Raw genomic sequence first — 140,599 nt, 5'->3', positions numbered from 1 at the left:
TACCCCACTCTCCCCTACAGTATTTATTGATAAGCTACTTACTGAAAGGTTTACATTTCTTTAATCAATAACTATTGTGGTGATGATACATTATTACCGAGTGCCATGTGTGGTAACTGCATCTTATTGCTATTGGTACTTGTAAATATTAATATTGCTGAAATACTAGAAAACATTTACAGATCACATGAATAAATAAATGTACTGCTGCAATTCTTGCTGCTACAAATGTAGTGTTTTGTAATACAACTGTACTACGGATTCAGCTCCGTTCGCAATAAATTATCATAAAAACACTGTTTGTTAATTAATCATGAGAAATATTCGAGTAAAAGGAGGGCGCAGGCTCAGGGGCGGTGCTTGGGTGCATCCAAAATGATCTCTCCGCATTGCTACGAGCGTCAAAGGCTTGGAAGATGGCGTCGTTCTTGGTTCGTCAGGCCGGACTCTCGGTGTTGAAAAACAGTGTACCAACATTTTCTGGGTTTTATGCTAATGGCTTCGGAGAGGCACTATCTCAGTACCGAACAGTTGTGTACTCAGCATCAGGTGGTATTTTGCCAAAACCCAAGAAGGTGAGCGCTCTCTTGTGAAAATATGCGCAGGTCATTTATGAAATGAAAGGGGGGGGGGGATTTTGTGAAGGTGCCTAGAAGGTATTTGTATGAAAAAAGGGCCAGGCAAGATTTGTAATTATATCTTATAACTTAATTTATATAGGAATGTTCAATCTCAGGAAGGATCTATTTGAGCCTATACCTCTCCATTTCACTGGAAGTGTTATAAATACATGCATGTTTAAATGTGTAAAGCATGCATCATGTAAATTATTTATGACATTTATTTTTTATTTTAGACTGGTTGTCATTGTGTATAAATTCACACAGCATTACAGGCTAACATGTGTTTTTGTGATGGAATTGTTGACAATTATCCAGACCTCATTTGGCCTTTTCCGGATTGCTGTGGTTGTGATCCCCTTCCTGTACGTGGGAACTCTGATCAGCAAGAACTTTGCTGCGCTGCTGGAAGAGCATGACATCTTCGTCCCTGAGGATGATGACGATGATGACTGAATGGTCTGTATTCTCCAATATATATGACCTGGGTATGTATGTAGAATGATCAATAAAATCAACTTTAGAAAATTGATCTCTTAACATATAAGCAATAAAGATGACATTTGACCTCAGGGAAGATGAGGCCTATTACTGTGTTCTCCCTCAACAGAGCGTAATGTGTTGCCTCTCAGACAATGGGAAGACTTGTGACAGCTGAAAAGCCTTGAGGATCTCAAACTCAGCAAAGCCTTTCTGGTGCTTCTCTCCCCATCCATTGTGATGTGTGCCTGCCTGGATACAGAACTGTTTTAGAGAAGTGATAGGACTAATTGCTCCCTAGTGATAACGTTTACATGTACAGATAAGTCTTACTAAATAAAATACATCGATGTGCAAGAGGAAACCCTTGGATCAGTTGAAGTTGCTTTTGATTTAGCCAGTGATATCTACTACATTTCTGGAAATATTTATTCTGTTTTCAATCATTCTGGGTATATTGAAATATTTGGAAGGCCTTAATCAGGTGACAGGCCTGCATAGGTGTCCCTATTTATTTGGTTTCTGATATAGGGTATTCCAACCAGTTACATTTGTTTTTGATAAACTGATCTAATAAAGTTGACCTTTTAGTAATGTCCGTTAGTGGCATGTCATTCACGACAATTCAAACTATTCAGAGGCTAATCAACTAATAACTGGCTTATTGCATTGGAGTGGGTACAGGGTAAACATAGGGTCCATGACAACCATACTGATATTCCTTGGTCTCAGCATCCATCTTCTGAACTTAGTGATCATAAGGGCTAGTTTGCACAAACACTTCTGTATCACATTAAAGCATCTCTACTGTGGCAATAGCTTTGCAGTGCACAAGGAGAGCCTTCCGACTTCAAGTGGGAAGTAACTGTCCCATGACTGTTTTCACAAAATCAAAACATTTATACAATGAGGACTTGACAAGATTGGGTATCATGTGTATATTTACAGTTCAATAAGGGGAAGCCTCTGTTACACTGGACAAAACAGGGTGGAAAGTACAGGGAGCAGTTCAATTGTCATGTCCAACATAAAATCTGGACAGAAAGTCTGCAGGGCGTGGTACCTCCGTCTCATGGAAATAGCGCATAATGTGGGTCTTCTGCTTCCAGACATTGATGGTCTCCTGCAGCTCCATCTTACCCTATTGTAACCAAAAGTATGCAAAGGAAACATCACTCGCTACACTTGATACGTGACCATTGATCTTTGTAAATATTCCCGTCAAAGTTGTTTTCTTTGAACGATTTGGATGCGTCACATGTAAAATGATGTAGAGCATGACAGCCCAGTTCTCTAGACAGTTTGTATCTCGGTCTAGCAGTATAACACTAACCCACCGTGCCACTAACAAACTAGGCTAACTGCATGAGAGCAAATTGACTGATTGGGGAGCAGAGTAGACTAACCTTAATGACAAGCATGTCAATCACACGGGGGTCATTGACGTGCTTGTTCCTGTCAAACATCTCCCTCACTTTGTCTGTTCCCTGGCGAGCTGTGATGTCCAGCTGGAAGGTAGTCACTGTGGGACAAAACATAAGACAAGATGTCGTCCTATAAACGTCCCACAACAAGCTCAAAGAAATACACATATTAATACATTTACTTTTCACACTACCTACATATCAAATTGCTAATCATGTGGCCTATCTGCAAATGTAGGAAGTGTATTGTACTGTCCATTCATTAAAAAAAGGTGGTTGATGACGATAAACTAGCTAGCTAGCTCATCGACTATCTATGTAGCTTTAGCTAGTACGCTGAACAAAAGTATAAACCGCAACATGCCACAATTTAAAAACAATTGTAATATAAAAGGAAATCAGTCAATTGTTATAAATTAATTAGGCTGTAATCTATGGATTTCACATGACTGGGAATATAGACATGCATCTGTTGGTCACAGACACCTTTAAAATAAAAAAATTAAGTTGGGATGTGGATCAGAAAACCAGTGAGTATCTGGAGTGACTACCATTTGCCTCATGCAGCATGCCATCTTCACAGAGTTGAGCAGGCTGTTGATTGTGGCTTTTGGAATGTTGTCCCACTCCTCTTCAATGGCTTTGCGAAGTTACTGGATATTGGTGAGAACTGGAACACGCTGTCGTGCACCAGCGCATCCCAAACATGCTCAATGGGTGATCTGTCTGGTGAGCATGTAGACCATGGATGAAATGGGACATTTTCAGCGTCCAGGAATTTTGTACAGTTCCTTATGCGGAAACATGAGTTGATGGCAGTAGATGAATGGCACGACAGTGGGCCACAGGATCTCATCACGGTCCATTCAAATTGCCATTGATAAAATGCATTTGTGTTCAGTGTCCGAAGCTTATGCCTGCCCACAACAAGATGCACTCTTGTTCACATTGGTGACATCAGCAAACTGCTCTCCCACACAACACCATACACACATGCTGTCTGCCATCTGCCCAGTACAGTTGAAACTGGGATTCATCCGTGACGAGCACACTTCTCCAGCGTGCCAGTGGCCATCAATGGTAAGCATTTACCCACTGAAGTCAGTTACAACACCGAACTCAAGACCCTGGTGAGGACGACAAGCACACAGATGAGCTTCCCCGGGACGGTTTCTGGTAGAATTTCGGCACAAATTTTGGTTGTGCAAACCCAGTTTCCTCAGCTGTCCAGGTGGCTAGTCTCAGATCATGCAGTTGAAGAAGCCAGATGTGGAGGTGCTGGGCTGGTATTGGAGGCGGCTTATGGTAGAGAAACAAACAAACTCTCTGACAACAGCTCTGTAGTTAGCATGCCAATTGTACACTCCCTCAAAATTTGAGACATCTGTGGCATTGTGTACCGTGACAAAACTGCACATTTAGGAGTGTCCTTTTGCTGTCCCCAGCACAAGGTGAACCTGTGTAATGATCATGCTGTTCAATCACCTTCGTGACCTGTCGGGTGGATAGATTATCTTGACAAAGGAGAAATGCTCACTAACAGGGATGTAAACAAATTTGTGGAACATTTCTGGGATCTTTTATTTCTGTTTATGAAATATGGGACCAACACTTTACATGTTACAATTTATATTTTTGTTCGGTGTGGTTGCATCGCGTTGCGTTAGCTAAGTTTGGCCCTAGATTGAAAGTATGTTAGCGACAAGATATGTAGCCAATGAGCTAAATAAATATGTAGTTAGAGTGCCTTACAGCTAGTTAACGTTAGCTAGCTGTATTTGCACGACCTTGACGCTGGGATCTAGCTCGTGTGGATCTAATACAAAGGGAGAGCTGGTTTTACCTGTGTTTGGAACCTCTCTGTACCAGGCACGATACAGTTCCCGAACTCGGCGCTTGGCTTCATCCAGATCCCTGCTGAAAATCGGTTTGACAACTTTAGCAGCACCAGCGGCTGTCCGGGTCGCCGCACTGGACGCCATGTTTGTTTCTTTTATCTTCTTCTCTGGTTAACATCGTTAATAATTCGGATTTGAAACATATTAGTGCTGCCACCTAGCGTATAAGGGGAACCACTACTTCAAGGTCTCAGAGCAAGTGACGTCACCGATTGAAACGCTATTTAGCGCGTACCACCGCTAACTAAGCTAGCCGTTTCACATCCGTTACACCAGGACTAATAACCCAACATCAGTGCCCGACCTCACTCATGCCATTAGTCTAGCCTATAAACCATTACGAGTTAGGCCTAGAACAGAGTTCTGAGACTAGTGTAAATCAGCTGAATATGGATGATTCACACGGCTGTATAAACATGCATTTTATTGCTTGTAAAACGAGGGTACTTTACAAAGATATCACATGCCCTACATTAAATATTAAAAACACTTGTCAAAAGACAGTTGTCTACTTTATCATCTCCTCACAAAATACATGATACAAAAAAAAACATTGGCTCATTGACGCAACACTAGACATTTTGTGGCACAAACAATCATGCCTACACAATGTTCGGAGGTTGGGAAAGGATCGCAACATGCATCTTCTTAGTCTCATCAAAAATCCTTGCAAGACGACATTTCATCGAACTTCTACATGCAATTCTCCAGTCACAGAAGGCACTATATGAAACAGAAAGCACACATTCAAATGGCTTGTATCTACACAGAGGAATGAGTGATTTCCAAGTTGGCTTCCCAGGAATTTACAGTACCAAACCACTTTCTCTGTATCAATCCCAATGGTAAATTGTTATAAAGTTTAACTTCACAATGGAGACCCACATTATAAGATGATATAGTACACTGAATAAAGATACAAATAGGTTTGCGAAGTAAAATGCGTACAATGACAATCACCGAGCAACCGTTGTTGATATACATTAACGTAGTTCCACCTCAAAAAGCACAAGAAAAAGGCTTGAAACCCACCGTCTCAAACGGTCCTAAAATTGTTTATGTAGTTATTTGTAAGAGATACGATTAGCATTCCTGAAACATTCTTTTGTTTATATATAATTTGATCTCATAAATTAAGCTAATTGATTGTGCCCAAATTGGACTTAACTTCTTCCTACCAATGAGTAAGGCCCCAAAAAATGCCAATATCACTCCAATATCTAGTATAGTTTCAGTTATGTTCAACAATTTCCTTGAATATTCCAATAAGTGGCAGCTTTCTGAGAGAGCTATCCCTATGGTGCAATTCTCATATGAATACTTTTTCTACAAGTCCAAAACTTTGATGGAGAAATGGGCTAGGGACTAAAATGTGACAACCCTAAAAAAAAATTGCAGTCATGTTTTTCAATAAAATTATTAGGAAACAGCATGGTCTAACAGGAACTAATCCAGACCTTTTTTGAAGGGAATAAACCTCACACAAGGGGGCAGTTTCCTGGACACATATTAAGCATAAAATGACAAACTCAATTGCTTTCATAGAGGACTGGCTTGAAATCGAGGATGACCACACAATGTATTTTCATAATGAGCCAAATCTATTGGTTGTGTTTACAATGGAAATGTTGTGATCTATTCAATAAACACAAGAGACCAGAAAAATTGATGAGTGCGGCAGTATAGCAGGACCACGGCATCTAGTGGTCAAAACCTAGTACTTTCACACTACTTTATGGTAAATAATGCAAGTAACTTCAATGACTAATTTCTCTGAACAGGGGAGGGAATAAGAAGAAAAAAAACATCACCAGATTCATAGGGAATACATTACATAGTATGGAGAAGCAGTACTCCAAGCAGCAACTTCATACTACTTGTTAAAACATAGAGAACTGATATGGTCTACTGGTTGTTGGGGTTGGATTGGCATGTGATGTGTTGTGTGGTGAGTCTGCGGGTGGCTTTTGACAATGTTATTAGATTCCTCATGTCTTACTCATTAGTAGGAAGAAGTTTGGTCCAAATCGGATGATGGGAACTATATTTATTGAATATTATGTGAATCCTTGAATCCTATAAATAAAAAAAGAAATGCCAATTTGGGTGCAATCACTTACCTTTCTCAGAGATCAAATTAAGTTTCAACAAAATAATGTTTCAGGAATGTCAATCTTTCCCGTTGCCAATTACAGAAACTATTTTGGAACAATCTTGAGATGGTGGGTTTCATGGCTTGCTGAAATGGCATGGAATGACTCAGTCTGTACAAATCCACGCTCAAATGAAAATAGTTTTGTTTTTGGCGAGAATTATATCCTGCTTCCTTATTCAGCTTTTGACAGTAGCCAACATGTAGACCAACTGTTTATATGTTGGCTACTGTCAACATGTAAATAGTAGGTCTACATGTAGCTAGGTATGCAGAGAAAGGTAATCCAGTGCTGTTTCAGGTCACAAATACATCACAGCAACAGTCTTTACACAAATAATCCAGTTTCTCAGACCAATATTTTCATTCACTCACTCTCGCACATCAACAACAGAAAAAGTTTAAAAAGTGCAGATTAAAATTTGTTCAACCCAGTGTAATATGACCGATCAGCTGATACTAGTCTATGCCGCTCATCGGCTGAATGATTGAAAGCTAAGGCACTATCGTGGTCCCCCGAGCCGGCATCTTCTGGTGCGAAGACTTCTGCTCCTCTCCTATTTCAGTCACCATTGTGCCCACACAACTAGAAACACCAAAAAAAGATTAGGCAATTACAGTTTCATCATAGAAGATCAATGTAATCAACTATTTCAAAGTTGTGTGAGCATGACTATGCATCTCTTAATAATGAGCTACGTCTATACCTCTCTGTGTCTCTGAGCAGAGCCCTTGAGGCAGTGTCTCAGTGTTCCAGGCTGTTGCCTAGTTTCTGGCCCTCCTGCAGGGCAACCATGGCCAATCTCAGGTGCTCCCTAAGGCTCTGGATCTCCCGCTCGCTCCTGCGCTTCATACCACTCAGCTCCCCGTGCACCTCTTTATAACGCTCACAGGCCGACTGCTTCTCCTATAGGGGTAAGGGCACAAAGACAGAGGTTTATCAGATGGACAAAGTATACCTCTTCCACTCTGGGCAGACATACAATGTTGGGATGGACAGAAGAGCCTGAGGACTTGTTTCTTTGCTCTTGTGATTAACTTGGAGCAAGCAACCACACAAGATAGCTTTGCTAACTTGTAGATTAACATTCCAGTTTGTGTGTAGAGTTAAAGTAGTCTCCAGCTACACATTGTTTAAAAACAAAACCGACACGTGTGTACCTATGGGGAAAAACAGAAGGGGTTGGCAACCCTGGTCCTGGAGTGCTGCAGGCACTTCATGTTTTTTGATTGAACTGACTTGAAGACCAGGTGTGTTGAATTTAGGCAATCACCGAGCTGATCAATTAGCTCAGTTGGTCAGATGTGGTGCCTAATTGGAACAAAATCCTGCAGTACATCAGGAACAGGGTTGCTTAGACTGTTGACAACCGATAAACTATTTTGTCTCAAAATGTCACTCAAATGCATTGTTAGTTGTTGGCTAGCTAGCGAATTCTAGCCATATGAGCATAAATATGATATCAGTCAAAACAAAACATGGTATCAATAAGATATAACGAGCCACCTGTGATTCCCCACATGGCAGCTTGTTGTGGCTAATTACACGGTAACGGAATTATTCCGTTTTTTTTTTTTTCACTCTTTCAAAACTCTTAAATATCTTCTCCGAATTAAGATTCAAACATGTCTACAGAAAGAATGCGGTGTCAGCTATGACATGGCACCGTGAGTTTATTTCGGTTATTGAAGTACAGTAAGTGAAGTGGATTTACACCTGGTAACTGAATTACGATAACGAAATTACATCATGGTCCCTGGCCCAGCGCTGTCCAGGTTTGGCCGGTGTTGGCCGTCATTGTAAATAAGAATTTGTTCTTAACTGACTTGCCTAGTTAAATAAAACAATGTAAATAAATGTATTGTATTTGACTGCACGCTGTGTTCTACTCACTGTACTATCCAAACTTGTGAAATACGTCTGATGGGCCGGACCAAATCTGAACCTATCTGCAGACATTAACATCAAGACTAGGGTGGACTGACCAAATCTCGACATCCCTTGACGGTCGGTGCTCAGTGGGTGAGGATGCTGGTTACAGTTAATGGAAAGAGAGGGGGCTCATGGGTAGGTGTAAGTAAGAGCTGGGAGAGGTGACATTAACGAGAGAGAGCGCACGAGAGAGGGCTTGTCCAGACAGACATTTTTAACACGCTTGGTTTGACCACCAGACAAAGTAAAACAGTTATGAGCTGAACATAACAGAATTCCAGTGGAAGGGAAACAGTAGCAGGTGACTCAACTTGTTTGTGACTAGAGCTGTGGCGGTCATGACAGTTTGTCAGCAGGTTATTGTCACGCACGCTTAGTATCCCCAGGTCTCCAAGCTGCCTCCACCTGATGCGCACCTTTGCAAAATCTACATCTAATATAAATACATTGATTATACACTATCACAATAAATCCATTATTTATTTTAGTCAGGTCAAAAGAAACATGATATGAAGAAAATGTATTTCAGAAGAACAGAATACGAGTTGACCTACTGCATGTTATCTGGCTATCACACTAGATTTAGAGTTATTTGGAAATGTTAGTTGTGAATGATACAAACCTTAGAATGTCTTAGAAATCAAAACATGCATGATGTGACTATAGGCTATTGAGGATTTGAGAAAGTAGCAATAAAGGCTTGTGCTCTGTTCCTTGCCTCAGTCTGCACAGCTGTTCTCTCAAGTGATCATATTTTCACCCATCAGACTATTCTAAATTGAAGCTCGTCTTTACTAATATGTATAATTAGTTTAATTTAGAACGGCACATTATCAAATGGGAAGGAACAGGGGGAAAAGACAAGTCCTCTGTATGCACTTGAATAGTGAATGGAGGCTGCGCTCTTTCCCACCAGTGATGACGGATAGGCTACTTCGGTTTTATAGCAGAGCATGTGCTTATTATGAGCAGCTGAGAAATAAATATCACAACACTTATTTCACTCCATGATTCACACGGTTTGGGGCATGCTCTCGCTGAGCAACAGGTGATATTCTGCCCAAACTGTATGCCATGGGCTCCCCAACCCTGTTCCTGCAGCTACCCAGTACGCTGTATGCCATGGGCTCCCCAACCCTGTTCCTGCAGCTACCCAGTACGCTGTATGCCATGGGCTCCCCAACCCTGTTCCTGCAGCTACCCAGTACGCTGTATGCCATGGGCTCCCCAACCCTGTTCCTGCAGCTACCCAGTACTCTGTATGCCATGGGCTCCCCAACCCTGTTCCTGCAGCTACCCAGTACGCTGTATGCCATGGGCTCCCCAACCCTGTTCCTGCAGCTACCCAGTACTCTGTATGCCATGGGCTCCCCAACCCTGTTCCTGCAGCTACCCAGTACGCTGTATGCCATGGGCTCCCCAACCCTGTTCCTGCAGCTACCCAGTACTCTGTATGCCATGGGCTCCCCAACCCTGTTCCTGCAGCTACCCAGTACTCTGTATGCCATGGGCTCCCCAACCCTGTTCCTGCAGCTACCCAGTACTCTGTATGCCATGGGCTCCCCAACCCTGTTCCTGCAGCTACCCAGTACGCCATGGGCTCCCCAACCCTGTTCCTGCAGCTACCCAGTACTCTGTATGCCATGGGCTCCCCAACCCTGTTCCTGCAGCTACCCAGTACTCTGTATGCCATGGGCTCCCCAACCCTGTTCCTGCAGCTACCCAGTACTCTGTATGTCATGGGCTCCCCAACCCTGTTCCTGCAGCTACCCAGTACTCTGTATGCCATGGGCTCCCCAACCCTGTTCCTGCAGCTACCCAGGTAAAATCTGTTCGGGAACATCGATAGTAACATGTTTTCACAACAAAACATACTTGATAAAACTGTTGACAGTCCCTCTGCACGCTCGAGAAAGGAATAAAAAAGGAGAGAGAGCGTAGGAGATGGAAATGCATGGAAGTGAGATTCTGTATAGCTAAAAAGGTTGTGTTTCACCCAATTAATTATGAAAATATATATATTTTTAAATCCCCATTACTAGGCTATTCAAAATAGCCCTGCACAATCAATGAACCAACTGCAATGCCTAGGGCTAGTCATTCTCTCCCAGACTCATGGATAGAAATGTTGGAGAACAGCATAATGTAACCGGTATGTATAATAACAGTTCTCACACAAAGGTGATTACTCAAATGTGTTTAATTTTGGAGTATAGGCTAGAGCATTGTCTTTGGCACATCTGTTTGGTTTGATGGTTTTTTCTGCTATGCGTAATATGCAGTAGGCTATGTATTGTATAATGACACAATCAGAATTATAATTCAGCCTACGCGTAAGCATAAGCTCTAATATGCATATGGGGGTTTTGAATTTATCATCACCTTAGAGAGCTGTCCATTTCATTGTTAAGCTTTGAAAAAACATCCACAATGACCATGTTTTACACGGTTTCAACCTGCAGTTGAACTTTATCATCACAGTGATGTGAGTTATAAAAGTATAATAGGCCTACAGTTTTGATCATAAGTGTTTTATGTTACTTTTGACTGCATTTGCATTGATATTCGTGGTTAGAGGGACAATAGAGCCCTGAGCACCAGGCCATTAGGACCTGATGGTTGTTAGCAAGTTGGGTACTACCAAAGCACGTATAGATTGCATATCAGGAGATCGTGAATCAACAGTCACGTGGAATTTTACTGCGGTCATGACTGCAGGTGAGGCAGTAAAACGGTTACTGCAACAGTCCTATTTGTGACTTCCGATTGTCCATTATAGCAAATTCAGTTGCAGTAATTCCGCTATTTTTTTTGTAATAACGAGAATTAACCACATAATAATTCAAAAAACGTATGAGTAAAATCACTATAACTAATTGACAGGTCTACCATTACTTGTTCCTTACAGTGCATTCAGAAAGTATTCAAATCCCTTGACTTCTCCGACATCGTTACATTACAACCTTATTTTAAAATGCATTTTCCTCAATCTACCCACAATACCCCATAATGACAAAGCAAAAACAGGTTTAGAATTTCTTTGCAAATGTATAAAAAGAAAAAACCTGAAATATCACATTTCCATAAGTATTCAGACCCTTTACTCAGTACTTTGGTAAAGCACCTTTGGTAGTGATTACAACCTCAAGTCTTCTTGGGTATGACACAAGCTTAGCACACCTGTATTTGGGGAGTTTCTCACATTCTTCTATGCAGATCCTCTCAAGCTCAGTCAGGTTGGATGGGGAACGTCGCTGCACCGCTATTTTCAGGTCTCTCCAGAGATGTTCGATCGGGTTCAAGTCTGGGCTCCTTGAGTAGCTCACCCAGACAGTCAGAGACTTCTCCCAAAGCCACTCCTGCGTTGTCTTGGCTGTGTGCTTAGGGTCATTGTCCTGTTGGAAGGTGAACCTTTGCACCAGTCTGGGGTCCTGAGTGCTCTGGAGCAGGCTTTATCAAGAATCTCTCTGTACTTTGCGCTGTTCATCTTTCTCGATCCTGACTAGTCTCCCAGTCCCTGCTGCTGAAAAACAGCCCCACAGCATGATGCTGCCATCCCATGCTTCACCATAGGGATGGTGCCCAATTTCCTCCAGAATTGACACTTGGCGTTCAGCCAAAGAGTTCAATTTTGGTTTCATCAGAGAATCTTGTTTCTCATGGTCAGAGTCCTTAAGGTCCCTTTTGGCAAACTCCAAGAGGGCTGTCATGTGCCTTTTACTGAGGAGTGGCTTCTGTCCAGCCACTCTACCATAAAGGCCTGATTGATGGAGTGCTACAGAGATTGTTGTCCTTCTGGAAGGTTCTCCCATCCCCACAGAGGAACTCTGGAGCTCTGCCAGAGTGACCATCAGGTTCTTGGTCACCTCCCCAACCAAAGCCCTTCTCCCCCGATTGCTCAGTTTGGCCGGGCAGCCAGCTCTAGGAAGAGTCTTTGTGGTTCCAAACTTCTTCCATATAAGAATGGAGGCCAATGTTCTTGGGGACCTTCAATGCTGCGGACATTTTTTGGTACCCTAATCCAGATCTGTGCCGCGACATAATCCTGTCTCGGAACTCTACGGACAATTCCTTCGACCTCATGGCTTGATTTTTGCTCTGACATGTACTGTTAACTGTGGGACCTTATATAGACAAGTGTGTGCCTTTCCAAATCAGGTCCAATCAATTGAATTTACCACAGGTGGTCTCCAATCAAGTTGTAGAAACATCTCAAGGATGATCAATGGAAACAGGATGCACCTGAGCTCAATTTCGAGTATCATAACAAAGGGTCTGAATACTTAAGTTAAATCCATTTTTTATTATTTGCAAAAAAAAAGTTTTTGCTTTGCCATTATTTATTGAACCTTTATAAGTCAGTTAAGAACAAATTCTTATTTACAATGACGGCATACAATTATGGGGTATTGTGTGTAGATTGATGAGGATTTTTTATATTTTTTAAATGTTCAATCAATCTGACAGCCTAATCAATTTTAGGCTGTCAGGTAACAAAATGTGGGAAAAGTCAAGGTCAAGGAATACTTTCCAAATGCACTATGTCGTGGCTGAATCAGAATTAGTTGGGTAACATAGATAAGATGTTTTATTTACATAATGCTTGTGTGAGATATTTGTCATTAGGATGTTCTCTTTTGGCAGTTGCATTTTCCTCTCTTCTCCAGGGCTTAGTCACTAGGGGCCCAGAGAGGGGAGAGGTCAGGCTTGTCTTCATATGTCAATGTATCTGTTAAACCATGTGATGCTATGGAGAATATCAGAAGGGGAGGAGGACAGAATGGAGGCTTGTCTTCTTATGGGAATGTGTCTGTAACTATTGTATGTCCCCTCTGAGGTTGCCCTTATCTTGATCTAGTATATGACCTAAGAGGCTCACTGTCTTTTCTGATCATGTCCAGGAGGGGGTGTATTTGAGATGGGGGTATCTAGAATTGACAATTGATATATGCCATTGGTATATGCCATATGGTGAAGCTCATATAATTAAAAGATGGATTTATAATATAACTCTGACTTGTGTGGTTTGCTCTCTCAATGTTTAGTAATACAGGAAATTACCACAACAACTGTATGAACTTTCATTATCTTCCCTGCTCATGAGGGGAAAAAAAAATATATCTTAGTTTTTGGTAATGAAACTACAAAGCAATATTTCCTAGATTTACAGAAGGTAAACAATTTCTCCAAAATGAAACAAAGTGCTGATATTAGTTGGCAGGGGTCTTTACTTCCATATTGTGTTTTGATGCATTTCTAATACCTTTTAATACTTCTTCTGGTAGATGTTTTCTAAGACTCATTTTCCATCTGTTTATCCACAAATCAAAGCCTTCACTTATGCCACATTTTTAAATTGGAAAATGGTTGAAAATGTATCAATAGCTAGGTTTCCATCAAATTGGCGACGGATTGTCATGTGAATATTCAAAAATATGCATAAAACAAGAGTATGCACATTTTCCCCATCAGAGGTGCTTCCATCAAATTGACTTGTGGATAAAAGGCTGTGTGTGCGTGATGACATAATGCACATAAACATATATTTTGTGGTACCGAATAAAAAATACAAGTTAAATGAGTTTCCATCACATTTTCAACTCTACTGATGGTTCTCACTAAAAGTTTTTGCGTTATATAGCGAGTGTACCCACTCTGGTATTGGCAAATGCACTCAAGCCAATAGCTCGCAGATGACCCTAAATGATGAGATTATTATGGATAAAAAAGTGAGAATTTCTATTTGTCAAACAACAGCAAAGCATCGATGATCATGTCACCAGAACAAGACTCTCAATATTGGAAACAAGCATAAAGCTCAACACGCATTTTCACCACCCTTTGAAGTACATCATTTATTTAATCTGTAATCTACTAAACAGCATGCTTTCCTACTAAACAGCATGCTTTCCTACTAAACAGCATGCTTTCCTACTAAACAGCATGCTTTCCTACTAAACAGCATGCTTTCCTACTAAACAGCATGCTTTCCTACTAAACAGCATGCTTTCCTACTCAACAGCATGCTTTCCTAATAAACAGCATGCTTTCCTAATAAACAGCATGCTTTCCTAATAAACATCATGCTTTCCTAATAAACATCATGCTTTCCTAATAAACATCATGCTTTCCTAATAAACAGCATGCTTTCCTAATAAACAGCATGCTTTCCTACTAAACATAATGCTTTCCTAATAAACATCATGCTTTCCTAATAAACATCATGCTTTCCTAATAAACATCATGCTTTCCTAATAAACAGCATGCTTTCCTAATAAACATCATGCTTTCCCGATGAGTCGTAGTAGGAAGACCACACAACGTCATCCCGACTCCAGGTTTACTTACATATCACAGCAATATTCGCGCATAAAAGCTTTTCCACTGACGTTTCTTGCGTCATTTTACCGACACAAAAAGATGCCACCTTGTCTAGTGTATTTTGTTGTGTCGACATTTGGAAAGTTTACCAAAAAATGTTGTTTTCCATCAGGTCAGTCGTGAATGTTTTAAAAATATTTTTTACTCACATTGGCTGGAAATCTGGTTTATGCATTAATTTCCCAAAAATATAGATTCTTATCTTTCATTTGGTGCTTATGGGTCCTTTTACATGGACATGCCCCTAGTCTTCTGACCGGTCAGAATTATAATGCATGTCTTCTGGCCATATCAATAGACACACATCATTTGTGACGTTGTCAGCCAACCCGTCTACAGATTAAAACATTAGACCTTTATGCCTGCACACAAATACACAGTGAACCAGTACCGTGTTCAGGAACTGAAGTTCGTTCCTCAGACAGCTGATCTCCTTGTGCAAGTACTGCACCTCATTCTCCTTCACCCTGAGAAGAACCTGTGACAAAACATCATATTATTACAAGCTAACAAGAGTGATAAACCCAACATCTAAGACACTGAGCAAACAAATAGCAACTGTCCATAAAAACCTTATTTAGAAGAAACATTTACTCTGTCGAAATTGACTACAAAGTGTAAATAGGATGATTTTGGTCATAAAGTCAGTCTCATCCAAAATAGAGTTTTGTGAGACTTGTCGTCGTAACCGCAACTCAGCGTAAACGAAGGTTGGGTTTGTTTCAATCCTGCCCACATCTGGTAATCATCAATTCGGAGTACAGTAGCACGCAACCCGATCGTAATGCCTGTGGCAACTTTGGGTTCACTAGTTGGGGACCATCGGTAAATTACACCATGTACATGGAAAAATATGTTAAAGTCCAATAGCTCCAAATTTCAGTGACTTAACCTCCAAATATAAATTGTATTAATTCAACTAGCCCCGGAGGTAGGCTATCCATAGTCAAACCAATTTTGCCACTGTCGCACAATAGCCGACTGAAGCTAAGTGGCAAAATAACTCACTCTTCCCACCTGCGAACACACACACACATATCAAACCACAACCCAAAACAACTCTCGGTTGAATTTAGTCATGGCCACTAGCATTTCTTAAATGAACCAAATCTAAAAACTAGGCCAAATCAGGAAGTGCAGTCACCCTTTAACAAATTAACTTGTGTGTTACAAACACCTTTGGTGTCTCCATGGGGCACAGCGTCCAACAGGGGGCAGTGTGTTTCAGTGTACAGTCAATGATGCATTTATGTAAAGATTCACACCACACGTTCAAGGCATTGCCCTACATAGTAACCAACTGCACGCTGCCTTTCATAATCCCTTCCCTTTCTATTCAAACATGAGAAGTGCCCCCTATGTCACTGTTGTAGGTAGAGAGGCTTATGGTTGAGGGGCTCTCTACATCTTATCTCCTCTCCTCTTCCTGACCCACCTCCAGCTCACAGGACGGCCTGTCCTGGTTGTTATGGGAAACGCCCTCCGACCCCTGGCCCGTGACGATGGAGCGCATGCGGCTGATCTCCTCTGTCAAACGGGCCTGTAGGTCCTGAAAGGTGAAAACATTGACAGTATTTGAGCATACTGACAAACCTCTGAATGTGTCATATGGATAGGCATTGCTTGTCTATAACAGAAAAGTGTTAGGGTAGAGTAGGCTAAATGCACAGGACCAGCTGACCTCCAGACTCCTGGCTCACCTGGTTCTCTTTCCTCAGCTGCTCCAGCTCGCTCTCCTTGCGAGTAATGTCTTTCTCCCTCTCCCCGTTGCTCTGCTCAGCCCTGTTCAGCTCCAGACACTTCTGGGAGTACCTCTCAGACAGGCCAGACAGCTCCCTCTGCAGGGCCTGGGTCTCTAACCTGAGGGGACGAGAGAGGATAAAAACATTTCATTTATATAAACTGTATATTACAGTAAATACTATATTATGCCAGAGATTAAAAGCAAAACTGGAGACAATACTGGTATTCTGTAGAAAACATGACACACTGCACTGGCTGTGCACAGTCAAAACAGTAGCAGCCATGTTGTGTTTACATGGAAGACCATTACATGAATAACACAGTCTTTCAAAAAATCTAACTGTGAAAATGGTGGTGAGGGTGGGTGTGCTTTGTTCTGATGAATTCTGTTTTAATTTTGGTACAACAGTGGTTTGGTACAAACATTTTGGTACAACAGTGGTTTAGATGGAAACCTCTGCCCACACCTATTAACCACAAATGCAAAAAGAAAATCATAATTGACACACACACGTAATGTCATGTTCATTAACATTGTATGCGCAACAGATCCATTGACCTTTTGCACATCGTTACAGCCGGAATTTGAAATAGATTAAATTGTGTCACTGGCTTACACACAATACCACAATGTCAAAGTAGAATTATGTTTTTAGAATTTAACAATTTAATCAAATATGAAAAGTTGAAATGACTTAAGTCACTAAGTATTCAACCCCTTTGTATAGGCATGCCTAAATACATTCAGGTGTAAAAATGGGCTTAACAAGTCACATAATAAGTTGCATGGACTCAGTGTTTAATATGGTTTTTGAATGACTACCTCATCAAATACTATTATCTGTAAGGTCCCTCAGTCGAGCAGTGAATTTCAAACAGATTCAACAACAAAGACCAGGGAGGTTTTCCAATACCTCGTAAAGAGCACCTATCGGTAGATGGGTAAAAAAACAAACATTGAATATCCCTTTGAGCATGGTGAAGTTATTAATTACAATTTGGATGGTGTATCAATACACCCAGTCACTACAAAGGATACAGGCATCCTTCCTAACTCAGTTGCCAGAGAGGAAGGACACCTCTCAGGGAATTCACCATGAGACCAATGGTGACTTTAAAAACAGAGTTTAATGGCTGTGATGGGAGAAAACTGAGGATGAATCAACATTGTAGTTACTCCACAATACTAACCTAAATGACAGAATGAAAAGGAAGCCTGTACATCAAGGGTGATCAATGGAAACAGGATGCACTGGAGCTTAATTTCAAGTCTCATAGCAAAGGGTCTGAATATTTTTGTTTTAAAAAATGCAAAAATGTCTAAAAACCTGTTTTCGCTTAGTCACTATGGGGTAGTTTGTGAAGAGTGCTGAGAAACATTTTTTTCCCCTTCCATTTTTAGAAGGCTTTAAAACTTATGGCTTGAACCCTGCTAACGGGATCGATATGACAACAGCCAGTGAAAGTGCAGGACGCCAAATTCAAAACAGAAATCTCATAATTACAATTCCTCAAACATAGAAGTATTTTACACCATTTTAAAAGATAAACTTGTTAATCCCACCACAGTGTCCGATTTCAAAAAGTCTTTACGACGAAAGCACACCAAACGATTATGTTAGGTCTGCACCTAGTCACAGAAAAACACAGCCATTTTTCCAGCCATAGAGAAGTCACAAAAAGCAGAAATAGAGATAAAATGAATCACTAACCTTTGATGATCTTCATCAAATGACACTCATAGGACTTCATGTATGTATTGTTCGATAAAGTTCATATTTATATACAAAAATCTGAGTTTACATTGGCGTGTTGTGTTTAGTAGTTCCAAAACATCCGGTGATTTTGCAGAGAGCCACATCAATTTACAGAAATACTCATAATAAACATTGATAAAAGATATAACTATTATGCATGAAATTATAGATACACTTCTCCTTAATGCAACCGCTGTGTCAGATTTCGAAAAAGCTTTACTGAAAAAGCACACCATGCAATAATCTGAGTACAGCGCTCAGACAACAAATCAAGCCATACAGATATCCGCCATGTTGTGGAGTCAACAGAAGTCAGAAATAACAAATATTCGCTTACCTTTGATGATCTTCATCAGAATGCACTCCCAGGAATCCCAGTTCCACAATAAATGTTTGATTTGTTCAATAAAGTCCATCATTTATGTCGAAATACCTCCTTTTTGTTCGCGCGTTTAACCCAGTAATCCAAATTCATGACGCGCGAGCAGACGAAAAGTCAAAAGGTCACATTACAGTCCGTAGAAACATGTCAAACAAAGTATAGAATCAATCTTTAGGATGTTTATCATAAATCTTCAATAATGTTCCAACCGAACAATTCCTTTGTCTTCAGAAATGCAATGGAACTCAAGCTAACTCTCACATGAACCCGAGTGACCAGCTCATGCCACTCTGCCAGACCACTGACTCCTTCAGCTCCCATTCCCCCCTCCTTCACAGTTACAATGCTTCTACACCTGCATTGCTTGCTGTTTGGGGTTTTAGGCTGGGTTTCTGTACAGCACTTTGAGATATCAGCTGATGTACGAAGGGCTATATAAATACATTTGATTTGATTTGATGCATCAAACAAGGTTCTAAAGACTGTTGACATCTAGTGGAAGCCTTAGGAAGTGCAATTTGACCCCATAGACACTGTATATTCGATAGGCAAAGAGTTAAACGACAAACCTCAGATTTCCCACTTCCTGGTTGGATTTTTCTCAGGTGTCTGCCTGCCATATGAGTTCTGTTATACTCACAGACATCATTCAAACAGTTTAAGAAACTTAAGAGTGTTTTCGATCCAATACTAATAATAATATGCATATATTAGCAACTGGGCCTGAGTAACAGGCAGTTTACTCTGGGAACCTTATTCATCCAAGCTACTCAATACTGCCCCCAGCCAACATAACAAAATGTGGAAAAAGTAAATGGTTTGAATACATTCCGAAGGCACTGTACATGTACAAATTACCTCGACTAACCTGTACCCCCGCACATTGACTAGGTACCGGTACCCCATGTATATAGCCTTGCTATAGTTATTTTATTGTGTTACCTTTTATTTTATTATTTACTTCAATTCATTTAGTAAATATTTTCTGCATTGAACTGCATTGTTGGTTAAGGACTTGTAAGTAAGCATTTCACAGTAAGGTCTACACAGGTTGTATTCAGTGTGACAATTTTATTTGACTATAGCATGATCAGAGCATCTGCTAAATGAACTAAATAGAAATGTATATACAAATTAACAATTGTAAAGCATGCTGAGTATTATTCTATTGAGCTCCACCCCAAAACAAGGCCAATAATAATACCTAGTGTGCTTTGCAGTTTATTTTGGTATGTTCATTTTCACTTATACATTTAGGTCATTTAGCAGACACCATTATCCAGAGTGACTTGCTCAACTAGCATATCACAGTCATGGCAAGTGAAATGTTTTTGTCCCCCTTACTGAGAACGTTGTTGCTGTTCGGGTCGGCTAACTGCAAATACATTTTTGTATTTTTAAATACATCTATTTTAATGACATACATTTAAAAAATAAAGGTATTTTGTAGTTTATTTTGATATATTGACCTTCATGGCATTTTGTAATTGTATTTTGCCCATCCCGGACCATAGGCTTAGTGGTAAAATGCACAGGAGGGGATACTTCAGGCAGAGCTAAATTCAGTAACCTGTAAAATGTTTGTGTTCGTATTTCCAACAGTGCAGTAATATCTAACAATACACACAAATCTAAAAAGTAAGAAATATTAGGATGAGCGATGTTGAAGTCCGGAGTGTATACCGTGCATTCGGAAAGTATTCAGACGCCTTTACTTTCATCACATTTTGTTACATTGCCTTATTCTAAAACGGATTTTAAAAATACATTTAAAAAATCCCTCAAACTACACACAGTAGCCCATAACGACAAAGCAAAAACAGGTTTTTAGATATTTTTGGGATGGTTCCAGGTTTCCTCCAGACGTGACGCTTGGCCTTCAGGGGAAAGAGTTGAATCTTGGTTTGATCAGACCAGAGAACCTTGTTTCTCATGGTCTGAGTCCTTTAGGTGCCTTTTGTCAATGGCAACCCGGAACATGTCCCAGATCGTGTGATCAGTCTTTAAGCAAGGATTCCGATTGGTCAGATCAGCAGTGAATAGACCTTAGCACGGGTACTTCCTGTTTGAGTTTCTGCCTATAGGGAGTAGCAAAATGGAGTCGTGATCCAATTTACCTAAGGGAGGTCGGGGGAGGGCTTGTAGCCCTACCGAAAAGGGAGAGTAACAACGGTCGAGTGTTTAAAGTGCGAGTACTGCAGGTGATGTGTTGATAGAACTTCGGTGGCATTTTCCTCAGATTTTCTTTATTAAAGTCCCAGCTATAATAAATGCGAACTTGGGATATGCGTTTCCAGTTTGCGCAAGGACCAGTGTAGTTCCTTGAGCGATTATGCAAATACATTTTTGGGGGGGGAAAGCAACATCGTCACCAATTTTTTTTTGCATCCATCTGACCATGCAGACTGCAAAGTGAGTGGAAAGAAAGTGCTTGTGACTAAATTATGGTACAAAGGGTGTACTATGCATGTGAAGGTGTGTGTAAGGAATGGGTTGTGTTTTGAGCACTCACTGCTGCTGTGTGCGTAGGGTCTGTGTGTTGGCACTCCCTCCACCAAGCCTCTTTGCCTTCTCCACCTCTCTCTCCAGCTCCTCCTTGTGGGCCTTCTTCAGTGTCTCCATAACTAAACCACAGAGAGAAAGGGGAGGATGTGATGAAATGCTGTGGTGTTGACTGTTCCATTCTGACGTCACACGCCTCAAACAAAAGTCCTTGAATTGGGGTGCTATAATGACATCGATGTACAATTTTGACCCTTGACCCCATGATCCTCTGACCTTGTGCTGTGTCCTGGGTCTCCTCCCTCAGCACCCGGTCCCTGTCCCTCTCCAGCTCACGGGTCTCGCGGGCATGCTGCTTCTGCAGCTCCTCCAGGACCTGTTTGTGGGCCCGCTCCATGGCCTGAAGGCTGCGGCCGCACGTTGCCTCCCGACCACAGCTACCTCCCCCCACCCTCCCCCCACCACCACACCCTCCTCCCTGCAAACGCTCCAGCTGCTGCCTCAGAGACGCCACCTGAGTGTCACAAAGGTAGAGAGGCGGTAAAGCTCACTGAAAGAAAGGGAGAGGCGGCGGGGTATGTAATTACTGGGTTGGACCGAACTGACATGCGAGTAGTGAAGGGGGTGATTTGAATGCCATATTCCATGCAGTCATATCAATCCCACACATCAGGTCATGTGTCTCAAAGGGAATGTTAGGGACTATATGGATCATAGACAAAAGGGACAGCGCAAGGAGTAAATTAATCTGGATCAGATTCCAGCAACCCCATGATATGATTGTATGGTCTGCACGAGTACTAAAACTACCCCCGTGAAGACACAGTAGTCAACAGCACACTATACAATGTTATCACATGACACATCACTCATGAAATGATGGAATGAGACTTTCAGCAGTGTTTCCACTATCGACATCTGATAAACTCAGTTCTAGAACCAGAGAAATGTCTTACTTTATTTTTCCGGGCAAACCGGTATTGCTAACTAAGCCCCTATTACACCCTCCTCCTTGGTATTTTGAAGGCTGACAGAGTCAGTATTACTGCAGAGAGCCTGATTACCATCCCACATGCATAATAGAGCAAGCCTAGTGTTAAAGAGTTCAACTTCATCTTTAGGTGAATCATCTAGATGAAGAGTAAATTTGCATTTATTTATTGTGTTTGCAAATTGAAAAACATCTCCACGCACTACCTCCCTCTGCAGCGCCTCATTGGCTGGATGGCTGGACCGTGAGCCCATTGGCAGTAGTGACCTCATCTCCTTTAGTGGCAGCCGCTCAAACTCTGCCCACTTTTTCTCAATTTCCTCCTCTGCTCTTATCCTGGGGTCTGAGCCTACACCCGGCCCTTTCCTCGACAGCACCTGCTCCCATGTGCTACTGGTCACATCTCTGCTCCTCTCCTCCTGCCATTGGGCGTGCTCCCTGCCCTGCCCCTCTCCTGCCTCTCTCTGAGTGGCTGGCAGAGGGCTGGAGGGGACGGGCACTGGTGACAGCTCAACACAGTCAAATCGGCGTACAGAGGAGGTGGTGATTTCTGATCCGGCATCACCGTGGCGAGAAGGTGGTCTATGAGTGGAGGCCAAGGAGCGAGAGTTCTCCTTGTCACTACTACCCTCGGGCAGTCTGGAGGAGAGGAAGGACAGGGAGAGACCAAGTCAGACAGAGAGAGCGCGCAGATTGATAAAGTGACAGTATAATATGGCTGTGGCCGTCATTACATTTTGTCAGCCAGTTATTGTCATGCAAAAGACTGCCTGTCTCACGGTAATTGACAGTTAATTAACAAACACATTTAGCATCTCCAGGCCTCCACACATACAAGCCACTGATGCAGACCTTTAGAAAATCTAGATAAAAATAATGTCATAAATCAACATACACCATCACAATAATCCATTATTTATTTTAGTCTGGTCTAAAGAAACAAGTTAACAACATGTATTTCAGGAGAACAGAATAGGAGTTGGCCTACTGCATGTTATGCCTGGCTATGCTCCATGCCATAGACTTGTTCATTAGCCTGACAAGATATGATTATAAGTCCTGTGCCATCATTTTATATTATATGATTTTATACTTAGAATAATATAATTTAACTTACCTGAATAAAATAGAAAGTATATTTTTCCCCATTCGGAACGAGTGCGCATATGAGCTTAAAAGCGATCATTTGAAACAGGTCCTATACACTAGATTTATAGTTATTTGGCAACTTTAGTTGTGAATGATACAAGCATTAGAAATCAAAACGTATATGGGCTACATGATGTGACTACAGGCTATTGAGGATTTGAGAAAGTAGCAAAAAAAGAAAAAGGTTTGCAGTCTGCTCCTTGCCTCAGGCTGCACAACCGTTGTCTCATCAAGTGAGTATTCTATAGGCTAGACCAATTAGGTATCAAATATATCTTAAATCAGTTTTTAAATGTTTTTCTGCCATGTGTAACATACAGTAGGCTATGTATTGTATAACAGCTCAATCAATTTTATTTCATGGTTTTTGTTCCGGCTTGGGCTCATATAGGCCTATGCATAAGCTCAAATATGAGTATGGGTGTTGTGAATGAATCTTAGAAAGCGCTGTCCATTTCCTTGTCTTAGGCTTTGAACCAACATCCACAACGACCATGTTTCACTCTCAGTTTCAACCTGCTGTTGAACTTCTTTCTTCAAATTGATCATCACAGTAAGGTGAATTTTAAAAGCATGAGACTGTTTTGATGATTAGTGTTGGATGTGACTTTTGATTGCGTTTGAATTGCTGTCAGAGTGGTTAGAGGGACAATAGAGCCCTGAGTACCAGGTCATTAGGACCTGATGGTTGTTAGCAACTTGGGTACTACCAAAGCACATCCCAAGTACATAAGAGGAGATTACCATGACTCAACTGTCACGTGTAATTTTACTGCGGTCATGACTAATGACTGCCGGTGTGGCGGTAATATGGTCACCGCAACAGCCCTATCACACAATATCACTACATAAAAGAAATCCCTGGTGATTCACTATGTAAGCAACATAACATTACAAATGATTAATGAGACAAAGTAATCCACAACTGCCCAAGGACTTAGTAGCCCACCTGTACACCAGTATAAGAAAACAATAGGCCTCTTTATGTGACTTGTGTATTTGCCAGCTGGGACAGAGGGAGGAGGAACTCACTGTGTAAGGTCTGGAGAGCTGCTGGGCCGAACACTCTTCCTCAGAACCTCAATCCAGTTCCTCCTGATCCCTGCAGTCATAGCTGACAGTGTGACAACTGCCTCCCTCGTCTGACCGACAGAGAGTAGAATAAGAAATGAAAGGGTGTGGTGAGGGGAAGAGAAGGAGAAAGAGATCATTCAAATACCTGTCACTCATCCTCACATAACATAGAAAATACACTGCTCAAAAAAATTAAGGGAACACTTAAACAACACAATGTAACTCCAAGTCAATCACACTTCTATGAAATCAAACTGTCCACTTAGGAAGCAACACTGATTGACAATAAATTGCACATGCCGTTGCGCAAATGGAATAGACAACAGGTGGCAATTAGCAAGACACCCCCAATAAAGGAGTGGTTCTGCAGGTGGGGACCACAGACCACTTCTCAGTTCCTATGCTTCCTGGCTGATGTTTTGGTCACTTTTGAATGCTGGCGGTGCTTTCACTCTAGTGGTAGCATGAGGCGGAGTCTACAACCCACACAAGTGGCTCAGGTAGTGCAGCTCATCCAGGATGGCACATCAATGCGAGCTGTGGCAAGAAGGTTTGCTGTGTCTGTCAGCGTAGTGTCCAGAGCATGGAGGCGCTACCAGGAGACAGACCAGTACATCAGGAGACGTGGATGAGGCCGTAGGAGGGCAACAACCCAGCAGCAGGACCGCTACCTCCGCCTTTGTGCAAGGAAGAGCAGGAGGGGCACTGCCAGAGCCCTGCAAAATGACCTCCAGCAGGCCACAAATGTGCATGTGTCTGCTCAAACGGTCAGAAACAGACTCCATGAGGGTGGTATGAGGGTCCGACATCCACAGGTGGGGGTTGTGCTTACAGCTCAACACCGTGCAGGACGTTTGGCATTTGCCAGAGAACACCATGATTGGCAAATTCACCACTGGCGCCCTGTGCTCTTCACAGATGAAAGCAGGTTCACACTGAGCACATGTGACAGACGTGACAATCTGGAGATGCAGGCAGCAGAACGTTCTCCACGGCAACATCCTCCAGTATGACCGGTTTGGCGGTGGATCGTCATGGTGTGGGGTGGCATTTCTTTAGGGGGCCGCACAGCCCTCCATGTGCTCGCCAGAGGTAGCCTGACTGCCATTAGGTACCTAGATGAGATCCTCAGACCCCTTGTGAGACCATATGCTGGTGCGGTTGGCCCTGGGTTCCTCCTAATACAAGACAATGCTAGACCTCATGTGGCTAGAGTGTGTCAGCAGTTCCTGAAAGAGGAAGGCATTGATGCTATGGACTGTCCCGCCCGTTCCCCAGACCTGAATCCAATTGAGCACATCTGGGACATCATGTCTCGCTCCATCCACCAACGCCACGTTGCACCACAGACTGTCCAGGAGTTGGCTGGGAGGAGATCCCTCAGGAGACCATCCGCCACCTCATCAGGAGCATGCCCAGGCGTTGTAGGGAGGTCATACAGGCACATGGAGGCCACAAACACTACTGAGCCTCATTTTGACTTGTTTTAAGGACATTACATCAAAGTTGGATCAGCCTGTAGTGTGGTTTTCCACTTTAATTTGAGTGTGACTCCAAATCCAGACCTCCATGGGTTGATAAATTTGATTTCCATTGATCATTTTTGTGTGATTTTGTTGTCAGCACATTCAACTATGTAAAGAAAAAAGTATTTAATAAGAATATTTCATTCATTCAGATCTAGGATGTGTTATTTTAGTGTTCCCTTTATTTTTTTGAGCAGTGTAATTGGAACAGTGAAAAACACACTCACCTGTATTTGAAATCCATAGTTCTTCTCTACATCAAACTCAGACACTTTTACACAAGACTTCAGGTCAACCTCCCCGTCCAGATCATCCTTCTGTAAGACACAGTTAGGAACAAACGGGTAAGACTACAGACACATATCAATAACTCACAATGTATCCCTAAGACAATTATTGCAATAGTCAAAATAGCTTTGAAGCCATTGAAAACGTACCTCCTCCGCCCCAGAGTCTCTGTAGTACCTCAGACCAGCATCGGTCAACACAAACCAGTGCTTCTTCCACTGCAGACAGACAAGCCACCAGTTAAACCAGCACTATTCGACCAATCCGACACATTAATGCACACAAGCAGCTAAGTGACAGTTCACAGCCAGACATCATTCAAATCAAGTTAACATGGACCAATGAAACCTATGGAGTACACAGTGTTTAAGACATTATGACAAGTATAATAAGAGTGCTTAAAGTGATCTATGGGTCATCTGAGTGTTTGTACTGTGAATTCAAAATGAGTTCAAACACATAACATACAAACCTAGCACACAGATGATACAATGAGCCACAAGCTCATGAGGACGTTTCATACTCAGTCTTATCCTGCTAGAACATACCGGTTGTGCCTGCCTGGGCACACCAAGCTATTACTGGGATAACACATGGATAGTCTGCAGCTATCGCCTTACGCACAAGCTTTCTCATTAGGAGAGAGGGAAAGAGGGCGAGAGAAAGGAGGAGAGGAATCCAACAAGAAAGCAGAAGGGAAGAGAGAAAGAAAGAAAGAAGAAAACAGATAAACAAGTGATACATGACTCCTGACTAGATAAGACAAGAAAGAAAGTGATAAGAAATGAAGAAAAATTTGACTTCACCTCTCCATTCTCATCCAATTTTGACATCCATCCCTTCTTGAAGTTAAGGAGGTCGGGCTACAAGGAAAGAAGACAAAGTGTCAGGTTAACGGAACCGTTTTGAAGAAGTGAGACAAACACAAAAGTAGAACAAAGGATGCCAGTGTAGGATGTTCACAATACAAAGACCAACAGGCGTTTCATGCAGTTAGTGCACCATGGCAAACGCCTACGTGTACATTCAAATGTGTGAGGACATGGAAGTTGAGGGTTTTTAGAAGTGTTAAAGGCAACAACAACAACAACAAAAAGCACACCTTTGGGTGATGAGAGAAGAGAGAAAAAAAAGATTGCTACGGTAACAGTAATATAATCAACGTAGACATGGGGAACTAGAGCAGAACACCATGTAGAGAGATTTGCAAAGTCATTACATCTACAGTCAGAATGAGACCAGAGGTTTCACCATCTACATCACTAATACTGTAACAGCTTCTAGGGTTCAAACATGGATTATAGATTTAAAACTCAGACTCATGTGTTACTGATATTTAACCACTGCAGCCTCAACTATTTCTAGGAATCCTTTCAGTTTGAGGGTGGGGGGAGCAGGGGGAAAACCTGTGAGGTAGTTTACAGAGGTGATCCTGGATCAAGATTAGGAAACTTATTCCATCTACATTCCTCAGTGTGGGTCTTGATCTCCTTCAACCCTTCATCACTGCCTGTTCTCACTGTAACTCATAAGTTGTCACGTTGTAACCACCACTGTGCTTTGTTCCAGCAAAACCATTACAAGGTCTGAGGAGCATTAACAGACAGATGTATGGTTACAGCATGAGGTAGACTTAGAACGACCTTCCCATGAGTTGACTAATGATAATAAAATGTGTCATCGTGGTAACTATGAGCATACTGGTGTGTGTATGTGTGTCTCAAAACATTTACCCTACAAATGCTTTAATATAGTTTTGAAATGAGATGCAATAAACTAATAGTTGGCAACAACAGGAAACATTGTTGACAAGCTGTTAACATAGACGTTTTTCGAAGTGCCAGGATGAGGATGACCCACCTGCACACAGAAGTATACCCTTAAAAACACTTGCTTATTAATTTCAAGGGATAAACTATATGTTGTTTGAATAATCATGCATTTATAGATTCCTCAAAGGCCAATTACAAAGATTCTAAATTATAAGGGATCTAACAAAACAAAACGATTGGGGTGAGGTGTTCGTTTGCACATGCAAACAGTCAACATATGGAGCTCAATGTTGCTCCAATTCAATTGACACTTAAGAACTGTAAACAATTAGATAACCCTAATGCGCTGACATAAATACAATACGCATACATTTTTCATTAACCCTGGCAGCCCTTGGCAATGGCATAAATTACAGCCACAGGTACGCAAAAAACAACGTGATGTATGGAAAAACTATTAAAACGAAGAATTAAAGGCCACGAAACACAAGAATACAGACACACCCACTCCCCGAATTAAAAATGTAACCATTTTAACCCCAATGTTCCATGTTGCCTAGTGGTTTCCGCGAACAATTAAACATTCTTGCAACAATGTCTTGCAACACCGTTCAGTTATAGGCTCAAAAAAAATGGAAATGTAATTTAAGTCGTGGCATCAAAGGCACAAGAGCAAACGTACCGTCATGTTCGTAGGACCCAGGAGGCAGTTGAGAGAAAAACAAGTAAACACTTAAATAAAAAATATTGTTGCAATAGCCTACTCGTCCAACAACTTTATTTTGTACCAATGTGATCGGGGTTGAATAATTATTGCTTCAGTTTTCTACCTGCTGACACGTTCGCTTAAAAACTTGTCTGCCTAGCAGGAAGGCTAAAAAATAAAACAAACCCCGCCATTTCTACCCATCTTTGGTCGGTGAAACGTATCTTATCGATCAAATGTATTTCCCATGGACTATTTCAACAGAAACTGAAGATCATAGACGTCGTTGACACATACAACTCTTGAAAGACACAATTTCACAACTTTCCTGCCGTTTGTTACGATGTTTTTCGTTCTACACTCTCGCCCTGTTTACCACTTCCTGGGCAGATCTGTAAGAATCGTTTGAGCAAACAAGCTAACCAATCAAGTGATCAGTAGGCTTCTCAGAATACTTGAATATTGAAATATAGACTGTACACTGCCAAAAAAGCAACCAATGACACCTACTTCCAGACCACATAGCTTCTACTAAAATACACATCAAAGCATTTATGACATTCCTTAGATGAGTAGCTAGATTCTTTATGCTGACTAGGTCAAATCTTGGAAGGCTTAGGAGGTTATTTTACGCCGATTCTCATGCAAAACGTTTATTAAACGGCAGCAAAAGGTATCACACGGGAGGGACTTACCTGCATTTGTCCAATATAAACTATCGTTTAAGTTGCAAAACGTTCCCAACGGTTTGGACTAACGATTACACCCCAGGCCAAGAATTTGAAACACATGCCCCACCAGCCACTGTAGACAAAGCTCATTCTATGAAATCCCAGTAGGGTTCAGGTGAAAGAAACAGACCTACAACCCACCAGCATACTTCAAAGTCTGAATTAAATTTAGGAATGTTAAAAGAAAGCATTGAAGTCACACTGCATTTTAATTGATAGAGCAGGCATATACCAGTTTATCACAACTTCTTGAATTCATAACCTGAATAAATAGACCGATATGTGTTTGTAACATTGTAAACAAAAGACTGCATGCAGGAGGAAAACATTGTAAAACGAAACATTCAGATTAGATATACCGTACACTAATAAGCGTGTGAGTAAATAAATACTAAATGTTGACATTATTCAAAGCAGCAACGGGGCAATAAATATTAAAGCCAAAAAGCCCTTCTATAATAGAATCGGAGAAGGAAGTTTGGATGTGGGCAGGTGAATGTGCACTCTGGCCTTTTCTAAATTGGATTTGCTCAACTTCTGCATCCTCTCTCCTCCATCCTCTCACCTCCCTTTGAAAAAGGTAAAGGGTCATCGAGGAGAGGCAGTGTAGAGAGGGAACGTGTAGAATGTAAAAAACAATATGTAGTATATTGTTTTTAAACATGTGCATGCTTTTCTCCTCTGACAAAACGAAAGCTGGTTCAAAGGGGGTGTGGCAGATTTCTAATCATCTCTGCAAAAGACTCTGGTAGGACACACATGACTATCCTCGATGAAAGGTGGCTATCGAGAAGGACACTCTTCCGTTCGCCTAATAAGGAATTGACATCTCCTCAATCACAACGGTTTCCGGATCACGGAGGAGAGAGGATGTAGGACAGACTTTTACCCAAATGAGAAAAGGCATATAAATGCCATGCCCTTTAATAGAGGAAGTTTAGTTTATGTAAACTGAAGGAAAATTAGTCTGATGACCTGTGTACATAGGACACCTTCTGCATTAAATTAGACAACCTCCATAAAACAATGTACAATTTGATACAGGCTACAGAAGGCACACACAAGTAGACCTGTACCTGCATTTGTTCCAAGGAAGAGCTATGTTGTGCCCTCCATGGACTGGCCTCCTCCTCTATAGTGGGGCTGTAGGGCCTCTGTGAAGGAGGAGATTGTAATTATTAGTGTAAAAGTTTCTGGTGTTTCGTGGTGTAAAATGGAGTGGGTTGAGCATAACACATCAACCCTGTTACCCATAGAGAAACAGGCTACACATTTTTAACATTTGTCATTTTTTGTGAAGTTTGCATTCAATTGTCACTCCGTTTTGCACACAACAAGCTTCCATTCCCCCTGTCACAAGGGGATTTATGGCTGATTTAAGATGAAATCGTCAACCCTGCTACTTTATTTGGCACTTACTATAGTTTTTTATTTAACTTCTTGAGATGGGAAAACTAGTTTTTCATGAAGTTGAACATGTGCTCTTTATGACAGAATGTTAAAATTAGGTTAAATAAAACGTACACTTCTCAAAAGGCACTGAATTGGCGGAACGACTCACCTGCGTTTGCAAAGAGGTGGACGAGTGTGCTCGAGACAGTCTACCGCTGCTGCCATTATGCCATTCTATGTGGTTTCTCTCTAGGTCCCCTGAGTCATCTAGCCACTCTCTGGAGGGATGCTTGGAGAGGGAGTGGCTGAAACATCACACACGTGACTTTAGATACAACATATTAATACTTAAAAAACTGTCAGTGACACAATGCTGATGTCACATCTGAAATACAGAGGGAGAAACCACAGCATTACCTTGCGGACAACAATGGAAAACCCTAACCTTGCTGGTTTGAAGAGCTCCTGTCTCCCTGAGGGTCGGTTTGGAGTCTGTCCCACATGACGAAGCCGCTCCCTTTGGAGGACAGGCTTGACCTTTGGTAGATCGGCCATCATGGCGTACTCTTCCCTATTCCTCTCCGTTGACTCCCCTGACAACTGGCCAGACTCCGAGGACTCCATGGAACTCTGGGACGAGGTGTGCCTTTGCATCTGAGGGGAGGGACTTAGGTTGCGGTTGGTCAATCCTTTTGTGTTTGGGGAGGAGCTACGAGTCTCCAGACCCTGCTTACTACTGTTACTCCTAGTGGTTTCCCAGGTGACAGCAGAGGCCCTCTGAGAGGGGGCAGATGTTTTGTTCTCTCTGCCTTCTCTGGATGGGGAGGTGCTATGTAGGAAGTGGGTGGAGCCTCGCCAGGTGCCAGGGGAGGGGTTAGAGTCAGGCCAAGCATCACCGTAACTGTCTTTTCTCTGGTAAGAGAGGCTGGAGTCACCACCACTGGTGGTTTTCCTGAGGAGTGACTGACCTGGTGGGTCATTGCGTCTTTTGGATGGAGTGGAGTTGCGACTGTCATGGCTCTGACCATTGAGGGCCCCACTCTTCTCAGATTTGTGCAGTAGTGATTGGCCTGGGGTGTCATGGCCCCTCCTTGAAGGGGAGGAGCTACGACTACCACAACTTTGACATCTGACAGAGCTGTTCGTCTCTGATTTACAAAGCAATGATTGGCCAGGGGCATCATAGTCCTTTCTCGAAGGGGAGGAGCTCCGAATGTCTTGACTTTGACTATTCAGGTAGTTTATGGATTCACTTTTGCGCAGTGATGACTGGCTCGGTGTATCATAGCCTCTCCTAGAGGGAGAGGAGATAGGACGATCACGACTTTGACTTCTGACAGGGCTGTTCGTCTCAGATTTACGAAGCAGTGATTGGCCAGGGGGATCATATGCCTTTCTCGAAGGGGAGGAGCTTCGACTGTCTCGACTTTGACTATTCAGGTAGCTGTTGGATTCATTTTTGCGCAGAGGTGACTGGCTAGGGGCATCATAGCCTTTTCTAGAGGGAGAGGAACTTCCACTGTCACGACCTCGACCATTTCCATAGCCACTTGTCTCACTTTTGCAGAGCAGGAATTGACAAGGAGTGTCAAAGCCATGTCTAGAAGGGGAAGAGCTACCACTTTTATAGGCATGAACATTTAAGTCATTCCTAGAAGCTGATTTCTTCAGAGATTGTCTTTCGGCATCATAACCCTCCCTAATGGGAGAGCCACACCGGACGCCGTGTGGACTATGACCATTGAGAGAACTGTTCGTTTCAGATTTGCAAAGGAGGGACTGGCTGGTGGCATCGTAACTCCTCCTCGAAGGAGAAGAATTGCGACTTTCATGACCATGACCATTTATCAAGTTGTTCCCATCAGATTTGCGAAGCAGGGTTTGGCTGCAGGTGTCATTAGCCCTCCTCGAAGGAGATGAGCTTCTGCTGTCACGGCCATTTAAGGAGTTACTTGTTTCAGATTTGCGCACACGAGATTGTCTGGGGCTTTCGTAACCCCTCCTTGAAGGGGCGGAGCTTTGAGTATCACGTCCACGACCATTTAAGGAGCTGTCTGTCTCATTCTTGCGCAATGCACTTTTAAAATATGCAACAGAGTTGACCTGTGATATGGAACCAACTGAACTGGCCATCGATATTACATTTTTATTCAAGCCTCTAATATCAACACCTCGTCCATAAGACCTCTGGGGGGGACCTCTAGAAGTCTGGTCCCACCCCTGAGACAAGCCCTCAGAGTCTAAGCCCCGCCTGTTAAGGGAGGTGGTACATTCACTTCGTTTGAATGGGAAGGTGTTTGGTAAGGGTGAAGAGGAGCGGGACAGAGAGGAGCTTTGTCTCGATGAATTGAACTTCCCAGACTCCTGATAGGAAGGGGAGTTTCTTCTACTGTATGAGCTGTTGAAACCCCTCCGGTTAGTGGAGGCCAGGGATTCTGCTATCTTAAAAGGGGTGGGGCTTGGGGAGCGAGGGCCCACCTGAGCCTCAACTTCGATGGTGAGATCAAATGTGTCAGGAGGTTCAGGGATTTCCAGGGGCAGGTCTGGGTTTAGTATCTCTGGGTTTAACCTCTCCGAGGCCAGCCCCAGGTTAGGGTTCCTGAAGGGGATGGTAGCTTTGGGCTCAGGGCTTCGGTTGCTGTAGAGGGGGTGTCCCCTCTCTGAATGGCGGTAAACGGGAGGGGGGCTCTGATCCCTGAGAGAACGGGCTCCTCCCGCCCTCCCCAGAGAGAAGTAGCCACTTTCACGATTCCTTTCTTCTTTTAACCCTAAAAAAGAAAAACACTCCATCACATGGTATACTAAACGCTGTAATTATTGTTACATTCCAAGGAGTTCTAAGGACGTCCACAACACAGTTCTACAAGATACTTCCACACTACTATCAATAAGTCCCACCTCAACCTGAACACAGGTACCTGACAACATCATCATGTAAATAACACCTATGGCTGTAATAGTATACATGTGGTTAAGTGCAGTCCTCACCTGAGTGTCTGCCAATCCTGCCCCTGCTGTTGTCCTCCTCCATCCATGCTTTGGGGTTGGTTCGGTGGGGTGGTGGGTCCAGGTGGGTCATGGTGAGGTGGGTTGAGCGGTGCCGGAGAGGCAGGTAGTCGTCCTCTGCACTGATGGAGCCACTGAGATCAGCGTAGACACTCTGGTCCCGACAGCTGGAAGAGGAGATAGTGTGAAGAGGAGATGGTGAAATAATGGTGGAGAGAGGGAGAGAATGAGGGAGTGAGAAAGTATACAGTTGAAGTCGGAAGTTTACATGCACTTAAGTTGGAGTCATTAAAACTCATTTTTCAACCACTCCACAAATGTCTTGTTAACAAACTATAGTTTTGGCAAGTCGGTTAGGACATTTACTTTGTGCATGACTGTCACAACTTCCGCCGAAGTCGGTCCCTCTCCTTGTTCGGGCGGTGTTCAGCGGTCGACATCACCGACCTTCTAGCCATCACTGATAAAATGTTCCATTTTCCATTGGTTTTGTCTCGTCTTCCTTCACACCTGGTTCCAATCCCATCAATTACATGTTGTGTATTTAACCCTCTGTTTCCCCTCATGTCCTTGTCGGAGATGATTTTGTTTATATGTGATGTGCATTTTAGTGTTGGTGTGCGACGGGTTTTGTACCCACATTGCTATTTTGTACATTTTGGTTGTTTTGGAGTTTGGTCAGAATTTATTAAACAACTCCGTTAATAGCAAGTTCGTTCTCCTGTGCCTGACTTCCCTGCCACCAACATGCACTTACAGAATCTCCGACCACCTATGGAGTCAGCAGGAGAATGTACCCCGGCCATGAAGGTGGAGGAGCACGTCCAGGAGCATGCGGTAATGCTTTACCATCTGGACGCCGCCATGGATCGCGTTGGACCGCTGGGAGAGACATGGAGTTCTTCCAGGTCCTCCACCAGCACAACCAGAGTCTATCCTTAGCGCCCCTTTCCCGCATGAACCCAGTGGGATCAGACGGGAGTGCTGCCTACTGCCAGGGTTTCCTCCTCCAACTAAATCTCTATCTGGCCACGGTCCACCCAGCACCATCGGACTGTGAGAGGGTGTCCGCCCTCACCTCGTGCCTCACCGGGAAAGCCCTGGAGTGGGCCAACGCCATGTGGACAAGGGAGAGATGCGCCGTTGGACCATTTTGAGGAGTTGGCCGATCACCCGCCGTTTCCAGGCATTCTTCAACCACCCGCCCAAGGGGAGAGCGCGGGTGAGCGCCTCTACCATCTGAGGTAGGAGACGAGGAGCGCCCAGGAGTTTGCCCTGGAGTTTAGGACCCTGGCTGCCGGCGCGGGATGGAATAACAGGGCCCTGATCGACCACTACTTCTGCAGTCTGCTCGAGGACGTCCGTCGGGAGCTGGCCTGCAGAGACACCACCCTCACTTTCGACCAGCTGGTGGACCTGTCCATCCGGCTGGACAACCTGCTGGCTACTCGCGGACGTCCGGGTTGGTTCCTCTAGGAATCGAGGCAGCAGGCAGGGCGTTCTGGCGTCACCCCAGGTGAGCTGGCACCATTCTCACCCAGAGTCCTTTGTTGCACATATGTTTGTGTCTGTCTCTTTTCCTGAGTTTTCCCCGCATTCCCAGCATAAGGCGCTCATAGATTCAGGCGTGGCTGGGAATTTCATTGATAGAGCGTTAGCTCAGAGTTTAGGGACCCCCATTGTTCCCGTGGATGTGCCCTTCCCTGTTCACGCCTTAGATAGTCGACCATTAGGGTCAGGGTTAATTAGGGAGGTCACCTCTCCTTTGGGCATGGTTTAAATAAAGGAAAGATTATGCTCACCACGCTGCACTTTGGTCTACTTCCAACGATATCCGTGACAGAACCTCCCACCACCAAAGGACCAAGCAGCATGGTGAAAGGGACTCCTGTACATGGGAGGAGATCCTGGACGGTAAGGGACCCTGGAGGCAGGCTGGGGAGTATCGCCGTCCAAGGGAGGAACTGGAGGCAGCTAAAGCAGAGCGGCAGTTATATGAGGAGGCAAGTCAGGGAAGCAGGCACGAGAGGCAGCCCCCCCAAATGTTTGGGGGGGATGCACACAGGGAGATTGGCGGAGTCAGGTTATAGACCTGAGCCAACTCCCCATGCTTACCATGGGGAGAGAGTGTCTAGTCAGGCACCAGGTTACGCGGTTCTGCGGAGTGTGTCTCCAGTGCGCTCTCATAGCCCGGTGCGCTCTCTGCAAGCTCCCCGCAGTTGCCGTGCTAGAGTTGGCATTCAGCCAGAAGGGATTGTGCAGGCACAGCGCTCCTGGTCTCCGGTGTGTCTCTTCGGTCAGGGTTATCCTGCGACAGCTCTACGCACGGTATCCCCAGTTCGCCATTAGAAACCAGTGCGGCCTGTTCCAGCTTCCCGCCGGGCTAAGGTGGGGGCATGCAGCCAAAAGGAGAGGTGCACGTGGTAAGCACCAGATCTCCAGTGCTCCCCCACAGCCCGGTTCGACCTGTGCCTGCGCTCGGGAGGTGCCGGGCTAAAGTGGGCATTCAGCCTGGAGGAGTGGTGCCAAGGCAACGCACCAGATCTCCAGTGCTCCCCCACATCCCGGTTCATCCTGTGCCTCCTCTAAGGACCAGGTCTCCTGTATGTCTCCCCAGCCTGGTGGGCCCTGTGGCAGCCCCACGCACCAGGCTGTCTATATGTCTCCTCCCATCAGTGAGGGTCCCCAGTCCGGAGTCTCTAGCGACTGTCTCCAGTCCGGAGCCTCAAGCGATGGTCTCCAGTCCGGAGCCTCCAGCGACGTTCTCCAGTTCGGAGCCTCCAGCGACGGTCCCCAGTCCGGGGCCCGCAATGAGGGTGCCCAGTCCGGGGCCCGCAACGAGGGTGCCCAGTCTGGGGCCCGCTACGAGGTTCCCCAGTCCGGGGTCGGCGAAGGGGGTCCCCGCACCAGAGGCGCCACCAAAGTGGGGTGAGCCAGAGGTGGAGCGGGGTCTACATCCCGCACCAGAACCGCCACCGCGGATAGATGCCCACCCAGACCCTCCCCTATAGGTTCAGGTTTTGCGGCCAGAGTCCGCACCTTGGGGGGGGGGGGGGGGTACTGTCACGCCCTGACCTTGAGAGCTTTTTATGTCTCTATTTTGGGTTTTGTCAGGGTGTGATTTGGGTGGGCATTCTGTGTTCTATTTTCTATGTTTTTGTATTTCTTTGTTTTGGCCGGGTATGGTTCTCAATCAGGGACAGCTGTCTATCGTTGTCTCTGATTGGGAACCATACTTAGGTAGCCCTTTTCCCTCCTTTCTGTGTGGGAAGGTGTCTTTGTTTGTGGCACTATAGCCCTTAAGCTTCACGGTTGTTTTGTATGGTTTATTGTTTTGTTGGCGTCATTTTAAATAAAGGAAAAATGTACGCTCCCCATGCTGCGCTTTGGTCTACTTCCAACGACATCCGTGACACTCGTTCTGTCTCCTAGAGATGAATGTACTTTGGTGCGAAAAGTGCAAATCAATCCCAGAACAACAGCAAAGGACCTTGTGAAGATGCTGGAGGAAATGGGTACAAAAGTAACTATATCCACAGTAAAAACGAGTCCTATATCGACATAACCTGAAAGGCCACTCAGCAAGGAAGAAACCACTGCTTCAAAACCGCCATAAAAAAAGCCAGACGATGGTTTGTAACTGCACATGGGGACAAAGAACATACTTTTTGGAGAAATGTCCTCTGGTCTGATGAAACAAAAATAGAACTGTTTGGCCATAATGACCATCGTTATGTTTGGAGGAAAAAAGGGGAGGCTTGCAAGCCGAAGAACACCATCCCAACCGTGAAGCACAGGGGTGGCAGCATCGTGTTGTGGGGATGGCATCATGAGGCAGGAAAATTATGTGGATATATTGAAGCAATATCTCAAGACATCAGTCAGGAAGTTAAAGCTTGGTCGCAAATGGGCCCCAATGACCCCAAGCATACCTCCAAAGTTGTGGCAAAATGGCTTAAGGACAACAAAGTCAAGGTATTGGAGTGGCCAACACAAAGCCCTGACCTCAATCCTATAGATATTTCTGGGAAGAACTGAAAAAGTGTGTGCGAGCAAGGAGGCCAACAAACCTGAATCAGTTACACCAGCTCTGTCAGGAGGAATGGGCCAAAATTCACCCAACTTATTGTGTGAAGCTTGTGGAAGGCTACCCGAAACGTTTGACACAAGTTAAACAATTTAAAGGCAATGCTATCAAATACTAATTGAGTGTATGTACACTTCTGACCCACTGGGAATGTGATGAAAGAAATAAAAGCTGAAATAAATAATTCCCTCTACTATTATTCTGACATTTCACATTTTTTAAATAAAGTGGTGATTCTAACTGACCTAAAACAGGGAATATTTTACTAGGATTAAATGTCAGGAATTGTGAAAAACTGAGTTTAAATGGATTTGGCTAAGGTGTATGTAAACTTCGGAATTCAACTGTATATATTGTCCCTCTAGAATCGCAATATGAGGCTCATTGACTACTTGGTTTACAAAGCATGCTCAATGAGTTTCTTGTTTGAAGTTCTTTGTACCTAGTTCGTAAATGAAATTTCCCCCATGCAAAATACCTAAATATAAATCCCAATGAAATGCCAAGTCTCCAAAGATATCTCAACACAAGTGCATAGAGTAAACAAACATTATTTTGTACTAAACATTTCTCCTTAGTGGAGCTTCTATCTCAGACACACACTAGAGCCAATAGATTCTGAAGAGAACCTGTCAGTGCTGTCGTCGTCGTCTCCGTCACAGATGTAGAGGTCACAGTCAGGGCTCAGGATGCACAAGGAGCTCTCCTCGTAACCCAGCTGATCTCCGCTGACATCACAGACGCTGCTCACCACTGACAGGCCATAAGAGTTCTCCTGATAGGTCATCAAGAACACACAGACCAATCACAACATACGGCAAACAAAAACAGAACATCAGCCAATGGGGCTACAGATGACTTAAGGTATTGAAGTGTAATACCATGTTAAATAGCACTTTCTGCAATTGTCAATAATTCTGGTTAAACAAAATTAAATTCAATGTCCATTTTCACAAAAAACAAATAGCAGACACTGACAAATACTGTTTGTACTATGAGAGAAAAGCAAACACTGACAAGATAAGACAGTGAGCAGCCATAGAAACTAAACGTTTTGTTGGAACTAGCACAATTTCTCTCACTTGGCCTACAAAGCCTCATTCATTTACAGATACATATTAACAATGAACACAGGTTTAACAGTCATCATTATTAAACCTGAACGCAACACCTCCAAGTCTCTCTTTATAGATTCATTTCCATATGGGGAAGTTCATGAATAGTGTCTCCCCTCTATCTCACTCCTCTGTTCCTCAAGACGTTCCTCTCATACTCACACATTCTGTCTGTCGCTCGATTAGAGTTACACCGTTGTAACTCTACCTAGATTGTAGTTCTCCTCATTATTATTTCATAGCAGTTTTTTTCTTGACATATACAACCCTCCTGGGTTGTCTTAAAATACATATTCTAATCTTCAGTTTGACTTGAATTAATGGCAATATAAACAACAACTTTATAATATCATAGTTCTAGGTAGGTATACAAAAGGTATTGCAATGTAATACAGAAATGAAAAACAATGAGATAAATCTGACTTCCACAAAATGTATATTTGCCTAATTTGTGGCAATCAAAGGCAAAACAAGGAGTGCTCTGCTACCAATAAACAGTTGTGTCCTCATAAAGTAATGTGCCTTTGCAATGACATACTATGTGTAGATGTGGGCCGACCAGTGCTCTGTAACCTGCCTTCATGTATAATGTTACCAGTGATTCCCAAAAGGGCAGTAAATGATCTCCCGTCATTAATTTGTAATGGGAGCATTCTCTTCACCGCCCTCCTCATATCTTTTCTCTCATACGTTCCTCCTTATTCACTACACACAACACAGGGTCATACCTCACCAACGTCTGTTACTGAGCACTTTGTAGTGAATTCAGCACTGGGTGTTACTGGTTAAATGGAGTAGCTTCCCCTTCCGGAACGAAAAAGTCTGCTAGCCAAAGTTTAAGTAGACTCAAAGTCAACATTACCACTCAGCCAGCTCCCTTACTTCCTCTTGTGTATTGATCCTTGACTGTCTGACCTCAATGTCTATCTGACCCTTTCCCTGACCCCATATCTTACCTTCCACCTGTCTGTATAGGCCCAGATAATCACTCACCACTCTTCTAATCCCCTCTCCCTCTGTCTTGGCACTGGTATCCCTCTTCACTGCCTGTGGTGCTGGTGGAGGTACAGTGGCTTGCCCGGGCTCCTTCTCCACTGTGAGGCTCAGCTGTGGTGCTGGTAGAGGTACAGTGGCTTGCCCTGGCTCCTTCTCCACTGTGAGGCTCTGCTGTGGTGTTTCGGCTGTACCCGTGCCTGTACTCGTGCCCGAGTGCAAGTGTTTCTGGCGCAGGCAGTCGTGGCAGCGGGAGGAGTCGAAGATGTTGGGCTGGAACTTGGGACAGATAAGGTCATCGCCAGAGAGGGGCATGGCGAGTCCAGAGGTGGCAGGCGCTCACTCATCGCACACCTCGGAGAATACCTCGGAACAACACAGGCTGTAAAGGCAGATAAAACCAAACACCGTATTTAATGAGCCTAAAACACCACAAAGTAGAAAAAGTGGTTGTGGTAAAACAGTAGTACCAATAGTACTTCAGGGAAAATTGTGGATTTCAAAAAAATATACAGTAGTCCATGAGGAGAAAAAAAACAGCTAAAATCCTTTCAACATTTATATGTACACAGTGTAAGACATTGATGGGACATTATTACAGCGTAGTTGTTATAGGACGATGTAGCAGAGCTGGAAGCAATGCTGTAGCATATTTAATCCACAAAAGGGTCATTATTTCATGGTTAGTGCGATAAAACGGAACAGTTAAGCTAAGTGAAAACTAATTACACAAGAGGGTATAGTGAAACACAATACAGAAAGGAAGATGATAGAACTCTTTCCAGCATATCATTAATATCATTACTAAACGTCACCGAGAGCACTTGGTAACATCCCAATTTAAAAACATTTCAGCAATAAAAATCTAAATACAAGTCAAAGTATTGAATAATTAATTTCTAGATTTCTTAATGTGTATTATTTTTCATTTAATTATTCTTTTAAATTTGAGAGGAAGGGGTTTTCAACGATACCTGACAGAAGAGTTCTCAGCCGTCAGTTAAACTGAGAATATGCCATTTAGAGAAAGGTAATATACTGTCCATCAGACCCCCGGCACATGCCTCTTCCCCTGCTCACAATCCCCCTGAGGCTCTTACATGGATCCGATTGGCTGTTCCGACAATGGATGAAACTGATGCACTTCTGACTGCCATGTTGGCTCTGCTTAACATTACCGAGAACCTATCAGTCTGCCAGACCTAGAACCAATATGGAGTCAATTGCATGAGTTACTCTATTGAAGGTTGTATTAGATATCATGAGCTTTAGAAAGCAAAATTAACTGCTTGTGACAGATGGCACGCGTTAGCTCAGGTTAGTGTAAATAAATAAACACTGCTAAGGTATGAGATTAGCATACACTAAGATCCTTGACTATACCACATTTCTTGAAATCTAAACAAATGAGGGCATGGGGTACTATAATGTCTAGAAATACACACGTAAAGATCTCTTCTCTGATGCTCGGAAAAGGATGTTGACTGAGGAGTCAGGTTTCCAAGTGATTCGTATATATCCTTTTCTTTTAATCAAACTTTGAGCATATACACATTGGATGAATACAACATACCAAAGCAGTTAGCATATAAACAAACATGTAGAAAGGAGAGAGCCTAACAAAGGAAACAGACAGGTCGTGTCCAATTGGTTAAACAAAACAGTGTTTGAAACGGCCACTCTGGATCGAGCAGACATTGGCTTTCAATGAGAATGAATATGTGCAGTTTGTGTATTTGTTTGCTCTGTAGACTTTCCCAACTGGGACCATAGAAACTGTAAATGTCCATCATGGCTGCTTAGGATCCTGATCAAACAAAGAGGCCAGACAGACCCTTACACTGCAAATCTATTTTTTCATAACTCTCAGTCCTTGTGATGTCTCTTCCCAGTCAGTCTGCGTCTTTGCTTCTTGCTGGTCCTCCCAACTCTGTTCTTTTCAATTCTGCCCTTCTTGTCTGTGGAACATGGCTTCTTGTCTGTTGGCCGGCCTCGTCCTTTGCCTTCCTGTTTCCCCTTCCTGCTTCCCTTCCGCTGCGTCTGGTGAGCGTGGAGCGAGGCGTTCAGTGAGCAGATTCTGCAGAGAGGGAGGAGGGGGGGATAATAACGTGTGAGAATAACTTGCCACCACACTGCTCATATTGTTATATAGGCATCATATTAGACTAAATTAGCTGTCAGAACTGAATACACAATGACAATAGAACAGGAATTGGGGGCTCATTACTATTCCTTAGCAGGGTGTATAACACAGTTGTTGAGGAATAATGAAATTTGCATAAATTATTACCAATTTTAATAATCCTACAGTGAATTTGACCATTATCAATAACACAAGGAAAGAGTACAAGTGATTTTCATTAAATGTGAGTGAGGATAAACACAACTTACTTTTTATTGAGGATCGGATTCCCAGATAACTTTGGCATAGCACTCATTTTCTCCTGCTCCTCCACCTCCTCAGTAACCTTCAAAAGAAAATGTACTGTTTGAATACCTTTCAGAAAAACAATTTCAAAACATAAGAACATGGGACGTGGAAATCAGCAACAAATGCTTTACCTGATTGGTTTCTGGCGCAAAGAGGCTGGCCCCCGTGAGGTCAAGGTCACTGATGGTTGTTACGGTAACAGTATGGTTGGGGTGATCGTACTGTACAGACTCGGTTGTGCCCGTTATTACATCCTCCAATTCATCATCATCATCCTCATCTGTGGAGAGTTAACCATAACAATAAGAGTAAGTGAAATGGATTCACACTACATGTTTAACTCCTGGGTAAACCTGAAAACACAGATAAGGGCAAGTGAAGGCAGCCAACAATATTCTGTCAAGCCTAGCTGACATATTTAGTTATTTCGCTCAAACTCACCGAGAGCCTCTTTTCTTTCCTGCAGCAACTTCAAATACTCCTTGTGTCTCTGGAATTAAAGAGTAAATATGATTTGTGCACCCTTCTGTATTCCCTTTGTCAAAAACTCTCAAAAACTCTACTAAAGTGACAAGTTTTACACACCATGTCTATTTAATTAACACTTGGGTTTTAATCTTGTGCTTTTTCTCTTAGCCGGTGTTTACCTCTTCTTAGACTCTCTTCTGCTCCTCCTTTATCTTGGTCTGGATTTCCACCACTACTGCTTTCCTCCTCTCCACCTTCCTCTTGTGGAATCCTGTCAGATACTCCCTGCAGGAGATACGATAAGTCAAACAGATGAGTACATTCATGACAAGTCACTTGTGGTCAATTTATTGCATTCACCAATACTTAACTACTGACAGGATTAATGAGAACTTGGCAAACCAATTAGAGGTGCACTAAACACATTTCTCAAACACAGAGAGGCAGGATGATGTGGCTTGTGATTCTCTATCAACAATGATGGCATATCATACAAGCTGACCATGTAAATGAGACCTACCTAGCAATCTAGCTAGTTTAGCCAGAGATGCTCTATAGTTAGCTAACGTTAGCTTGCTATGCGTTGAGGGACTCCTGTGCTGTTTACAATGTGCCAAACTCACTGTCGCTCGTTATCGTTGAACATGACCACACATTTCTCTCTTTTCTTAAATTTCTCATGCTTCCCCTTTTCCTTTTTGTTCCAGTTCTTCATGTTTTTCATTTTGATAACACGTGAGCTTGTTTTTCAGCTGGCGATTTGCTTCAAAAGTCCCTGCTTTGTGTGCATCATACAATGTGGTCCGACTGGGACAACCTCCCAAGCACTTTGGTTCTTTGAAATTGTGGCCATTCTCTCCAATGTCCAGTTCTAGAAGAGTAATTTTTTAAAAGTACATTGAAATTAAATGTTATTCAGAATTAAGTAAAATAACATTGCCATGCCTACATTAAACATTGATAAGTGTACAACTTTAATATTGCCAACATATTTATGAACAATTTGTTGAAAATGCACAAAGCAATTGGCCGTTATCAAAAATGTAGCTCTATTGAAACCAAAGCCTACGAGGATGGAATAATGTTTGGTGGACACTGCCTACCCCAGAGCAGTGTGACCAACCCAAATTTGATAATGTATTAGCTGTGCGAGTTTCAAATAGAGACCACATTCCACTCTGAACATGACACCGGGTAGTCAAATACTGGGAGCCACAGTCTGCTAGGACATTCCTACGGATTAATAAAGAGAGCGAGTCTGGAGACACAATTGTTATTTCTACTGTGGAGAGTGGCTGTAAGACACCACTATTCAGCCCAAGTCAAAGAAAATATTTCAGCAAAGGGAGATGGAGACAGAAAAGGAGGGACATACAGTGGGGCAAAAAAATATTTAGTCAGCCACCAATTGGGCAAGTTCTCCCACTTAAAAAGATGAGAGGCCTGTCATTTTCATCATAGGTACACTTCAACTATGACAGACAAAATTAGAAAAATAAATCCAGAAAATCACATTGTAGGATTTTTTATGAATTTCTTTGCAAATTATGGTGGAAAATAAGTATTTGGTCACCTACAAACAAGCAAGATGTCTGGCTCTCACAGACCTGTAACTTCTTCTTTAAGAGGCTCCTCTGTCCTCCACTCGTTACCTGTATTAATGGCACCTGTTTGAACTTGTTATCAGTATAAAAGACACCTGTCCACAACCTCAAACAGTCACACTCCAAACTCCACTATGGCCAAGACCAAAGAGCTGTCAAAGGACACCAGAAACAAAATTGTAGACCTGCACCAGGCTGGGAAGACTGAATCTGCAATAGGTAAGCAGCTTGGTTTGAAGAAATCAACTGTGGGAGCAATTATTAGGAAATGGAAGACATACAAGACCACTGATAATCTCCCTCGATCTGGGGCTCCACGCAAGACCTCACCCCGTGGGGTCAAAATGATCACAAGAACAGTGAGCAAAAATCCCAGAACCACACGGGGGGACCTAGTGAATGACCTGCAGAGAGCTGGGACCAAAGTAACAAAGCCTACCATCAGTAACACACTACGTCGCCAGGGACTCAAATCCTGCAGTGCCAGACGTGTCCCCCTGCTTAAGCCAGTACATGTTCAGGTCCGTCTGAAATTTGCTAGAGAGCATTTGGATGATCCAAAAGAAGATTGGGAGAATGTCATATGGTCAGATGAAACCAAAATATAACTTTTTGGTAAAAACTTGAGGACAAAGAATGCTGAGTTGCATCCAAAGAACACCATACCTACTGTGAATCATAGGGGTGAAAACATCATGCTTTGGGGCTGTTTTTCTGCAAAGGGACCAGGACGACTCATCCGTGTAAAGGAAAGAATGAATGGGGCCATGTATCGTGAGATTTTGAGTGAAAACCCCCTTCCATCAGCAAGGGCATTGAAGATGAAACGTGGCTGGGTCTTTCAGCATGACAATGGTCCCAAACACACCGCCCGGGCAACGAAGGAGTGGCTTCGTAAGAAGCATTTCAAGGTCCTGGAGTGGGCTAGCCAGTCTCCAGATCTCAACCCCATAGAAAATCTTTGGAGGGAGTTGAAAGTCTGTGTTGCCCAGCAACAGCCCCAAAACATCACTGCTCTAGAGGAGATCTGCATGGAGGAATGGGCCAAAATACCAGCAACAGTGTGTGAAAACCTTGTGAAGACCTACAGAAAACGTTTGACCTCTGTCATTGCCAACGAAGGGTATATAACAAAGTATTGAGGAACTTTTGACCAAATACTTATTTTCCACCATAATTTGCAAATAAATTCATTAAAAATCCTGCAATGTTTTTTTTTTCTCATTTTGTCTGTCATAGTTGAAGTGTACCTATGATGAAAATTACAGGCCTCTCATCTTTTTAAGTGGGAGAACATGCACAATTGGTGGCTGACTAAATACTTTTTTGCCCCACTGTACATCATGAGTTCAATAATAAGGCCAGGGACTGAGGAAGAGAGCCGAGGGGCAGAGAGAAAGAACCAGCAACTAGCCAAGAAAGTAGGAATAGAGACTAGTATAGTAATGTGTGGGTGGTCTTCTTCCCCCGCCTTCAGGTGGATAAACAGTACCAGTGTAGTTGTTGACCAGCCCAGTCGCTAGCTCCAGTGAAACACCTAATAAGGATCAAGATGAGTGTGTGAGCGTAATGCAGACCACTAACATTGCTTTAAGAGTGTTCTGTCTAAAAAAAATTAAAAAATAAACATTTTTACTGTAGCATCCCTACTGCTTGGCATTTATAGCAACTTGGCATTTATAGCAACTTAAAAATAAGACACAAACAAACATGCTGTCCACATTCATCTTTTATTAAAACAAATCCAAAAAACAATACATAGAGGAGAAAACATGAGATGAGATAACATTATAAATCGTAGTATGTCCATTCACTGCAGATGGTTGGTTGTGCAGCACTTACTAGACCACACTAACCAGTCTGATGAATTCAATCTGAAATAACAGCACAGATACAAGGGAACTGGTTGGGTAAATTGACACCATACAGCGGTGAATACGGCTGGGTTGAACTGGAAGACATACAGTCGGTCTTTCTCATATTAGGGTAAAGTGTATTAACACATTTCTGTGCATTGGAGTTCATGTCAAAAATACCACAATGTGCCAAATAATGATGCCCTATAAAAACTGCCATACTAATGTCTTGATGGACAACAGTACTTCCTGCATAAAATATTAGGATAACTCCATTATCCTCATTTAAAAATAAAAATAAAAAGTCACTCCTTCACACTCCAACAGTTTATATCCCTAGGTTGCCTTGACAATATAAAACAAGATTGCTAAAAAATTTTTTTTTAACTGAGCATGTATAATATTACAGCCATTAAATAAGAAAATCAGAACACAAAGATGAGAATGACAAGTAACAAAAGTCTAGCCAACAGACAATAAAATTAAAAGCAATTGGACAGATTCCACGAGGATAGCTCTGACACTGAAAACATAAAATAATTGTTAACTACATCAAGGCCATTATGCTTGAGAGCTTCCCAATCAGATTGGTCAGAATCAACCTTCGTGACAGTGACCGAACTGTTTGGTCAATAACATAGTCAACTCACTCCGGCCCCTGGCTGGTGGCCAATACACAAACCATTTAACCTTCCTACAGAGTTGATGATACCTTCTTTCTACCCATTATTCTCCCCCCTCACATACATAAGAACATCCTGCTTCATTCTATTCAAGACTGCTGTCTCTACATGGCTACAGAATGTACAATCTATATACAATCATGACTGTGATACTGTGTATGCGACTGACTGACAATGTATGTATGATTATAAAACTTGTATAAAGAATTGGGCTTTGATTTTCCATTTACGTTGACTCTCCAATCCATGAACCTGTTTTCTTATTGTAAAACAAATGGCACTTTTACAGTGCTGGCCCATTAATATTGCACTGCACTGCTGAGTCTAAATAAAGCTGCTCTGTGTACTGTACGACTACTGTCAACTGTCACCATGCCAACTGGTGTGGTACTACAGTATATTGCGCTTGAGTACACTGGCATTGTACAGTCAATGAGGTAGATATAAATAGATACTACTCTGCACTGTACTGTGCGAAGCAAGTTATTTTGCATTGTACAGTAGAGGCTAGAGGGTGACTATCAAAGCTAGAATGCACTGAAGCCACAGTCGGTCTCCTTGCGTTGAACTATTGTATTGGGCTGTCAAAAATACATACATTTTAAATGTATCATTGCGAAGCTTGAACGCACATGACATTTTAGAACTTGTGGAATGCCAGTGCATGTGCAGCCCTACCTGTGACATTACAGCTCTGTCATAAAGCTTCAGACACGACGAGCACAACCTCTTGTGGATGAAGGTCCATTCATCGCAGGGCACAACTCAAAATAACTGTTGGCTAATTAGCCAAGCAAAGAGAGAGACTGAATTGTATGTGGATGAGACCCAATGGCAGCCATTTTGGTCCTTTTTCCCTTTGGGGCCTATAAGCAGATTCTCTCTACGCTAAGCAGTGTTAGCAACGTTACAGTGTTAGCATTATACCAGTGAGCATGTGAGAAACTATGTGCAGTGTATGGACTGCAATATATACAATCACCTTCTGTGAGGATATGGGGGTGTGTTAGGCGTGTGTGAGAGTAAATATGACACTGCCAGAACGTTAACAGTAGTCAATGTTCAGGCTGGCAGTGTGAAGATTGAAGGTCCCTTTTGGTGTCTCTCCTGTACTGTGATATGTCCATGAAATACGACTGTTTGCGTAGTTGACAATTAGATGCTGTGTGGAAATGGCTGACTAGTAATTTATCAGTGATATGTCTGTAGGGCTATGTGACTGTTCTGGGATCTGTATAAGTGGGCTAATTTCTAATATGTGGTGGAGAATAACTTATCACTGACCACTGATCAGTACTCTGAGTGAGTAGATCACAAGTCAGCGTTAACGTGTGTGGGTCTAACTGATCTGAGATCTGTCTGAGGGGGGAATCATCAGGAGGCCGCGATGGTGGTGCCCCCGCTGAGGCGGAGCAGGATCTGCTGGCAGTCATGTACGGAGCGGCGGTCGCCCACACGCTCAAGGGTGCGCTTGGCCTCGGCCAGCAGGCGGGCACGGTGCCCTGGTGGGGTCAGCAGGGGTAAGGGTAGGTGGCGGCACGCCAGCAGGATGGCATGAGCCCTTTCACGCTCACCCAGAACACAGTCACCCTCTGCTGCAGGGCGGAGGAGGAGAAGAGGGAAGGAGGAAAAAGGTCAGTACATTTGTGAGGAAAGCACTACATGTGTTAATTTGACATCAAAAACACATTTGATATCAACTTCAAATGGTATCATTCATGATAATAATTGAAGTGTGGGTGTCCTTACCCGTGGTGTACCCAGGGTTGTTGGTCCTGCGTCGGAGGCTGTGCTCCAGTAGCTGGTGTGTGCGGGTGGGACTGGCTCCAGCCATCAGCCTCACTGTGGTCTCATGCAGGAACACCTGGGAGAGGACAAGAGGGGGAACATACGTAATTACACCACAGATAGCCATGAATTACCCATGAATAATTCAGCAGGTCTGAAGCCCTAGTTACCTTGTGTTGTGCCTGTCTGTAGCAATGGCCCAGCCTTCGCAATGAACTCAGGTCCCGCTGGAATCCAGCCAATTGGGAGCCAGGGGCAGGGCCTGGCTCCCCATTGCTGCTGCTTCCTCTTTGCCATAGGCTGGTCCTGAGGGTCAGCAAGAGGTCACAAACCAGGAGCTCCACCCCCTTGGTATAGGAAAGACAACAGGAAGGCAGAGGAAGGGGGGGGGGGGGAAGGGGAAGTGTTGAACTACGTAATAAATGACTACACAATGAGTTATGGAAACTAAGAGAGAGTCATATGGGACAGTACATGCACTGTAAGCAGTGTCTCGACCTGGATATGGTGTGTTGCAGGTGCCTGCAGATTTGGGAGGCCCCTGTACTGCACTGCAGACACATTGCACTGGGCTGCAGGAACATGCAATGCAACTACAATGCACTACAGCCACCCCCTACCACACACACAAACTTCTACTATAGCTAGAGTCAGCTTGTACCGGTGCATTTGTGAGTCAAACGAGCACCCATGCAACGGTCACCGTGTGCAGTATATGTTTGTTCATGGTGTGTGTGTGTAATATGACCAACGAACACTGTGAATCAACCAAGCTCCATTACATGTATATACACAAAGGTTAGAGTTGGTTCAACTAGAAAATCACAGAGAGTGTATATATTCACTTGCATCCTAAACACCCGCATTTTGGGAGAGTACCTTGTTGAGCCCGTTTCCAGACTGGGCGGACAGGGGAACAGAGATGCTGGTGCACAGGTAGCTGCTGGCCCTGTCGCAGTGAGACAGACAGGCCACCGCCCCCTCTCCCTTCAGAGGAGACAGGCTCATCTGCACCGCCTTACACAGCAGCAGCACAGCCTTGGGCAACGGATGACTGCAGGACGACAGGGAAAACAACATAGGATTATGGCAATGCTTCTAATGTCATTTACATACACATCACTGGGACCATGCTCCCACACTTCCAAGACACCTACTGAAAACGGTGCATGAAGAAGACCCGCAACACCATCAAGGACCCCACATACTCCAGCCACGAGCTGTTCACTACGTTACTGTCAGGCAGACGGTATTAGAGCATGAGGTCTGATACCAACAGGCTCAGAGACCACCTGCTCTTATACTCCACACCTTAGCACACAACTGATGTTACCAGACTCTTATTAAAGATGACTAAATACTCCACAAATTAAACACTTGCCCCCCAATCCTCCCTTCCCCAAAACATGTATAAATATTGGACTAAATTGTACCTTCATGTATTATACTAAAATGTTTATTTTATTCTACTGAGCCATTTACTTTACGTTCCTGTTCTTATCTTTTCTTATTTCTTATTGTTGTTGTTGTATTGTCCAGAAGGAACCTGCAGGTAACAATTTCTTTGGACTGTGTATACCAGGTATATCCTGTACATACGACTAATAAAAAACACACACAACATAAACAGAGTATACTGACTCGAGGGTATGGAGAGCTCTGGGCATGCGCTCTGCCTCTGCCAGCAGTGACCTCACAGCGACATCATCTCCTTGCAGCCAATGGGCAGCAGCCTTTAGGACCAATGCCCACCAGCGACTCACTGGGTCTGCCACTAAGCAGATAAGAGATTACATGACAACATTAGACTTCAACTGTGGCATCAAGGGGTCTAGCAAAAATTGTTCACATGTTATATTGAATAAGTCAATTATGTTAATCATAAAGAGTTTATCTTTAGTGTTCAAGATACATATGAGAATGAAAAAAAAGCTATACACATTCACAGCATCAGATCATCTCGTAGGAAACAAGGATGGGAGAAATCTGTAAAGAAATCTGTCCCACACAGAGCATGGTGTGGTTCACACTAACGTGTGCATTCCAGTACCTGGCATGGTGGTGTGATTAGGTGGGGCTGGGAAGGGAGGAGAAGAGGACTCCTCTGTGCAGCTGTTCAATAGGTGGAGAAACTCCAAGGCACTGGAGAACTCCCTGAGAGACCGAGTGAGAGTGAAGAAAAGTAAACAAAGTAAAGTAAACAATTTGCATAGGTAAACAGGAAAGTGACTGGGCACCGAGGATCCTGGCCTTACCCCGAGTCGTTCTTGGGCTTGCCTGCCTCCCTGTCAGTGTGGGGCTGGATGAGGGAGTGCACAGCTCTCTCCAGCAGCTTCTCACAGAAACAACGATGCAGCTGGGCGATGGGGTCAGCTAAAGGAAGAGAGAGAAAGAAGGAGGGAATGAAAGATAATTAAAAGGCCTAATTGTTGCATGAGGGCATTTCTGTATACACTATTAGCTCTTCCATCGACTTTATTGTTCATACCTGGGTCTCTCTGGGAGGTGTACACGCCCTCTCTGCTCTCAGACTTCACAGACCAATCACAGCTGAGGAAGAACTGCCTGCCCAATGGGGTGAAGAGCCAGTGCAGACAGTCAGGGATGGGCTTGGAGTCTGATTGGCTGGCCACACCCTCAGCACAGCTCAACAGGTAACCCTGGGACACAGACATGTGGGGAAAGATGACAGTGAGTGGATAGTATCAGAGATATCATTACCATAGCAGTAATGGAGGGATGTGGAGGGTTAGTAATGGAGGATGGAGGGATGCCCTGAGACACTCACAGGCAGGCAGGAAAGGTGGTGGCCCAGTACAGTGCGCAGAGCTGTTGCCGCGGTGACATAGATCTGGGCCTGCTGGGCAGGGGCCATCTTGCTTTGGGCGCTCTCACTGAGGTTGACGGCACTCATAGACAGAGACAGAGCCCACAGGCCACTGCGCTGGGGAAGCTTCCCTACACACAGAGAGAGAGAGTAGTTCCAGACAGAGGATGGGGTACTACTGTGTTATGTTATCGTGTTTACAATGACTAATGATACGGACCTAGGCTCAACGTTCTAGACTATTCAGTGTAGTCACCTGTGAGCTGCAGCTGGCTCAGCCTATGGTAGACCAAAGCTGCGTCCCGGGAGCTGGTCTTGGACTCCTCCCCCTTGTGCTTCCCACCAACCTGGCGAACCAGCCAGCCCAGAGGGGTGGGGTGATGCAGACAGTAGCGAATCAGGTTCCAGGAGAGTGAGAAGAGGAGGTCCCAACTGGTGGTGGGCAGGGCTCTGGTCAAGACTGACAGGCAGGTTTTCAAACTGGCCATAGCTGCTGTATAGTCACCCTGTAGGAGTGGAGAGGTGGGAAAATCTATAAGAATACTTATGGAACTTGGCATTCATGTACCTATAGACACAGAGAGATGGTTTTACCCAATCAGGGCACCAGTTAAAGGAGATACTCAAACACAGGTATAGAGAAAAACAGTAAGTATGGGAAAATCCTTCAGACATAAAGGGATGTGAACTCACTCTGTTGAGATGTAGGTCTGCTTGTTTACGCTGCCTCCAGAAGGAGACGGATTTGGGCGAGTGGAGGGGGGTGACAGGCTCCCAGAGGTAGAGGACCCTAACACAGCCCCACACTGCCCCAACACCGCTCAACATCCACACAGTCAACCATGGCAACAGGCACCAAAGCCAGGTCGCTGTGGGAAAGAGGGAGGAGTCAGTATAAGATACATATAGTCCAATACATCCTCAAAACAACTCCCAACCGGGAACTCTTACTGTTAAGAATAATAATGACTTTGACTATAATAACCTATCGTGAATGCAATAGGACTTGTATGGTCAGTGTAAGGGTCAACTAAGGGGCTGACCAAAGTTGTGGGTCTGGCTGGGTAATGAGAACAGTGCCCTGGAGGCTCTGTGTGCAGAGGTCAAGCCAGAGCTGCTCTGGGCCTCAGATCCCAGGAGAGAGGGCAGGGGGTTGAGGGAGAGGCAGAAGAAGGTGAGGGCGCAGAGGAGGAGACGAGAGCGATCCATCACACCCACGGAAGAGGGTGAGCCAGGCTCACTCTTCACCTGAGAGGAGAGAGCGAGAGAGAATAGTTCAACTACTATGTAAGTGTTCAACCTTCGCAACATTCAATCCAAACAATTTCCACACAACAACAAAAACATGACAGTTCCTTGGCTATCATCATCACAGTACCTGCTCATGGTCCAGTAAGGGACTGCCAGGCTCAGAGTCGATGCAGTATGGAGAGAACTCACGGGGAGATCCTGAACCAGACTCTGATGCTGGAGGTGACATCATCAGCATCTCTGGTTTCATCTCCACATCATCAGACAGCACCACTGACTCTGACAGAGCGGAAGTGGGAGAGAGCCCAATGCATTATCATGAACTGAAGTTGTGATGGATTAACTAGTAATAAATGGGGGACTTACTGTTCTTGCTGTTCATCTTGAGGGCCAGGTTCTCCTGCCGTAGTTTGTGGTTGACCTGCTGCAGGTATTTGATGTAGTCGATGGCTTTCCTCAGCACTCCCGACTTGTGCATCTGCGTACAAACACATTAGCAATGTGTCAGTGTACATTTGGTGAGAGTGCCCTATACGTACAACTCCATTCCTCTGACTTCCATGTACTCTAGGAAATACCAAGAATCTGTGGTTTTATAGCCTAATTAAGTTTGACACCTGTGAAACATTCAAATTATTCTAGCATGCTCCTCTAAGTTTCTATTGGACTTAGACCACAAAATAAAACTAAACCCACTGTTCCTGTAAGGTCAAAGATAGTCAATATTGGATTATTGTATCACTTGGTTTTCCTGACCTTGGCGTCGCCACCCATGACCAGGTCCCTCAGCTCCAGGATCTTGTCATTGATGGAGGAGCGATACCTCTTCTCGATAATGTTGTGGGTGGTTCTCCTCTCCCCCTCCTTCATCACCCCCCCTGGACCCATCACCATCCCGTGGTCCATCACCTGCCTGTTCCCACCTACACAGTGGGAGGTGCCTGACGACAGCTGTTTGATGGGCAGCTTGTCTCCGCCTCCCATCATGACAGGCACAGTGGTCAGGATGTTACTGCCCATCAGAGTCTGAGGGAAGAGTTAAGGTAAAAGTCAGTGGTGACATATGACATAGATAAGATACCAAGGGGGACAGAGCAGAGAAGCATATTCAATTGAATTCTCTGGTCATCTTTATATCATCTAAAGTACTTTTCAGTCCAAGTTCCGGTTTAATCTGGGTCTATGTGACCGTCCCCATTAGACCCTGAACAGAGAGAAAAGAACAGGAGAGGGCGAAGCAGACAGATAGTATAGAGACCTACCGGTACCTGTAGAGTCTGTGTCTGGATAGGATGGGTTAAGGTGGTGATCCCAGGGTTCTGCATGGTGGACAGAACCTGTGTCCCATCAGGCTTCAGGGTGGTCAGAACCAGATTCTCTGTCTTCAGAATCTGAGGCTGGTGGACCAGAAGCTGAGAGAGACCAGGGACACTGGATCAGTTCCAACCAGTGATGCCATACACAACACAAGGTCTATGGTTACACCATGCTAGGATCTGCACGTATTTAGAGAGACTTTATAAAGATTGGACGCAACTAGTTTTGATTAGGAACTCAAACATTGTAAAGTATGAAGCTTGATACTCACGGGTAGCTGTTGAACCTGCTGTTGCATGGTGTGGACTGTAGGTGCTGTAGAGAGAGTCTGGATGGTCTGGCCAGTCTGCAGTAGTCTCTGGTGCTGGATGGTCATGGGTTGAACCTGTGGTGATGTCATTATGCTCTGCATCTGCGGTTGGAGGACTGTGAAAAAAAAAGAGAGGTATGTAGTATGGATACATTGTCAAAGAGCACCATTCATATAGAAAAGCATGTAGGACTCTGAATAATTTCACATGATAACCATCTTTAAGTGCATTTCTAATGAATAACCACAGATTCCCAGTGAACAAATCTTTTCAATGTAAGAAAAATAAAAAGTTGCTCTAACCTTGGAAGCTTGTAGTGGGACTCTGGTGGCAGATGACAGGGTTCTGGATGAAGCGGGACTGGCCACCGCTAGATGTGATCATCACCGTCTGGGCCTGGGACTGGATGGGCAGAGCCTGGTTGTGGGTCTGGACCAGGGTGTGCACAGGGAAGCTATGCGCCTGCATGGGGATGCTCTGGCTGTGGACCTGGATGGTGGGTTGCTGCTGGGGCTGGATGGCCTGCATCTGGGGCTGGATGGCCTGCATCTGGGGCTGGATGGCCTGCATCTGGGGCTGGATGGCCTGTATCTGGGGCTGGATGGCCTGCATCTGGGGCTGGATGGCCTGCATCTGGGGCTGGATGGCCTGCATCTGGGGCTGGATGGCCTGCATTTGGGGCTGGATGGCCTGCATTTGGGGCTGGGGCTGGATGGCCTGCATCTGGGGCTGGGTGGCCTGCATCTGGGGCTGGGTGGCCTGCATCTGGGGCTGGGGCTGGGTGGCCTGCATCTGGGGCTGGGGCTGGATGGCCTGCATCTGGGGCCGGGGCTGGAGCAGGGGAGGGGCGCGGATCTGATGCTGCCCTGAAGAGAACGTCTGGACTGGGGTCTGTGGTGGGGTGAGGGGCAGGGACTGTTGGGCCAGTGTTTGGGTGGGGGTGAGGGTCACGTTGCTGTGCTGGTAAACTGTGGTAGTGGTCTGGGGTGTCTGTGGGGCTTGAGGGGGTGGGCGTGGGGTGGCCCCAGCACCGTTCTGTAGGGAGCCTGCAGAGGACATCTGGTCCTCAAAGAGGTCGGGGAAGTCCCCCACCTGGTTGCTGACGAACTGGAGCATCTCTGAGGAGAGAGAATAATTCAAGGGGTTCATGAGTCTCTGGTTGTGGGTGAGCTAAAAATGCACTTTATTCTTAGCCATAAAATCATGTGCAGTGGCAATTGATTGAATAGACAACAAATTTGACTTTACATAGTTAGCATACAATTGGCTTATTAGACACAATCCATTTGTTAATATGGCCCTCTAATGGAGGTAGGGCTTCATTGTTGCAGTCAAATCAAATATTATTTGTCACTTGCGCCGAATACAGCAGGTGTAGACCTTACCGTGAAACGCTTACTTACAAGCTCTTAACCAACAATGTAGTTCAAGAAATAGAGAGTTAAGATATTGTAAATGTAAATAGCCCGGGTGGCCATTTGATTAGTTGTTCAGCAGCCTTATGGCTTGGGGGTAGAAGCTGTTAAGAAGCCTTTTGGTCCCAGACTTGGCCGCTTGCCGTGCGGTAGCAGAGAGAACAGTCTATGACTTGGGTGACTGGAGTCAGACCATTTTTTGGGCCTTCCTCTGACACTGCCTAGTATATTAGGTCCTGGATGTCAGGAAGCTTGGCCCCAGTGATGTACTGGGCCGTACAACCTGTCACAAGGGCAGATGCACAACTCTGGACTTTTCTAACGGCTTCAAAGGCCTTAATGAATTGGACCTGGAGTTCCTACCACTGCCCAAAATGATTTCTTTAATGTCGTATAGTTTTAAATTGTAACAATCTTTATTAAGATTTGTCATTTTATTGTGAGGAACTGCAGTTTCATCTGACATTTTTTCAGTTTTGTCCTCTTATGTGAGTGATCCTTGTGTTTCAGGTTATTGTCCTGCTGAAAGGTGAATGTCTCCTAGTGTCTGTTGGAAAGCAGACTGAACCTGTTTTTCCTCTAGGATTTTGCCTGTGCTTAGCTCCATTGTGTTTAGTCATTGCCAATGACAAGCATACCCATAACATGATGCAGCCACCACCATGCTTGAAAATATGAAGAATGGTACTCAGTGATGTACAGACTTCTTACACTGTCATTTAGGTTGGTATTGTGAAGTAACTACGGTTGTTGATTCATGCTCAGTGTTCTCCTATCAGACATTCAACTGTTTTAAAGTCACCATTGGCCTCAATTAAAGTGTAATTAGAATTTCACCATGCTCAAAGGGTCTTTTTTTTAAATGTATACCAATAGCTGTCCTTCGCAAGGCATTGGAAAACCTCCCTGGTCTTTGTGGTTGAATTGGTGTTTGAAATTCACTGCTCAACTGAGGGACCTTACAGAAAATTCTGTTTGTGGTGTACAGAGATGAGGTAGTCGTTCAAAAATCATGTTAAACACTATTATTGCACAGTCGATTAAAAAGTATGTGATTTGTTAAGCAGATATTTTACTCCTGAACTTATTTAGGCTTACCATAACAAAGGGTTGAATACTTATTTACTGAAGACATTTCAGCTTAAAAAACAACAACATAATTCCACTTTGACATTATGGGGTATTGTGTGTAGGCCAGTGACATTTTAAATTCAGGCTGTTATAAAAAACAAACTGTGGAAAAAGTCAAGGGGTGTGAATACTTTGAAGGCACTGAAGATTATTAACCTGCATTAGAAATTGGCCTTGAGTGAAGAGATCACAGGAAAGAGGAGAATCCACAGTGACCTCTAGAAGAGACTTACAACAGTGACAATGCTGTTTACTGCCAGGGCAAGGTCACTGAAGGAATTAAGAGGTTTATGGAGTAGTGGCCTTGGTTTGATACACTGCTACTGTTCCGGCACAGAGTCAAGGAAGAGCGCGCCAGCCAGCTAGTGCTTATAGGAAAGACTTCCAACGACTAGCCCTGACAAATGACATGGTAATCCAGTACAGATGCCCTGAGAACGAGGTAAAAGAGCATCCTGGTAAGAACATTACTTCAGCTACTGGTGGAGTAGGTCTTGATTGTGAACAGCAGTACTGAAAAGAGCTGTGGAGTTACATATGCTAAAGAAAACTAGTAGTTTCAAACCGGTATTGCAAGAAATGAGAGTAGCCTACATGTTGAAACGGTTTCTAAAGTCGTCTACTGCAGGGTGTGTTTAACTCGTCCATTTATCGTAAGACCACAACGTCACAACCATGCTGGCTTGCCATCTCTCAAATCCAGAGGTAGGCTAAATGTTCTCATGTGGTTTACCATTGTCTGGGGTGCATAACAGGCCTGTAATCAATGGGAAGAGTTTCTCATTACTCAAATGACAGCTTTACATTTGGCAAAATCATTTTATCCAGTTTATAACTGCTGCTGTTAGAAATACTGCCAAAATCCCTTCTCTAATGACAACATCTAAGACATGTCACCGTATACAGAAAGCATGTCCAGGGCTTCAAAGGACATTGGCATGGTCTTATAGATTCCACTGTGACAGGAGGAAAAAAAGTGTCCTGTAGGGACCTATGTATAGACAACGTTGCTAGAAGAATCAGGGTTAAAGAATATTCACACTTTTATCAATGAGGGGCTGCAACCTTGAACTCACACTTGCGATAAAGGCTAGACACCTAGGCCAATAAATGCATCGTAAATGGACACCATTTATCAGAACGCAGCAGCCACAACTCTAAAACCCTTGGGTGCAGTGTACCATAGCCTGCTTCGCTTTATCACAGGTGACAGGTTTAATATCACTGCATCCTTTATCAGAAGGTCAGCTGGAGCTCAATTCCTGCAATTCACTTAATTTCTCCTTTTAGTTTACAAAACTATTCTGCACAACATCTCACTTCTGTTAAAGGGATACTTCAGGATTTTGGCAATGATTACTTTTACCTACTTCCCCAGAGTCAGGTGAACTCATTGATACCATGTGCATGTCTTTGTGTCCAGTATGAAGGAAGTTAGATCATGCATTGTTATATTAAATGCGGTCACAGCAATATTGAGTTGGTCAGAGCATTTCAAATCAAATCACATTGTATTGGTCACATGGTTAGCAGATGTTAATGCGAGTGTAGCGAAATGCTTGTGCTTCTAGGTCCGACAATGCAGTAGTAACCAATGAGTAATCTAACCTAACAATTCCACAACTGCTACCTTATACACACACACAAGTGTAAAGGGATAAAGAATATGTATATAATGATATATGAATGAGTGATGGTACAGAACGGCATAGGCAAGAATCAGTAGATGGTATCAAGTACAGTACATACATATGAGATGAATAATGTAGGGTATGTAAACATTATATTAAGTTGCATTGTTTAAAGTGGCTAGTGATACATTTTTTACATCAATTTCCATTATTAAAATGGCTGGAGTTGAGTCAGTATGTTGGCTGCAGCCACTCAATGTTAGTGGTGGCTGTTTAACAGTCTGATGGCCTTGAGATAGAAGCTGTTTTTCAGTCTCTCGGTCCCAGCTTTGATGCACCTGTACTGACCTCGCCTTCTGGATGATAGCAGGGTGAACAGGCAGTGGCTCGGGTGGTTGATGTCCTTGATGATCTTTATGACCTTCCTGTGACATCGGATGGTGTAGGTGTCCTGGAGGGCAGGTAGTTTGTCCCCGGTGATGCGTTGTGCAGACCTCACTACCCTCTGGAGAGCCTTACGGTTGTGGGCAGAGAAGTTGCCGTAGCAGGCGGTGAAACAGCCCGACAGGATGCTCTCGATTGTGCATCTGTAACAGTTTGTGAGTGTGAGTTCCCTCTGCTGTTTCCTGAAGTCCACGATCAACTCCTTTGTTTTGTTGACGTTGAGTGTGAGGTTATTTTCCTGACACCACACTCCGAGGGCCCTCACCTCCTCCCTGTAGGCCGTCTCGTCATTGTTGGTAATCAAGCCTACCACTGTAGTGTCGTCCGCAAACTTGATGATTGAGTTGGAGGCGTGCATGGCCACGCAGTCGTGGGTGAACAGGGAGTACAGGAGAGGGCTCAGAATGCATCCTTGTGGAGCCCCAGTGTTGAAGATCAGCGGGGTGGAGATGTTGTTACCTACTCTCACCACCTGGGGACAGCCCGTCAGGAAGTCCAGTACCCAGTTGCACAGAGCTTGATGACGAGTTTGGAGGGTAGTATGGTGTTAAATGCTGAGCTGTAGTCGATGAACAGCATTCTACGGGAGCAGAATGCCATTTACGGGTGCATTCAAAACATTGGATACTGTACGACCAATCTGTTGTTGAAAATGTATGATACTGTACAACCATTATACCAGTATTCTAAAGTAATATATCATACCAAACCGGTAAAGGCATACTGGTGCAATACAATACGTCCTACAATATTGTACAACAACTATTCCATTGGGATTCTAATGTAATATAACAAAATGTAGCATAACATCATAAATAATCATACTATTTATTAGTGTGGAATAAAGATTAGACCTTAAACCGAAATAGCCTATTTCTTCCTTATGGCATTATCCTATAATACTAAATGGTTATCACTCGGATTTACGTATAGAATAACACGAAATGCTCTGATACAAGGTTGCACCCAATTTGGTAGTAATGACTTGAAGTCTATGGGTATCTACTAGCATTGAATTATCATGTGAGTAGTTTGTTTTCAGGGCACCATTGGGAATGAGACCCTGGTCTCAAATTGGGCTCCCCTGAAAAAAAATACAAGTTTAATAAATAAATAATACATTACTGTAGAGGTTATGGGTCGATTGATGAAGAAATGGCTTATAGGGCCCATCTCACATTCGAAAAGGCTCGGGAAAAAATGAATAAGTGTCTTGTCTAATATTAATCATTCATTGGAATTGTCTGCTTCATCGGGCTCCACAGGGGGTTGGCTTTCAGAGGCACAAAACAAAACAGAGCCCCAAGCCCCTAGACAATTGTGACACTAAGGACTAAAGAGAAAATAGGTTATGTAACCAGAGCAGCTATTGCATTCGGAATTGTGGGGAGAAAATTCTAGATAGTAGGGTCGGGACGATACCAGTAACACAAAGCTCCATCCTTTCACAGTGTGCCAAGGGTAAAACTGCTGTTTTGATAAGATGGGAACAGTGATGTTATCCCCATAGAGTCAATGTGCTGAGTCTATGAATGAGCAGGGTGAAGCGGACATGTCTCCCCGTCATAAAAACAGAAGGGGTATTACTGATGGGCCAGTTATGAATACACATTGTGAGTCACTTTTTTCTCCATTATTGATGAACAAACCCTCAATGGTATGACAGCCAGGAAAGAGGTAGACAAGCATGACAAAAAAAACATCTCAGAACAAAATGTAAAGAACATAGATAAATAGGAAGCAAGTAAAACTAGGCTAATAAGCCATTGGGAAAGTACAAGTAACTTTTTGCCTACAGGTAATTGAATGACACAGCTCACAGTTGAGTCACACTCAGTTACATTTGAGGAGTTGTTAATTCCCACGCACACACTAAACTGTTGCATGACCACTGTGCTGTAGGCCAACCACCCCTTTAAATATGCCTTAATCTTCACTGATGTAAAATGCGATTGCAATACCTATATGTACAAGCGAGTTTGCTTGACACATGATACAAATCACCAGACTCCCGGCCATACCGCGACGAAGACACGACATACTGTCAGAAAGCGGAAATAGGACACAAACTTTCGTGGACAAACACACACAAAATTCCATATTCTCTTATCAATTATGACATAAATAGTAACTCACCATCGATGTCTCCCAGCGTAAATTCGTCCCCTAGTTCTGACAAAGTCGGATCCATATTTTCCATGGTCGAGATATACTCCCCACTAACGTTACTGTCCATAATGAAATTCAGAACTTCGCCTCCCCAGCTTTAACCGGAGGTTGCTGAAGGAAAGAACCAGGATGTCCAGAGATCTTTGAAGCGTTAACAACGCATAAGGTGACGTTATCTTAGCTCTAAGTTTATTAAACTATCAGAGGACAGGTAACACCTCAACAATGCCCCAGAGTGGCCGATTTCTACTTAGATAAACTCATTTACAATTTAGACGTCGCCATCTTGTTTTCCACTACTTACGTCATTTTACAAACAGCGTTTGTGAACCAGGACGACTCGTGATTGGCTTAATCCTGGCTGTTGTTGTCGTGAGACCAGGCACCATTGTCCAATAGAAATGTCACCTTTACCGTGGCCTGATAGTACGTCAACGATCAGAAGCTTTCTTGAAATATGCATTGACTCCGCCCAATAATTTATTTTAAAAAAGAGCCTATCCAAAGAGATTCACCCTAACAAATATTTAATGATATTTGACTTTATATATGAGCCCGCCCCATCTGAACAACATTATTCATGTTCTGGCTATCCCCAGATGTTACTCCTACCATCAGGATATGAATTACACAATAATAATTTAAACGTTCACTAATTACAAATGAATATTCTCATGTTAGTGTGAAAAAAATCCAGTTGTTAGTATGAAACTGACCTCAAGCATAATAACACATTTACTCTGTACCGCTACCCTCTGTATATAGCCTCACTATTGTTATTTTACTGCTGCTCTTTAATTATTTGTAACTTTTATTTATTTTATTTTTTAGCTATTTTTCTTATAACTGCTTTATTGGTTAAGGGCTTGCATTTCACTGTAAGGTCTACCTGTTGTATTTGGCACATGTGACAAATAACATTTGATTTGATTCAATACTGTTACTAAACAGTCACTTCTGTGTGTGTGCCTAAAGTCTAATTCCCTGATTTGTCAACTGAGCTGAGGGTGATATACTATTTCTTAAATTCCACATCCTTGCATTAATTAACATTTATTCTGTGCACTCAATATTAATGTTGATCTGTATAAAAGAGAAAATGACAAGGACATTTTTATCAGATTTCATTTTATTACGCATTTCAATTCTTTCCCCTTCAAAAAGCCACAACACTGCAACTGAACACAATGTGAAATGTGTGTTATACAGTACATCATTTCAGTTGTGAATAAGAGCTAAAAATAATGTTTTGTAATACTGGACCCGACTAAAAAGTCGTAGATTATATCTGTGGATTTATGAAAATCTGCATGTCTTTCATTAAAACAGTAAACTACTCATTTGACTGAATACAGTAGAAAACCATATCCTATAATGAATTAAAAATAACTATGGGATCACAAGTAATCACACAAATGGTGTAAGTGCATACCAAAAAGCTCAAATAACCACGATAAGTGCTTGAACAAAGCTAAAACGATAGTTCAGTAATATTGTGGGAAGACACTTCACTGCAGAAGAGCTATAGTTTATTAACAGGGAATAGAGGAAATCACACCATCCACTGCCAGTAAAAAGACTTGCAACGTGCTTTTATTGATAATTGAGATAAGTTGCTTAATGATTGAACCTGAATCCACATGTTGAAAGGTCCTGAGAGTGTCTTTTTCTTCTGTGGTCTGGTGGTGTTGCAGGCCTAACTGTCCTTTATTTGTTCCAGTAGATCTCATAGGACTTCTTCTCTGTGTAGTTGGCGTCTGCTGAGCTGTTGCTGTTCCTGACCCTCTCCTTCACTACCTTCACCACCAGCCCTCCTGCCAGGGCAATTCCCACTGCAGCCTTGCCTATCTCTGCCACCGCTGTCATAATGCACGCTGTCGCTCCCATGGAGCCCCAGGCACCAGAAACAACCTGCCCTGCAGATCTACACACCCCACCGGCCTGAACCATTGGCCCACTCACAGCCACAGCGGCGGCAGCACACTGAACTGCTCCAGCTGCAACACTGCCCCCAGTGGCCACTGCTTGCTGCCCAGCTGCTACTGTAGTAGCATTAGCCACACCTACTGCCCCTGCTGCGGTGCTCACCCCTGTCAGGGCAGTTGTGCTGACAGCTGCACCTTCCAGAGCAGCCCCCAGGGCCGCTCCTGCCCCCATGGCACCCCCCACCCCTGCTGCAACTCCTACTGCTGCAGTCCCAATCAGGCTCACCTGCCCTAGAGCATCTAAGGCAGCTGCCCTAGGACTGGCAGCTTCTGCCCCAGCTAGGGCGCCCACAGATCCCCCCAGCACTCCTCCGGTCGCTGCCCCGAGAGCCATGGCTGTTTTCCCTGCGGCTGCTGCCACTATGGCGCCCACAGCTTTACCCATCCCTGTGCCGCCTGCCACAGACATCCCAGCCAGTTGCCCAGCAGCAAAACCCACAGTGTTACCCATGGCTGCAGCTCCCGCCGCTGCAGCTAGAGGGGCAGCCGCCCCGAACACTGCCCCCACGACCATGCCAGTGGCTCCAGCAGCCACCAGGATCTTCACTCTCTCTAGGACCTTCTCAGAAAGGGCGGCCTCCCTCCTGAACTGCCCCAGGGCAGAGAGGAAAGACTGCCTCCTGCTCAAGGTCCTGTCGCTGCCCCGCCGCCTGGTCCTGAACAACTGCCCCCACCTGTCTCCTCTGTCCCTCGGGAGGCTAACAGCACTTCCTTTCCTCTCTTCTGTCCACCTCTCCACCTTCCTTCCCTCCTCATTTACTCCTGCTCTCTCCAGGTCTCTCTTCCTTAATCCTGAAACTCCCACAGCTGCCCCCCTCCTCTCATCCCACCCACTCCCACTCCATTCTAGATCACACTTCCGCCTTTTAGCTATCTTGTTCTCCCTGTCCGTCATATCACTGCCTTCTCCCTCCCCTCTCTCTCTCACCATCCTCTCCTGCTCCTCCCTGATGGTAGCCTCAGCCTCTCTGAACATGGTGTTGGTGTAGAAGCCTCCATTGTTCTCTTCCACAATCCTCTCCACCTTCTCCAGCAGCCCTACAACCTGGTGCAGGTCACTTGGGTCTCTGTTGTTGAGGACGTGGTACCTGCCCCCACACCTCTCTATCAAGGCCTTCAGCTCCACCGGGGCGCTGGCTCCGAGGTACCCCTCCATCCCCCTCCCTTCTAGATCATCACCACGAGTGAACAGGACTAGTGTGTGGTCATGGATCGCACCCTCCCCAAATATATGGACCATGTCCCTCACGGCTCGGTCCTCATCCTCAGTGTAGCGACCCAGTGGGATCACCAGGAGGAATGCATGGGGGCCTGGGGCAGACAGTGCCACACACTTGGCTATTTCAGAATGAGTCTGCTCAGCATCGAAGCGTGTGTCTCCAAAACCTGGCATGTCTACCACCACCACTCTCGTCCTCTTCCTCCTGACTCCTTGTCCTTCCTCCTCCTCCTCAGTCAGGTCTGCGCTGCCTTGTTCACAGACTTGGGTGACTGAGCTGGCGCTGAGCTCTGACAGGAAGTGCCTGCGGCCCAGGATGGTGTTCCCAGAGGCACTCTTCCCTGATCCGGTCTTTCCGATCAGGACAAGACGGAGCTCTGTGGCTAAGGAGACATCCTCCTCGCTCTCCGAAAATTCATCTGGGTCTTTTCCCTCCCCTCTTCTCCTTCCTGGATGGACATGGAAATACAGTTTAATTTCTAATGACACTAAACAGCTATACAGTATTATTAGGTGCAGATTTAGCAAACAAATAGAAAATACATGTATCATATAAAACCAATATGTTGACATCAATGCCAATGCTACATATATATCCCTGGATTGCTAATGATATGTATTGGCCAATGAGAAGCTTTGAAGCCACCGGTCAGCTATATTGGCACTCCTCAGAAGAAGCAATCCTTCATAGGAATGAATGGACTTCTACAGTATTTCAAATAAATGTTTCTAGGACAAAATTACATGTATTTAAGTATTTTTTGTTGTTCTAGTGGGGAAAGTAAGATTCAAAATATATATATAAAAGTAAACATTAAAAGGCATGTAGCAGCTATTTCTCTAAGTTACTATTATATGTGTTTCTGTCATTAAGAAATTGTCTCAATAACTTAAGAGGCCCCCAAGAAAACATTGCCAAATTACAAACTCTTAGATCAATTTTTATAATACTGTAATATTGTTCTAAAAGTTGGGTTAAAGAGGTTCTCTCAAAATCAGCTCTAACTTCAGAAACAATCCCACAACTCCCCGCGGTCAGCGCCACAGTGAGGAAATCAAGATGCATGCTCAGCCTTCATATACTTGTGGGTAAAAATAATAAAAAACTACTTGTGTGTTAGTGGTATGGAGCTAGCTAGCAATTGCATATTTATTCATCAAGATGGCTAAGCTTTGTGTGGTAGCAGGGTGCAACACTTACTATGCAAATGTGAGTATGCCTCTATTGCGACGCAAATTAAACACTTCGTAAAAAGTGGGATACATTTGTGAGAATGAGAGGGGCAAATCTGACATCTACTCCTCAATCTGCGGGGCACATTCCACGGCTATCAACAATGAAAGGAGGGCTTCAGTCAAAGGATTCATGCTAAAGTAACCAAATTAACATGTCTGCCAGCTGTTGGTAGCTGGTAACTGCTGTCATACTGTAGATAGGCTTGTTCTATGGGGAAATATTTGTTTGTTTCTGTATAGAGCCCTGTGGCTGGGACCGAAACTGTCTGTGTGTGGATGGCGGGCTAAACTGAAAAAGGAGCCAGCATTTCTTTGGAGGGGTGTATTGTGAATTTTACTAACTGGAATAGTTTAGTTTTAGATCTTAGGATTTGGTATTTATTAGGATCCCCATTAGCCGCTGCAAAAGCAGCAACTACTCTTCCTGGGGTCCAATGGAAACATGACATAATATAGAACATTATTAGTCAAAGACTGAACTACATTAATTTAAAACGTCACACATAGCCGACATTCAGTGCATTCGGAAAGTATTCAGACCCCCTATAATTACATTATAGGCTTATTCTAAAATTGAGTGAAATAATTGAATCAATCTACACACAATACCCCATAATGACAAAGCGAAAACAGATTTTTAGACATCAGAAATACCTTATTTAGATAAGTACTCAGACCCTTTGCTAGGAGACTCGAAATTAAACTCATGTGCATCCTGTTTCCATTGATCGTCCTTGATATGTTTCTACAACTTGATTGGAGTACACCTGTGGTAAATTAAATTGATTGGACATGATTTGGAAAGGCACACTTCTGTCTATATAAGGTCCTTTTGTTGACAGTGCATGTCAAAGCAAAAATCAAGCCATGAGGCCGAAGGAATTGTCCGTAGAGCTGCGAGACAGGACGGTGTCGAGGGACAAATCTGGAAAAGGGTTCCAAAAAATGTCTGCAGTATTGAAGGACCACAAGAACACAGTGGCCTCCATCATTCTTAAATGGAAGAAGTTTGGAACCACCAAGACTCTTCCTAGAGTTAGCCGGCCAGCCAAACTGAGCTATCGGGGGAGATGGGCCTTGGTCCCTGACCAGGTGACTATAGAACCCGATGGTCACTCTGACAGAGCTCCAGAGTTCCTCTGTGGAGATGGGAGAAAGTTCCAGAAGGACAACCATCTCTGCAGCACTCCACCAATCAGGCCTTTATGGCAGAGTGGCCAGATGGATGCCACTCCTCAGAAAAAGGCACATGACAGCTCTCTTGGAGTTGGCCAAAATAAATGAAGCAACGCTCCCCGGACAGAGCTTGAGAGTATCTGCAGAGAAGAAATGGGAGAAACTCCCCAAATACAGGTGTGCCAAGCTAGTAGCGTCATACCCAAGAAGACTTGAGGCTGTAATCGCTGCTAAAGGTGCTTCAACAAAGTACTGAGTAAAGGGTCTGAATACATAAATTATATGTTTAAAAAAAAACATTTATTATAAATGAGCTTAAAGTTTTTGCTTTGTCATTATGGGGTATTGTGTGTAGATTGTTTTTTTCCCTCATCAATTTAATATTTAAAAAAATTAATAAGGCTGTAACGTAACAAAATGTGGAAAAGTCAAGGGGTCTGAATACTTTCCAAAGGTACTGTATATCAAATGAATGTCTCTTCACAGTCCCCTGTGTGCAGTAAGGTGTTATTTATCAGATTTTATTTCTAGCCATGTAGTCGTGGCTCTATTTAATACTGTGTGTTTCCCAGCCTCTGTTCTGGACCTAGGGAATGTGAAGAGACTTCTGGTTGCATGTCTTGTGTGGTACCGATGAGTGTCTGAACTTTGTGCCAACTGCATGAACAGACAGTTCGGTACCTTCAACACCTCGCACAAAGACCAATAGTGATGCAGTCAATCTCTCCTCAACTTTGAGCCAGTAGAGACTGACATGCATGTTACTGACACTTACCCTCTGTGTACATCTAAGTGCTGCTTTGTTCTGGACCAACTACAATTTACCTATGTCCCTCTTTGGTGTACATGACCACACAGCTTGGCAGTTGTCCAGGTGCGACAAAACTAGGGCCTGTAGGATTTGTCTGGTGGACTGAAATGTCAAGAAGGCTGAGCAACGCCCTATCATGGACATACCTCTTCCCATTTTAGCAACCATATCAGTGGAGGCTGCTGAGGGGAGGACGGCTCATAATAATGCTTGGAACGGTGGCGAAAGGAATGGCATCAAATCATGTGTTTGATAACATTCCACTGATTCCGCTCCAGCCATTACCACGACCCCATCCTCCTCAATTAAGGTGCCATCAACCTCCTGTGGTATGTATGTTTGGACCATGATATCTTTCTATCTAGGGTTACAACCAGCAGTTTAGTCTCCTGAACTTGCTCAATTGACACATTATTCAATAATATATCTAAATAGGTAAATAGGTTTAGTGTTAGGCGAGTGATTTGTCCCAAAAATGCTCTATTTATTTATTTTACTGTTGCAGCCAAAGTGTATACTATGGAGTCATCAGCATACAGACACACATGCTTTGTTCAAGGTCAGTGGAAGGTCATTAGTAAAAACAGAAAACAATAATGGCCCTAACCTGCAGCCCTGCGGTATACCACACTTCAATGTTGTCACAGTTACTTCTTGTTAAAGAGGCATCAGCTAACATTAACTTGCTATAGCTAGCTATCCTCCTCCATTCCTGAATTAATGTGTGTCTGTTTCTTTCTAGCTGGCAAAATAAGATTTTGTGTACTGCCATATGTCGATAAGATAGCCAAGTTTGTCACTGGTACGGGCTAATAAAATATTCTAAAGCTAGCCAGCTAGACAGTGATATCTGCAAGCTAAAACCAGGGAGAGAGAGAGGAGAGAATTCACTTTCTGTTTAATCTGCTGCTGGCTTGATAATGTTCACTTTTCCACATGTAATTGCCAAAATGATTTTTTATTCAATAAAGATTATAATTCATGTCAATATGTTGTGAATATTGTAGAAAAATCCTCAACCGTTTTCCATGACTAAAACGTGAGGTACAACATGGTGCGCACCAGCTTACCATGTACAGTAGGCTGCGAGGCAAAGTGGTGATAGTCTCCGTCCAGAATGACTGGGCTTAACTACTGTTTAGTCTAAACAACACTCTACTGCCTCGAAATACAATGAAATTGCTAAAAGTTGTAAAATATTTAGTAGGAAACCATTTTGCCAGCATTATCATGTCGTCAAATTTACTTTAGACAGATGGTAATGTCATTAGGAAAGTTCGTAAAAAAAGCTCAAATCCGGTGCGTTCCCCCAATTTTAGCTAGCAAAAGTTATACTGCATCTGAAGTCCATCTGGTGACATCAAAATGATGACGAAAGGTTTTCCTTCTAATTATTTGCCTCCTTTTGAATGTCATTGTATTTCCAAGCCACTGTAATGCACTTTTGATTAAATCTTCATCAGCGCTCATTGACGATGCATAGAGTTGAATGCTCAGTCGGGCATCAGTCCAAAACAAACTAATGAATACCACAAACCCCCCCGAGGTGCCTTATTGCTATTATAAACTGGTTACCAACGTAATTAGAAGAGGAAAAATACATGTTTTGTCATACCGGTGATATACGGTCTGATATAACACAGCTTTTAGCCAATCAGCATTCAGGGCTCGAACCCCCCCAGGTTAAAATAGTCAGGGTCGTTTGAGCCCTGAATGTTGATTGGCTGAAAGCCGTGGTATATCAGACCTTACACCACGGTATGAAACAAAATGACTTGTTCACTGATCTAATTATGTTGTAACCAGTAAGGAACTTCTGGGATTTGTGGTACATGGCCAAAGGGCTGTATCCAGGCACTCCACGTTGCATGTCCTTAACAGCCCACAGCCGTGGTATTTTGGACATACACATTTCCTCGGGCCTTATTGCTTAAATATACAGCACCAACTAAATAAATATATGACAGGGTCCATTCACTGCTACCTGGACTTTAGGGAAAACGTTAATATATTTAATGATACTTTTTTATATTTAGCTTACATAATATAATTTCTAAGTGTGCATTAATGTGTCTAATAGAATAAACGTGGAAAAAAACGAATGTAGAAAATACACGTATTTCTGTAGCTGGTGAAGTGCCAAGATGGCTTCAAAACAGCGCTCGTCAGTAATCTATTGTATATATAAATAATTGGTTGACAGACAAGCAGCTGATTCTGACATTACTTAGGCTAGGTTCATATGTGCAGTTTTCAGCTAAACAGTCTGCAAGCTACACTCGTAATGAGACTAGGCCGACTATTTATACAGTTTTAAGCAATTAGCCTAATCTATCCACTGTACATTACATAATTTGGTGTAGGCCTGACCTCACACCATTCTTTGACAGGCTGGTGAAGAACAGTCAGGAATGTTCAACTAATTTACGCCGCAGATTGTTCAGCTTTGTTTTCCCTTGTGAAAAACAGCAGTTTATTAACGTTGACTAGAGACAGCATAATCATTAACTAAACATTGCCAAAAGATCAATCGTCAAATAGCACGTTGGTTAACTATTTCCTATTCTTTGAATGAAGTATAAATAAGACTATAGCTAGCTAACGACAGCTAGCTAACGACAGCTAGCTATCTCTGTTGTTGACGGTTTGCTGCTAGCTAATGTTAGCTAGCTAGATTTGCATGAGTTTTAACTTAGCTAAATGCTATGTTCCAAACTGTCAAATATGGAGAATAAAAAATAAAAAAAACCTTGACCTACCCAATTCCACGAAATTAGACATGATCTCTGTCTGATTAAGCTTCAAGTCTCCATTCGGGCTTGTTGTGTCGCGTTGGTGAAGTGTTTATGGCGGAGATGACTGTTCGGCAACAGTCCAATGAGTTTAACCAAAAACAGTGGGTGGACAATGACTTCATGACTGTCGATTGCACACCTTTGGCGCCATCTGGTGGCAGATGTTCCGCATTCTGATTTCATTACACTGACTTTTAAAATCTTCAGCGATTGATTTATTTGTAATTATTTCAAATTAACAAGTATGATTCATAGTAATTCATTTTTTATTAAACTTAACAAATGTATGATAAATCTACTCACGATAGTAAATTCTCAGTAATGAGACGCTTAATCTGAACCAGAGGAGGCTGGTGGGATGAGCTATAGGAGGACATACTCATTGTAATGGCTGGAATGGAATAAAACAAACCTGTGAACTCCATTCCATCCATTAAAATGAACCCATCCTCCTTTAGCTCCTCCCACCAGCCTGCACTGCTCTGAACATACATAAATAACAGTCCATTTACAAAACTATAGCAAATCATAATCAATCAGTCATCACCTCTGTATATTGAATATAACTTCCTTGCATTAAAATGAGCCAATTTCCCTCAAAATGTCAAGAGGCCACAAAACACTAGGGGAATATCTCAATTGCAAACTCCTCGCATCTGCTCTCCTCCTCAAAACCCATAGGAGGTGATCAGAGAGGAGGGATTTCTGTTTGATTGGATTTTGAGGAGACAGGACAAATATGGCATAAGATCTTCCCTAGATATGCCAAAATATATATGTTTTTTAAAGGCATTGTTCTAGGTGACTGCTGTTCTGACATTTCATTATGGCCATCAGATGGACAGAAACAAATATGACATGATATAGAAGTTGAAGCTGATGAGTGGTTGCCAAAAGACACAGCTCTAAGACATTATCCCTCCCTAATTGTAGACAAAATAATATGTCAAATAGTTTCATTTATATCATAAGTGACCAAACCCCATTTAACACTCATGCTGACAGTCACACACAGAGCTAAGAAAGCATTCGGCTCTAGGAAAGCAAGTGGCAGACATCATGAAAAATGGTTCTGCGCTCAAGATCAACACTTGTACCGCAAATTAAGAGGATACACCTACAGTAGGACCTTTCAACAACAAACTCATAAAATCTCATTATATAAATCTGCTGACTCTGGAGAAGGCGACAGGAAAACTTCAACACAAAACAGAATTCAACATATTCAAGCTTTATATTTTGAAGCTTGTTGAATGGGAATGTAAACTCATACGTACAAATGCCATCATCAAAACAATTGTATGCTAGTAAATTGTATTCAATCTATTCACAAAAAAAGATAACATATTGGGTATTCGCTGTTTCTTCCAAAGTACAGTTATGTAATCTAGTTATGAAAATGAGCTTTCCTTATTAAATCTTCAACATAGTGCTAGCTGTATGTTCTTTGTTTCATATTAACTGCAGGTTGGGCACAGTTCTGTATACAGTAAGTCTGATTCCACAGATAGAGCTCAACCTCCTTTCCTTCTCTCCAGTTTGTTCCTGTGCCACATAAACACTTCTAGTTCTGACAGAACTCACCGGTTCCAACACCCAACCCCCACTTCCTCTCCTCCCTCTTCATCACTGAATCTAGGACTCAGGACATCCCCATACATTTTCCTTCTCCTCTTCATTTCTCTCCAAGAGTTGAGGTAAAGTACTATAGCTCAGTACGGGAGCGGGAGATGCGGGGGCCCTTCCTAATCTCTTTCCTCTTGTCCTCTTTCCTCCTCCTCTTCTCCTCCTCCCTCAGGATCTTCTGAAAAGCCTCTGCAGTGTGAAGCACCTGTGCCAGAGAAAAGCAGAGCGCGTGAACGTGTGTTTGAGAGAGGCATTTTTTAATAATAGGTGTATGGAGAAGCAAACAGCAGAGGATGGGACAGCAAAAAGGTGCAGTCAGTGAGTTTTACTGATGTTACGCTCGTCTCAAACGTGTTTGTTAAACAAGCCTTAGAAGAACACGCTTTTCAAGTCTGTCTGGTAGGCTTCACTGTGATACCATGTGGTTACAGAGACTGAGAGCCACTGTGTTACTCACGTCGTCTCTCTCAGTGCGGTATGGGTTGGTGAAGTCTGGGGATTTCTCTATTATTCCCAACTCCTGCGACATCTGAGACAAGGAGTGAGAGTTATCCGCCATTTTGAATCCATAGGGGGAAAAAGGGCACATAAAATATTAGTTATTTAATGGTGTGCTTACAATATGCTTATAACACATTACACCTGTTGGCTTTCAATAAAGCATAAACATTTCCTCTATGCCCCAGAATATCCTCCCAGCTCTATCCCCGTCTCACCAGTGAGAGAACATGCTGGTGTGCCCCCCCGGTGAACACCCCAGTGAGGTTGCAGAAGCGGAGCCCCCATCGCAGAAGGACGCCCCAGTCAGGGTTACGGTCGTAGTAGTGGTGGACAATACGTGGGAAACGCAACGCAACGTCCCCAAAGAACGCCGTGTTCTCCACCACATGGGAGTAGGCTATGGAGCGAGATAGAGAAAGAGAGTAGTCTACATTTCATACTTAGGAAATAAACTAGAACGTAAATCACTGCAGACTGACATACTAAAATAGCGTAAGAGGCGGAGAGAGGGAAAAGGGGAGGGAGAGAGGAGGCAGAGGAGAAAAAAGCAAGATGGTGACAGACAAATCAGATTAGCATCGAGGGAGAAAGAGGGAGGAGAGAGAGCAAAGTATAGTAATGGTATAAATGGTCCATGATCTGACCTTCTTTGATTTTGTCATCGATGGGGAAGGGATCATCAGCCTGCATGTTGGCTGCAGTAAGGACAGCCTTCGAGTCCTCCAACACCTTCACAGAACACACACATACACAATGTAGATTGCCCATTGTGGGTTCACTACCATAGTTGTCCTTGGGCAGAGAGCAGATACAACATAGCAGATATGTCCTCTGAGAATCAAACAGTATATACAGTGATGCCTCAAGCACAATAGGAAGACTTGGAAGCTAAATCCGGGTTACTCTAGTCTTATTAGTGACCGGCTACTTAGATACTACTTAGCAAGTGGCCTTATTTGCCTACTCATTCGATCATAATAATCTAAACATGCTAAGAAACTAACACCGCAATTACTTCCCGCTAAGGCCACAACATCCTGTTTCTAGCTAATAGTCAGCATGAAGGGAAGTTAAACAGGAGTGGAGCCATTGTACCTTAAACAAGCCCTTCAGCATGATGTCTATGATCTTATACTGCTGGTTGATGTCATTGAGCTCCACCAGGTTCTTCAGAGCATTTAGCTGGTCTTTCCTCTTGGTCTCAAACAGACGCTTGTCTGAGAGGGGGGAGGGGGTGTTCAGGAAGAAATGCTGACAGACATTTCAAAACATAAACATTAATCAAGGGTCATCCAAGAGGACACCTCTTAATATTCTGAAGAAGGAAACAGACACACAGTAGGATACAGATCTCCAGGTTGGAGTCATGTCTGTGTGTGTCGGAGTCTGCAGAGGAGAGGGCTGCAGCAGCAACCACCAGGACGACTGTACACACACTCAGCATGGTCAAGAGGTGGCGATGGTGAGGCACTCTAACACACAGAACAGAAGACAAGAGAAAATGCAGTTAAACTGTATTCTGAAATATTTATTACAATGTTTTGACTGAACTTGTAAAACCAACATTTACAGTAGGTCTGTCTGGTTGACATGAGAGCATATTCTTGTATTTTGCTATGTGTTGAGGGTTACCTAAAATATATATAAAAATTAAACATAAAGTATATTTATGATCATATTTTTACTTTTTAAATCCAGTTTGGTCCTGTACTATAAATTACACAGGTTCTAATGAGGTTATAACTTCTAAAAGCCACTTGACATGTCACTTATCTAAACCCCAAAATAACTCAGACTTCTTGCCAGCCCCCATCTTGCCTCCTCTTTCTTCCTCTCAACATTCCCGCAGGTCCAGCCTCCTCTCCCTCGGAGCATGTTAATTCATTTGAACAGGATAAAAATGAGTCTTGGACTGATGCATATTTGATGGTTTTTAAAACATCAGCAGAAAACAAAGAAGTGTCGAGGGAGAAGACAGCGTCGATAGAACACCAAATGTATAATTCAGCAACGTCTCCATCGATAATATTATCAGAGAGAGCGAGAAGGGGAAATGGCAAGGGGGGGAGGATTGTGAGAGGCAGAAGAAAGATGGGGAAAGAGTACTGTGGGATGAGAGACCCTGGGGAGCCAACTGCTTTTCTGCTGAATATTTCATTTATCTTTTTCAAATCGCAACAAGGTTAGGCCTAAAGACAGGGATCTGATAGTGAGGGAAAGAGTCAGGGTTGTGAGTGAAAGAGAAATGAGGACTGACACCTGATACTACATTTTGAGAAACAGCTGAAAAGATGTTCTCTATTCTGAACTCTTCAGTTGCATTCCCCATACTCTGACACTTAACCTCCTATGGTTACACTATTAATATACTGCCTGGAGATTCAGAGATTGGGTTATGCAAGCTGTGTGATTTGACATAGGCTATGACAGGGCATTTGCCTGAATCACCAATGACATACTCTGAGAAACTTTGCAACATCTACTCTGTCAGCAAAAATGGGTGCTGATACAGACAGTGTTTGATTAGGAACAATTTGTGCATTCTGAAAACATTGGACTGCCTTCCAGCTTTTTGTACTAAACATGCAAGTCAACAAGTCAAATATTTCTAAGACTGACAACCAGGGAAAAGGCTTAGTAGTAGGAAGCCCCATATCCATGTTTCGTTACAAGCCAAGAAGGACATAGATTTTTATTAGTGTCAACAACATGGACAAATGGGTATCCAGCATTGATGTTTCCATTGGAGTAGACAAAATGCTGGGATATTAAGGTGGAGCAGAGGGGGCAAGCGACTAGGACAGATCAATCATATCCCACAGGCATCATGCAAAGCACAGAATTTGAGAAACTACACTCCAAAATGCACCCATTTACTGTAATCCCCCCATCAGCGGTGTCCAGAGGTATCATGCTCATAGGGGGAGACAAGGGCACGTGCTCCCTCAGATGTCCTGTTTTAAACATTTTCAGATGTTAAATTAATGACTAAACTTCATTTTTAAGCCTACGTTTTATAATAATTTGTCAGTGGTACTTTACAGAGGGGGCACACTGACTGGACAAGGAAAAGAGTAACCCCCCTATTCTCCCTAGTAAGTGTTTCCTTACAAGGTGCACCAAGGAGCAAAGATATCCTAGGCAGGACTTTTTTAAATTTTAAATGTAAATTTAATTTAACTAGGCAAGTCAGTTAAGAACAAATTCTTATTTACAATGATGGCCTACCCCGGCCAAACCCTCCCCTAACCCGGACGATGCTGGGCCAATTGTGCGCCGCCCTTTGGGACTCCCGAACACAGCCGGTTGTGATACAGCCCGGGATCGAACCCGGATCTGTAGTGACGCCTCTAGCACTGCCTTAGACCGCTGCGCCACTCAGGATCCTTAGTGCATGCAGACAGTATCGTCAGTGCAGGAGAGAGAGAGAGACAGTGTTTGATTTGATTTTAGATGCCAGTGCTGGGCAGGACTTGCAGGAGGTATGTTGGTAAATGCATTTGATGAAGCTTTAGCCTATTGACTCCTTCTTGATTAATAAATCAAACTAAAAATAGTTGTTTCTCTATAATAATAGCCATATAGCAATTTTATGAAGTTGGCTTTAGCTAGCCCAGATAGTTATGGGGTTGGGCGACTGGAAAACTAGGTTCCAAGCCATTGCAGGCGATTAAGTAAAAGAGTAGCTTGTCTAACTATCTTATCAGACATGCCTGCTGGCAAGGTTGGTAGACTTTAGAAAAGCAAGCAATTACTAAATGAGACTCACGTTCCTTTAAATATTTTAGTAGAGATGTAGGCCAACCGGCCGTATTATTCCTTTTACGTAGTTTGTGATCTGCATCCAACTGGGCTCTATGCAGCTGGCTATAGATGGGTTAGCTGACGTCACGAAAACGATGCACACGCTTCAACGGGGCAGAAGTCCGTGAGTTGTGATTCTGGATGGCCAGATAGCTACAAACAATGACAAGAAACTCCCATGTGGGGAATGGTAAGTGACCCGTTTCAGCTAGATTCATGGTATTCTTGATATCATGTCTTGCTTTGAGGTGATTTTAAATTACTTCATGTCAAGTGCTTAAATGGCTCAAATTCACTAGATAGCTAACCAACAACTATAAGAATGTATTTGAGAAACAACAAGCACTCATCGTGCAAATGTATTTACAATGGACAAAAATATAAAAGCAACATGTTAAGATTCAGTCCTGTTTCTCATGAGCTGAAATAAAAGATCCCAGAAATGTTCCATACACACAAGGTTATTTTTCTCAAATGTTGTGCACAAATTTGTTTACATCCCTGTTAGTGAGCATTTCTCCTTTGCCAAGATAATACATCCACCTGACAGGTGTAGCATATTAAGAAGCTGATTAAGGGCCATCGCAGTGCTAGCTGTGCCACTAGAGATTCTGGGTTCGAGTCCAGGCTCTGTCGCAGCAGGCTGCGACCGGGAGACCCATGGGGCGGCGCACAATTGGCCCAGCGCTGTCCAGGTTAAGGGAGGGTTTGGCTGGCAGGGACGTCCTAGTCCCATCGCGCACTAGTGACTCCTGTGGTGGGCCGGGCGCAGTGCACGCTGACACGGTTGCAAGGTGTTCGGTGTTTCCTCCGACACATTGGTAACGGCTGGCTTCCGGGTTAAGTGGATATTGTGTCAAGAAGCAGTGCGGCTTGGTTGGGTTGTGTTTCGGAGGACGCACGGCTCTCGACCTTCACCTCTCGAGTCCGTACGGGAGTTGCATCGATGAGACAAGACTAACTACCAATTGGATACCACGAAATTGGGGAGGAAAAAAGGGTTAAAAATAAAAAATTTAAAAGAAGCTGATTACAACAGCATGATCATTACACAGGTGCACTCTTACTAAGGCCACTAAAAAGTGTTGTTTTGTCACAATGCCACAGATGTCTCAAGTTGAGGGAGCATGAAATTGACATGCTGACTGCAGGAATGTCCACCAGAGCTGTTGCCAGAGAACTGAATGTTCATTTCTCTACCATAAGCCACCTCCGTAATTTTAGAGAATTTGTCCAACCGGCCTCACAACCACACACCAAGTGTAACCATGCCAGCCCAAGACCTTCACATCCGGCTTCTTCACCAGCAGGATTGTCTGAGACAACTGATGAAACCGTGGGCTTGCAAACAAATAATTTCTACACAAACTGTCAGAAACAGTCTCAGGGTGGCACATCTTCGTGCTCGGCGTCCTCACCAGTCTTGACCCGATTGCAGTTTGGCGTCGTAAACGACTTCAGTGTGCTAATGCTCACCTTTGACGGTCACTGGCACGGTGGGGAAGTGTGTTCTTCACAGATGAATCCTGGTTTCAACTCTACAGGGCAAATGGCATCATGTGGGCAAGTGGTTTGATGATGTCAACTTTGTGAACAGAGTGCCCTATGGTGGGGGTGGGGTTTTGGTATGGGCAGGCATAAGCTATGGCAAACGAAAACAAATGCAATTTATCAATGGCAATTTGAGAGCACAGAGATAACGTGATGAGATCCTGAGGCCCATTGTAGTACCATTCATCCACTGCCATCACCTCATGTTTCAGCATGATAATGCAAGCCCCCCCCCCCCCCATTTCCCAAGGATCTGTACACAATTCCTGGAAGCAGAAAATGTCCCAGTTCTTCCATGGCCTGCAAACTCACAAGACATGTCACCCATTGAGCATATTTGCAACGCTCTAGATTGACGTGTACGATAGCGTGTTCCAGTTCCCAACAATATCCAGCAACTTCACACATCCATTGAAGAGGAGTGGGACAACATTCCACAGGCCACAATCAACAGCCTGATCAACTCTATGTGAAGGAGATGTGTCACGCTGCATGAGGCAAATGGTCACACCAGATACTGACAGGTTCTGATCCACCCCCTACTTTTTATTTTTTATAAGGCATCTGTGACCAACAGACATATCTATATTCCCAGTCATGTGAAATCCATAGATTAGGTCCCAATACATTATTTCAATTGACTGATTTCTTTATACAAACTGTAACTCAGGAAAATATTTGAAATTGTTGGATGTTGCATTTATATATTTTTGTTCAGTGTATGTTTTCAATAAACACTTGGAGACAAAATGTATCTTACCTGTTGTCAACCATCTAAGCCAACCCAGTCTGTTTTGCCCCATAACTGACACGTGTGCAACTTCGTTGCTAAACAGCCAACCCCCAATACACTCACACATAAATCATCCTCAATTCAGGCTGTAAGGGCTTCAATTTCCTCAACAAGTTAACGAAGAGCCTATGGGAAAAAATATGGGTACCGTCTTAATAAAATACTCCACCACCATGCTAGAGTCGCTAATGCTGCCTCTGATGTTAAGCCAATCAGGTTGCAGGAGTCTGTTTACCCCTGGCTGAACGCCGTGTGCAACATCAGGAAGTAGCACTAGCCACTCAAGCATGGTGGTCGAAAATTGTGTTTTATTAAGACAGTGTGCATGTTTTTTAAGCTAGTCAAGGAGGAAATTGGAACCCTCGCCCCTGAATGGAGGATATTTTATGTAGAGCCAGTCGCGGGGGCCATGAGTGTATAGCTGGCTGCATAGAGTCCAGTTGGATGCAGATGACAAAAGATGGAAAGCAATAGTAGTGCAATATGCAGCCAGTTGGGCTAGCAAAGATGCAGAGAAGCATATTTAAGGTTATGATACTATATACCAGTGTGGCATTTTAATGAAAATGACAATTGAACAGAAAAAGAGGTATGCTTACATAACCTATGCAGAAAAATACATATTTGACATGGAATTAGGTATAATCCTATGTCTATAGATTGTAAGAAAAAGCCATTTCTGGTGTTGGACAATTTAGGATTTTCCAAACTGGAGGGGGCTCCAGACCATGCTAAAGAATCCATCCACACATAATTCGTGCCCCCATAAAATAATGGGTGCATGATGCCCCTGGTTGTCAATCATTACAGAATGGGCCATCAAACTCTGTTTTCAGAGTTGTAAGAGGCTGTTGTAAGATATTTTCTTAATACATGAAATGTAAGCTAGTACATACAGTATGTTTGAGGTTCAGGGTGAGATACATTACAATATCATGGCTCTGCGTGAATCAGACAGCTGTTATTGGTAACGTTATGCTTTCAGAGAGGCACTGGGTATTGAATAAGTATTTTGTTGGCAATAATTAATACTTTGAGGGAAATGTCATACAAAATGTAAACTTGTTGAGATAATGTTTTGCATAAAGTGGATTGAAAAATCATTTAATTTCATGTTTCCCATCATCATTATGTCAGACACCATTTTCAAGGAAGAGGCTCGAGCCACAATGATCTCTGTTGCATTCTTTTAGAAAACGTTAGCGAACTGCACACCACAAAAACGCTATCTTTGAAAACAATCGAGGCACATGAAATAGCAGCATTTCATTACCTGACGGGACTATTTGTGAATAAACCGGTCATCGAGAATTTGAATGGCAATGTAAAACCATCTGTATCCCAATGCATGCATTTTGCTCGCATTGGGCTGGTCAGCTGTGGACACTAGACTTCGACATCATCACTAACTCGCCGTTCACTCACCTCGTAGTAAGAAACAGCACGATATAAAACGATAGCGAAACCAACGATTCTTTCTCGCTAGCATCAGTTTCCTCGTAAAGATGGAGACATCAGTTGCGGAGTATTTGCTACAATACTCAGGTAACAATATCGCGTTTGAAATGTTAATTTACATACAGAAGTCGCTTGCTCCACTCCGCCACTGCCACGATCGCACCGGCTGGCTCTGCTTGGACGAATGACAGCCAGCGATTACATGGAAGGAGGTCGTTTCCAGACGGATATTTTAGAGCGGCACACAGGCCGTTGTACGCGGTAAATCCCTCCCCCTCCCACTCCCACTTATCACGAAAGTAAGTAAACGCATAGACAGAGGACTCTAATGCCAAAAGCCCGTTTCAGCATGGGCAGCACCATTGGGGACTTTCACCATTTGAAGTAGTCAACTGGGTGGGACTTCCTATGGGTTATGAAGGATCACATACAGTACCTCCATCCAGATCACCAGGAGGGATCAGCCAATGAACTATACTCGTGAGCAAACGTTCCATAACTGCAGTTGGCAGTAAATCGGCTAGAAGGGATACAGCAAGGGTAGGCAACCCTGGTCCTGGAGTGCCGCAGCCACTTCATGTTTTTGCTTCAACCAGGAAGACCAGTTGTGTTGCATTTAGGAAATCACTTTACTGATCAATTAGCTCAGTTGGTCAGGTGTAGTGCCTAGTTGGGAACAAAATCCTGCAGTACTCAAGCAACAGGGTTGCCTACCGCTGGGATACAGCTTATGTCAGAATTGACCAGAATGTACTTTTAGAAGCAGGTCAGGAGAACTTAAGCTGCAGGTTAGGATAATTAATCTAATAAATTAGGAGAATTAGGTTCATTTTAGGAAAATAGTTATGGTTAGCTAAAATGCACAAAACAAAAACGTTTGACTTCAATTTGATATCTGTATCCCATCGAGCCATGAACATCCAAATCGGTGGCCTCAGATTGGCCTATATTTCTACTGAAATGACATATGACAACTGTTCTTTTCCAAACAATTCTTTATAATAAACTTATATTATTGAAAGACCTCAAACCTAAAGGCAAATTAATGGAATGCTCCCCCTAGTTATTTTATTGACATAGTAAATCAGTAATAATATGACAGGAGTCCTACCAGACACCTCTTCAGAATAAGGCTGTTTGGTTGCAAAAACAGCCATAAATAAATAGATCAATAAATCAAACAGGTCTATAACTGAGAGCCATTGTGTCCGTCTGTCTTCACAGTGAAGTCGGACAGGCAGAGATACATCTCTCCAACACGCCTGAGAAAGGGGGTTAAGGACAGATAGGAAGGAGAGAGAAAGAGAGCTCCTAGAAAGAGCACTGTGATGGCATGTGTCTGTGTCTGATGACTAAAACAAGTTGGTCCACACCTCTGGCAGACAGATGTACTGAAACATGAGTGGAGACTCAGTATGTGGCAACAGCAGGGACAGCACAAGAGATGAAGTGAAATGCATCACGTATGACAGATTTAGTCAATGGCCTGTAAAAATCAATAAACAATGATAAGTACGGCTCTGTCGACTTTGTTTTTTAAACAAGGAGCATCTCTTGCACTAACTATATTTTATGCTATAACTGTGTGGGGGGGGGGGGGGGGGGGGTCGCCGGGGTACATGAGTGTAGGATACAGAATGCTGGTGGGCAGGTCGTCGTTGGCTGTGGGAGGCAGGGAGTTCAGTGACTCCATCAGAGTATTGGCCCGCAGTCTGCTCTCCTCTGTAGGAGGGGGGTGGAATATACTGCACTGGAGCTGAGGAAGAGAGGGAAGAGAGAGGGGGAGAGGTGAGAAAGAGTCAGTGGGTGAAGGATAGACAGCAAGAGACTAGAGAGAGAGAGAGATGAGAGACAGGAGTCTGGTGGAAACAGCTATAATACAGCACCGGCTTTTTTCCACCTGCCCTCTTTGCATGAATGATGTGGACTGCGCTGTGAGGGGTTGAGAGAGGTCCGTCGCGTAGGGGACTGTTTCCTGACTACTGCTGAGGTGTGCTGGTCTTTCTGGCACTTATGGCTGTTGAAGCATCACCCAGGTGTGTGCTGCACTTCAGTAGTGGACTATCCAGCCTACCTACAGAGGAGGAGAAGATGACAAACCAGGTGCCTGATGAAGCGCTCCGGGCCTGTCTAAGTAACTGACTGATGCCGCTCCCTCTCAGTGCCATTGAAGGTCCATCCGCTTACGCGACTGCCCAGCTTTTCTTAACTGCCTGGCTGAACACAGTATCATCTGAATCTGTGGAAGACCAGCACCAAGACCTGCCAGATCTCTACATTTGTTTTGTTTGTATTTACAGCATATTTGAGATTCTCTTTATAATGAAAAGCGCAATATAAAATATATCTATTAATATTGTAAGAGACACCGGATATCGTGACAGGCCAGTCTCCCATAAGACCCGCTCTGATCTGACAAGCTACTGAAGCGCACACTGCTGGAGTACATTCAGCTCTGTTAACCCCTGAATAAGAGTCACTGGGTCTCACACACAAACACACACACACTTGTCAAAGCTCTGTCACTAACTCGCCCCTCCTTGGACACTGTGTTAACTAACCTCCAGACGAGCTTCAATGCCATTACAACTCTCCTTCCGTGGCCTCCAACTGCTCTTAAGCGCAAGTAAAACTAAATAATGCTTTTCAATCGATCGCTGCCTGCACCTGCTCGCCCGTCCAGCATCACTAACCTGGACGGCTCTGACTTAGAATACGTGGACAACTACAAATACCTGGGTGTCTGGTTAGACTGTAAACTCTCCTTCCAGACTCACATTAAGCATCTCCAATCCAAAATTAAATCTAGAATCGGCTTCCTATATCGCAACAAAGCATCCTTCACTCATGCTGCCAAACATACCCTCGTAAAACTGACCATCCTACCGATCCTCGACTTTGGTGATGTCATCTATAAAATAGCCTCCAACACTCTACTCAACAAACTGGATGCAGTCTATCACAGTGCCATCCGTTTTGTCACCAAAGCCCCATACACTACCCACCATTGCGACCTGTAACGCTCTCGTTGGTTGGCCCTCGCTTCATACTCGTCGCCAAACCCACTTGATACAGGTTATCTACAAGTCTCTGCTAGATAAAGCCCCGCCTTATCTCAGCTCACTGGTCACCATAGCAGCACCCACTCGTAGCACGTGCTCCAGCAGGTATATCTCACTGGTCACCCCCAAAGCCAATTCCTCCTTTGGTTGTCTTTCCTTCCAGTTCTCTGCTGCCCATGACTGGAACGAATTGCAAAAATCTCTGAAGCTGGAGACTCACATCTCCCTCACTAGCTTTAAGCACCAGCTGTCAGAGCAGTTTACAGATCACTGCACCTGTACATAGCCCATCTGTAAACAGCCCATCTACCTACCTCATCCCCATACTAGTATTTATTTATTTATTTTGCTCCTTTGCACCCCAGTATCTCTACCTGCACATTCATCTTCTGCCGATCTAGCATTCCAGTGTTTAATTGCTATATTGTAATTACTTCGCCACCATGGCCTATTTATTTCCTTAACTTACCTCATTTGCACTCACTGTATATAGACTTTTTGTTTTCCTTTGTTCTACTGTATTATTGACTGTATGTTTTGTTTATTCCATGTGTAACTCTGTGTTGTTGTATGTGTCGATTTGCTACGCTTTATCTTGGCCAGGTCGCAGTTGCAAATGAGAAGTTGTTCTCAACTAGCCTACCTGGTTAAATAAAAGTGAAATAAATGTTTTTTTAAATAAACTAAGGGAGGCAGCAGGGCCAGCTGTATCACATGACAAATGGGGACAGTGATGACATTTCAGTGCAGTGACATTCCATTACTGAGCCAGATGAACCCTAATGAGGGCCTGTGTCCTGCCACGGTCACGTGTGACACACGAGGTGGTGACAGGGGGCTGCTTGGACATGGGACAATTAAAAGAGTGTGTCTCAGTGACGTTCAACATAGTCTCATAGAGCTCTGCCTGTGTGCTCTCTGTTTGCATTTTACTCTGCTGCTGTAAGTGTTCCAGTCAGTGTGTTGTGTACTGTACCTGTGTGAGCAGCTGTCTCAGGGCCTGTGTTGTGCACTGTACCTGTGTGAGCAGCTGTCTCGGGGCCTGTGTTGTGTACTGTACCTGTGTGAGCAGCTGTCTCAGGGCCTGTGTTGTGTACTGTACCTGTGTGAGCAGCTGTCTCAGGGCCTGTGTTGTGTACTGTACCTGTGTGAGCAGCTGTCTCAGGGCCTGTGTTGTGTACTGTACCTGTGTGAGCAGCTGTCTCAGGGCCTGTGTTGTGTACTGTACCTGTGTGAGCAGCTGTCTTGGGGCCTGTGTTGTGTACTGTACCTGTGTGAGCAGCTGTCTCAGGGCCTGTGTTGTGTACTGTACCTGTGTGAGCAGCTGTCTTGGGGCCTGTGTTGTGTACTGTACCTGTGTGAGCAGCTGTCTCAGGGCCTGTGTTGTGTACTGTACCTGTGTGAGCAGCTGTCTTGGGGCCTGTGTTGTGTATTGTACCTGTGTGAGCAGCTGTCTCAGGGCCTGTGTTGTGTACTGTACCTGTGTGAGCAGCTGTCTTGGGGCCTGTGTTGTGTATTGTACCTGTGTGAGCAGCTGTCTCAGGGCCTGTGTTGTGTACTGTACCTGTGTGCGCAGCTGTCTTGGGGCCTGTGTTGTGTACTGTACCTGTGTGAGCAGCTGTCTCAGGGCCTGTGTTGTGTACTGTACCTGTGTGAGCAGCTGTCTTGGGGCCTGTGTTGTGTATTGTACCTGTGTGAGCAGCTGTCTCAGGGCCTGTGTTGTGTACTGTACCTGTGTGAGCAGCTGTCTTGGGGCCTGTGTTGTGTACTGTACCTGTGTGAGCAGCTGTCTCAGGGCCTGTGTTGTGTACTGTACCTGTGTGAGCAGCTGTCTCAGGGCCTGTGTTGTGTACTGTACCTGTGTGAGCAGCTGTCTCAGGGCCTGTGTTGTGTACTGTACCTGTGTGAGCAGCTGTCTCTGGGCCTGTGTTGTGTACTGTACCTGTGTGAGCAGCTGTCTCAGGGCCTGTGTTGTGTACTGTACCTGTGTGAGCAGCTGTCTCAGGGCCTGTGTTGTGTACTGTACCTGTGTGAGCAGCTGTCTCGGGGCCTGTGTTGTGTACTGTACCTGTGTGAGCAGCTGTCTCAGGGCCTGTGTTGTGTACTATACCTGTGTGAGCAGCTGTCTCAGGGCCTGTGTTGTGTACTATACCTGTGTGAGCAGCTGTCTCAGGGCCTGTGTTGTGTACTGTACCTGTGTGAGCAGCTGTCTCAGGGCCTGTGTTGTGTACTGTACCTGTGTGAGCAGCTGTCTTGGGGCCTGTGTTGTGTACTGTACCTGTGTGAGCAGCTGTCTCAGGGCCTGTGTTGTGTACTGTACCTGTGTGAGCAGCTGTCTCAGGGCCTGTGTTGTGTACTGTACCTGTGTGAGCAGCTGTCTCAGGGCCTGTGTTGTGTACTGTACCTGTGTGAGCAGCTGTCTCAGGGCCTGTGTTGTGTACTGTACCTGTGTGAGCAGCTGTCTCTGGGCCTGTGTTGTGTACTGTACCTGTGTGAGCAGCTGTCTCAGGGCCTGTGTTGTGTACTGTACCTGTGTGAGCAGCTGTCTCAGGGCCTGTGTTGTGTACTGTACCTGTGTAAGCAGCTGTCTCAGGGCCTGTGTTGTGTACTGTACCTGTGTGAGCAGCTGTCTCGGGGCCTGTGTTGTGTACTGTACCTGTGTGAGCAGCTGTCTCAGGGCCTGTGTTGTGTACTATACCTGTGTGAGCAGCTGTCTCAGGGCCTGTGTTGTGTACTATACCTGTGTGAGCAGCTGTCTCAGGGCCTGTGTTGTGTACTGTACCTGTGTGAGCAGCTGTCTTGGGGCCTGTGTTGTGTATTGTACCTGTGTGAGCAGCTGTCTCAGGGCCTGTGTTGTGTACTGTACCTGTGTGAGCGGCTGTCTTGGGGCCTGTGTTGTGTACTGTACCTGTGTGAGCAGCTGTCTCAGGGCCTGTGTTGTGTATTGTACCTGTGTGAGCAGCTGTCTTGGGGCCTGTGTTGTGTATTGTACCTGTGTGAGCAGCTGTCTTGGGGCCTGTGTTGTGTATTGTACCTGTGTGAGCAGCTGTCTTGGGGCCTGTGTTGTGTATTGTACCTGTGTGAGCAGCTGTCTCAGGGCCTGTGTTGTGTACTGTACCTGTGTGAGCGGCTGTCTTGGGGCCTGTGTTGTGTACTGTACCTGTGTGAGCAGCTGTCTCAGGGCCTGTGTTGTGTATTGTACCTGTGTGAGCAGCTGTCTTGGGGCCTGTGTTGTGTATTGTACCTGTGTGAGCAGCTGTCTTGGGGCCTGTGTTGTGTATTGTACCTGTGTGAGCAGCTGTCTTGGGGCCTGTGTTGTGTATTGTACCTGTGTGAGCAGCTGTCTTGGGGCCTGTGTTGTGTATTGTACCTGTGTGAGCAGCTGTCTCAGGGCCTGTGTTGTGTTTTCTCCCAGCTCGTTCAGGCCTCTCTTCTCCACCGCCTCCAACACCTGACACAGGTCTGGCTCCCACACCACTACCCTACTGCCATACCGCAACAGCTGCATGGGAGGGACATGTGTTGGTATTCAAGGCTTCATCGGGGTGCTTACAAACAGAAGGCAAAGACACATTTGAATACACTTCAAAATGGCCCTGCACTGCTTCAAAGACCAACAGTAGTGTGAGTGTGTCCGGGTACAGTCTTGAAGCATTTGCATGCTTCCCATCCGAGTAGTTCATATATGTGCATTTATTATGACGCCATTTTGGGACATTTTGGTCTTCGGCAAGGTTTTTTGGGGCTATTTGTCCACAAACATTTTTCTTGTGACAAGCCGAAATTTGGAATCCAAAGTCTACGCCCTTCTTCGGTGATTGGTCAACAGTAGGGATTCTTCAATTAAGTGTTTGTTGTCATTCAACGACAGACAATTTGTTTTCATGCAGATTTTTTCACTTTTTTCACTTGAGTTTGGCTGGGTGCAGTCTTACCAGTGTGAATAGTGTGAGTGTGGCTGGGTGCAGTCTTACCAGTGTGAATAGTGTGAGTGTGGCTGGGTGCAGTCTTACCAGTGTGAGTAGTGGGAGTGTGGCTGGGTGCAGTCTTACCAGTGTGAATAGTGTGAGTGTGGCTGGGTGCAGTCTTACCAGTGTGAATAGTGTGAGTGTGGCTGGGTGCAGTCTTACCAGTGTGAGTAGTTTGAGTGTGGCTGGGTGCAGTCTTACCAGTGTGAGTAGTGTGAGTGTGGCTGGGTGCAGTCTTACCAGTGTGAGTAGTGCGAGTGTGGCTGGGTGCAGTCTTACCAGTGTGAGTAGTATGAGTGTGGCTGGGTGCAGTCTTACCAGTGTGAGTAGTGTGAGTGTGGCTGGGTGCAGCAGGCAGCTCTCTCCAGAGTTGAGCAGAGAGTAGAGCAGGAAGCGACTCCAGGGCTGACACACCACATGCTGGGCTGGTGACAGAGGGGGAAAGGACAGGTCAGGATGATGGTGAGGCGTGAATACACTGTTTTGCTAGCACAGACTGGAATATGTTCCGGAATTCATCCAATGGCATTGAGGAGTAGTCAACTTCATCAATAAGTGCATTGACGACGTCGTCCCCACAGTGACCATACGTACATATCCTAACCAGAAGCCATGGATTACAGGCAACATCCGCATCAAGCTAAAGGCTAGAGCTTCCGCTTTCAAGGAGCGAGACACTAATCCGGACACTTATAAGAAATCCCGTTATGCCCTCAGACGAACCATCAAACAAGCAAAGCATCAATACAGGATTAAGATTGAATCCTACTACAACGGCTCTGATGCTCGTCGGATGTGGCAGGGCTTGAAAACTATTACGGACTACAAAGAGAAACCCAAACGCGAGCTGCCCAGTGACGCGAACATAGCAGAGGAGTAAATGCCTTTTATGCTCTCTTCGAGGCAAGCACCACTGAAGCATGCACAAGAGCACCAGCTGTTCTGGACGACTGTGTGATAACGCTCTTGGTAGCCAATGTGAGCAAGACCTTTAAACAGGTCAAAATTCACAAAGCCACGGAGCCAGACGGTTTACCAGGACGTGTACTCAAAGCATGCGCGGACCAACTGGTAAGTGTCTAAAATGACATTTTCAACCTCTCCCTGACCTAGTCTGTAATAGCTACATGTTTCAAGCAGACCACCATAGTCCCTGTGCCCAAGGAAGCGAAGGTAACCTGCCCAAAAGATTAACGCCCTGTAGCACTCACGTCAGTAGCCATGAAGTGCTTTGAAAGGCTGATCATGGCTCACATCAACAGCATCCTCCTGGATACCCTAGACCCACTCCAATTTGCATACTGTCCCAACAGATCCACAGATGAGACAATCTCAATCGCACTCCACACTGCCCTTTCCCACCTGGACAAAAGGAACACCTACATGAGAATGCTGTTCATTGACTACAGCTCAGCGTTCAACACCATAGTGTCCATGAAGCTCATCACTATGCTAAGGACCCTGCAACTGGATCCTGGACTTCCTGACGGGCCGCCCCCAGGTGGTAAGGGTAGGCAACAACACGTCTGCCACCCTGATCCTCAACACTGGGGCCCCTCAAGGGTGTGTACTTAGTACCCTCCTGTACTCCCTGTTCACCCACGACTGCGTGGCCAAACACAACTCCCAACACCATCATTAAATTTGCTGACGACACAACAGTGGTAGGCCTGATCACAGACAACGATGAGAAAACCTATAGGGAGGTGGTCAGAACTGTCCGTTTGGTGCCAGGACAACAACCTCTCCCTCAATGTGAGCAAGACAAAGGAGCTGATTGTGAACCACAGGAAAAGGTGGGCCGAACAGGTCCCCATTAACATCGACGGGGCTATAGTGGAGCAGGTCGTGAGTTTTAAGTTCCTTGGTGTCCACATCACCAACTAGCTATCATGGTCCAAACACACCAAGATAGTTGTGAAGAGGGCACGACAAAACGTTTCCCTCCTCAGGAGACCGAAAAGATTTGGCATGGGTCCCCAGATCCTCAAAAAGTTCTACAGCTGCACCATCGCGAGCATGACCGGTTGCATCAAATTGTCAGACTCCAGTCACGCAATCATAGACTTTCTTTGCTACCGCACAGCAGGCAGTACTGGAATGCCTAGTCTAGGACCAATAGGCTCCTTAATAGCTTCTACCCCCAAGCCATAAGACTGCTGAACAATTAATCAAATGGCCAACGGACAATTTACATTGACACCCCCCCATGTGTTTTGTACACTGCTGCTACTCGCTGTTTATTATCTATGCATAGTCACTTCACCCAGACAAAATCACCAGCACACAATATTGTGTGGCAATATTCTAGATCACCTTTACTCCATACACCTTCCTCGCACTCCATTGGCAAATCAGACCATAACTCTATCCTCCTACAAGCAAAAACTCAAACAGGAAGTACCAGTGACGGACTCAATACGGAAGTGATCCGATGATGCGTATGCTAAGCTACAGGACTGTTGCGCTAGCACAGACTGGAATAGGTCCCGGGATTCATCCGATAACATTCAGGAGTTTACCACTTCAGTCACTGGCTTCATTAATAAGTGCATCGACGACGTTGTCCCAACAGTGACCATACATACGTACATAACCCAACCAGAAGCCATGAATTACAGGCAACACCCACACTGTGCTAAAGGCAAGAGCTGCTGCTTTAAGGAGCGGGTCACTAATCTGGACACTTATAAGAAATCACGCTACGACCGCCAACAAGCCATCAAACCATCAAACAGGCAAAGCATCAATAAAGGACTACGTTTGAATCCTACGCCGTCTCTGATGCTCATCGGATGAGGCAGGGCATGCAAACTTTCATGGATTACAAAGGGAAACCAAGCCGCGAGGTGCCCACGACACGAGCCTACCAGACAACCTAAATGCCTTCTATGCTCGCTTCGAGGCAAGCAACACTGAACCATGCATGACAGCACCAGCTGTCCCGGATGTTCTCCGTAGCCGATGTAAGGTTATTCGGTCTGTAATACCAACTTGTTTGAAGCAGACCACCATAGTTCTGGTCCCCAAGAACGCCAAGGTAACCTGCCTAAATAACTAAGATAACTAAGATATATAGCCATGAAATGTATCACATCAACACCATCATCCCAGACACTCTGAACCTACAGATGATGCAATCTCTATTGCACTCTACACTGCCCTCACCCACCAGGACTAAATTAATACCTATATAAGAATAATGTTCAATGACTACAGCTCAGCAATCAACACCATCGTCCAAATAAACAGATAATCACCAAGCTCAGGACCCTGGGACTGAACACCTCCCTCTGCAACTGGATCCCGGACTTCTTGACAGGCCACCCCCAGGCGGTGAGGGTAGGCTTCAACACATCCGCCCACGCTAATAGGACTGATCACCGACAACTATGAGAAAGCCTATAGGGAGGAGGTCAGAGACCTGGCTGTGTGGTGCCAGGGCAACAACCTTTCACTCAAAGTCAGCGACACAAAGGAGCTGATCGTGGACTACAGGAAATGGAGGGGCGAGCACGCCCCCGTCCACATCAATGGGGCAGTAGTGTAGCTGGTCGAGAGCTTCAAGTTCCTCAGTGTCCACATCACTAAGGAATTAACATGGTAAACACACACCCACACAGTTGTGAAGAGGGCACAACATCGCTTCTTCCCCTCAGGAGGCTGAAAAGATTTGGCATGGGCCCCGAAATCCTCAAAAAGTTCAACAGCTGCACCTTTGAAAGCGTCTTGACTGGCTGCATCACCGCTTGGTACGGCAACTGCAAGGCACCCAACCGCAAGGCGCTACAGAGGGTGGTGAGTACGGCCCAGTACATCACTGGGTCCAAGCTCCCTGCCATCCAGAACCTCTATACTAGGCGGAGTCAGAGGAAGACTCCAGCAACCCAAGCCATAGACTGTTCTCTCTGCTACCGCTTGGCAAGTGGTATCAGTTCATATCCTTTAACCCCAAGCCACAAGGCTGCTAAATAAGGCTGCTAAACAAGGCTGATAAATAGCTAATCAAATGGATACCCGGGTATGACTGCATTAACCTTTTTTTTTTTATACTAAATCTCACACACACTTACAACCCAACACACACACACTACATATGCTCACACACACATAACGTGCGCATACAGGCATTCTGACGCCCCACACATTCACACCACATACGCTGCTGCTACTGTCTATTATCTATCCTGTTGCCTCGTCCCTTTAACAGTTACCTATATGTACATAGCTACCTCAATTAGCCCTGCACATCGACTCGGTACTGGTACTCCCTGTATATATATATACAATATTTACATCTTACAGTTATATATATATAACTGTAAGATGTAAATATTGTGTTTTTTGTTGTTCCTGAAGGCTGTTGCTATAGTGATAACCAAAAGATACCCGTGTTGTTATTTTTATTCGTTATTGTTATTCATTATTCACTGTGTATTTATTCCGTGTGTCACTATTTCTATTGTTATCTTTAACTCTGCATTGTTGGAAAAGGACCCGTAAGGAAACATTTCACTGTTAGTCTACACCTGTTGATTTGATTGGTCTGAGTCTAGTACCTGTAGATGGACTTCTCCTTTGCAGAAACCGCAGCAGAGACCCCAGGCAGTTCACTGACACACTGAGCAACAGCTCCTGCTTCTGGAAGAGGCGGAGGACAGAAAGACATTTAGCCAGCTGGAGGGATGAATAGAAGAGGGGGAGAGAAGATATTAAGCCAAACAGAGGGTTGGAAAAGAGAGAACCCGATAGAAAGAGAGAGTAAGGGATTATTTAATAATGCATTACCCCTCCCACTCCATAGCCGCCCCTACTGAGGCAGTGACTAGTGATTAGTGGGCTAAAACAGTGACGTAGGGCAGATGGCTATAGAGGAGGAGGTCCACAGAGAGTTCTAGTCTAATCCTGGAAGCCAGTGCAGACTCACATCATCGGCTTAGCGCACCACAGCACAGTGGACCGAGGAGTAGCTACACTCTACAGAGCAGCCACTGATATGGAACTACTGCCCTGACTGATACAGGGTGGTGTTATTCAACACCAAAATGGTTATATAGGAAGGAGGGACACATTAAGTGCATTCTTCACTATACATACACAGCATAGACTAAACTATGCTATAGAGACAGCGGGAAAGAGAGGAGTTGAAGATGCTTCGTGTAGAGTTACTGTGAGCTCTGACCCAGTCATTAAGTGATGACAGTAATGATACGCAGTATTTATAAAGTGTGTTTATCCCCATAACCCTGCCATTAACACCAGTGTACTATACAGACTAGAAAAGGCTGTAGAGAAAGAGAAACAGAGCGTAGAAAGGAAGGACACATTTGAGTGCTTTACCACATCAGCCTTGTCGAACAACAGTGAAAACAATGAATCAACGGAAAATGTAGGAAGAAAAACAGTATGGGGAAGAACTCTGGGGTGTTAACAGCTCTGGAGTGTGAGTGAGTGTGTGTGTCTGACCTGCAGCAGGAGGCCGTAGAGTGTGGTGATGAGGCAGTGGGCCCCGTAGGATCCCAGCGGGTGCAGAGAGCTGTCTGTGTCCCCCAGGGGCCTCTGTCCTGCCCTGGGGCCAACACTCACACACAGCACTGGAGACTCCAGGTCAACGTCTAGAACAGCCTGCAGCAGCCTCAGGGAACTAGCTGTGGGGTGGAAGGCGAGGGAGGAGAGGCAGAATGAGGGAAGACAGAGGAACGAGAGGATGTGGAGGGAGAAGGTGTGGGATTCGGAGTGAGGAGAGGGAGAACGTGGGCAGAGAGGGGAGAGGTTGAAAGAGGATTGGCAGGAGACGGGGAGGAAGGAGAAGATGACCAGAGAGAAAGAGTGTGGGTGGTAAGAGAGAGGAAGGGAGAGACAGGGTTACAGGTCAGTGGGAGATCTGATTAAACACACTGAAACACAGGCCAGGAGCTGGTGGCCATTTGCAGAACCCTTTTGTCAAACACTCATGTACACTGAGATATTAGACCCCTCTAAGGGAGAGAAGAGACAATTAGAAATAGCAGAAAGAAAGAGGGAGAGCGAGAGAGAAAACAGACAGAGGGAGGAGGCGGTAGAGGAGGAGAGAGAGACCGTAGATCACCCTGACAGCCCACTCATACAACAGGGAGACAGAGATACAGAACCAGCGGGACATTTCTATCCCAACTCCTCTGTTGGAGGAAGGAAAACATAACAGAATTAAAGCCTGTGTAACAATGCTGCTTTGCTCTGCTTAGTGTGGTGGAGCGTTGTTACCCAGTAAGAGGCTGCCTGTCTTCCTCTTCCCAAAGACCAGGGCCTGCACCGTGCTGCCCAGGTTCAACCTGATGCTTCTATGGACCTTGGGATTCAGAAAGGGAAGAAAATGACAAGACATGATAAGGCAACAACCATAGAACTAGGAATGTAATTTAACAGGATCTCTATGTCAATGACGCTCTCTATTCAACAACACACTGTCATACAGTACAAGACAAAATGTATTGTCTAACATCAAAGTCTCTGATACATTCTGCTTTGAGTGCTGTTTTCAATGTGTGTGTTCCACTGTCAGCTGTAGAGGACAGTGTCTCCCCCCTGGTAAGTCCCCTGCTCCTGTCCTCATTCGAGTGTGTTTTGTACTACATTGTGTAGCCTGTGTGAAGGTCTTCATAAGGGTTAGCGTGACAGAACAACCTGAGCTGAATGAGTGTGCTGCAGGGTGACGAGAGAGGACAGGAGCAGACGAGAGCAGCACAGCAGGGCAGACGGAGGAGAGAGGGATGAGGAGAGGTCCAGCATAGCCTGCAGTTGGTCCATCAGCCCGGCGTTACACAGCAGCATGGACACAGCTGGGGAGGAAAAAGACAAAAAGATCACACTCAAGACATTATCCAATATATAAAACATACTACCAATTTAATGTGTGGGTGTGTTGTGTGCCCTTGTGAATGGCACCGACTGGTTCTGTACAAGTATGTGCCTCTCTTACAGGCCAGACGGCACAACGCAATCTGTGTCTCTGGGGGACTGTGTGTGTGAGAGAGAGAGGCAGGTGGCAGCGCGTATGAAGGCTGCTCGATGTGTTGCACTTAATGAGAAGGACAGGGTGGCAGACTGAGTTTGTCACCTCTGTCAGTGCAGTGAGGGGGTGACAGGCGCAGACAGCAGTACAGGTAGCTGAAGGCTGGCAGCAGACACTCCGTGTTGGAGGCTTGCAGCTTCCCTGCCAGGTTACTCACTGGAACGCGCCCATAGTAAGACAGGAGACAAAATAAGACATCCGACAGAATACAAGATCAGAACATCTATAGTCAGAAGACAGCCGACTTTCATCTACAAATTCAGCTTATGTCATATGCTTTGTTGATGCGAGCAAAAACCCTAAGGCATTTAAATATCGATTGAACTAATATTGAATGTAGAGTGAGTACAGCGAGAAATAGTGGACAAGTTATGACGTCAGACCAAAGCTATAGATCTGAGTGAATTATGCATGACTGACTCCTTTTGATGCTGTGACCTCACCGTGGTAGAGCAGTTTGAAGTGGATGCCGTCCATCTCATTCTCAGTGGAGCCACTGGTCTGCATCAGGCAAAGCAACCTCAGGACCAGAGGGAGAGAGCCCACGGCTAAAGAGATTGGGAAAGGATAAGGGGGAGAAATAATTAACGAGAGAAAGAGCAAGAAAGAGGCCAAAACACTCATTTTCATACTCCCTTGGCTGCATTTGATTTACATTAGATAGTCAAGAAAGATGCCCAGGGTCCCTGCTCATCTGCGTGAACACGCCTTAGGCATGCTGCAAGGAGGCATGAGGACTGCAGATGTGGCCAGGGCAATAAATTGCAATGTCTGTACTGTGAGGTGCCTATGACAGCGCTACAGGGAGACAGGACAGACAGCTGATAGTCCTCGTAGTGGCAGACCACGTGTAACAACACCGGCACAGAATCGGTACATCCGAACATCACACCTGCGGGACAGGTACAGGATGTCAACAACAACTGCCCAAGTTACACCAGGAACGCACAATCCCTCTATCAGTGCTCAGACTGTCCGCAATTGGCTGAGAGCTTGTAGACCTTTTGTAAGGCAGGTCCACACCAGACATCACCGGCAACAACGTCACTTATGGACACAAACCCATCGTTGCTGGACCAGACAGGATTGGCAAAAAGTGCTCTTCACCCTAGGAATCACGGTTTTGTCGTCACACCAGGGGTGATGGTCAGATTCTCATGTATCGTCGAAGGAATGAGCTTTACACCGAGGCCTGTACTCTGGAGTGGGATTGATTTGGAGGTGGAGGGTCCGTCATGGTCTGGGGCGGTGTGTCACAGCATCATACATAGATTAGTGCCTAATGGTTTCTCTGACTGATTTCTCTTTATGAATTGTAACTCAGTAAAATTGTTAAAAATGGTTGCATGTTGCATTTATATTTTTGTTCAGTATACAGTTATCTTTCCCAACTGTATTTGTAACATGTGGATATATGGCAAATTATATAGATAGACTATATATATAAATAATGGTATACTCTCCTTTTTTCTCCTCACCTCCTGTCCCCTGGCTGCTCTCCAGGCCCAGTCTCTGGAGCACCTGTAGCAGAGTGGGTCTGAGTAGGGTACACAGGCCGGCATTACAGCCCCGCCGGCCCTGCAGGAAACTCCCCAGCACCTCTACAGCACGTTCTGCCAGGGGAGCTTCGCTGGTACACACCATGCCCTACAGACACAGAGAGGCAGGGGTTCATGCAGAGAGCTGGGGTTGCCCAGTCTCTGGACAGTACATGGGGTCTCCCTCCCTCACCAGCAAGTTCAGTATGACAGTGGGGCTCTTCTCCAGCAGAGTCAGCAGGGCTGTGTTGTCTGGATCCTGGTTCTGCTCTGACGGGCCCTTTGTCTTCTTACTGTTTGTGTCTGACTGCGGTGTGGCCTGAGCACGGTGGGACAACCACAGCTCCAGGACCCGGGGCCCAAAGTGCTCGGCCAGCTCTGGGTAGCGGAAGAGGAAGTGTAGGAGTGGAGGGTGGTGGGTGTAGAGGGAGGCGAAACTGGGGCTGGAGGACAGGGCCTTGCTGATGCAGTTTAGAGGAGCCTGGACAAGAGAAGGGGGGGCAGAGGACTAAAGAAGGAGAAGGAAGCACAACTCTGATGCTTAAGGTCATTTGTTGTGACTTGACTAACAAGAAACAGAGGAGTTATGGCTTTGTACATTCATCAACCACTTCATTTACCAATAAGGTGTTGAGGAATAATGGAGACTTGCAGACCCATGTCCTTAATTCCCTTGTGAGTTCCAAATGTCTCTAACAGTTGCCCCTGCCTGAGTTTTTTCATGCGCGTGATGTCAGAATGCTCGCACTGTTCCATGTGATTGTTACGCAACAGGACAGTTACCCGCGCTGCCCTCAAACCAAGGCACGCTGCCTGATAATTATATATAGGCTGTGTTTCAACTAGTCAATTTCAAATTATTTTCTAACTAGTTTTATTTTCTAACAGTTTGAATTGATGTGTGTTCCACCTCCTCGTTAATTTGCACAATAACTAGCCCATTTCATGGCTGCGGACAATTTATGTTTGAGGCTTTACTGAGCGGACAAACTTCTCTCTTCAACGTGAGCCCAAGCACTTCCCCAGTGTTTCCCCAGATCATGTATGAAGACATTGCACATCTCTACTCAGAACAGGCCTTGTACAAACGTTTTCCACCAGCACATTTTCTGGCTGGCGCCCGCATTGCCTTCATGGTTGCTTACCTTACAAATTGGACTTTGGACATGTGTGCGTTCCTATCAAAGTAAGTGGCTTATTTTCTGTATATCTTGTTGTTGTTTCTGCTGTAGCACACCATATGTATGTATGGATCATAATGTAGTTAGTTTTATTCACGTTTTCAAGTACTGGTGACAAATCATGCATTCTGATTCTTGCATAGATTGTACTGGACACACATGTGTAAAATACTTTTTTGAATGTAGTACTGATTATGATGAGCTGATGCTAAGCTATTTGCCAGCTATGTGTGGCACCATGTTTGTTTACATCATACAATGCATTCTGGTTGTCACGTAAGCGTCTGTCAGACCAAAGATGTTATAACAAGGGATAGTTCACTCAAATTAATTATGGTGCTTTCAAGACAACTGTAAAATCACGTCAATGATCTTCAGGTCGGAAAGTCGTGGCTCTAGAAAGAGGCCCGAGTTCCCAAGTTGGAATTCCGAGTTGGATGACTGTTTTTTCCAGAGTTTTCAGTTGTCTTGAACACACTGAAGTCTGAGATTTTCCAGTTCCCAGTCGTTTGGAATGCGGCATCAGATTGTAACTTTGGTACCTCAGGGTTGCCAGCTCAGACCCCCTTTTCCAGGGGTTTTATTTTTATTTAGTATAAACTTCCCCCCTGGCGCTCAAGGGCGCCAGGCTCCCCAGCATTACGCACTTCTGCCACCATCATTATGCACACCTGTTTCCCTCATCACGCGCATCAGCAATCATTTGGACTCACCTGGACTCAATCACCTGTTATTTCCTTCCCTATATCTGTCTGTCCTCCAGCCCGGTTCCCCGCTTCCACATTAACGTTCCTATGTTGTTTTGTTACCCGTGTGCTGACGCTGTTTCTGTCTTGTGCCTGGTCTGTTCCTCATTAAATGTTTGACTCCCCGTACATGCTTCTCGACTCCAGCGTCGGTCCTTACAGAATACGGAAGCCATCAAACAAAGCATCGGGGCGTGCTGTCGTTTCAGTTGGTGGTGACGTTGAGTCCGGGGGCCACTGCCGATGGAACCGGGGGTGCCTAAGTCAGCTCGTTGGGCTACCACGCCCTAGCTGGCTCATTGGGCTACCACGCCCTAGCTGGCTCGAGAGGTTTCCTCGCCCAGGCTCCCACGCCTCGGCCGGCTCCCACGCCCAGGCTCCCACGCCTCGGCCGGCTCCCACGCCCAGGCTCCCACGCCTCGCCCAGGCTCCCACGCCCAGGCTCCCACGCCTCGCCCAGGCTCCCACGCCTCGCCCAGGCTCCCACACCTCGGCCGCCTCGCCCAGGCTCCCACGCCTCGGCCGGCTCCCACGCCCAGGCTCCCACGCCTCGGCCGGCTCCCACGCCCAGGCTCCCACGCCTCGCCCAGGCTCCCACGCCTCGCCCAGGCTCCCACGCCTCGCCCAGGCTCCCACGGCTCGCCCAGGCTCCCACGCCTCGGCCGGCTCGCCCAGGCTCCCACGCCTCGGCCGGCTCGCCCAGGCTCCCACGCCTCGGCCCGGCTCGCCCAGGCTCCCACGCCTCGCCCAGGCTCCCACGCCTCGGCCCGGCTCGCCCAGGCTCCCACGCCTCGCCCAGGCTCCCACGCCTCGGCCCGGCTCGCCCAGGCTCCCACGCCTCGCCCAGGCTCCCACGCCTCGGCCCGGCTCGCCCAGGCTCCCACGCCTCGCCCAGGCTCCCACGCCTCGGCCCGGCTCGCCCAGGCTCCCACGCCTCGCCCAGGCTCCCACGCCTCGGCCCGGCTCGCCCAGGCTCCCACGCCTCGCCCAGGCTCCCACGCCTCGCCCAGGCTCCCACGCCTCGCCCAGGCTCCCACGCCTCGGCCCGGCTCGCCCAGGCTCCCACGCCTCGCCCAGGCTCCCACGCCTCGGCCCGCCTCGCCCAGGCTCCCACGCCTCGGCCCGGCTCGCCCAGGCTCCCACGCCTCGGCCCGGCTCGCCCAGGCTCCCACGCCTCGGCCCGGCTCGCCCAGGCTCCCACGCCTCGGCCCGGCTCGCCCAGGCTCCCACGCCTCGGCCCGGCTCGCCCAGGCTCCCACGCCTCGGCCCGGCTCGCCCAGGCTCCCACGCCTCGGCCCGGCTCGCCCAGGCTCCCACGCCTCGGCCCGGCTCGCCCAGGCTCCCACGCCTCGGCCCGGCTCGCCCAGGCTCCCACGCCTCGGCCCGGCTCGCCCAGGCTCCCACGCCTCGGCCCGGCTCGCCCAGGCTCCCACGCCTCGGCCCGGCTCGCCCAGGCTCCCACGCCTCGGCCCGGCTCGCCCAGGCTCCCACGCCTCGGCCGGCTCGCCAGGCTCCCACGCCTCAGCCGGTTCGTCAAGGTTTTTAGACCCAGCCGGCTTGTACAGCGCCCGTGCCTCGGCCGGCCCATGAGGCTCACCCAGGTGGGACGCCGGGTACTGTCACGCCTGCTCCCGCTCTTCCCCCCTGGTGCTCGAGGGCTCTGGGCTTCCCAGCATTACGCACTCCTGCCACCATCATTACAGCCACCTGCTTCCCTCGTCACGCGCATCAGCGATCATTTGGACTCAATCACCTGTTATTTCCTTCCCTACATCTGTCTGTCCCCCAGCTCTGTTCCCCGCTTCCACATTAACGTTCCTATGTTGTTTTGTTACCCGTGAGCAGAAGCTGTTTCTGTCTTGTCTGTTACTCATTAAATGTTTGACTCCCTGTACCTGCTTCTCGACTCCAGCGTCGGTCCTTACACATAGTAATATTTCCTGCATCATATCCCCCACGATACTTTCCCCCCATTTCTACTCCCATGGACTTGAAAACCCCCCATAAATGAAATTAATCCCCCCCACAAACTGCCCTAAAATGGTTTCATCCCTATTTAGCTTTCGCGCTAGTTAGGCTAGGCAGTAGGCTTGTATTTGGTGTGATGATCTGTGACGTGAAAACATTTGATTTACTTTGTGATTTGTCAAAAACAGTAAACGGCTTGTCAAGTCATGTGCTCCGGTTCTTGTATATACTGTAACAAGTACCTTTACGATTTGTAATATGCTGAAAAGTGGCTAAACTAAGTTCATAGTTTTCAGGCAATGAGCGCAGCCGTCTTTGACTTTGTGTCTTATAGTGAATGGCATTCTGGGATTAGGAAGTTTTTGCCAAGTCAAACATAAAAAACGTGGCTGCCATCATAAAGAATTTAGCTGCTGTCAGCTTAGTTGACACGCATTTATTTTCTAAACAACATTACATTAGTCTCTTGTGCTCACCAGAGATGTGGTACATCAGCACAACCTGTCATTTAGACTGGCTGATGGAATGAGTTTGGCTGTGGATGTGTTCCGTGTGATGATTGGATGATGAAGTTCGCATTCATCTTTTACAATAAAAAGGTCAAATTGAGGAATAAAGTTTAAGATGTTTATTTTCCATCAGTACCATAAAATTTTTAGATGCTGTTCAGACAACAATGCTGTTAAGATGCGTTTGTTGCGTCATACGTTCTGTTGCTACTGTTCTAATCACATATTTGAGATTGTACGCTGCAGGGAGCACTCATCAATGATCACAAATACGTGATCATACGCGTCAAAGGGTTGAGGACTAGAGTTGTGTTAGCACTGTTGTGGACATAAAAGGGTTGAGGACTAGAGTTGTGTTAGCACTGTTGTGGACATAAAAGGGAAAACTCTCTCTCTTTCATTAATAACCATTAATAACCAGCTTTCAAAAAGAAAGGCATATATAGTTGATGTAACTCCATAACCGAGTTCCAAGAAAGGAAGAGTGTTAGTTGGAGCATTTTGCACCAAAGTGGGATTCTATTTCATTGACTACAACTTTACAACTTCAGTTAAATACTCCAAGGAATGAACAACCCTTCTGCAATTTATTACATGTTGTTAGAGCGCCAGCAGCCCACTATTATCATCCTATTGAAATGAGTTGACTTACCCAGTCCAGGTCGGGGCTCTTGTCCTGTGTGACAGACAGCAGGTAGAGGGCAGACCTGAGCACACAGGGAGGCAGGGCCGAGTCTCCCTGCTCCTGCACAGAGCACAGCAGAGTCACCACACAGGAGAACACCGTGGAGTCAGGGAGCAGCCTGGTACACACACACAAACACACACAAAGTTTTATGGTGGACGAGCACACACACAACGATTGGTGGTGCAGTGATAGGTACAGGAAGTAAATTGTATTGTACAAAACATTATGAACACCATCCTAATATTGGGTTGCACCCTTTTTTCAGAACAGCCTCAATTAGTCGGGGCATGGACTCTACAAGGGGCTGAAAGCGTTCTACAGGGATGCTGGCCATGTTGACTCCAATGCTTCCCACAGTTGTGTCAAATTGGCTGGATGTCCTTTTGGTAGTGGACCATCCTTGACAAACACGGGAAACTGTTGAGTGTGAAAAACCCAGCAGCGTTACAGTTCTTGACACATTCAAACCAGGGCGCCTGGCACCTACTACCATACCCTGTTCAAAGGCACTTAAATCTTTTGTCTCACCCTTTGAACCTCTGAATGGCTCACATACACAATCCATATGTCAAGGCTTACAAATCCTTCTGTAACCTGTCTCCTCCCCTTCATCTACACTAATAGAAGTGGATTTAACAAGTGACATCAATAAGGGATGATAGACTGACCAGGTGAATCCAGGTGAAGCTATGTCATGGAACGAGCAGGTGTTCCTAATGTTTTGTACACTCAGTGTATAGACACACATACATAACCCTCCCATGCTATGTAAATCACTGGCCGCAGTAAACAGACATCTTTCAAAGCAATGCCATGTCGTTAATAACCATACAACTATGCCAGTGTCTACATGTCCCCAAGTACCTGTCTCCATGCTGCAGGGCCAGGTGCAGCAATGTGAGCAGACAGTACTGAGTGGCCCTGGGGCCGGCAGGGTCACATTGGGGCCCTGGGGACTCACACAGCAGAGAGGGCCACTCACACACACGACAACACAGAGAGGGCAGGCTGGACCTCAACACAGCCTCTATCTCCTCACAGTCTGGGGAACACACACACACAGAGAGACAGAGAGAGAGAACACTGACACCAGCTCTCAGTAGACCTGTTCATTATTGAATTGCATCACAGTCACAAACAGGACATCCACACCACACGTTACCCGGCATAATAAAGTCCAAAGGCCTTCTCCACAGACTTTAAGTGCTACCAAAGAGCTTTACTGTGACGTGAAACCTTAATGCTACTGTGTTTTTCGTGGCTAATGTGTTGTGTCAGTACCTTGTGGGAGGATGCTGGCTGCAGGGTCTGGTTGGGACAGAAGAGACACACTGAGCCTCTGCAGAAAACCACAGCAGGCTGCATTCAGAGCTGGGTTTCTACCGTGAGATGAGAAAGTGAGTGAGTGTGAAAAAAAGAGAGGGAGGGACAACTAAGAAAGATAGATGTTGTCTTTTATACACTATACAGTGGGGAGAACAAGTATTTGATACACTGCCGATTTTGGAGGTTTTCCTACTTACAAAGCATGTAGAGGTCTGTAATTTTTATCATAGGTACACTTCAACTGTGAGAGACAGAATCTAAACCAAAAATCCAGAAAATCACATTGTATGATTTTTAAGTAATTAATTAGCATTTTATTGCATGACATAAGTATTTGATACATCAGAAAAGCAGAACTTAATATTTGGTACAGAAACCTTTGTTTGCAATTACAGAGATCATATATTCCTGTAGTTCTTGACCAGGTTTGCACACACTGCAGCAGGGATTTTGGCCCACTCCTCCATACAGACCTTCTCCAGATCCTTCAGGTTTTGGAGCTGTCGCTGGGCAATACGGACTTTCAGCTCCCTCCAAAGATTTTCTATTGGGTTCAGGTCTGGAGACTGGCTAGGCCACTCCAGGACCTTGAGATGCTTCTTACGGAGCCACTCCTTAGTTGCCCTGGCTGTGTGTTTCAGGACGTTGCCCTGCTGGAAGAACCAGCCACGACCCATCTTCCATGCTCTTACTGAGGGAAGGAGGTTGTTGGCCAAGATCTCGCGATACATGGCCCCACCCATCCTCTCCTCAATACGGTGCAGTCGACCTGTCCCCTTTGCAGAAAAGCATCCCCAAAGAATGTTTCCACCTCCATGCTTCACAGTTGGTATGGTGTTCTTGGGGTTGTACTCATCCTTCTTCTTCCTCCAAACACGGCGAGTGGAGTTTAGACCAAAAGGCTCTATTTTTGTCTCATCAGGCCACATGACCTTCTCCCATTCCTCCTCTGGATCATCCAGATGGTCATTGGCAAACTTCAGACGGGCCTGGACATGCGCTGGCTTGAGCAGGGGGACCTTGCGCGCGCTGCAGGATTTTAATCCATGACGGCGTAATGTGTTACTAATGGTTTTCTTTGAGACTGTGGTCCCAGCTCTCTTCAGGTCATTGACCAGGTCCTGCTGTGTAGTTCTGGGCTGATCCCTCACCTTCCTCATGATCATTTATGCCCCACTAGGTGAGATCTTGCATGGAGCCCCAGATCGAGGGTGATTGACCGTCATCTTGAACTTCTTCCATTTTCTAATAATTGCACCAACAGTTGTTGCCTTCTCACCAAGCTGCTTGCCTATTGTCCTGTAGCCCATCCCAGCCTTGTGCAGATCTACAATCCCTGATGTCCTTACACAGCCTTCTGGTATTGGCCTTTGTGGAGAGGTTGGAGTCTGTTTGAGTGTGTGGACAGGTGTCTTTTATACAGGTAACAAGTTCAAACAGGTGCAGTTAATACAGGTAATGAGTGGAGAACAGGAGGGCTTCTTAAAGAAAAACTAACAGGTCTGTGAGAGCTGGAATTCTTACTGGTTGGTAGGTGATCAAATACTTGTCATGCAATAAAATGCTAAATATTTGCTTAAAAATCATACAATGCGATTTTCTGGATTTTTGTTTTAGATTCCGTCTCTCACAGTTGAAGTGTACCTATGATAAAAAAATTACAGACCTCTACATGCTTTGTAAGTAGGAAAACCTGCAAAATCGGCAGTGTATCAAAAACTTGTTCTCCCCACTGTATATAATAATGGTATCAAACCTACTCCTGTGTGCAGTAAATGTTCTGACTTAGCATTTCAACTGAGTTTAAAAAAAATATCCAAATGCACTTTGGACTCAGTTTCATTACAGCTCATAGGGGAGAGTTACAGTTAGTGAACCTCAAGCACAACCACATAGCCAGCCTGGCCTGTGAGCTTCCTCTTCGTCTGCACACAAAACAGACAAGACTGATCCACCGATGAGAGAAGAGCTTTCATGGCCAGACTGAAACAAAATGACGTGAAAGAAGCTTCTGTGTGTCACCTCTCACTTTCCTGGGCACTTTTACTGGGTCCACTCAATAACAAGTCCACACTATAACAGAGCCATTAGCAATTATCTGTCTGGGGGGGTGATAGTGGTCTGTGTGTGTGTTCTCAGGTTCTCCTGTTACCGGTTTCCTGCACAGAGGACAGCTTTGTGCTCCAGAGCCAGCCTGAAGAAACCAGAGGATGCTGGAAAGAAGAGAGGAAGAAGAATGGAGGAGGAGACATGGGTCAGTTACCTGGGGGTGAGGAAAACAATGATCCCCCTACCCCCAGACAACATGCCTCACCTAGTTTGGCAGCGAAGAGGGGCATGAGGGAGGGTAGAAGGGAGAACTGGTACGACAGGATGGAGAAGAAGTGCTGGAGCACCTGGGCGCTGGGGGCGAGCTCACAATGCCTCTACACACACACACACACACACACACACACACACAGTGTGTGAATGTGTAGACACATGGTGCATGAACGTGTGTGTGCTGGGGGCGGGGCTCACTGTGACGGTGGGGATGCAAACAGTGTCACAGCAGTGTAGCAGACACAGACACAGGGACTCCAGCGGGTCCTGAACCTGCTTGGATGGAGCTGTGAACACATTCTCCTTCAGGCCAGGCTCAGACGAACACTGCTCCACTAGCCTGGAACACACAGACACACATTAAACACACTGGAAATAGGGGGTGGGGCGGGGGGTAAATGTTATCGGTGACTGCAACAATTGCATTCTGCCTCACTAACCTGCAGGCGGCATGGAAACAGACCAGGGCCTGGAGTAGAAACCCTCCCGCTCTCGAGGCCTGGCTGCTGGGCTCATCTCCTCTGAGGCTCACCTGGAAGAGTAACAGGGACACAGTCAAGAAACCTTTCCAATGGTGTTTCCTGAAGTGAAGTGGACTTCCCCCCCCCCCTTGCTGACACACAAAGGTGAACAGAGACTGACTCACTCGGCACCGTGAGGAGGCAGGTAAGGGCAGCTCAGTGCACCGAGCAATAATGTCTTCCACCAGCTTCTCCAGCTGTTTGTACTGTACTGGGCTGGACTGGTGGTTCACCCTACAGAGACACACAGTACAGAGAGAAATCAACATGTAGCTCATGTTTGTGGTGCTCACAGCCAGCACGCGTCCGTCCGTCCGTCTGTCTGTCTGTGTACCTGAGGAGGGCGGTGGCAGCGTGGGCTGCCTGTGTTGCCACCTGCAGACTGGGGGAGCAGACTCCAGAGAGCACTGCCTCTGCCACGGCCACAAACCCTGGAGCGCTGGGGAACAGACGCACCCCCGCAGGCTGCCTGGAGAGAGACACACCGATAATAAACAGCTGTGACCTCTCTCTGTCACAACGCTCCACAGTGATGTTCTGATGTCAGCCACACGGCACCATTAGAGATGTGGTCAGGCAGGCTGTTGCCACAACAACGCTGGACAGCCCAGAGGAACCTGGAAAATCCTCAGAACAACCCACGGCTGTAGGCCGTCATTGTAAATAACAATTTGTTTTTAACTGACTTGCCTAGTTAAATAAAAATACATTTTAAAATACGAGATACTGTGAATGAGGTCAAATTACCCCTCTCTCTCACACCTTTCTCTAGAGCTTGTTCAGCACTGAGAACAATCTTGTTACTTTCACTGAACGTAAAGGACAAATTGCGATACATTCAAAAAATGTCAAATAGACCGTCTGTTATGTATGAGGTAGACAGACCTGATGCCTCACCTCTCTGCTGTTATGTATGAGGTAGACAGACCTGATGCCTCACCTCTCTGCTGTTATGTATGAGGTAGACAGACCTGATGCCTCACCTCTCTGCTGTTATGTATGAGGTAGACAGACCTGATGCCTCACCTCTCTGCTGTTATGTATGAGGTAGACAGACCTGATGCCTCACCTCTCTGCTGTTATGTATGAGGTAGACAGACCTGATGCCTCACCTCTCTGCTGTTATGTATGAGGTAGACAGACCTGATGCCTCACCTCTCTGCTGTTATGTATGAGGTAGACAGACCTGATGCCTCACCTCTCTGCTGTTATGTATGAGGTAGACAGACCTGATGCCTCACCTCTCTGCTGTTATGTATGAGGTAGACAGACCTGATGCCTCACCTCTCTGCTGTTATGTATGAGGTAGACAGACCTGATGCCTCACCTCTCTGCTGTTATGTATGAGGTAGACAGACCTGATGCCTCACCTCTCTGCTGTTATGTATGAGGTAGACAGACCTGATGCCTCACCTCTCTGCTGTTATGTATGAGGTAGACAGACCTGATGCCTCACCTCTCTGCTGTTATGTATGAGGTAGACAGACCTGATGCCTCACCTCTCTGCTGTTATGTATGAGGTAGACAGACCTGATGCCTCACCTCTCTGCTGTTATGTATGAGGTAGACAGACCTGATGCCTCACCTCTCTGCTGTTATGTATGAGGTAGACAGACCTGATGCCTCACCTCTCTGCTGTTATGTATGAGGTAGACAGACCTGATGCCTCACCTCTCTGCTGTTATGTATGAGGTAGACAGACCTGATGCCTCACCTCTCTGCTGTTATGTATGAGGTAGACAGACCTGATGCCTCACCTCTCTGCTGTTATGTATGAGGTAGACAGACCTGATGCCTCACCTCTCTGCTGTTATGTATGAGGTAGACAGACCTGATGCCTCACCTCTCTGCTGTTATGTATGAGGTAGACAGACCTGATGCCTCACCTCTCTGCTGTTATGTATGAGGTAGACAGACCTGATGCCTCACCTCTCTGCTGTTATGTATGAGGTAGACAGACCTGATGCCTCACCTCTCTGCTGTTATGTATGAGGTAGACAGACCTGATGCCTCACCTCTCTGCTGTTATGTATGAGGTAGACAGACCTGATGCCTCACCTCTCTGCTGTTATGTATGAGGTAGACAGACCTGATGCCTCACCTCTCTGCTGTTATGTATGAGGTAGACAGACCTGATGCCTCACCTCTCTGCTGTTATGTATGAGGTAGACAGACCTGATGCCTCACCTCTCTACTGTTATGTATGAGGTAGACAGACCTGATGCCTCACCTCTCTGTTATGTATGAGGTAGACAGACCTGATGCCTCACCTCTCTACTGTTATGTATGAGGTAGACAGACCTGATGCCTCACCTCTCTGCTGTTATGTATGAGGTAGAGAGACCTGATGCCTCACCTTTCTACTGTTATGTATGAGGTAGACAGACCTGATGCCTCACCTCTCTAATGTTATGTATGAGGTAGACAGACCTGATGCCTCACCTCTCTGCTGTTATGTATGAGGTAGACAGACCTGATGCCTCACCTCTCTGCTGTTATGTATGAGGTAGACAGACCTGATGCCTCACCTCTCTGCTGTTATGTATGAGGTAGACAGACCTGATGCCTCACCTCTCTACTGTTATGTATGAGGTAGACAGACCTGATGCCTCACCTCTCTGTTATGTATGAGGTAGACAGACCTGATGCCTCACCTCTCTACTGTTATGTATGAGGTAGACAGACCTGATGCCTCACCTCTCTGCTGTTATGTATGAGGTAGAGAGACCTGATGCCTCACCTTTCTACTGTTATGTATGAGGTAGACAGACCTGATGCCTCACCTCTCTAATGTTATGTATGAGGTAGACAGACCTGATGCCTCACCTCTCTGCTGTTATGTATGAGGTAGACAGACCTGATGCCTCACCTCTCTGCTGTTATGTATGAGGTAGACAGACCTGATGCCTCACCTCTCTGCTGTTATGTATGAGGTAGACAGACCTGATGCCTCACCTCTCTGCTGTTATGTATGAGGTAGACAGACCTGATGCCTCACCTCTCTGCTGTTATGTATGAGGTAGACAGACCTGATGCCTCACCTCTCTGCTGTTATGTATGAGGTAGACAGACCTGATGCCTCACCTCTCTGCTGTTATGTATGAGGTAGACAGACCTGATGCCTCACCTCTCTGCTGTTATGTATGAGGTAGACAGACCTGATGCCTCACCTCTCTGCTGTTATGTATGAGGTAGACAGACCTGATGCCTCACCTCTCTACTGTTATGTATGAGGTAGACAGACCTGATGCCTCACCTCTCTGTTATGTATGAGGTAGACAGACCTGATGCCTCACCTCTCTACTGTTATGTATGAGGTAGACAGACCTGATGCCTCACCTCTCTGCTGTTATGTATGAGGTAGAGAGACCTGATGCCTCACCTTTCTACTGTTATGTATGAGGTAGACAGACCTGATGCCTCACCTCTCTAATGTTATGTATGAGGTAGACAGACCTGATGCCTCACCTCTCTGCTGTTATGTATGAGGTAGACAGACCTGATGCCTCACCTCTCTGCTGTTATGTATGAGGTAGACAGACCTGATGCCTCACCTCTCTGCTGTTATGTATGAGGTAGACAGACCTGATGCCTCACCTCTCTGCTGTTATGTATGAGGTAGACAGACCTGATGCCTCACCTCTCTGCTGTTATGTATGAGGTAGACAGACCTGATGCCTCACCTCTCTACTGTTATGTATGAGGTAGACAGACCTGATGCCTCACCTCTCTGCTGTTATGTATGAGGTAGACAGACCTGATGCCTCACCTCTCTGCTGTTATGTATGAGGTAGACAGACCTGATGCCTCACCTCTCTACTGTTATGTATGAGGTAGACAGACCTGATGCCTCACCTCTCTGCTGTTATGTATGAGGTAGAGAGACCTGATGCCTCACCTTTCTACTGTTATGTATGAGGTAGACAGACCTGATGCCTCACCTCTCTAATGTTATGTATGAGGTAGACAGACCTGATGCCTCACCTCTCTGCTGTTATGTATGAGGTAGACAGACCTGATGCCTCACCTCTCTGCTGTTATGTATGAGGTAGACAGACCTGATGCCTCACCTCTCTGCTGTTATGTATGAGGTAGACAGACCTGATGCCTCACCTCTCTGCTGTTATGTATGAGGTAGACAGACCTGATGCCTCACCTCTCTGCTGTTATGTATGAGGTAGACAGACCTGATGCCTCACCTCTCTACTGTTATGTATGAGGTAGACAGACCTGATGCCTCACCTCTCTGCTGTTATGTATGAGGTAGACAGACCTGATGCCTCACCTCTCTGCTGTTATGTATGAGGTAGACAGACCTGATGCCTCACCTCTCTACTGTTATGTATGAGGTAGACAGACCTGATGCCTCACCTCTCTGCTGTTATGTATGAGGTAGACAGACCTGATGCCTCACCTCTCTACTGTTATGTATGAGGTAGACAGACCTGATGCCTCACCTCTCTACTGTTATGTATGAGGTAGACAGACCTGATGCCTCACCTCTCTGCTGTTATGTATGAGGTAGACAGACCTGATGCCTCACCTCTCTGCTGTTATGTATGAGGTAGACAGACCTGATGCCTCACCTCTCTGCTGTTATGTATGAGGTAGACAGACCTGATGCCTCACCTCTCTGCTGTTATGTATGAGGTAGACAGACCTGATGCCTCACCTCTCTGCTGTTATGTATGAGGTAGACAGACCTGATGCCTCACCTCTCTACTGTTATGTATGAGGTAGACAGACCTGATGCCTCACCTCTCTACTGTTATGTATGAGGTAGACAGACCTGATGCCTCACCTCTCTGCTGTTATGTATGAGGTATACAGACCTGATGCCTCACCTCTCTGCTGTTATGTATGAGGTAGACAGACCTGATGCCTCACCTCTCTGCTGTTATGTATGAGGTAAACAGACCTGATGCCTCACCTCTCTGCTGTTATGTATGAGGTAGACAGACCTGATGCCTCACCTCTCTGCTGTTATGTATGAGGTAGACAGACCTGATGCCTCACCTCTCTACTGTTATGTATGAGGTAGACAGACCTGATTCCTCACCTCTCTGCTGTTATGTATGAGGTAGACAGACCTGATTCCTCACCTCTCTAATGTTATGTATGAGGTAGACAGACCTGATGCCTCACCGCTCTGCTGTTATGTATGAGGTAGACAGACCTGATGCCTCACCTCTCTGCTGTTATGTATGAGGTAGACAGACCTGATGCCTCACCTCTCTGCTGTTATGTATGAGGTAGACAGACCTGATGCCTCACCTCTCTGCTGTTATGTATGAGGTAGACAGACCTGATGCCTCACCTCTCTACTGTTATGTATGAGGTAGACAGACCTGATGCCTCACCTCTCTGTTATGTATGAGGTAGACAGACCTGATGCCTCACCTCTCTACTGTTATGTATGAGGTAGACAGACCTGATGCCTCACCTCTCTGCTGTTATGTATGAGGTAGAGAGACCTGATGCCTCACCTTTCTACTGTTATGTATGAGGTAGACAGACCTGATGCCTCACCTCTCTAATGTTATGTATGAGGTAGACAGACCTGATGCCTCACCTCTCTGCTGTTATGTATGAGGTAGACCGACCTGATGCCTCACCTCTCTACTGTTATGTATGAGGTAGACAGACCTGATGCCTCACCTCTCTACTGTTATGTATGAGGTAGACAGACCTGATGCCTCACCTCTCCAGTATCTCTGTGAGCAGCAGCAGGCCCTGTCTCTGCACCTCCACGTTAGTCAGCCTCAGGGCCTCCTTCAGACTGCGTACCAGAGACTCAATACCTGACACACACACACACACACACACTGTGACTTTTACGTCTTGCTCAGTAATTCTATGATGCCATACTGTGAGTGTGTGTATGTGTCCTCTTTCTCTCACCGTAGACAGAGTGACACTGAGAGAAGAAGAGCGGGTCCTCAGTGAGCAGCAGCAGACAGCTGTAGACGGACCACAGCAGCACCTCACTGCCACTGTTCAGACGCTCAAACAGAAACTCTGGGAGAGAGAGAATGATGAGACACAGGAGAGAAAGATACGCTCACAGAGTGGCGTCTCAGACATTCAAACATGTTCTCTCACCAGGTACGTCTGCCTGGATGAAGGAAGCACAGTACTGGCTGGGGGAGTGGACCAGGATAGCAGCCATACACTGAGCACTGGCCACCTGCAATGTCTCATCCCCACACAGCAACAGCTACAACACACACACACATTAGTCGTCATGACAATGTCTTCAAACACTGCCGTTTTATAGAAACGCAATGTAATGAGTCAAAGACATCTTCTACTGCTGCTATCACATTTTAACAAAAGATGGTGGTAGATTGGTGAAAACCTTTTTGAGTATGAGTGGCAGTGAGCAGCGCTCCAGGGAGAGCTGGGTGCTGGACTGGGCCTCTTGGTCCTGGTCCAGGCTCTGATCCAGATCAGACCGGATCTGCTCACAGGGGCTGTTCATCAGCACAGACACCACCTCACCCAGCTTCAGCAGCTGCTTCAGGAAGCCTGACGCACAAACAGAAAACATACTTCCATATTCACTGATTCATGCTAAATGTTAGGTTACATGCACATATTTTATGATACTACCGCTTATTATATGGTAATAAGCACCGCCCCCCTAAATATGATGGTTCTCACCCAGGCAGTTGATGGTGAGCTGAGAGGAGCAGGCGTGGGACAGGGTCTGCATCAGCAGCACACACACCCTGTCTCTGAGGGGGGATGGCAGGGACTGGGCCGCTCCCCCCGCCCCCCACACCCTCTGCCACACGTAGAACACTGAGGCCTTCAGACCCTCGTCTGGGTAGAGCAGCGTGGAGCACAACCGCTCCAACAGGGGCACTGGAGCGAGAGAGGGAGCGAGGAGGATGAGAGGGAGCGAGAAGGGGAGAGAGGGAGAGGGAGCGAGAAGGGGAGAGAGGGAGAGGGAGCGAGAAGGGGAGAGAGGGAGAGGGAGCGAGAAGGGGAGAGAGGGAGAGGGAGCGAGGAGGGGAGAGAGGGAGGGGGAGGAGCAAAGAGGGGAGAGAGGGGGGGGGAGCGAGGAGGAGGAGCAAAGAGGGGAGAGAGGGAGGGGGAGCGAGGAGGGGAGAGAGGAAGAGAATGAAAAAGGGAGGTGGGGGAGAGGAAATGAGACAGACACATACACACAATAAGGCAGAGACAGACAGAACATAAGGGCGATGGCCGATGGGTGAGAAAACACACAGTGAACAAAGCAGGAACTAAACCCCAGCTACACTCTTGGCTGAGAGTAGCGGTGAACAGACCGTTGTGTGTATAAAGCATGGCAGGCTGATACTACACACCAGACTCAGTCAGACACCCTGTTGAATTGAGTTTGTTTAACTTTGACGCAGCCAGCTTGAGCTGCTCACACAAGCCAGCCAGCCTGAGAGTTAGAGACCCGTCAGACTCCAGAGGCAGCCAGCCTGATAGTTAGAGGCCCGTCAGACTCCAGAGGCAGCCAGCCTGAGAGTTAGAGGCCCATCAGACTCCAGAGGCAGCCAGCCTGAGAGTTAGAGACCCGTCAGACTCCAGAGGCAGCCAGCCTGAGAGTTAGAGGCCCGTCAGACTCCAGAGGCAGCCAGCCAGGAGAGACTCCCGGCTCCAACCAGGTCTGGCTACACCACAATACAAACTGGAGGAGAGAACGGAGGGAGAAAACACGTCTGCCTGTGCATTTCAACACTATGCAAAGTAATGTAAAGGAAAATAATGACATCAATTCGACAGATGATTAAAAACAAGCTGTGGCTACTATTTGTGAGTTGAGTTCTCTGTACTGAATAGTTTCTGCCCCTCTACTGTACTCTCTCTCTCCCTCTCTATTCAGGGCCTCAGTGCCTGTGTATCAGCTGGGAGGCGTGAGCTCGCTGACAGGCAGGCACCGTCAATAGTGGCAGTCCACATGGACTCATGACACCGCGCTGCTTAGACAAAATAGTAAAACACATGTCCACACACACAAAACTATTACGAAGAGGCTGCGGTTCTGGATTTTCTGGAAAAGTTGTGGCTAAATATAAAGAGATTTCTGTCTGAAGTTTACATACACCTTAGCCAAATACATTTAACGCAGTTTTTCACAATTCTTGACATTTAATCCTAGTAAAAATTCCATGTCTTAGGTCAGTTAGGATCACCACTTCATTTTAAGAATGTGAAATGTCAGAATAATAGTAGAGAGAATGATTTTTCAGCTTTTATTTCTTTCATCACATTCCCAGTGGGTCAGAAGTTTACATACACTCAGTTAGTATTTGGTAGCATTGCCTTTAAATTGTTTAACTTGGGTTATACGTTTTGGGTAGCCTTCCACAATAAGTTGGGTGAATTTTGGCCCATTCCTCCTGACAGAGCTGGTGTAACTGAGTCAGGTTTGGAGGCCTCCTTGCTCGCACACACTTTTTCAGTTCTGCCCACAAATTTTCTATAGGATTGAGGCCAGGGCTTTGTGATGGCCACTCCAAGACCTTGACTTTGTTGTCCTTAAGCCATTTTGCCACAACATTGGAAGTATGCTTGGGGTCATTGTCCATTTGGAAAACCCATTTACTACCAAGCTTTCACTTCCTCACTGATGTCTTGAGATGTTGCTTCAATATATCCACATAATTTTCTTTCCTCATGATGCCATCTATTTTGTGAAGTGCACCAGTCCCTCCTGCAGCAAAGCACCCCCACAACATGATGCTGCCACCCCCGTGCTTCACGGTTGGGATGGTGTTCTTCAGCTTGCAAGCCTCCCCCTTTTTCCTCCAAACATAACGATGGTCATTATGGCCAAACAGTTCTATTTTTGTTTCATCAGACCAGAGGACATTTCTCCAAAAGGTACGATCTTTGTCCCCATGTGCAGTTGCAAACCGTAGTCTGGCTTTTTTATGGCGGTTTTGGAGCAGTGACTTCTTCATTGCTGAGCGGCGTTCCAGGTTCTGTCGATATAGGACTCGTTTTACTGTGGATATAGATACCTGTGTACCTGTTTCCTCCAGCATCTTCACAAGGTCCTTTCCTGTTGTTCTGGGATTGATTTGCACTTTTCGCACCAAAGTACATTCATCTCTAGGAGACAGAACGCGTCTCCTTCCTGAGCAGTATGACGGCTGCGTGGTCCCATGGTGTTTATACTATTGTACTATTGTTTGTACAGATGGACGTGGTACCTTCAGGTGTTTGGAAATTGCTCAAAAGGATGAACCGGACTTGTGGAGGTCTACCATTTTTTTCCTGTGGTCTTGGCTGATTTCTTTAGATTTTTCCATGATGTCAAGCAAAGAGGCACTGAGTTTGAAGGTAGGCCTTGAAATATATCCACATGTACACCTCCAACTGACTCAAATGATGTCAATTAGCTTTTCAGAAGCTTCTAAAGCCATGACATAATTTTCTGGAATTTAAAAGCTGTTTAAAGGCACAGTCAATTTAGTGTATGTAAACATCTGACCAACTGGAATTGTGATACAGTGAATTATAAGTGAAATAATCTGTATGTAAACTATTGTTGGAAAAATTACTTGTGTCATGCACAAAGTAGATGTCCTAACCAACTTGCCAAAACTATAGTTTGTTAACAAGAAATTTGTGGAGTGGTTGAAAAACAAGTTTTAATGACTCCAACCTAAGTGTATGTAAACTTCCAACTTCAACTGTATGTAGCTGCTGCCCACTCTGCTACCTACGTAGCTGTTGCTCAGTGCTCCGCTCACTGCCGCTCCCCCCTCCTTGATTGGCTGCTGCTCAGTGCTCCGCTGCTGCTTCCCCCACCCCCTTGATCTCCAATGAACGTTGTACACAGAAGACATGCTCGACATGTTACAACTATTGCATTCCATAACCCAGTAGGTTATTAAGCATAAGCGCGATTTCATTTTATTTTTCAGGGTGGGAATTAGGCTACATACAGCTATTTACATGTTGCACAAAAAATACATGTTCAACATGTTTGTACAAACGTGGTGTCTGTTGTCACAGTATTGCAAACATAAGCATCCGGGGGCACTGGGTGATGAAAATGAACTCGCCCATTTTCAGACTCTGGTTACCGGTCGGGATACGAGCTCGGCTGCCTAGATCGTTCAGGTGCCCAGACGTGGAACAGCTGTAGGTAGCTTACTCATGCCGTAGGCTACTAACATTATCACAGAGAGACTGAATAGCAGTTAGAGGGCCTTGTATGTGGTTAAAATGCAGATCGTTTTTTGCCCCAATGCAAAACTCAAGTGGGGAGTTATACATGCAGCTATATAGGCAGCATATCAAATATAAGCAAGGCACAGACACGCAGTCCAATTAATGTTCAATTTTCATCATTATTGCAAACATTGGCTATAGTAGGAGGCAGACAGCAGGAGGCAGACAGGCAGTCAAAGTAGTAGTGCTGTTTTTCAGTAACTCTGGCTGGTGGCCAAACTATAAAACCAGTACATGCAAATTCACAATAACACACACAGCTCACCACCACACAGGCTAAAACCTCTCAATAATATGCCAGCCCCACCTGACCTAAGTTAAGATACAAATGACTAATGGACCAAGTACCAGGTCATTACACAGGTAATGGTTCTAAGAGAAATATGTCAGAGAACGCATTGAGGGTGATCCAAGGTAAACACTCAATATGTAGCACAAAGGAGATGAAGAGCATTTTAATGTGAGCTTGGTGAGAGATGGTGATGGTGTGGAACACAGTCTCACCATGGCTGGAGGCCAGGCTCTGTGGCAGGGAAGGAACAGCATCTACCAGCTTCCCCAAGAAGGTGAAGGTGGGCAGGAAACCCCTCACACTGGACTGGTCACACAGCTGGACGTGGGACAAAGAGGAGGCTCGACAATCATTTTCACGCACTTTTGTGTGTAAATTCATACCAACCAATTCAATCTATTCCTAGAATACAGTATGACTTCATTCCTGTCCGTCTGTCAATGACAGCTAGTCCACAACCCTTCCATTCCCACTAGTAACAAAGGTGCACCAACTTCTTTATTCCATCGTTTGAATCTAAGTTTCTTCCTAGTAGTGTGAGAGGACTTGTTCACACCTCAGCCCGCTGTTATCATCCCCAGTCAACCCTACAGTCAGCCCTACCACCTGCTGCTTACACTAGAGTTTACTGTTTCCCAAGGTGACACAACAACATAGACTACAGAGCCAACATTTCAACTGTTTACCAAACAAGCTGGCTTTACCTAACTGATGTGTGTGTGTGTGTGTGTGTGTGTGTGTGTGTGTGTGTGTGTGTGTGTGTGTGTGTGTGTCTCTCTCTCTCTCTGGTACTAGACCCAGTCATCTGCTGGTGTAAAGATCAAATCCAAATCAAATCAAATGTATTTATATAGCCCTTCTTACATCAGCTGATCTCAAAGTGCTGTACAGAAACCCAGCCTAAAACCCCAAACAGCAAGCAATGCAGGTGTAGAAGCACGGAGTGTTGGACCGAGAGTGTTGGACTGAGAGAAACACGTTAAAATTAACAGACAAAGCCAATAAAGTGATGACCAAAACGGTGGAAAAGCCAAGTCTATCGACAAGCTTAGTGTACAAACGATGGGTAGGCATGAGATTCTATCTGGCATTTATTCCTGTCTCTTTGTTTCTGAGTGAATTTGGAACAGAGAGACAGTGATAGACCTGTATGTGTGATATTACTCACTTGTGTGTCTATCTCATCCAGGATGTAGCACACATACTGTTCACTCTGTAACTCCAAGAGCAGCTGAACCAGCACTGAACCAAGACAGGGGGGGGGGGGGGGGGAGAAAGAGAGAGACTTATCATAGCATTATTCATGGAGCTCAATTGACACGGTTTTGAAAACTTGCAAATTGTGCATTTCACACTTTACCCTGGCACAGTGATTTTGTTAGCGCTCCAACACAGTGGTCCTGTGTGGTTCCATAACCAGCAACACTCTAATTAACAATTCTGCTGAGGCACTCAACAACCCATATCTCTCTTCAACCCAGACTAAGAGAGCCAATGAACCTGGTCATGCTATAGAATGTGGTGACATGAGGTACAAGTTGAGACAATAGTACAAAGATATTATGATTTAGTCAGTAAAGAGTGAGCCTTCTCAAGCGGCCGTGTCTATAATCAGGCCATTTAAGCTTTCCTCTTACCCTGTATGGCCTGCTCCAGAGTGGCTGGGTCCTCTACTGTGTGAAGCATCCCTGTACGGAAAACAGTCAAATAATGGTATAGATAAAGCCAGGCTTTGTTTGATTGTGTGTGTGTGTGTGTGTGTGTGTGTGTGTGTGTGTGTGTGTGTGTGTGTGTGTGTGCGTGTGTATCTTTCTTACCCAGTAAAGATGCTGTGAAATGCAGACAGACCCTGTGGTCCTGCAGTAGCAGCTCCTTCAGAGCCCCAGGACAGCTCTTCAGGATCCCACTGATCCCTGATAGCGCCACAGACTTTCTCACAGACTATTGAAGGGCAAGAGATGTCATTATAATGATAATACATTTTATTTGCGCCTTTCAAGATACCCTGGACACTCAGAGTAAAACAAATGATGGAACCACAGGGGTAGCCAAGTGTATATAAGGGTTGATGGCAGCTCATGTCATGTTAGCTGTTGTAGCAGAAATACCAATATGTGGTTAATAAAACATGTTGAATATTTAGATATCATACCGCAACGTTTTTGCTTTCCATCATCTCAATGACACAAGCGACGCAGATCATCAAGCCGCCCTGGTCCGGGTGACCCATGCGAACACGAACAGACCATTTCGGATCGTGCCTGAAGTGAATCTTTTCATAAATCACGTCCACGCTCGTCATTTCACCCTGAAAATCAATACAGACCAGAATGGTTTGTTTTATTGTGTAACTGGTCATATTTCAATGTATCTAAAGTAAATGTATTGTAACCTACCTTCTTGCCTTTCCTCCCGCGGTTGCTAGCTAACTTTAGCTAACTTTAGCGTAGCTAGCTGACTGTCACCGGAGATAATTTACTAGTTTTATTTAAACTGCCAGATAATGGGTCAAAATGAATAGGTTAACATTGTCTTAAATAACTAACTGCCGCTAAATAATGTTATTACAAACAAAACGATCAAGGCTAGCCAAGTAGCTAGAGAAGTCAGAGATTTAACCTTCTCTAAAGAAAGTCATGTAGCTAACTAGCTACTGATGTTCGCGGCAAAACTGTCAATAGTGAATCATGTGACAGCAAGGCTAATTTCTGGCTCCACCAATGAAATCACTTCATTGATATTTGGACTACCACAGAAATAGGTATCTTTATTTCAAGCCGAATTTGAACCTGCGACCAAAAACAAGTGCACTGCCTGTGGCAGTATTGAAGCCAGGAATAAAATACGTTTTTGTCCAACACAAGCCCACTGCACTGCTGGTGGCCTGTCATAATGGCAGGCTCGGCCGCACGTAACTCCCTGGACCAGAGCGAGTTAGTGATCTGACTCCTGTCAAGGTGATGGAAGAGGGGGGTTGGATCTACAACAAAATCATAATCTCTCATTTGCTTTGATCTGAGTGCTCTGATCTGCACAGGCCAAGATCTTTGAAGCTGGGGTCTGCATTTCTTCAGATGTTCATATCACCATTCATCTTCATACATAGGGGCCATGGGCTGTTGCTCTGAATCATGTCACAGTGTGTGTCTCAGTCTGTGTTATGCTCAGCTTCCTGTCGAAGTGACAGACAAGACTTTGCTTAGAGACACCATAGGTCTGTGACCACCAGCCAAAAAATACTGAGTGACTAATGTGGAGGCAAAAATAAGAGCCTTCAGAATGTAATACATGGATGGTTCTGTAGAACGGGTTCACAATAACATTTTATCATTGTATTAGCTACTTATTTCACATTTAGTAATAGGCTTACATTTGCCAATTAGGTTATTGATGCAAAGTAACTGACGAATCTATTAACATTAGCCTTTTGATATGGAGCCACTACTTTATCTACCTTTATCTATCTAGCTGTATAATAATGTTCATTCTGAATTGGTCCATGAATGTAAGCCTCAGCAAATGTGAAGGAGAGAGAAAGAGAGGGAGAGATGGGAGGGGCGTGAGGTACCAAATTGTATGTTGAGCGTCCCAGCAGCAGATTCACTTGACCGTGAGAAGTGAAAATTCATAAAAGGGGATTAACCGCACTGAGAGGGATGAGTGAATTCCGATTGCTATCGTAACGTTATGACTAATTTATTGACTTTTAATTGACGCTTTCGTGGTGTTTGTGGTGTAATATATGACAAGGGGGAAGCAGGAGCTTACATCTACGGAAGGTATAGTCTTGTATACATTTAATCTAACATATTTACCTGCCTAATAATTCATAATACAACACACAACCAGGTTGTTACAGAAGCCATAGGATTCGAGTGGATTATTGCAAAAGGGTATATAAAAAAATATATTTTTAAACTCATTTGTAATTTTCCACTGTTTTTAAATTCGTTTGTATGCGATGTGCATGCTGAATATGATGTTGTGCATTCTATTCTAATTGGGTCATTTTCTAAACTTTCATTAACTCAAACAACTGTGTATTTATTACATTGGCATAACTGTTGCATTTGCGCTTTGGCTGCTGTCAGATGCTTGTGTAATGTTTCAGGGATGTTTTATTCATTATCTGTATGTATACAAAATCTTCCAACGTTTCCTTATTTGGTTCACGCAATTATTTCGTTGCTTTCGAGTAACAGCATCACTTCCTGGTGCCAGGAATGAGTCAAAGAATATTTCTGTATAGACTTACTGTGAAACATTTCTTTGTCTGTTATCAAGCAATTGCTTAGGCCTACAAAAAAGTCACAACAGAATGGAATACATTTATAATAATTACACTCTGTATAGCATTATGTTAATGCTACTTCATAGAAGCTTCAATATCAACTCTAATTACTGAATGTCAATTGTTGTTTACATGAAGTCTTTTTGTCCAGTGATTGGTATCTGTTGGCACCTCCATGCAGCATAAACACTAATCCCTTCACTCAACCAGTTTCACAGATACAGATCAGCACTTTCCATAAGAGATGAAATGCACAATGAACAAACAATAGAACTGAATCTACCAATAACAGTGAGGAGGTCTCACCCGTATCTTTTCCCTATGCATGAGAAGGCAATGCAGGTGGTAAGAGGAGTGAGGGATTGTTATGTCACATGTGGGCAAATAAAAGGTACAGAATGCCAGCTGGGGACACCAGCGTGGCCACAGCAAAGTGCCACAGTACCAGTACAAGATCAGGGAGAATTCACTTTCTCTAGGAGACACAACGTAGTTAGTCCGAACATGACCAGTCAGACATGAAGATTGAATGTGGCTTTCATTTCCATTAGAATGAGGGAGGAGGGGAAATGGGTGAGGGAAAAGAAGCTTTGACAGAAAGATGGAGTCGGGGAATCTCTTGCCAGGGATGCATTTTGTGTCTGAATAACACTATGATCTAGATGGAAGTAAGTGGAAAGCTGAGGAGTTGAAAAGGGCAGAAGAGAGAGCGAGAGAGGATGGAAGAGAGTGTAGTGACTGAGGAGAGAAAATAAAAGTGAAAGAGAGCATTTTGGTCAAAGCAACAAAAAAGTGTCAGGGGGCTTTTGGAAGGCAAGTGTGCAGCTGGATTATGAAGACTGAACGGTGCAGGATACAATGCTGCTGGTTTTTCCTGTCTGAAAAGAGGTGAAGAAGAATAGACAATTATCCATCACTAATGTCAGACACGATAAAGGCAATTGAGAGGGCAGATAAATGGTTCTGTATGTATGACATGTTTGATCTCAGGAGCACTCAGTGTAATAGCGTTTACCGTGCACTCTGTAGACTTCCTTTCCTCAGTTCATTAGATTGATGGTGGGATTGCTTTGTGCAGAGACTCCATTGAGTAGGAAGAAAAGCCATAAGGCATTAGACTAGAGAGTGGGAACAAAGGGGAGAAGAGTGAGATATTCTAACTTCCGTGAGACATTTTCCATCTGCTCTGCTCAGGCATTGTAACTTTGATCCACTTATCCACCAACACGCAGTGCTGCTCAACTCAACCCAGGTTCCCCTAAGTAGTGATACATTTCTGCAACCGTTTTAACGGCTGGTAAGATGACAGTAAGACTGACTTTGTTCTGTTTTTTGTTTTCCATCTATTTTTCCCTCCATCTTATTCCTACTGTATCACTCCATTCTAGTCCTCTAAAGACCTCTTCCTGTTTCAAACCCCCTTCATCCTCCCTTCTTCCCCCTCTCCCTCCCCCGTGTACCGTTCCTCTCTTCACGCTGTCTCTCTGTGACCTCTCCATCATCCATCCACCTTCTTCTCTTTTGTTCCAACCTCGTCCCCTGTAACTCCCATATCCTGCTGTGCACACTCTCTACCAATTGTGTGTGTGCCATCTATTGTATGTCTGTGTCGGTGAGAAACCCACCACAGCGGCGGCGCTCTCTGGGTCCCGTTTCGCCTAAACGCATCTACAGAAACCTGTCGGTCAGGCTGAGGGGCAGAGAGTCCTCTTTTTCCGGAGAGACAGACATGCCGAAACATCCATGCAAGGCCACTCACACAGTAAGACATCCTGAGAGAAAGTGAATTTTGGATCCATTTTGGGTGTTTTATCTTTGAGAATTGTCTTATATTGTTGTTCCATACTAAGTAACATTTCCTTCCTGCATTTTTCTGCCATGCCCATGACGATGTACCCTCTTACCCTGTATCCCTCCATGTGCCTGTTTCTCATTTCTCACTCGATCCCCCTCTCCTTCCCCTGTGTTAGTATCAGAACCTGTGGGAGGCAGTGGAGAAGGAGGACACCCTGGCGGTGCAGAGCCTGCTATGCAGGGACAGAGTGTGTGGCGGAGGAGGAGGACGGGATAAAGAGAAGAAAGAGAAGGACTGGGAAAGAGAGAGGGAGAAAGGTGTAAACAGAGTGAGTGAGCAGGGCCTGGTACCTCTGGACGTGGCTGCTCTAACCCAGAACTCCCCTCTGCTGCACGTGTTGACCAAGGCAGGAGCCAGACACAACCCCGTCTGTGAGTCTTGCACAGTGACGTAGATTGAATCAGTGCAATCAAGAGATGGTCAAGTAACAGTTGTACACATTTCACACAAACAATGGTTCATCCAGTACATTAAGACATTATTATTTTGGGGTAGTGACTACGAGTGAGTGATGTTTAAATGTAATGTTTACAGATATAAATCCTGTCACCCTTTCCCTCTATCTTGTTCCCACACTGTGTAAACAATGCAAAACCTTTTTATTATCTCTCTCTCCCACTCTCTCCCCTCCCTACCTCCCTCCCTTTCTCTCAGTGTGTCTTCCAGCGGAGTGGTTGTGCAAGCTGGATGCCCTGGTGATGTTGGCTGACAGGCAGGTGGAGGACAGGAGGGAGGAGCTACTGGGTGGAGCAGGGGTGGGGCCACATGTGCAGGCCGACATACAGAGGCAGCTCCACCTCTGGACTCTGCGGCAGCAGCTGTACTGCAGGATGAGGGAGAGCTTCCACCACACAGGTCAGAGGCTAGGGGTCAGGGGTGATGAAGGACAAGTATGATGCACGCAAGCCAGTCTCATTGGTTCGTTTATGTTATGTACTTTTGGCTCCAAGTCTGTGTTTACTGTCTGCATGTCTCTCAATCTCTCTGTGTCCTCTAGACCTCCCTGGCCCTCCAAGTAGTGTGTCACTGTTTGTGACCAGTGCCTCTTCCCTGTTTGTGTCCATTCGAGAGCCAAACGGTATCGCCACTGGATTGATCACACGCTACAGAGGTGGGGTTCTACTACTCCAACTCTAACATTGGCTCTAATCACTATTGCAATTACCACTCAGTCCTCAATATCATAGATACATCTGTGTCTCTCTTCCTGTCACCTCCTACAGTGGAATGGAGCACCTCTGCCAACTTCAAGAGTATACTTGGCTCAGCCCAAGTGATCGACACTAAGACCCCCGTCCACAGCATCACAGGACTCAAGACAGTAAGAGACACACGAACCCGGTCACATCTCCTGAACCAGGACACCCTGAGGCTAGGAGGCACTTAACCTCAACTCTCTCAGTTACCTGCATTAATTAACAACTACAATGTAAAGTTATTTTTGCCCTGGTCTGCCTGTTCGTAAGTTTAAGTCATGATGATAATGTATTGGTCTCTTAGGGAATGCACTACTTTGTGAGAGTGACCGCCTACAATGTGAAGGGATGGGGCCCGGCTCAGAGCTCCAGCCCAGTCAGTGCTGCCCCCTCCAGTGAGTAAATGGAACTGCAGACAGCCAGACAAAAGAGCTTTCTGATATTCTATATTATCATCAATGCTCTGCGTAGAAGTTGACCCTAATCACAGATCAAGAATCAGCTCCCCAAATACCAATCTCAGCCATTTGAAGAAAACAGCTGACCTTGGATCATATGACTCCACAATGAGTATCAGTGACCGCTGGTGGCCTGTGTCCCTCTGCAGGCTGGAGGGAGTGTATGGGAGTGAAAACTCCAAGCAGGAACAAGGAGGCTCTAGCCAGGAGACTGTTGGAGCAGACCAGAGAGCCACACTACAAGGGATACTGTATAGGTAGTGTACTTCTTGAACCATAACATAGATACAGCATCTCAGTTCCGCCTCTCATACAAGGGGAATGAATATACTATTCAAATTATTTGTGTAAAATTAACATCCTTGTACATAATTTTTTTAAATATATATCTTTTTTTATACACACCTGTATGATACACGAGAAAGTAAACAGTATCAGTCACTCAAAATAATACTCTGGCTCTTTCACATGGTCCTCCATGTCTGAATGTCTCATTCCTTTGTCCTGTGGCCCATAGAGAGCTCCAAGCCCCAGAGCCCCAGCAAGCGCCTGTCTATGTCTCGCAGCCTGAAGCTGCTCTTCCAGTCTGCCACCAAGTTCGTCCGTCTCCTACAGAGGTGAGATAGCAGTGCTCCTCACCCAACAACTCTGTATCTCTGCCACTAACCTCACCCATGGTTACATTTAGAGAAAGATCCCACTCTGTCTCTGTTCCCTCAGTACATCCCCTACTCTTCAAACAAGTGTCCCTTTCTGCCCTCTCTTTATTGCACCTACCTCTCTATTCAGTTTTCTTCTGTCTTCCCTCGTTAGGATGAAACTAATCTTATTCTCTCCTCTGTTCTTCCTCTTTGTCTCATTGTTAGGGGTGTATACCTGGCAACTGTGTTCTACAGAAAGGAAAACATCCTGGTCACAGCAGATGACCAGCTCCCATTGGTGGAGATCCAGTGCTGCTCCACCTCCATCTCTCAGGACTTCCTTTGGTTTGCCAAGGTTAGCTGTCAATCTAATTGAATACATTGGTAGATATACCTATATGAAATATATGTTCCAAAGTTACATTGTCTATTTTCTATATTTCTATCCCTCTCTCTCTTTCTTACAGTTGTCCTGTGCGTGGCAACAGGTGCCCTGGCTCCAACAGGCCCTCTCCTCCGCTCTCTCCTCCTCTTCATCACTACTTCAGAACAGGCACAATATCTTGCAGGCTGTAGCACAACTACAGGTGAAAAAAATGATAATATACACTGATAGGTCACTGTACATGGCCTTCTCATCAATCAAGCACCTAGCAAAGATGAAGAGACAACAGTTTCTGTGAGCTTTCTCTTTCACTGCCTGTTTCTCGTTTGCTTTCCTTTTCACTATTTCTATTCAAATATTTCATACTTTTCTCCCTCTCTCCTTCCCTGCCTCTCTCTGCAGTCCTCTCTGGGGACAGTAGACTTGGGGCAGGTGTACTATGAGCCTCTGAAGGACAGGCAGGGTAATGTCCTGCTGGTGACAGTTAAGGATTGTGCGGCCCACACAAAACCCCCAGACCTCCCTCTCCACTGGGTCCCCCTGGCCTGGCTGGAGAAGATCCGGGGCAGGACCCCTCTACTCCCAGAGCCTACTGCCATGGACACCCTCACAGAGCAGCTCAAGGTGACCCTTCCTGGCTGGAACACTGTGTGCTCGTGTTTATACACAGTAGTAAGGCTTCTTATTGTGCTAATACAACAATGCCTTTCTCTGTGTCCCTCACCAGGAGAAGCTGTCCTTCCACAGACGCAGTGTCCAGTGGGCCCAGCCTGGCCTGTACGTGGGCATCTTGAAGCTGTGCAGCACAGTGGAGCAGATCAGGGTTCTAGTGCCCCAGAGGCTGCCCAACCTGCTATGCCACGCCAGAATGCGCCACAATCCCCATGTGTCCCGGTAACACAGATAACATACTACGACTGAGCTTACCACTGAGTTCAGTATGCACTGCCACGTACAGACAGACTTTTAAACTGTTCTGACCTGGTATAGCTGATGATGAAATGGGAATACGGTATAATACTTTGAATGAACTGTGTCCTCAATGTTTTTCTAGTGTTTTTAAGGATTACTGACTGGTCAAATGAGATCATTGCTAATGATAGTTCCTTGTGATGTGTCTTGGGCTGCATTTTTCTTTTAGCGATGAATGGGCATGGTTACAAAGCCACAACATGTTAACAGCCAATGAGGACACAGAGGGTGAGGATGAGACCTTGATGGACATCTCTGGGCTGGGGGAGTTTGTGAGGTCACTCAGGGTCGCCGTCACTCTCCTGTTGACAAAGCTCAACATCCCCCTCTACAGGGTAACCATGGTTTCACTTACTCTCCAACTCACATGCTTTTAGATCTCATTTGAATGTTATACTGTATCATGTGATACACCTCTCTTACTGCCTCTTGTCTTCTCTCTCTGTTATTTTCTTTTTTCTTTTTCTCTCTCTCGATGTTCACAACCTCTTGTCCTCATCCTCTGATCATCACTTCTTTCTCCCTGCTCTCCTCTCCTACAGGCGTATCAGTACGGTGTGTACACTCGGGAGCTGCTACAGTTTGGGGATAAGATGTCCATGCTGCTCCTGCTGCCCCCTAGTGAAGACTTCAGTTCTAGCTACTGGCCCCTAGTGGGCACCAAGGAACCAGGCCTCACAATGCCACTGCAGATCTTTGAGCTGGGTATGTATTGGTGCCAGGGTTGGGTTTAAGTTTAGAGTATTTAGTGTCACACGCACAAGTACAGTAAAATGGCTTTCTTGTTTGCTCTTTCCCAACAATGCAGTAATCAATATCAGTATTAGTATAAAAAAAAGTAATAAAAAGTAAAGTAGAACAAAAACACAGAAATAGAAATAAGAAGAATATGAGAAAGTAAGTAAGCTAAATACAGGATCAGTTCCAGGGTCAGTGCCAATACCATATTTACAATGTGCAGGGATACCTGAGTGGGAGGGTTAGATATGTATAGGGTAAGGTGACTAGGCATCGGGATATATGATAAACAGAGTAGCAGCAGTGTATTTGATGATTGTATGTGAGTGTGTGCACGTGTGTAGAGTTAGTATGAATGTATGTGCATGTTATGTGTGTGTGTGAGCAAATGAAGTGTGTGCATGTGTGCTTGCCGTGTGGAAGTAGAGAGAACAGTCTATGGGGTGGCTGGAGTCTTTAACATTTTTCTGGGCCTTCCTTTCACACCGCCTGATTTAGAGGTCCTGGGTGGCAGGGAGCTCAACCCCAGTGATGTTTTGGGCTGTCCACACCACCCTTTGTAGTGCCATGTGGTCGACGTCAGTGCAGTTGCCATACCAAGCAGTGATGCAGCCAGTCAAGATGCTCTCAATAGTACATCTGTAGAACGTTTTGAGGATTTGAACCTCCTGGGGGGCAAGAGGCTCTGTCACGCCTTCTTCACGTCTGTTTGTGTGTGTGTGGACCATTTGAAGCCCTTAGTGATTTGGACACCGAGGAACTTAAAGATCTCGACCTGCTACACTGCAGCCCTGTCTCGGGGCGTGCTCGCCCCCCATTTCCTGTAGTCCACGATTAGCTCCTTGGTCTTATTGAAGTTGAGGGAAAGGTTAATGGACAACATAGAGAATATGAGATGTCATGCCATTTATGTTTTGGCTCAGAGTAAATGGTCAGTGGTGGTGAGCTTAGACTTTTCTCTTTATTTTCTGTCTAATCCTCCCGTCTCACAGTGCACTTCTGGACGTACGAGCAAGACTTCCTGTCTCAGTACTGTCAGGTCTGGGTTCGGTTGGAGCTGGACGCCCATCTGTCCCAGCAGGCTTTGCGAGAAGCTCTGGACACGAAGGAGGTGCAGGAGGCCAGAGACCGCCTTGGTCACATCACTCAGCTCTCACAGGTAGACTACCCATAGAGGGTAATGAAATAGATATCAAAGGAGGACCGTATGTGTGTATGAGAGGGAATGAGCCCCCTTGCCTCTCTGTCCCTTTGCCCTGTTTAGAGTCTTGAGGTGGTGTGGCGTGAGGCCCGGTGGATCATGGATGTCCTGCAGTGTGTCCGCTCTAAACAGTGGGTGGGGGCGGTGCCTCTGGGCCTGGTCATGGGAGGAGACCCACCTGCCTGCCCAGATGATGAGGAGGATGACAGGCCTACCACCAGAGTCTGGCCCCAGCGCATACTCTCTCAAAATAAAATATCAGGTAACTTGTTAATGTAGTAGATGTAGTTAATTCATTATTCACTGTCTTTGATTGGAGCATTAGAGAGCAGGCAGGGGTGAGAAGAAAATTGTTTTACATTGTGATGCACTTAATTCCTTAGTTTGATATTCAGTCACTTCCTTTGTCTGTTTGATGTAACTAACTCTCCTTTCTGTTGGCCCTCTCCTCTCACTGCCTCTAGAGAGCATTACCTGTACTGTTACAGACGTTGGTGTCAGCAGTGGGATCTCTGAGCCAATATGTATCCCGGGGGTCCATGAAAAGGCTGTGGGTTTAATTGAGGGGGCTAGCAAAGGGGGGTACCCCGTGGACCTCAGTGCCCAACAGCCTGTTGTGGCGTTCAACAGCCTGGACCAGTCAGGAGTTGGGTTCGACAGTGTGGCCCAATCAGAAGTGGTATATCATAACATTATGGCCCAATCAGAAGTGGCAGATCATGACATTGTGAACCTGCCAGCTGCCTACAGTGGAGAACTGGAGTATCCTCACAGTTTTGTCAGTGATGTGATCCCGCCTCTACCAGAGCTGGACATCATCTTCCCCACACTGAGTCTGATAGATGAAGAGAGGGAGGAGGACCCTGTAACTGGGAGGATGGATATGTTTGACAGTTTAAGTCTTGGAGTCGGTGAAAGCGAGGCTTTCTGTGGACTAAACTCTGACTTGAAGAGTGGACCTAAGGGTTGCTCTCTCTCTGATGTGCATCATGATACGAACTCACTGACAGCAGGCCTTAGTTTAGGAGACAGAACCTGTGCAGATACACTGTTCTCAGGTCATTTAGATGGGCTGGCCACATCTGCCTCTCTTCCCATTGTGAGGACCACACCTGCCCAGAGCTGGGATTTACCTACAGAGGACACTATGATACATGCTGGCAACAGGGGGGGCAGCATGCCAGCCAGGAGCCAGGTTGAGTGGGAGAACTCCTCTAACCAGGCATCCTGATGTATCCAGATATTATTAGAACTGAACGTTAGTAGTACTTACTCATCGTGCCTCTCGAAGAATTTGACAACCAATTCTCAACCAATTCTTAATATGCTTTTAGTGCCTTTAACTAACAAACGGTGGGATATTCATGGTTGTTTCCTCATCACATTATCTGACTCTCTGTAGTTGTTCCAGTGGTGATATAAAGGGCCTGTCTCCAAGAGGCCCGGTAGACATGTTCTGTGCTTCTGTACGCGAGAAGTCTCCCTGTTGAAACTTCTATTAAACTGAATTGATGTATGATTGTCTATATCCACAACTGCTATTCTCTTTTGTTCAATGTAAAAATACTCTTTACCGTATTGTACTCTATTAACCGGTTGCACTTGTGTCCTTTGAACACACAACTAGCTAGTCTACAGTAAAATCAGTTGAATGGTTTATCTTTACAAAATGACCAAATAAAAATATTTTCAGCTGTATTTGTGTTGTTCCACATTTTATTTCTAAGAAAAAAGTTAGTTGTATTTTTTTTTTTACATGATCCTTTTCAGAAACGGGTGTGTATTTGAGAAGGTTACACAGGCCAACTGGGTATCAAGGTGAGGATATGTGTGAGGATATCAATTCAAAATGGCAATATTACAGGTCCAATGCAGTTCTTTTTATCTCAATATCAAATCATTTCTGGGTAACAATTAAGTTCCTTACTTTGATTTTTTTCTAATTAAAATAGTAAAAAAAGAATCCCCAACCGCAGGACTATACACTGAGTGTACAAAACATTAAGAACACCTGCTCTTTCCATGACATGCTGTCCAGGTGAAGCTATGATCCATTATTGATGTCACTTGTTAAATCCACTTCAATCAGTGTAGATGAAGGGGAGGAGACAGGTTACAAAAGGATTGTTAAGCCTTGAGACAATTGAGACATGAATTGTGTATTTGTGCCATTCAGAGGGGAATGGGAAATTCAAAAAATGTAAGGGCCTTTGAACTGGGTAGGGTAATAGGTGCCAGGCCACCAGTTTGTGTCAAGAACTGCAACCCTGCTGGTTTTTGACGCTCAGCAGTTTCCCTTGTGTATCAAGAATGGTCCACACCCAAAGGACATCCAGCCAACTGAAACACAACTGTGGGAAGCATTGGAGACAACATGGGCCAGCATCCCGGGAGAACGCTTTCAACCCCTTGTAGAGTCCATGCCCCGATGAATTGAGGCTGTTCTGGGGTAGGCCAACAGTTCCCTTGAAGTGCATTAGGCCTATTTGAAGTGTGACTGTCGAATTTGTATAGCGCCTCACAATCATCACACATAACATAGCCGGCACTGGTATCATCCTCTTTTACCACTTCACCAAATCTTTACAAACGGTTACTTTTCTGGCCCTCCTTTCTCTTTATTTTCAACTCTCCATTTCACAGCTTTTCTTTTATTGAATTAAACTCTGACATTGTCCCTTTTGCCTCCATGGATCGACTTTAAAATGTGCTGCCTGTTCCCAAAAGCATTTGGCGATTGGCGTGTAGGATATTGGGCGCGTGTACTGTTAGGCCCTAAAAATTCAATGTAGCCTATAGATATAAATAGCAATATAATGATACATTTATGGATTTTTTAAGGTACTGTTTTCTCTTTATTCAAATCGACTAAATCTGCCCGCCCTACATATATAACCTCGGGGACCGCGGGTTATGAGTCAACCACAGGAGGGTGGTGGAACCTTAATCGGGGAGGGCGGGCTCTGGGTAATGGCTGGAGAGGAATAGTTGAAAGGGTATCAAACACATGGTTTATATGTATTTGATGCGATTCCATTTGTTCCGTTATTATGAGCCATCCTCCCATCAGCAGCTCCCACTGGAGTCAAGCCGCGAAGTACTAGTATGCTTATTTTCAGTTTGGCAGAGTGCAATTATTCATGACATGTTTATAACCTTAACATCAAAACAAAAACAGTTATGTCACTGATCTTACCTTGTGCTTTGGGGTGGGTGAGCTTCCTGTTTAAAGCTTGCTCTGCACCCCACTATGATCTCACATAAATTAAGCGATGTGATTTTGGTTTGTCTGCAAGTGTCTAGTAATAATAGTTTTGTCAGACCAAGAAATAAACACAGCTGTCCCAGTTAATATGACGTCCCACACTTTCCGAATTCACCCTATATGCGAATATCAAAATGTAAGCATGAACGGCAAATTGACAGTGTAGGATCAAAGAACTGACCACAGGTAGGTTTACAGTGCCAGTTAGTCAGCGCAGACTGTCTGGTCGCGTGTGCGCATTATCACAATGACATCATGGTCTGACTCTGCAGCATTGCATCGTAGATAGGGCATGTAAACGGGAGAAAAGAAAAAGGACATGGATACAAATATATTTAATTTCTCAATAAAAAAGACTATCATAAGAATAAGGAAGCGCTGGTAATATACTCAAGTAAAGCAACCGAAGACAGGACCCTCTTATTCCACTGCATATTAAGGTATTCAACGGATAATCCATAGTTCCGCCGTGTTCGCCATGGCTAACTCATGTGGGACAGTGGAGATGGCGTCATTGGAATGTGCTGCCTCGAATCTGGGTGAGAGACTATTGAAACAATAATAGCCTACTGTTGTTGTTGCTAGCAGGTAGATTTTCCATTGCGCATCAAAAAAGATGGCATTTGTATAGCTTTTTTTTTTTTTTTTACAGCTCCACCGAAAATGAACAGCATCACTCAGAAATCTGTAATGTAGGCTAACTACATTTCTCAGCCCCCAACCATTATAAATATAATCGACCTGCATATTATATAGGTGATCATAGGAAAACATAAGGCCTATGTCAGATAGTAATTTCAAGGTAGGTTACACTTTTAGATTGGTTAGGCCAGTATAAATGACTGTCATTTGTGTCACAGCATGTGAAGCATCACCGGAGCCTGACAGTGGTGCGCTGAGGATGGTACTGGTGGGGAAGACAGGCGCAGGGAGAAGCTCTTCTGGTAACACCATCCTAGGGAGGCAGGCATTCCGGGTGGACATCTCTTCATGTTCTGTAACTGGTCAGTGTGACAGACAGAGTGGAGCTGTGGCTGGGAGGAACCTCACTGTGGTCGACACCCCAGGGTTCTTCGACACGCGCCTCTCCCCTCAGGAGGTGACAGCTGAGGCAGGCCGCTGTGTGGTGCTGTCCGCCCCTGGCCCCCACTCCTTCCTGGTGACCCTTCAGCCTGGCAGGTTTACTCAGGAGGAGCGGGATGCCCTAGAGTGGGTCAAGGCCACTTTTGGACCAGGAGCCCTCAGATACACAGTAGTACTGTTCACCTGGGGTGACCAGCTTCAGGGGAAAAGCATGGAAGACTTCCTGAAGGAGAGCCAGGAGCTCCAGGAGTTTGTGAGTAGATGTCAGGGGGGCTACCATGTCTTCAACAACAGCAACAAGATAACAGACTGCACTCAGGTCACAGAGCTCCTGGAGAAGATAGACAAGATGGTGGCGCAGAACGGAGGTGGCTGTTACACCAACCTGATGTACCATGAGGCAGAGAGAGCCATCAGAGAAGTGCAGGAAGGAATTCTGGGAGAGAGAAGGATGACTCCATTGAAGCAGGAGGAGGATGGGGTGAAGACAGGGACAGAGCCTCAGGGACCGGAGGCAGAGAGAATGAGAAGGAGGGAAGAGGAGGAGAGGAGAAGAGAGGAAGAGGCAGCCAGAAAGAAGGCAGAGAAGTTGTTCTGGTGTGAGCTGGTGTCTGCCCTGGGGAAGGGGGCGGCAGAGGGAGCTGGAGTAACAAGCAAAGGGAAAGGGAAAGCAGTGAAAAAGGTTAAGGCGATAGAGAGGGCAGCAGCTTTGGCTACCACACCGCTGTCAATCACATCAGCTGCCAAAGTGGTGGGAGGAGCTGTGAGAGAGGGAAGTAAAGTCCTTTACAAACACCGCAAAACTCTCCTACACTGATGGGGACTTTTAATATCCACTATTATTCACTGTGTGGTGCTGGGTTATCAGGTAGAAGATGAGGGTCTTAAATAACCCGTATATTTTGTTCTGTCTCTGAAGTGCTAATTAGTTTCACACACTTATTTATCACTCAACTGTGTTCCCTGAAAAATCATCACAATGACTTCATAAGGCAGGCTTGCTAAAGAGCGCCGATGCACTTTCTTCCATTGACAGTCATAGTTGATGAAGCTATTAATGCACTAACACACGGAGGTAAATGATCAGAAAGTGAATAAGAGTTGATAGAATACAAAATGCAGTGTAATACCAGTGTAATGGAACTGTCACCATCATCCTTAGTAGAAGCCCAGCCCTGACAGTTGAGGAAGTGATTCTATTTGACCAGGTTGTCATAGTGCCACGGGAGTAAACAGGCATTCATTATTGAATACTCAATAGAAAAGTAAGTGTGCTGTGAATTTTTGAATGGTGTGAATCAATTGTGTGTGTGGTTTTGAGTGGTGTGAATCACTTGTGTGTGTGTGTGGTTTTGAGTGGTGTGAATCACTTGCGTGTGTGTGGTTTTGAGCGGTGTGAATCACTTGTGTGTGTGTGGTTTTGAGTGGTGTGAATCACTTGTGTGTGTGTGGTTTTGAGTGGTGTGAATCACTTGTATGTGTGGTTTTGAATGGTGTGGATCGCTAGTGTGAGTATGCAGGAGTAAACATCCTGGTGTGATGAAACAATTTAAAGTAATCAACACGAAGAACCTGATGAACCAGTAAAGATACATTTTACTGACCTGATTTACAAATGATGAAGGTTCTTTGTATTAAAATGTTGATCATTACAACATGGGCACCACAGTTGTAAAAGTTTGGCACACATATACACATTTAGTAGTACCAAGACACTTAGTGTAAGTACCTTTCCATTTTGTTGAAGCATTAATCTGCCTTTGCCATTGTAATCCTGGTCCCAAAATGCTGTCAATAAATGTTGAGATATGAATGAACTCTAGTTAGTGAGAAATAACTCATCAAATACAAAATATATTTTGTTTGAACTGTGACATCACACAAATGTGTATTTGTTTTGCTTAATGAAATGCATTAATATTAAAGGAATGGAAATGACTGGTAAAATCAAAGTACAGAATACAACGTATTTAAGAAGAACCTTGGTTCAGTCAAGAAGTGGACGGATATAAGAGATACATACATGACAGTGCGTTCTGTATGGTATCTCCATAAAGAGAAGAACATAGCACAACTCTCGACGAGGATGGCAAATATCACCCATAGCAGCCTAAATACAAGACTCCCAATGAAGTCTGCTTGGTGAAACAATGTAAGCCTTGAAGGTTGGTCACTGTTATATGTAGAAATTGTGAAAAGACAGGAAAGCAGAACAAATGTCTCACATATATACAATGTTTACACCATTCTGATGTAATAAGACATTCAATATGCCATTTACTAGAAAAGGAAAAATAAGGCACAAACTCCATTGGACTAATTCAAGCGGGACAATATTTGCCTCCATGGAAAAAAAAAGTATAATAAAAATAAAAAATCCCACAGTATTCAATTTACTCAATTCCCATTAACATTCAGTTCCACACACTCATGCACAAAAACATAGGACAATCGTTCTTTGGTCATTTTAGTCTAGGGAAAAGCACACCAACAAACACACCAGGTACCAACAACACGACGGTTGCCATCTGGGTACAGTATATACCCCCCAGGGTATACAGGGGGTACTGTGACACTGCAGACTGTAGTCCATTACTAAGTATTATTGGTGGGCAGAGGTGCTTTCAGTTACTGAACTGCTCAACTGTCGCTTAAAACAGCACTGACTCTTTAGATGGGCATGGGCAGGGACATCTTTCCACTTCCTCTGAGCACTGGAGAGGGACAAAGGCAAAGAGTGAAAAGTAAATGGGATGAAATATGTACTAGAAATACAATACAAAGTCAAAATCCCTCCCTGGCTCATACTTACCCCTGGTAACGTAAAGGTAGAAGAAGTCACAGTAGAAAATCGTCTGCACCACACCGGACACCACAGCAATCTGGTCAAAGAAGCCCTCGGTGTGGTAGCGCCACACCCAGTTGGCCAGGTACAGGGCTCGGTAGAGACCCAGGAAGAACAGGTAGTGGGTGGTGATGGACTCTGCCTCGCCGGTCTTGGTGATCATGAAGAGCTGGGGCAAGATGGCCACCGACTCCAAGTAGATGGAGAAGGTCCACAGGATCTGTGCACCAAAGATATGCATTCAATCAAGTATGAGGTCTGACATGCTCATGTACCAACACATCAAGTATGAGGTCTGACATGCTCATGTACAAACACATCAAGTATGATGTGCTGTTAAACCATCTCCTCATGCTTAGGGTCATGTATAAAAATGCCCAGTTGGCCATTATTTTGGCAATCATGCCTAGAGGAGCTCTCAATGACTTGAGTAGAGGCTTCCCAAAGCGGGGTTTAAAGGGTGTGTGTGTCTCAGTCACCAGATCGCAACACAATTGAACACTTATGAGAGATTCTGAAGCGGCGCCTGAGAATCATTTTCCACCACCATCGACAAAACACCAAATGGAAGAAATTCTTGTGGAAGAATGGCGTCGCATCCCTCCAATAGAGTTCCAGACACTTGTAGAATCTATGCCGAGGCACATTTAACAGTTCTGGCGGTTTGTGGTGGCCCAACGCCCTGTTAAGACACTTTATGTTGGTGTTTCCTTTATTTTGGCAGTTACCTGTATGTGCAGTATGTATTGAACCTGGCACATTTACCTCCAGGGGGGCAAATGCATAGTTTTCCAGGAAGGAAAGCCCAGCCACAGGCACAAGCAGGAACTCAACACGGAATGAGTCACTCTCTGAGTCGAAGGTGCTCCTGAAGCGCATGTAGATCAGGTACACAGTGGCATATGCCAAAGCCAGAAACACCACCTGAGCACACAAGACAGCAGGAAGGAGTTTAGGTTAGAACAGAAATCATTGATTGGTTGGCTTCTTTGTAGGATACTATTGTCTACCTCACCTTCATAACTGTGTTGTAGATGGAGATTACGCTCGTGAACAGGTCCAAGTATCTTGTAGTGAAGACTAATGCAAAAAGCACCTGAGACTTCCCAGAAATACCTACAGAAACAAACAACAGTCATTAATCTCACGTATGGGGCAGCAGGTAGCCTAGTGGTTAGAGCGTTGAGCCAGTAACTGAAAGGCTGCCCCTGAACAAGGCAGTTAACCCACTGTTCCTAGGCCGTCAATGTAAATAAGAATGTGTTCTTAATTGACTTGCCTAGTTAAATAAAATGTAATAAAAAAAATATGCAACAATTTCATTTCATGACCTGGGAATGGCAAAACATCATCAATGCGGATATCTGCGGTAGAAAGCTGTAACGACCCTCCCACTCTATCTGCCGTATTCTTTCTTTGTTCTTGTTTCCTTATTAGGATGCCGGTGGGTGGAGTTGGGAGGGTCGTCAGCTACATGGGAAACACCTGGGCCCGGTGTGTCCCAGGATAAATACACCACTTCCCCATTCATGGAGGAGACTCTCTCCATGCAGACACCTGTATAGATTTTGTTGTGTATCTTGGTGGTTTTTGGTTGTTTGCTTTGGCACCTTTCAATACCCCTCATTATCACATCCATGCAAAACACTCACTTACACTACTGATTACACACACCATTGTATATTTTGCTTAGTTTACTTTATTTAATAAATATATGTGTTGTTACTCCTTATCTCCACGTTGTCTCCCTTTTGTTACGGGCTTTGAGCCGGTTCGCGACAAAAGCAGACCAGGGTGCGACCACCAAAACAAATATGGTTAGACTGAACTCTTTGCCACGTAACATTTTTGTGCGTCGTAGTGGACTAGTCAAATTGATTTACTCTCTAACCACAACATATTGCAATGTATAATGTAACCAATTATAACCGAGGAGCGTTGTTACATTGTTGCAACAAAGTAACAAATGAACTGTTGAGTGCTCCACGAGTGCTACATGATGTGAGCGTTGCAGACCAGTACTAGGAGTGTGAGGTCAACTTCCCAATTGAGATGGACATATGCATTCATTTTCACTGTGTCAGCTTGCCTGGCTACCACGGATGTTAGTTTATTCTCAGAAATGAAGTATGCCTATTTAGCGAACAAGAACAAGGAGCTGCGGGAGAATTCAGTTTGAGTCGTCAGGCAATGTGTCCCCAAGTTTGTTAAACAGATTTTAGGCCAATGAATGAGCAAGTCAATAAATCATTAACAGCAAGACTTCCCTGTAAACAACTGCATATCAAATTATCCCACTGTCAACATACCAGCACAGGATTTTGACCTCCGTATCTTCATAAATAGAATGATGATAGCAACGAGATGTGACACGTCACCGGCTAGACGGAAGATATTCATAGTGCTGTTTAGGTATTCCAAAAAGAAAGAATCGAAATATTGGTGCAAATCTGTAAGAATGAGGCCTCCAAGTAGTCTTCAGGCGAAGTCAAAACAATAACGTATGTAAAAAGAGACTCCCCTAAAAAAAATTACTCCAAATTTCCCAAATGTTATGTCCTCTTGTTCTTTGGAAATCACTATAAATGCTCATAAACGTTCATTATAGAGATTCTGCATAGGGATTCCTCTGCAGCACTTTCCGCAAAGGGCTGGGAAAGTTGGTCAGACCTGTAGCGGTGACGTGGCTGCCAGTTTCTGCAAAATCCGTATTGCCTCAGGCGCTCAAATTACAGCCAGACTGGGGCGTGAAAGCCTGAGCATGTCACTGAAGTGGGCTGTCATTAAGACATAGTCCGTATATGACCTTCTTCAACAGCAGATGGAGACAAATAGCAGTAAGTAAACAGTTCATTTTACAGGACTATCTCTCGATATAAAACGACATTATTATGTAGTATTGGTTGTGGCCAATAACTCCATCATTATCCATCCCCATAGACTCATGATTGTAGGCCTAAATGCTTGGGAAATTCATGTTTACATCCGGTACCCCGTCTGCTTCAATGAAAGTAGTTAATTCAATGAATGTAGTTCATACTTTAAAGTGTTGGCTGCGGTTACCATTATGTTTTTGGCTTAATAGTCTTGTTCACCAGTTAAGAAGAAGCCTGGCATATAGTTTAGCCTACTGTGTCCTAACTAGGGTTGCAAAGGGTCAGAAACCGGGTAAATTTCAGGAATTTTTCCCAAAATTTTCCATGGGAAGTTAAGACCGGGAATTTTGCTTAAATTCATCAAAAAAGTTAGCTTATAACAGTGAACCTTTTTTTGTGGGATACACATAAGGCAATTCTAGGTCTTGTGGCATATTTTGGTTAAACTATCCGCAATTCAATGGAATTGCAACCCTCTGCATGCACAGTGCATTATTCCATCACATGTGCAGTGTATTCTTCCATCACATGTACAGTTGATTCTCAAGATCTTGCACACTAATGAGATGCTATTGAGCCCACACAACTACACTGTCTGAGCCAAGGACTACATGCTTTCTGGTAAGTTTTCATGACAATAATGGGTGGGGTGAATATATTTTATGACATACATGATTTTTTGTTAACTAGTAAGTAGTAGCCTACAGCAAAGTGTGTTTAAATGATCATCAACCATTTTTGCTAGTTATTGTTTTCTTCCATGTGGGTTTTAGCTTGCTAACTGAGGAGTGTTATTTCACCTGTTTCCATACATGTTTCATTTTAAAACATTTATCTTAAAAAGGAGTTGTTTAATCTAACTGATTTTCTAATCTTTACAGGAAACATCAGAAAAATCTGATGTGTGGAGACATTTCACTGCAGCTAATGTAGAAGGGAAAGTTGTGTACATTTGCAAATACTGTGCCAAATCATATGTGAAGAATGCAACAAAGATGCAGAATCATCTGGCCAAGTGAATAAAGTTCCCTCAGTGCTCACAACAAGCAACCTCTGACAAAAGTCCCTCTACTTCTATTCGAGGTGAAAATGATGAATCAGACACCTTATCGATAGCAACAGCTCATGGTCCTCCTGGAATCCAAAGTTTTTTTGACTCAATGGAGGAACGTTTCAGAGAAATGCTGATGAATGTCTTGTTCGAGCTGTGTACACAACTGGTTCAACTCTGATGCTCACAGGCCCCTCCAACCAGGTGATGCTACACCCCTCCAACCAGACATGCTTTATCTACTCATTTGCAGGATGCAGAGTTCAACAGAGTTCAAGTGAAGGTCAAGCAAATCAAAGATAAAGCAGACTGTATTGCAATCATCTCTGATGGGTGGTCGAATGTTCTTGGGCAAGGAATAATTAACTACATCATCTCCACCCCTCAACCAGTATTCTACAACAGCACAGACACATGGGACAAGAGACACACCGGTTTCTACATTGCAGATGAGCTGAAGGCAGTCATCAATGACCTTAGACAACAGAAGGTATTTGCACTGGTGACAGACAATGCCGCGAACATGAAGGCTGCTTGGTCTAAAGTGGAGGAGTCCTACCATCACATCACACCCATTGCCCGTGCTGCTCATGCATTGAATCTGTTCCTCAAGGACATCATGGCACTGAAAACAATGATACACTCTACAAGAGAGCCAAGGAAATGGTTAGGTATGTGAAGAGTCATCAAGTTATAGCAGCAATCTACCTCACCAAGCGAAGTGAGAAGAATAAGAGCACCACATTGAAGCTGCCGAGCAACACCCGTTGGGGTGGTGTTGTCATCATGTTTGATAGTCTCCTGGAGGGGAAGGAGTCTCCAAGAAATGGCCATATCACAGTCTGCCGATACGGACAGCCCCATCAAGAGGATCCTCCAGGATGATGTATTTTGGAAGAGAGTGGTAAGCAGTCTGAAACTCCTGAAACCTATAGCATTAGCCATTGCACGGATTGAGGGAGACATTGCCATCCTGTCTGATGTTCAGACTCTGCTTGCAGATGTATGAGAAGAAATCCGTATTGCCCTGCCCACTTCACTGTTTCTCCAAGCAGAGGAAACTGCAGTTCTGAAATACATCAAAAAGTGTGAATACTTCTGCCTGAAGCCCATACACACCACAGCGTACATGTTGGACCCCAAGTATGCTGGCAAGAGCGTCCTGTCTGGTGAAGAGATCAACAAGGCCTATGGTGTCATCACTACCGTGTCTCGCCACCTTGGCCTGATGAGGGCAAGGTTCTTGGCAGTCTGGTGAAGTACACTTCCAAGTAAGGGCTTTGGGATGGAGATGCAATATGGCAGTCGTGCCAACATCTCTCATCAGCCACCTGGTGGAAGGTACTTTGTGGATCTGAGGCGCTTTCCCCTGTTGCCTCTACCATCCTCCAAATCCTATCAATATCAGCCGCCTCAGAGCGCAACTGGTCCTCGTTTGGGAACACACACACCAAAGCACGCAACAGGCTGTCCAATACAAGGGTTGAAAAATGTATGGCCATCTGGGCAAATTTGAGGTTTTTTGAGCCTGACAATGAGCCACCCTCAACAATGTTGGAAAGTCACAGTGAAGATGAGACCTCAGAGTCTGATGTTCAAGAGGTGGACATTGAGGATGTTCAGGGAGAAGACATGAAAGCCTGAGAGGAAGACAACCAAAGCTTTAGTTTCTAGACTATCAATGTTGAAAACGTTTTTGGGAGATGCGATGGATTATTGGGGATCATTCCATATTCCCTTTCTTTTGTTGTTCAGTGAAATCATCCCATGTGCAGTGTCAACTCATTTAATTAAAGTTCAATTCGTAACAATTTTTTTTCTTCTATTGGAAGGATTTAATCATTAGCAATTATGTCTATTTATGATAAGGTAAAAGGTTTATGTGTCTGTCTCCATATGATATGGTAAATATATCCAATGCAAAAATCATCTACATTTAAATGGTATCAATATGAATTAGCATATATTT

At 45.0% G+C, this 140,599-nt stretch overlaps 10 protein-coding genes and 1 pseudogene across 19 annotated transcripts in view; 3 read left to right on the top strand and 8 right to left on the bottom strand.

Annotated features, from left to right (window-relative positions):
- LOC109887705 (protein FAM234B) overlaps positions 1-1,464 on the top strand; it is a 9,403-nt gene extending 7,939 nt beyond the window's left edge. For both annotated transcript variants that reach the window (XM_031834309.1, XM_031834308.1), the window contains exons 13-14: positions 1-1,108; positions 1,231-1,464. The exon at positions 1-1,108 is cut by the window's left edge and continues 1,187 nt beyond it. The gene's annotated coding sequence lies outside the window, so the exon portion shown is untranslated. The remainder of the gene's footprint in view (positions 1,109-1,230) is intronic.
- Positions 1,465-1,515: 51 nt separating this feature from the next.
- LOC109893464 (NADH dehydrogenase [ubiquinone] 1 alpha subcomplex subunit 6) lies at positions 1,516-4,533 on the bottom strand. The gene is made up of 3 exons (XM_020486693.2): positions 4,368-4,533; positions 2,507-2,622; positions 1,516-2,241 (listed from the first exon to the last, which is right to left on the bottom strand). The coding sequence occupies exons 1-3, from the start codon at positions 4,504-4,506 to the stop codon at positions 2,110-2,112; spliced, it is 387 nt and encodes a 128-aa protein (XP_020342282.2). The 5' UTR covers positions 4,507-4,533; the 3' UTR covers positions 1,516-2,109.
- A 296-nt stretch (positions 4,534-4,829) lies between these two features.
- On the bottom strand, positions 4,830-29,180 carry LOC109893466 (TRIO and F-actin-binding protein). Of its 3 annotated transcripts, none has more exons than XM_031834306.1 (13): positions 28,755-29,180; positions 27,107-27,163; positions 26,450-26,518; positions 26,240-26,329; positions 24,445-24,554; positions 22,467-22,902; positions 21,549-21,786; positions 21,283-21,394; positions 16,589-16,748; positions 16,324-16,437; positions 15,280-15,366; positions 7,282-7,481; positions 4,830-7,160 (listed from the first exon to the last, which is right to left on the bottom strand). In XM_031834306.1, the coding sequence occupies exons 1-12, from the start codon at positions 28,758-28,760 to the stop codon at positions 7,320-7,322; spliced, it is 1,641 nt and encodes a 546-aa protein (XP_031690166.1). In that variant the 5' UTR covers positions 28,761-29,180; the 3' UTR covers positions 4,830-7,160; positions 7,282-7,319. The 3 variants fall into 3 exon arrangements, with proteins under 3 accessions (XP_031690166.1, XP_020342284.2, XP_031690167.1); XM_020486695.2 differs by having other exon boundaries at positions 22,470-22,902; positions 28,755-29,179; XM_031834307.1 differs by lacking the exons at positions 27,107-27,163; positions 28,755-29,180 and adding an exon at positions 26,773-27,076.
- Positions 29,181-30,746: 1,566 nt separating this feature from the next.
- Positions 30,747-40,417, bottom strand: LOC116375952 (serine/arginine repetitive matrix protein 2). The gene is made up of 6 exons (XM_031834979.1): positions 40,103-40,417; positions 38,624-38,769; positions 33,890-34,074; positions 31,347-33,669; positions 31,071-31,206; positions 30,747-30,752 (listed from the first exon to the last, which is right to left on the bottom strand). The coding sequence occupies exons 1-6, from the start codon at positions 40,415-40,417 to the stop codon at positions 30,747-30,749; spliced, it is 3,111 nt and encodes a 1,036-aa protein (XP_031690839.1).
- Positions 40,139-43,807, bottom strand: LOC109892264 (nucleolar protein 12-like; annotated as a pseudogene). The gene is made up of 6 exons (XR_004211296.1): positions 43,625-43,807; positions 43,181-43,286; positions 42,975-43,023; positions 42,665-42,813; positions 42,494-42,570; positions 40,139-42,179 (listed from the first exon to the last, which is right to left on the bottom strand). The product of XR_004211296.1 is annotated as a nucleolar protein 12-like (transcript).
- A 2,509-nt stretch (positions 43,808-46,316) lies between these two features.
- Positions 46,317-61,732, bottom strand: LOC109893468 (sterol regulatory element-binding protein 2). 2 transcript variants are annotated; one of them, XM_020486698.2, is made up of 19 exons: positions 61,396-61,732; positions 54,941-55,756; positions 54,599-54,753; positions 54,279-54,422; positions 53,767-54,036; positions 53,377-53,488; positions 53,138-53,289; positions 52,803-53,007; positions 52,453-52,628; positions 52,016-52,265; positions 51,721-51,890; positions 51,421-51,592; positions 51,188-51,305; positions 50,983-51,086; positions 50,574-50,706; positions 49,812-49,986; positions 49,103-49,279; positions 48,894-49,008; positions 46,317-48,739 (listed from the first exon to the last, which is right to left on the bottom strand). In XM_020486698.2, exons 1-19 carry the CDS (start codon positions 61,493-61,495, stop codon positions 48,519-48,521), a joined length of 3,765 nt encoding a protein of 1,254 aa, XP_020342287.2. In that variant the 5' UTR covers positions 61,496-61,732; the 3' UTR covers positions 46,317-48,518. The 2 variants fall into 2 exon arrangements, with proteins under 2 accessions (XP_020342287.2, XP_031690165.1); XM_031834305.1 differs by having other exon boundaries at positions 54,273-54,422; positions 61,396-61,731.
- An 807-nt stretch (positions 61,733-62,539) lies between these two features.
- On the bottom strand, positions 62,540-70,753 carry LOC109893469 (uncharacterized). The gene is made up of 2 exons (XM_020486700.2): positions 70,615-70,753; positions 62,540-65,081 (listed from the first exon to the last, which is right to left on the bottom strand). The coding sequence occupies exons 1-2, from the start codon at positions 70,634-70,636 to the stop codon at positions 63,136-63,138; spliced, it is 1,968 nt and encodes a 655-aa protein (XP_020342289.1). The 5' UTR covers positions 70,637-70,753; the 3' UTR covers positions 62,540-63,135.
- Positions 70,754-70,898: 145 nt separating this feature from the next.
- Positions 70,899-118,482, bottom strand: LOC109891967 (coiled-coil domain-containing protein 134). Of its 4 annotated transcripts, XM_031834301.1 has the most exons (37): positions 118,170-118,482; positions 117,926-118,081; positions 117,591-117,714; positions 117,411-117,461; positions 116,942-117,015; positions 115,986-116,091; positions 111,927-112,130; positions 111,622-111,791; positions 111,366-111,480; positions 111,165-111,281; positions 110,965-111,064; positions 105,598-105,732; positions 105,389-105,497; positions 105,183-105,274; positions 104,941-105,082; positions 104,735-104,846; positions 104,573-104,633; positions 102,376-102,473; positions 101,959-102,136; positions 101,059-101,209; positions 96,196-96,483; positions 95,943-96,111; positions 94,908-95,012; positions 94,510-94,620; positions 94,077-94,231; positions 93,657-93,741; positions 92,880-93,061; positions 91,973-92,054; positions 87,732-87,838; positions 86,816-86,947; positions 82,018-82,139; positions 80,351-81,645; positions 74,125-74,249; positions 73,422-73,994; positions 72,993-73,174; positions 72,734-72,805; positions 70,899-72,481 (listed from the first exon to the last, which is right to left on the bottom strand). In XM_031834301.1, the coding sequence occupies exons 2-32, from the start codon at positions 118,073-118,075 to the stop codon at positions 81,570-81,572; spliced, it is 3,903 nt and encodes a 1,300-aa protein (XP_031690161.1). In that variant the 5' UTR covers positions 118,076-118,081; positions 118,170-118,482; the 3' UTR covers positions 70,899-72,481; positions 72,734-72,805; positions 72,993-73,174; positions 73,422-73,994; positions 74,125-74,249; positions 80,351-81,569. The 4 variants fall into 4 exon arrangements, with proteins under 4 accessions (XP_031690161.1, XP_031690162.1, XP_031690163.1 ...); XM_031834302.1 differs by lacking the exon at positions 105,598-105,732; XM_031834303.1 differs by lacking the exons at positions 82,018-82,139; positions 86,816-86,947; positions 87,732-87,838; ... (26 more) ...; positions 117,926-118,081; positions 118,170-118,482 and having other exon boundaries at positions 73,422-73,506; positions 73,873-73,994; positions 80,351-80,779.
- An 865-nt stretch (positions 118,483-119,347) lies between these two features.
- LOC109893471 (ankyrin repeat and fibronectin type-III domain-containing protein 1-like) lies at positions 119,348-129,208 on the top strand. 2 transcript variants are annotated; one of them, XM_031834300.1, is made up of 18 exons: positions 119,348-119,552; positions 121,453-121,826; positions 122,035-122,290; positions 122,574-122,774; positions 122,917-123,030; positions 123,143-123,240; positions 123,420-123,510; positions 123,723-123,830; positions 124,091-124,190; positions 124,440-124,569; positions 124,682-124,801; positions 125,002-125,223; positions 125,327-125,493; positions 125,741-125,906; positions 126,114-126,276; positions 127,302-127,468; positions 127,574-127,772; positions 127,975-129,208. In XM_031834300.1, exons 2-18 carry the CDS (start codon positions 121,665-121,667, stop codon positions 128,739-128,741), a joined length of 3,231 nt encoding a protein of 1,076 aa, XP_031690160.1. In that variant the 5' UTR covers positions 119,348-119,552; positions 121,453-121,664; the 3' UTR covers positions 128,742-129,208. The 2 variants fall into 2 exon arrangements, with proteins under 2 accessions (XP_031690160.1, XP_020342290.2); XM_020486701.2 differs by lacking the exon at positions 119,348-119,552 and having other exon boundaries at positions 119,704-121,826.
- Positions 129,209-130,957: 1,749 nt separating this feature from the next.
- Positions 130,958-134,242, top strand: LOC116375877 (GTPase IMAP family member 7). The gene is made up of 2 exons (XM_031834298.1): positions 130,958-131,314; positions 131,636-134,242. Exons 1-2 carry the CDS (start codon positions 131,254-131,256, stop codon positions 132,673-132,675), a joined length of 1,101 nt encoding a protein of 366 aa, XP_031690158.1. The 5' UTR covers positions 130,958-131,253; the 3' UTR covers positions 132,676-134,242.
- LOC109891969 (ER lumen protein-retaining receptor 3) lies at positions 133,435-137,414 on the bottom strand. The gene is made up of 5 exons (XM_031834299.1): positions 137,013-137,414; positions 135,719-135,819; positions 135,469-135,627; positions 134,671-134,923; positions 133,435-134,572 (listed from the first exon to the last, which is right to left on the bottom strand). Exons 1-5 carry the CDS (start codon positions 137,101-137,103, stop codon positions 134,529-134,531), a joined length of 648 nt encoding a protein of 215 aa, XP_031690159.1. The 5' UTR covers positions 137,104-137,414; the 3' UTR covers positions 133,435-134,528.
- Between the last annotated feature and the right edge of the window lie 3,185 nt (positions 137,415-140,599).

The sequence above is a fragment of the Oncorhynchus kisutch genome, linkage group LG10 (genome assembly GCF_002021735.2).
Source record: "Oncorhynchus kisutch isolate 150728-3 linkage group LG10, Okis_V2, whole genome shotgun sequence".
Taxonomy (NCBI): Eukaryota; Metazoa; Chordata; class Actinopteri; order Salmoniformes; family Salmonidae; genus Oncorhynchus; species Oncorhynchus kisutch.
Note: the sequence above shows the minus strand (reverse complement) of the source record. Positions and strands in the feature narration are given on the sequence as shown.

What these genes read in the sequence shown, in the direction of transcription:
- LOC109893464 (XM_020486693.2), bottom strand. Translation starts at nt 4,506, where the DNA reads ATGGCGTCCAGTGCGGCGACCCGGACAGCCGCTGGTGCTGCTAAAGTT. An exon ending in CAGAGAGGTTCCAAACACAG is followed by an intron (nt 2,623 to 4,367) that starts GTAAAACCAGCT and finishes TTTGTCCCACAG; the next exon opens with TGACTACCTTCCAGCTGGAC. An exon ending in TTGACATGCTTGTCATTAAG is followed by an intron (nt 2,242 to 2,506) that starts GTTAGTCTACTC and finishes TGGTTACAATAG; the next exon opens with GGTAAGATGGAGCTGCAGGA.
- LOC109893466 (XM_031834306.1), bottom strand. An exon ending in AGCTCTCCAGACCTTACACA is followed by an intron (nt 22,903 to 24,444) that starts GTGAGTTCCTCC and finishes CCTCTCCTCCAG; the next exon opens with ACTGCCCGAGGGTAGTAGTG. An exon ending in AGCTGAGGAAAGAGAACCAG is followed by an intron (nt 16,438 to 16,588) that starts GTGAGCCAGGAG and finishes TTCACCTTTCAG; the next exon opens with GACCTACAGGCCCGTTTGAC.
- LOC116375952 (XM_031834979.1), bottom strand. Translation starts at nt 40,417, where the DNA reads ATGCCCCTCTCTGGCGATGACCTTATCTGTCCCAAGTTCCAGCCCAAC. An exon ending in CAGGATTGGCAGACACTCAG is followed by an intron (nt 33,670 to 33,889) that starts GTGAGGACTGCA and finishes TTTCTTTTTTAG; the next exon opens with GGTTAAAAGAAGAAAGGAAT. An exon ending in GAGCTCTTCAAACCAGCAAG is followed by an intron (nt 31,207 to 31,346) that starts GTTAGGGTTTTC and finishes GTGATGTTTCAG; the next exon opens with CCACTCCCTCTCCAAGCATC.
- LOC109893468 (XM_031834305.1), bottom strand. Translation starts at nt 61,495, where the DNA reads ATGGACAGTAACGTTAGTGGGGAGTATATCTCGACCATGGAAAATATG. An exon ending in CCTTACTGGACCATGAGCAG is followed by an intron (nt 53,008 to 53,137) that starts GTACTGTGATGA and finishes CTCTCCTCTCAG; the next exon opens with GTGAAGAGTGAGCCTGGCTC. An exon ending in AGAGCTCTCCATACCCTCGA is followed by an intron (nt 49,987 to 50,573) that starts GTCAGTATACTC and finishes GTCGTCCTGCAG; the next exon opens with TCATCCGTTGCCCAAGGCTG.
- LOC109893469 (XM_020486700.2), bottom strand. Translation starts at nt 70,636, where the DNA reads ATGTCTAATTTCGTGGAATTGG. An exon ending in GTCTAATTTCGTGGAATTGG is followed by an intron (nt 65,082 to 70,614) that starts GTAGGTCAAGGT and finishes ATGTCCATCCAG; the next exon opens with GAAGGAGAAGAGGGGAGGGA.
- LOC109891967 (XM_031834301.1), bottom strand. Translation starts at nt 118,075, where the DNA reads ATGACGAGCGTGGACGTGATTTATGAAAAGATTCACTTCAGGCACGAT. An exon ending in GAGCCTGGCCTCCAGCCATG is followed by an intron (nt 112,131 to 115,985) that starts GTGAGACTGTGT and finishes CTCTCGCTCCAG; the next exon opens with TGCCCCTGTTGGAGCGGTTG. An exon ending in CACTCACACTACTCACACTG is followed by an intron (nt 86,948 to 87,731) that starts GTAAGACTGCAC and finishes CCTCCCATGCAG; the next exon opens with CTGTTGCGGTATGGCAGTAG.
- LOC109893471 (XM_031834300.1), top strand. Translation starts at nt 121,665, where the DNA reads ATGTCTGTGTCGGTGAGAAACCCACCACAGCGGCGGCGCTCTCTGGGT. An exon ending in AGGCTGTAGCACAACTACAG is followed by an intron (nt 124,802 to 125,001) that starts GTGAAAAAAATG and finishes CTCTCTCTGCAG; the next exon opens with TCCTCTCTGGGGACAGTAGA. An exon ending in CTCTCAAAATAAAATATCAG is followed by an intron (nt 127,773 to 127,974) that starts GTAACTTGTTAA and finishes CACTGCCTCTAG; the next exon opens with AGAGCATTACCTGTACTGTT.
- LOC116375877 (XM_031834298.1), top strand. Translation starts at nt 131,254, where the DNA reads ATGGCTAACTCATGTGGGACAGTGGAGATGGCGTCATTGGAATGTGCT. An exon ending in ATGTGCTGCCTCGAATCTGG is followed by an intron (nt 131,315 to 131,635) that starts GTGAGAGACTAT and finishes TTTGTGTCACAG; the next exon opens with CATGTGAAGCATCACCGGAG.
- LOC109891969 (XM_031834299.1), bottom strand. Translation starts at nt 137,103, where the DNA reads ATGAATATCTTCCGTCTAGCCGGTGACGTGTCACATCTCGTTGCTATC. An exon ending in GAGGTCAAAATCCTGTGCTG is followed by an intron (nt 135,820 to 137,012) that starts GTATGTTGACAG and finishes TTGTTTCTGTAG; the next exon opens with GTATTTCTGGGAAGTCTCAG. An exon ending in ATGCATTTGCCCCCCTGGAG is followed by an intron (nt 134,924 to 135,468) that starts GTAAATGTGCCA and finishes TTTGGTGCACAG; the next exon opens with ATCCTGTGGACCTTCTCCAT.